Here is a 121,896-nt window from a genome sequence, read left to right on the forward strand (position 1 = left end):
TCAGAAGGCGGAGATCTCTGATTGTCTGGTGGCGAGACTATGGAAGAGGGATCCCTCCTCAGTTGCTCTTCCTGAGGTTTCTACTGTTTTTTTCCCCGTTAAAGGGTTTTTTTGGGGAGTTTTTCCTTATCCGCTATGAGAGTCCAAAGGACAGAGGGATGTCGTATGCTGTAAAGCCCTGTGAGGCAAATTGTGATTTGTGACATTGGGCTTTATAAATAAAATTGATTGATTGATTGAACTGTCTTTTGATTTGTTGTTTGTTTCTGGTTGCAGGGTGACCTGGGATGTCCGGGCAAAGATGGAGAGCCTGGGCAGCAAGGATTTACTGGACCCAAAGGTAGCAACTAACCCCGAACCCCGAACTCTACCCACCACCATGATGTTTTAACCTTTCACACATGAAATACAAAGCAAAACCAACAATTGTATCTTTGATTCCTTCCCTCTGATTCTGATCTTTATCTGTGCTGGTTGGTGTGTAATGCTTCTGCTTGTATTTTAAGGTGATAAAGGAGACTCTGTTGGTTGTTCTGGTCCACCTGGAGACAAGGGGCCTCCTGGAGACTTAGGGCCCTCAGGTGAGTATCTGGTTTTGCAGTTGTGAAACAGAGCATAAAGATGATCCGCAGCTTGGATGTGAATAAACAGCAAGTAAAATCCAAACACATGACTCTGTTGGTTTAATATTGGTTAAAGTTGACTCCAAACTGAATAAATGAAGTCCATCAGTGCTCAAACGAGATAATCTGTTATTGATCACATCAGGTGAGTTTCTGGATCAATCAGCTGTTTCTCTCTCCCAGGACCTCCTGGACCTCGAGGAGATCCTGGAGGACCTGGTGTCAACGGGGCTCCGGGACAGAGAGGATGCAAAGGAGATCCAGGCCAGCAGGGAGACCTGGGCGAACCAGGTACAGAAGCTCACCTAGACCTTATGAAGTCTTTACACCCTTATTTATTAACATGAGCTGAGTCATGTGACCTGCTGCTATTTAAAACCAGTGAAGGCCGATAGCTGGTCATTCGGAATGGTTCCCTTTGTAGGTAAGCTGTTAATGTGAGAAAACACCAGAAAGTGCTGTTGATGGCAGATTAACGTGGATCAAGAGTACGGCAAAGAAGAAACGACTGAACAATGAAAACATTGTGTCTGTTAAAAACAAATATAAATTATGCTGAATGTAATTTTGCTGGCTACAGGTAATTTCACCCCCCTCAATGCTTTTTTTATCTGGCCTTCATTTGTGTGTCCTAGCCACGCCCCCAAACATAGTGGGAGACTCAGTCATTATAAGTGGTTGGAACGTATTTCCACCTCTGTTTCTTTAAACAGCGGCATTTATGTTCAACATTGTGTTTGTTGTTATATGCTCCATAACACAAGGGGATGTACAGACAAAATATTCTGGATAAGCACAAAGTGGAGTGTTACCAGAAGAATGTTACGGGTAAAGTAGGTTGCCTGGCAATAGTAGTAGTACATCTACATACCACATTTTGTGACAAAACTAGTCTAATGAACCCAAATGCAGACACAGACTGGGAGCAGGATCAAGTAGGTAATTTATTTATAAAAATGAGTGGAGGAGTCCTGGGTGGCAAAAGTCTGAGGTAGGGAAGTGAAGCAGGGAAGCTGGGCTGGGGGAGCTGGCAGAGTGGTTTCGGGGAGCAGAGTGGAGCAGATGAGATCCAGGTGGTTTCCAAGTGAGCAGGTGTTCCAGTACAGGGGAGAGCTGATGTGATCCCAGGTGGTAATCAGGTGGAATAGGAGTGGAGCAGGAGGCCGGAGTCAAATCAGGACAATGCTGCGGGCACAGGGAAATGGGTATTAGCAAGCAAGTCAATGGTCAAGGGTTAACAAAGTGGCTTGAATGAGACTGACTGGTTAGCAGAGTCCGCAATCTGGTGACGTGCTGAAGTTGGAGTAGATTGTAGAGGATTAGCAGCTGCTATCAGACTCCTTCACACCAGGTTCCACTCCTATAATCATAATTCCCCATTGTCGTCGCTAATTCGTTCCACGAATTTAAGGCCATTTGACTGTCTGTGTGGTCTCTCAATGAACAGTCATAGAGATGTCTGTAGAGGTGCAATTTTTTGAACTGGCTACTGTCTGATGACAGTAAAGCCTGTGGTGGCGAGGGCCAATATTTCAGGTTTAGCTGGTGTAGCCAGCAGATGTCTGAGTCAAGACTTCCTCCTCTGTGGCCCTTACATTTGAGTTCATCTGTTTAACTGTGTTTGAATGCAGATAAAAAAAATTAAAAAGCTAATTTGAAGCTAACTCACCAGATGATAGCCGAAGGGTTCCGAGATTGCATTTCAGCCCACATGTTCAACCTGTTCGCATGGACTGTTTACCTTATGTTTAAATGTGGTTGGTCAGTACTATTCAGACTACAAATGCACTACAAATAGAAACCACAACACTTTGATACCAACATCTTGTCCTGTAATTCTTGTCGTAATTTTTTAGCGCACAAGCCTTACACTAGGAACACTACGGAGAGCATAAACTTGCTTAACCCTGTCTGTTCATCTACTTTATTCTAGGTGTGGTCGGTCCCTCAGGTCCCAGAGGTCGTTCGGGTCTTCCAGGTCTTCCTGGTAAAGCCGGTGCTGATGGTCCACCAGGACCGCAGGGCTGCCCGGGCCTCCAAGGTCAGAACTCAAACCCAGAGCTGCTGTCGTCTTAGAAGTCAAAGAGATTGTCTCGTAAAGGGAAGAGGTTTAACTCCAGTCTCTTTCCTTCAGAGGAGGTGGAAGTCTATTTTTTTTAAATCCAGACCTCATCTCCAGGTTGATGTAAACATGTGATGTGTATCTGGATATCTGATCTGGATCAGGAAAAGACTCAGAACACATTATAACCCACACCACATCTGAAACTGGTTGACATTGTGATCAGATCTCAGCCACATGTAAATAACGTTTCGTCACTCCTCTTCCTGCTATGAAGCTGCCTGTCAAAATAAAAGCTCCAGATAAGTCACTCCTGTGAAGAGGTGATACTCGATACAGTTGAATTTACTATAAATTATAAATCCAATAAATTACTGTTGTTTATTATATTTACCTGACAGATTGCAGTGCACATGTGTCTGAGGTGGCCGAAATAAGCTGACTGTTTGCTTTTTTATGATTTTTTTTTTTTTTTCCCCCCACATCAGGTCCTCCTGGACCACTTGGACTTCATGGACTGGACGGACTGAAAGGAGTGAAGGGGGACATGGGGACCAGAGGTATGAGACTCTCACATAGACAAAAACAAACACTAAACAAGCTAAAGTCAGTTACTAACATACAAACCTCAAGTAAATGATGATGATGAAACATCAGCATCACAATAATAAAACCCGTTATTCTGTTTAGGTCTGGGTGTGCCGGGTCCTCCAGGTTCTAATGGTCTTCCAGGGGATAAAGGTCCTCCAGGTCCTCCAGGACCCATGGGTTCATCCCAGCCCGGACCACCAGGACCCACAGGCCCACCAGGACCCAAAGGTGTGTAGTAGTGTGACTCCCATCAGGGTCAGGATGTGTCAGACCAGCAGTGATCCATCTAAGATCAGAACTTTGTGTTGTAGGACCTCCAGGGGTTTTGGGACCTCCAGGTAAAACGGGACCAGACTGTAAGAGTCCAATCCCAGGGCCTCGTGGAGATCCTGGTTGTACTGGGCCAGATGGAGAGCCAGGTCAGACTTAAACGTTCAGATTTAATAAACTTGTAAGTCAGATAAATCACAATGCATGACCTTTGTTTGGTGTTTCAGGGTGTGCTGGTGAGATGGGGGATCCAGGTCCGAACCCTCCCGTGCCTGGAGATGATGGGGACAATGGGGCTATTGGGTGCCAGGGGCCCATTGGCCCAAAAGGATCTCCGGGGCCCAGAGGACTGCCAGGCATCCCTGGAAATCCAGGAGTTAAAGGTCAGACTCTCTTCATGTAACTGAGATATCTTTAAATGAAGAGCTGCTGACAGAACTTCACTCAGAGAAGATTCACTTTACAACCCAACAGAACTGAATGGTAGGTGTACCTGAGCACCAAGCATAGGAAAACCTCTGAAGCTTTAGGCTATATTTGCAGTTACCTGAGGTATGAAATTAAATGGACTCTGGGTTTAACTTAGTAGGGACACACTCTAAAACATGGAGCAGGACTTGAGCCAGCTGATCTTTGTCTCGTCAAATCTCTGTGTTCCACTTCAGCCCCCACCATTGTATTTTTTTGTGCTAGGACACCTCATCATGGACTGTCACTTAGTTACATCTGTGTGTGTGATTAGGCTTGCGGGGGTCTCCAGGTCTGATGGGACTACCTGGCAGTCGGGGTCCTCAAGGTTGTACTGGTGCAAGTGGGCCTCCAGGACCAAAGGGATATGCAGGACCTATGGGTCCAAAGGGGGAGAAGGGACGTGTCTCCCCCTGCCCCGACTATCCTCCCGCACCACAGGGCCCTCCAGGACCTCCCGGCTTCCCTGGTCAGCCTGGAGATGTCGGCGTCGAGGGAGAAATCGGCCGGGTGGGACCAAAAGGTGAGAAACGGTTGGTGGACGGGGTTATGATGAATCATCATGACCCATTCAGAAAGTTTTCTGGTCTTTAACTTCTGCTTAGAAGAACACATTTCTCTACAGTCATCCAAATACAATAAACTCCAGAGCCAGTTCAGGGTAATTAGGTTAATGAGGGACAGCAGATCTAAACTCTCAAAATTAAACCTTCTGATGTGAAACTACTACCATCTGGTGTAGTATCAGTGCAGCTGATAATTAAGGTGGTTGATTATGTGTTTCAGGTAGGAAGGGGGACATTGGGCCTGAGGGACCGATAGGCCTTGAAGGGCCCGCAGGTCTAGATGGAGACCGAGGAGTGCCAGGCCTGCCAGGGGAGAATGGAATAGTGGGAGCCAAAGGTGAGACCTCCACCTGTCTCTCTGGTTGTCTAGGGTTGTTAGAGTTGTTGTCTATCACCTGTGTAGATTTGTTCTGTTGCTGTAATTTTCTTTGGTCCTTGTGTCTCAGGTGATCAGGGTCCGAGCGGTGACCCCGGTCCTCCTGGACCAACCAAAAACTTGAACTCGGGCTTCCTGTTGGTGATGCACAGCCAATCAAAGACAGTACCCTCCTGTCCACTAAACATGAGGGTCCTGTGGATCGGATACAGTCTGCTGTACCTGGAGGGTCAGGAGAAGGCTCACACTCAGGACCTGGGTAACACATAAGCACACGCATACAATAACCCCTTTCATTTCCTCTGATGGGAAAGGTTACAATTGGCATTCATTCCAGAGAAAAATGACTCCTCAGTAGTCACAGTTATTCATAGGCTCCAGCTTCAATAGGCAGCGATGGAAACATGACATGCTGATTTCCTTTTATGGCACGATGCAATCACTATCAGTCAGCACCAAGTTTGAAAGAATTTTCACCGCCCTCCATGCTCCTTTCTACTGTTCACTAACCCCGTTTTCTGGTGCATCCAAGACACCAACCCCAACACACCAGTAAAAAAAACAAATCAGAAAGGCATACTTGTCTGCTATGAGCAATGGGAAAGGAGTCTATCGTCTATTTTTAGTAGGACTTCTCACATATAAAAAAAAACAACATTTCAGACATTTCAGTCTCTATCCATAGACCAGAACTCCAGCTGAGGACCTGAGCAGAGAATCCAGGGCTTCACCTTCAGGGTCAGCCGTCTCTGATCCACCACAGTCTGACACAGACTCCATCTGACCCTCACTGGAGAACTAGACCCAAAGATACTTGTCCAGGTCCAGACCTTGATATCCACCTGCTTTTTTTTTTTTACTGGCCTTGTGACATCAAACAGCGGTTTACATTTGAAATAAAAAACGACAAAGATTGCCGATGTCAAGCTGTGTTTAAGTGGTGTGCTGGAACCACCACTGGAATGAGGATGAATACCAACATTGGTGACCGTGACAGAAAAGATAAATTCCTAGTTTGAACCTAAGGTGGAGGGTTCAAACAGTTTGTATGTTCTCCCTGTGTCAGCTTGGGTTTCCTCCAGGTGCTCCAGCTTCCTCCCACAGTCCAAAGACATGATAGTCAATTGGTGACTCTAGATTGACCGTAGGTGTGAATGTGAGCGCAGATGGTTGTCTGTCTCTATGTGTCAGCCCTGTGATAGTCTGGTGACCTGTCTAGGACGTACCCCACGTCTTGCCCACTGTCAGCTCGGATAGGCCCCTTCCCCGCAGATACCAGTTACAGTGGACGCAATGTCAGACTAACTAACTACTCAAGGACTCACTCTCAATCTGATGGGAACAATCCAGTGAGCACCATTGCCTCAGATTTTTAGGTGGTGACCCTCATCCTGCTGCGTGTCAAGGGACTATATTCAACTTATCTTGCATTGTAACATGCATTATGACAACTTAATAAGGTTTATGTTTGTTTTTAAATTAAGTGGAGGAGCCTACAAGTGTTTTGTTTAGTTTGTCTCAGAGGCTCCGCGGACTCCGCAGCTCCGCTCAGCTGTCTGCTGCTGCTGCGAGAGAAAAGTCCTTCTGCTTCTTCTTCTTCTTGTGTAACCTTGTGTGTATTGGCGTTTAATACAGCATTATCGCCACCTAGTGGATTGGAAGCGCATTACACCTATAATGGGCTTTTATTGGGAAAAATAGCTCAAATGCGACCCCCAGTGGTAAAATTAGGTATATAATTGATATTTCGGTTTGGTTAAATATTTGGCTTTAAATCAAACCCGTTGGAAAATTTTCAAACCGGCACAAGCCTAGACTGGACAAAGTCCCCTGACCTCTGCAGGATCCCTGCAAGAGTCCACTACTCCAGGACCAGGACAGAATCCAGATCACAACAATCACACAGGGTCTCCTGTCAGCAGCCTGACAGAAACTTTCTCAAGGAGGCAGTGCACCACCACCCTGATCTGCCAGTCCACAGGTCCCGAACTCTACAAGGCACTGAATAGTAATCCAAGGAAACAGAACAATGTCCAGTGTTTTCAGCATCTCAGGGTGAATGTCATCCACACCTGGTCTTAGCCCGAGTCTTCCTGTTCATCTTCCTCTATGGGTGACGTCAGTTGGGTTCAAGAGTTCCTCAATGTTTTCCCCCATAGAACGGCTTACACACATCTACTCACTATAATGTCCCTTTGTGAGAACAGCTTCAAACCAACCAAAGACCTTTGATTTGTTAAATGATTTAAATGTCATCTATATTTTAATATTTCCAGGTCAGGCTGGGTCCTGTATGCGGGTCTTTTCCACCATGCCATTCTCCTCCTGTAACATGGGAACCTGCTCTTACGCCAGTCGTAACGACAAATCCTACTGGCTGTCGACGACGGCAGCCGTCCCTAGTATACCAGTGGGCGGAGCCTCCATTGAAGATCACATCAGCCGCTGTGTGGTGTGTGAAGCCCCCTCCACACCTGTCGCTCTGCACAGCCAGACCTCCAACCAGCCAGAATGCCCCCCCAGCTGGAGGAGCCTGTGGACCGGATACTCCTTCCTCATGGTGGGTACTGCAGTGGAAGTACTGCTGCTAATGCCAAAACTCCTACTTCTACTACAGCACTACTACTGCTAATGCTACTAATAATACTGTTACTGCAGTTCTACAAGTACAACTACTACAGAACTACTACTGCTAATGGTGCTCATTCTGGGCCTTTTCTCCACCACAATTTAATTTCCTGTGCGTGTTGCAGCATACAGGTGCAGGCGACGAGGGCGGCGGCCAGTCCCTGACATCATCAGGTAGCTGTCTGACAGACTTCAGGGCCCAGCCCTTCGTGGAGTGTCAGGGGCCTCGAGGAACCTGCCACTACTTCGCCAACATCTACAGTTTCTGGCTGACCAGAGTGGAGAAGACCACCTCCAACTCCAATAGCTCCTCCACCACGCTGACCGAGGGCTGGCAGCAGAGGGAGAGCATCGGGAGGTGCAACGTCTGCATGAGGGGTTGAGGGGGAGCACCTCCTCCTTCTCCTCCTCCTGCAGAGCCTGAGAGGACAGACAGGACGAGACTCGTCTGTTTGTCTCTGTGAGGAGAGACCATCATGTTAAAGATAACGCTGCCAATCAATCAGTCAGTCCTTTTCAGATCATCAGGAGTGACTAAGTGCAGCACAAACGTCACAGCAGACAGATGAACTGGGGTTGTCTGATGTCAGTTTGTAGTCAGGATGTTTGATCTCCACCCAGATGTCAAAGATCAGATATAAAACCTCACCAGCTGTGGGATCACTGGGCTCGTGTTCATGTTTGGATCAGCAGGTAAAACCTTCTTAGATTTTATTGTAAACAAAATTTCCACCGGACAAAACAGAGTGAGGAGGGGATTTGGATTTATTCAGATTCATTCAAATTTAAATTCCAGATAAGCGTGTTAAAAACACAATTTTGAAAAGCAGATTAGCTGTTTAAAAATGTATTTCTGATGTGAGTTTGTCAAACAAAGCTTCAGTTTACAGCTCCCTGTTCAGTCAGTTAACAAAACTACTTACTTAGTGAAGTGAACTCTACTATATTTTAACAATAACAGCTGTATTTTGGAAAAGTTTGATGACTATCATGGTAAAGCAGCTTTATTTTTACCTGCATGAGTCCAGTTGGTGCTGATTTTTTACCTCTCCAGTGGCTTAACATTTTAACATTTTACTGTTATTCATCAATGTTGTAGGCCGAAAATTCTTACAATCTCCAATATGAAAATGTGTGGCCTATTCACCGAATAAAAAAAAGTTTTACTTTCTGTCAACTAAAATGTGCGTCATACGTCTACGACCTGGCACCTTTATTCCCTTAAGTCTCTCTAGCTTGGCTCGGTAGAGGTTCCAAATCCCAAAAGTAAGTGTCAGAAGAAAATAGAGAATTTAATAGTGTGTGGACACAGATTAGTTTGCTTTCATCGCCACCGCTGCAAAGTTAAAGCACCAAATAATTTTAAATAGCTACCTGCAGAGTCGCCACCTTGTGGTAAAACATATTAATGAATGCTCATGTCGACCTATTTGTAATATTGATAGGTTAGTTTAGACTTAACAGGCGATGTTAGCGTCAGGATTAGGCTAAAATATGTTTTGCAGCTTCAGACTTATATTTATTTTTATTGTTAGTATTATTATTTTGGCCAAAAATGTCTCTTTTGATAGTGAAGGTGTCAGACTCCTGTTTTAGGGTGAGAGTATTAACAGAAGAGAGGTCTAAAGATTTTTGGGGTAATAAATTGGCATCTTAAATCCTCCTGTGACCCTGCGTCCTCAAATGAGGACATCACATTTTTGATTGCTGCACCTCACACTTTGTCCTGCTTAACTTAGACCTGTTGTCCTCATCCGTGGACACTTCTTTGTGCCATCTCATGGTAGTAAAAGCACAGTACATTAATCCATGTAAAAAACAAGATGGCAGCCATCTCTGCCAAGTGAGTCTGCACTAGCTGATCCTGACACAAAAGTGGACAAGGTCCAAAACCTGATCAAATTTCATGGTTTAAACTTGTTTATTTATGTTTTATGAAGTTTGTAGTTTGATGTGGCATCAAATTTGATCAACTTTAGCAACAGTAACAAGCTAAGACGGTGTTGATTAGGAAGTACTCATTTGAGGACATTGGGACTTTGTTATCGCAGCATTTCTCTCAGGCCAGTTGGGTGTTACAGACTGTTCCTACAGACAAAAACACATTCGTATGGAGCAAGCAAATTTCATACAACATTACAAGAGGAACAAATCACAAGGCTTTTAGATATAGTACATTATTTGCCATTTTGTTTTTGCACAGTTGTGTTCAGGTGTTGAAATGAACAGTGACCCCTAACCCACAGAGTTACAAAACATTGAACAAATGTTGCATTGATTGTAATTTTGTTTTAACACAACAATGTTCAGACACCTAAGTAATCAGTTTTATATTTGTTACACACTTGTGAGCATTTAAAATAAACTCATTATCCATGTATGAGGACACTGTTTTTAAAAAACCCACTTGCTGTTAAAAGATAATGCTTCATTTTTTATTCTCAGCAGGTTTTACCAGTCCCTAGTAGCTAGGAGAATTTGGAAATGCATACCAAACAAAAGCTGGGGTGTCAGGAGGTTAAATTAGCTTGTAAATTAAAAATATAAAGGACCAATAATTGAACCCTGTGGAACCCCATTAATGATTATCCCCTTTTTCACTATGTTGCTTGTTGTGTGTCTGCTGAAGTTTGATTGCATTAGATCAAACTACTACATGCGATGATAACTGTCACACTGTTGTGGAGTCATCCTGATGTTGTGTCTCCTTTCACCATTAGGAGCCGCTAAGGTCAGACATATTAAATATCTACACATAAGAGTGAGTTAAAGATCCACGGACAAAACAAAACAGATTGAGGTGTTAAAAATGCCAGAATGGCCTGTTTAAGGGTGAATCAGTGGAAGGGACTGTGAGGTCTGAGGTCACTTATTGATTTATGATCAATTTATTGATAATTTGAGTTGTGAATGACTCGTAAAAGAGCTCTTTGTTTTGTCCTGAACGCAGATTATTTAGCTGGTGTGATTCGTGTTTTCCATTCTTTATTCTTCATTCATATTTGCTCTTAACTTTTCAGTATTTAGAACGAACATGTACTGTATATGCCACGTGTTGAAGACATGCTGTTTTCAATTCAAACTGTGACAGAAAGAAACATTTTTATTGATAATTTTGTCCAAACATATTAATTCAAAAGTTGTGTAGCTTCTGCAAACTTGTTTAAAGAGAAACTTCAGTATTTTTCAATCTAGACCTTATTTCTTTTGCCACTAAGTGATGAATGGGATCAGCAATTTTTAAACTGGTCCAGTATTGAGCGACAGCACTGCTGTCGGCAGTGCAGAACGTTAATGAGCATTTGCCTCATAACGTCGACTAGATTTGTTTGTTTTTGTCACTGACAGGCTCAGATTGTTATTTTAAGTGTCTGACAACATTATGGAAAGGATCCTTACAGAGACAGAACTTTGTGTTTAGGAGTAAGATCCTTTTTGTTTGATCAGAAACAGCCCCGAAATCACCATCACCAAACCCACCAGACTCCTTTTAAATAAACAGTAATTTTATTATCATAAAACACACTTAATTCAAAGTTGACAGAAACAAATTGTAACTCACAAAAACCACGGTGGTTTGTCTTTATACTATTCCGTCTATACCAGCTCTGGTTTGGTTAAAATTAACCCTTAATTCACGCAGTTAGATGTGTAAACATGCTGCCTCTATACACACTAAAATCACTGTTTATTTAAATGGAGTCTGGTGGGTTTAGTGATGGTGATTTCAGGGCTGTTACTGGTTTAACAAAAAGGACCAGGTTGAAAATACGGAATTTACTCTTTTAGGTTGAAGAGAGTATGAACTCCACCAAACCGACCGATGAAATCTCACTCATATCTAGTTATTAAGTTGGGTATAATTCTGTTGATCATTTCCAAACATGGCTCAGCCCCAGTTTGAATCAGTTCTGATGTGACGTTTTTTAAAAGTCATATTTATTTCGCTTATCACTGTTGTCAGGTGAAGAACTTGTATCTAAATGTCAATCTTTTATTAGCTCAGTAACCTCAACCCAGTCGCCAGAGGGAAGTGTTGTACATTTCTGCAAACCACAGATACATTACATTTTTATGTTTCATACATATATCAGCTTTCTGAAGTGACGTAGTATATGAGCTGACTTTGTCATCAGGAAGTGGAGGGGATGGTGGATGGTGTGACACTTAGGAGAGATGTCTGCCAAGCTGCAGACCACTGTTCAACACCAACAATCAATGAAAATGGTTGTTTTTAGTGAGACGTCGCAGCGTTTCCAGCAGTTTTTCAGCCCCTAAACTTGGGTGTTTCTCACCATGTGTCAAGCGGGACAATGCCACAAAAAATCAGAAAGTCCTCATCCCAACTCGTCAAATACTGCCACTTTGTCAGTGGATCAAAAAATGACACTCTGTGTAGCCTCCTGTCAGTTTTGGACTTTCAGGGATGGTGTGTCAAATTACTTTTGTAACGTGTGCTGTGCCATTTCAAAATATACTTCCGTCTTCACAGGAAATGTACAGTTCCTGCTCATTACATGCACACAGCCTTTTTCAGAATACACTTACAACATAGGTCCACGGTGAGATTTAGCAAAAAAAATGGTTTGACCTAATATAAATACGTTTGTTATGAACGTGATGTCATATGTAACATATTCTCACTCCCCACTGAAATATCGCAGCTTCGTCAGTAGACTTTGACATCTACATATGACGCGCTAGATATTCAGGGGGTATCTGTTGTTGACGTTTTGGGACATCGATTTTTCAAAATAAACTTCCATTTTTACAGGAAATGTACAGTTTCTGCTCATTAGATGCAAACAGTCTTTTTCAAAATAAACTCAAGTTGGTAAAACATCATGTATTCACGTTTATGACATTGCGCAAGAAACGCACATGGTTAGGTTTAGAAATAAACATCATGGTTTGGCTCTACATTCAAACATGAAGCGAACAGCAGACTCCTGGGTGAAAGTCCAGTGTTTGTTGGACCCACCCTATAGGGACTTTGCAGCTCCTTACATTTTGTTTTTGTCCTGCTGCATCTCGAGCTGATGTCATCTGAAAGGGGCGCATCATACTGCCGACAAAGTATGTCATTTTTTTATTGGTGTCTGATGCAGAAATCACGCTACAATATTTGACGACATCATATTGAGAATGGGTTGTTGTGTGGCATACATCCCTAACATAGTGTTCTATACTAGCGCACTATGTTGTTATTAAAGTAACTCCATTGACTTTTGGTTTCACACAGGAAATGATGGGCTCCTGGGTTAAAGTCCAGAGTTTGTTTGACCCATCCACCTCCACTCCCACCCTCCCAATATGGACTTTCTCGCTCATTATTTTACGGTAGTTGTTGGCAGCGTGTATCATACAGCAGCAAAGGGTTCCTCTTGGCGTCTTTGCGTTGGTGTTTGATGCCGACGTCCACTGACAAAGCAGCGCTACATGAGCTGTCGGGCTGTCGCCTGCTGTGTCAAAAATCACCACTACCTGATGTGTATCATACCACATCCTGTGATTCAGCAGCTGATCAGTTGGTGGCGTTGATGTGATGTTCTCTCCTCATGAGAGAGCACAACGAGAGAACACCTGAGTGAACTTTAGCCCCGCCTCCAGCCCCGCCCACCGCACAACTAGAAGTGCACTGAGAAATGTTACGATTGGTCGGCTGAGAGGCAGCGACTGCATTTTAATTGGTCAGATGGGAGGCAGTGACAGCGTGTCATTGGTCAGTCAGTATTTTGTTAATAAGTAGGGAGAGAATCGTGTGAGAAGCTGTGAATACATTTGACATCAAACCTTGAAACGTGCTCTGTTTTTTGTTCCAGTTTTCTTTCAGATCAGATGCGTTCGGAGTTTCTCCCTCAGCTCAGCTTCATGTTCTTTATTCATGTTCTTCAGTTTTCAGTGTAAAAACAAAGAGAGCAGCGTGTCGTGAGTCGAACATCTGAAGGGACGAGCTGCGGCACAGAACCAGGAGCTGAACCGGGACCAGCAACTGATGTTGTCTTTTCTCTTCATGGTTCAGTCAAATCACGTCATGGCGTCTGTGTGTTAGAGTCGACTTGAATATTTATCTGTCTGATACTTTCATATCAAAACTAACTAAAGCTTCGTAGTCGCCGTCACAAAACTTTAACAGGGTGAACTGCTGAAAGACAAATTACTTCCTGTTAAACTTTAATTTAGGAAGAATATTTTGGAGATATCTTAAGATTTTGTGTTTTTGTCCAGTTTCACTTCAATTTTTATTCCTGGTTGTGTCAAAGCGTCTGGTCCTGGTCCTGGTCCTGGTCCTAGTCCTGGTTCTGCTCCTGGTTCTGTTTTATCTCTCTGTGATTTGTAAATATGTTTGGACTCCACCGTTTTATATTTTTACTGTAAATGTCATCAGAGTATTTATTTAGCCTGAAATTAATGTTGGTGCTATTTGATGTTACATTTGTTTGTTTTTGTTTTATTTTGGTAAACAGTGACTCGGTGAAACCCCGCCCCCTTCCTCCCTCCTACAAAACAAAATGCACAAACATAACGGTGTTCATGATGGAGGAGTCTGACCTTTATATTCAGTTTATTATCTGTGCGCACCTCGTTAACTACAGCTCCCATGATGCTTTGAGATGAGGCCTGTGTCTATTGCTGAAGACCAGACACCTGTGTTTTAATAAAGGATGTAAAAAAAAAAAAAAAGAAATGAGAAATCAGGTGTGAAATAAAAAGTGGGCGGGGCTTCATCCTCACCTGAGGAGGGGGAGGTGTCACTGTGTCACCATCATGTTTTTATTGTATTTAAATCTGTCGGTGATATTTTAATCTCTGTAGGAGGAAACTTCTCACTAACACTTGTGAAACATTTTACTCTCTGTGGACGGACGACTCTTCAATAAATCGCATCAAAGTTTCACCTCAAGAGTCTTTTTATTTATTTATTTAATTTACTCCAGAAGTTGCTGTAGAGTGAGTGATATTTCCAAGGAGAAAAATGAAGAACATATATGAAAATTCGTAGTAAAATAAAGAAATAAAAAATTCGAAACAAAAAGCTATAAATTATTTGGAAAATATTACTCAGATATATGAAAAGAAATCCAGAAAATATCAGAACAAGTAAAATATCCAAAAATAAATACAAGAATAAAACAAAAAACACAGAAAACGTCTGAAAAAGAGTTTTTTTAACTGTAAAATTAAAAAGACATTCGCAAATATCTGAAAAACAAAGGAGTAAAATGTCCAAAAATTAAAAAAAAAAAAAACACACAAAAAGGAACAGAAAATATTTCAAAAAGACAGAAAAATAACATAAATAAAATATACTAGTGAAGTATCTGAAAGGAAATCTAGAAATACCTGAAAAACAAATCAGTAAAATATCCAAAAGTAACTAAATAAAACAAAGAAGAAACAGAAAATATCTGAAAAAGACAGAAACATTTTTTTGAATAAAATATTTGAAAAGAAATCCGCAAATATCCTGAAAAACAAATGAGTAAAACATAAAAAAAAGAAAAAAAAGAAAGAAACAGGAAATATCTAGAAATGACTGAAAATTATATAATACATATATATATATATATATATATATATATATATATATATATATATATATATATATATTAATATAAAAACATACAATTTGTTCAAATGTTAGTAAAGTATCACAGTGTGCGACCGAGTCTATTTAGACTGTAGTTAAGGGCATTTTTCAGTCTGCGTTTTTCCTGTAGCCTACTTGTGTTCTTGCAGAGTTGTGAAAAGTCATGAGTTGCAGCCCACGTACTGTTCCAATTCAAAGTCCGCATCCAGCCGAGTGCAGTCCAAATGCCCGGATGTGAACTTGCTCTGCCCGTTCCATCAGGGATGCATCGGCAGGTGACTTGTGTGGACTTTTGACAGTCAGGTATCCCAGCTGGTGCGGCTTCTGCAGTGATGCGGGCGCTGCGCCGGTCCATCGTGGTTCAGAGGGAGCTGAGCCAGAAAGCAAAGCTTTTGATTTCCTGCTCCATCTGCGTCCCAACCCTCACCTATGGTCATGAGCTCTGGGTAGTGACTGAAAGAATGAGGTCACAGATACAATCGTCTGAAATGAGTTTCCTCTGTAGGGTGTCTGGGCTCAGCCTTAGAGATAGGGGGAGGAGTCAGACATCTGGAGGGAGCTCGGAGTAGAGCTGCTGCTCCTTCATGTTGAGGTGGTTCAACATCTGATCAGGATCCTCCTGGGCGCCTCCCGCTGGAGATGTTCCGGGCACGTCCCATGGATGGATGGATGGATGGATATCCCATAATGCACTTCTCACAGACCAGCAGCAATGGCAGCCGTCCTTCGGAGTCTGTACTCCTGAGTCGAACTTGCCATGTCCGAACTCCCAAGTGCGCAAGTCCAAACTTGGCGTACTTGGTATTGAGAAACGCAGATACTGTGACTGCTTCTGACTTTACACTTATTAACATGTACATTATTGGAAAGAATAAATAAAACACAATAATATTAATAATCTTATTATTATGTAAATATGTGTGGTGCAGTGTCTGTCTCTGTCCACCAGGTGTCTCTGTCGTCCCCCCGCTCCGCTCTCGGAGCTCCGCGGTGACCCGGAAGTGAACGAGCTTCCGGGGTCGGTCGGCCGGGGTCACCGGGCTCCACCATGGCGTGGAGGAGCTGCGCTGTTGTGTTCAGACTGACCGGAGACAATGGTTTACGGGGCTCCGCGAGGGGAGGCAGGTCAGTGACCACAGCCGGAGAGAGGCAGCGTGTTCCGGCTGACAGACAGGCAGAGCCCCGCTGCCCGGAGTTAGCTCTGTTAGCTCCCAAGGACAGTTAGATTAAACTGGGTGTTAGCGGCTAACGTTAGCTTGGAGGCTAACAGAGCTGCTGGCTTCTGTTTTGATCTGTTTAAACAGATTAATCCTGTAATTATCCGGCTCTTATTCAAAACAGACGGAAGATAATAACTAGTAACAGTAACATTGTCAGCTGTTGAGCCTCTGTGTTCATCACCCGGTGATATAAATACAGCTGTGTCACAAACACACATCATGTTTTCACTCTGTAATATTAATAATACAACAAGTAGTGCTGGTGTATGTGTGAGCTAAACTCTACAGATCAGCTCCAAACAACCCTGAAAATATGATCAAGTCTGATGTGTGAATATGAGGAGGTCAGCATTTATTAAACTAATATATCTGAAACTGTTTTTGTTCTTTTTATTGGGATGTTTAATAAACAGATGATGTGACAAATGTTCACAGTAGCCTGTTTTATTTTAGGTGTATGTAATGCTTCATGAAAGGCCCCAGGTCCTGTCCCAGTATCATGTTAGTTCACTCTCAGTGCTGAACTGGATCTAAACTGGAACAGGAGCAGCTCCAGTATGTGACTTTAATCTCACCTCACAGGGAACCACAACACGCTACTACACTGACCAGGGATGCACGATGATATCAACACGCCAAAGTCTGGCTCCTTGAACGCTGTCACTGACGTCCTTCGTTTATAGTTCCAGTTCTTCTCAGTTTATAGTCCGAGGCATCTGTTCTCTGTGGTTAAAGTTCTCCATCTGTCCAGCAGGTGGCCTCACAGCCTCCAGCAGAGATGTGGCTTCAGGAAAGCCGCCAAGAAACCAGAACCCAAGAAGGTGGAGGAGGATCTGGGAGCTGAGGCTGCGGTCCAACGCCGGACACCCACTCCCCAACTGGAGCAGCAGCAGGCGGCGCCCAGCTCGCCCCGGGCTTTCAACCGGCTCATCAGACCATTCATCTTCACCGTGGGGGTAGGTGATGTCTGATGGTAGATGATGTCATCAGCGATGTCATTGTCAGGTGTTAACTCCATGTCAGTTTACAGGCTGCTCCTTCGGCTCGGCGGCCATCTGGCAGTACGAGTCTCTCAAGTCTCGAGTCCAGAGCTACTTCGACGAGATCAGAGCTGATTGGCTGGAGAAGCTGCGACCTCAGAAACGAGGAGATGTTCGCAAAGAGGTGAGTCATCACTCTGACGTCAGTCTGAAGTGTTTGAGCTTCAGGAGGAAACACGAGTCCAGATTTCCTCCTGTGAAATCCCTCTTTGTGTTGTGCGAAGAAACTGTCCCGTGATCCACCAGAGAAAAACATCAGTGATTTGATTTTAAAAGTAAATTTAAGTCCTCATAGTTTGGTCAGGTGGGTCACAGCTGTGACGATCTGTTCTCTCAGATTCCACCATCACGAGAACAAAAACACGTTTCCTCTGTCATTTCTTTATTTTCAGCGTCTTAGAAACATCAGCAGAAATTAGGTTTGAGACGGGTCAGTAAATATTTCTGTGCAGTTCACCTCAGGAATTCAAAGAGCTTTTCACAGTCTCAACATAAAAAATGTTCCTTTTAATAGTGAACTTATTTTTTGGAAATAATAAATCACTCTGACGTCTTACGGTCAAAAGTGTGCTTAGAGCTATAAAAGGTCCAAAATGTTAGTAATTTTCTGGTCCTATTCCCAATTCCCAGTAAATCTGTTCATAAATTCAGCTAAATTTTCATAAAATTTTCGAGTCAGTTTTGATGTAAATTTTTAGTAAACTGTCTGTAAATTTTTGGTAAAGTTCCAGTAAATTTGTTTGTACATATTGAAGAGAATTTATTGAACTTCTGGTAAATTTCCAGATAATTTTTAGTAAATTTTCTGTTAAATTCCTCATAAATTTTCATGTAAATTTCCAGTGAATTGTAAGGATTTTTTTTTTTTTTTTTTTTTGGTAATTGTTAAGTATGTCTTCTTGTAAATTTACAGTAAATTGTTCGTAATTTGAAAAAAAGTGTAAATTATCAGTAAATTTCTGCTAAATTTTCAGTAAATTTCTTGAAAACTAAATTTTGTGTAAATTATTAGCAAATTTCTTGTAAAGTTTAGTAAATTTTTAGGAAAAACAATTACAGCATTCCGTTGGTAAATTTCTGCTAAATTTTCAGTAAATTTGTTAGTAAATTTAAAAATACGTTTTGTGTTAATTATTACTACATTTCCAGTAAATTTTAGTAAATTTCTGTTATGTTTTCCAGTTTTCAATAAATATCTTGGAAGTTAAGCTTCGGAATTTTAGGAATTTTACAAAATTTCAACTTAAAGATTGTACCTTTTAATAGTGAACTGATTTAGTGAATAAACTCATTTAGAAATATGAGGTCTTGTGACGTGTTTTGGTCAAAATTGGTTCATTTAATTGAATAGTAACCATGCACCTTATCTTTTTTTAAATAAGTATTTTAGTTTAAACTCAGTAAACTTAAGTTTGCACAGTTTGCCCCGTGCTGGCTCAAATTTTTAAGTTAGTGAAGTCAGTTAAATTGTTAACTTGTTAGCTTGCTAACTCACCACATGGCATATTTTATTTTGTATGTATTTGGGATATAAATACATTCTGTCTGCTCGTGATGTGGTGAAAGGTTTCTTTCTATCTGTGTGTGACATGTTGAACGCAGCCTGAGGAGAGAACCGTGTTATTTAATCTCTCTAAAGTCTCCACCTTGAATATTCCCTGGTAGAAAATGTAATTTCAAATGCTGGTGAAGTTCTCAGTCCAGGGCCCGTAGACAGTCTGCGAATACTTTACTTAATTTCTTTTGTAAGTGGTTTTCAAATATAGACTTTTAAAGTGTCAGATGAAGGTTGCAGACAGACTTCTTGTTTTTAAATGTCTCACAGAAACGTGTGTGAGTGTTAATGTGGTAAAAAGACGTGTTCACAGATTCTGCTGATGTTCTGCAGTCTGAGCTCTGATTGGCTGTTTGTGTTTCAGATTAACATTTGGTGGAACAGCTTGAGTGAGGGTCAGAAGACGGTCACAGGTGAGACAAACTGCAGCAAACATTTACATCAGTCTAATAGAGTTACTATAATAAGCCTGTTTTTCTTTCCCAGGGATCATTGCTGCTAACGCCGTCGTGTTCTGCTGTTGGAGAGTCCCGTCTCTGCAGCGCTCCATGATCAAATACTTCACCTCCAACCCGGCCTCCAGTGAGTCTGTCTGCTCACACTGTCACTAACAGCTGTTTCAGGTCCTCAGGGTGGTGCGTTCAAGGTCCCACATGTTTTAGATTGAGCTGACAAACTGATCAAACCAGCAACACGTCACGCGGGAGTCTGTGTCTGTCTCTGACCTCTTCGTCTGTGCTCCTGCAGAGACTCTGTGCTCTCCGATGCTCCTCTCCACCTTCAGCCACTTCTCCTTCTTCCACATGGCCGCCAACATGTACGTCCTCTGGAGCTTCTCCACCAGCGCCGTCTCCATGCTGGGCAGAGAGCAGTTCATGGCCGTCTACCTGTCTGCAGGTGCTGCACCACACAACACTGTCACTTAACGTTGTTCTGACTGGCAGTGATTTGTTTTCATGCTCATACAGTGAAGACAAACAGATCAAACACACAGTTCAATTGTTGACGCTGATTTTAGTTTTTGTTTGTTTGTCTGTCTTTCAGGTGTCATTTCCACGTTTGCCAGTTACGTGTGTAAGACGGTCACCGGGAGGTTCGGTCCGTCGCTGGGAGCTGTAAGTGACATCACTGCTTTCATTTCAGTGAAACACTGTGTTTGTAGACCTGTTTTACTGCAGTGGATCCCAAACTCTGGGTCGGCACCAGGGTTACAGAGGGTCGCTACATTTCCAGGAATTAAAGCACAAAAGACCCCACAATTTCAATATAAATTTGTATCTTTTTTTATATATATTGTTTATTCAGTAGGTTTTGAGAAACAAAAACATGTATCAATATAAACTAGTCCATAGCCATTGGTAGCTTTGTCACCTTCTACCTATGCCAGTCCTCAATGCCTATGTGCAGTTTCACATAGATTGACCACGTCAGTGAGTAGAAAAACGTGGAACAGACAGAATGACTGACTGACAGAATGACACACTGACAGTTTCTGTGATTGTCCATCATCTTCCTGCCCTGAAAAAATCTCGTTGAGCGTTCAGTTAAACTCAAAGATCCTCTCAGGAGTCAGATGTCATTTTTTCAGGTAAGTACATTTTGTTTCAGTGGTTTTAAACCTGCTCTTCACTAACGAACATTAGCATCATCACAGTCAACTGTAGCTGAAAAGGCTTTGTGCTAACTGAGCTAGCAGCTAGCATTAGCGTTAGCTTTACCCTCTCATCCAAATATGGTCACTTCTGGCTCCAGAGTGACAAAACAGGAGTCCACAAACCAGCGGGTGACGTCACGGCAGCTTTACTGTCTGTGGATTTACACAACAGCTGACGTAGAAACAGGAAACATCGTTACGTTAACCAGTCTCTTCAGGATGTTTGGATCGCAACAATTAATGCAAATTTAGGCGATCCCCGTGAATTCTGCAGAACCTTGCAATTTCGACCGCAGATTTGACTGTTTAAAACAGGTAAAATGTGATTTTATTGTAGAGCTGCGTTCAGCGTGTTGATGCACGCTCAACACTGTTTTTGCAATTTTCACTCACCACAGTTTCATCACAAAAACAGGACTAAAACACTGTTCAACATGCGTCACAATGTTTTAGAAAAGCTGCTGTGACATCAGGAATTTAAGGCACAACAATCCTAAAACTATCCTGTGAAATCCTGAAGGGACCGATTAACGCACATCGTCACTTCCTCCCCTCAAACTCGTGTTCTTTGCACATCATACTGTGACCTGTGACACATCACCGGTCAACATTCAGACGCTCCTGCACAAACTGTGAAGCTCTTTCACTTTAAAACGCATTCCTACGTTTTCTGTTGTAAATGTCTCTGGACTGTTTGACATGTTCTGTAAGAGGCCTTCAGGCGTGGCTCCGTGTGTGAGCGCAGGGTTTAATGTGGTCTCACCAGCTGTGTGTGTGTGTGTGTTCTCAGTCTGGAGCCATCATGACCGTCCTCGCCGCCGTCTGCACCAAAATGCCAGAAGCCAAACTGTCCATCATCTTCCTGCCCATGTTCACCTTCACTGCTGGCAACGTAAGACAGGCTCCGCCCACTTTCACCTGCTCCACCTGTCTCTGTCTGACCGTCACCTGAAACTCCTCCTCTGTCTCCCCTCAGGCTCTGAAGGCCATCATCGCCATGGATACGACCGGCGTGGTGTTGGGATGGAAGTTCTTTGACCACGCTGCTCATTTAGGAGGAGCCCTGTTTGGAATGTGAGTCACTGTTTCGACCAATCAGCAGCCACTCGTTTCCTCTGACACCTTCACTAATGTGGGAATTATCAGGGTCTGTGTGGGTGAAGTAAGAAAATACAGCTCCAGGAAGTGTCTGATAAATATTCTGATAAAAAACAAACAACGACTCAGATTTAAGCCGCAAAGTTATGAAATACAAACCGGGGTATTCTCTGAGATTATTGAGTCATGAATTTGCAAGAAAAAACTTTATAATCTCAGAAAATATTTAAGTTTTTTTATTGTAAATTTCAAGATAAGTCTCTTGTCCCAAAGGAAATTTGTCTCGTACATAAAGGCTGCCGCATGAAAATACATCTGTTTGATTTTTTTATTATTTACCACTGTTGTTAGGGCCTCTGCAGGTAAAATAAATAAAGTCGGCAGAGGGAGGTAATATTCTGGCAAAAAAATCCAAATTTAGGAGGATATTCTCTGAGATTATTGAGTGATGAATTTGCAAGAAAAAAATGTTACAATCTCAGAAGAGTATTTTACTGTAATTTTCAAGAAGATTCAAGATAACTTTGCTTGTCCTGAGGGAAGTTTGTCTTGGACACAAAGAAAACACATTGGTGAGTTTTCTTATCATATGAATAGATGTGTGTGTTCATGTTTTTTAAGAAAGAGTCTTTACACTAGGAGCAAAAACTTAATGAAATAATTTAGCTCTATTGTTGAAGTTTTAAAAGACTTAATATACCACTAATTACTCGCCCCACTGTAGGTTAAAGATAAAATAAAACCAAACTACACAAATACAGAGCTGTGGGAAATATTCTGAATAAAAATTCCAAATCTCCAAGTTTTACGTTGTAAATGTACAAGATAAAAACAGATATTCTCTGAGATTAGAAAGTCATGAATCTGCAAGAAAAAAACTCAGAGAATATTCAGTTGTTTAATTTAAAATTTGTGATTTTTTTTTTTTTTTTGTACATTTCAAGAAGATTCAAAATGACTTTATTTGTCCCGAGGGAAATTTGTCATGGACATAAAGGTTGTCAAGGGACTTTTATTTTAATAATACATTTACCACCGATGTGGGAGATTTTAGAGCCATTGCAGGTAAAAAAAACTGGAACATTCTCAAAGACTATTTAGTCATGAATTTGCAAGATAAAAACTTTAAAAATCTCAGAGAATATTCAAGTTTTTTATTTGTAAATTTGGGCATTTTTGGGTATATTTTAAAATGACTCTGAAGTTTGTCTTGGACATAAAGGCTGCCACACACAGAAACATCTGTGAGTGTTTTTTGATCTTAAATTTACAACTTAAATCCCAGAGAATATCTGATATTTTTTTTATCCTGTAAGTATACAAATTTTATTGTGGAAATTTTGTACATTATTTCATTGAAATATTACCTTCCTCCCTCAGCTCTGTATTTTTACATATTTATAAATGTTTTGCTCACAGTAGCCTTAATATGCCGTCATAAGGATCTGCAGAGTGAACATTGATTAGTGACTACAGATCCCTTTAATAATTTCATATAAGCAGACGGAGGTTTGTGGGCCACACGTTAGAGTCACAGTCACTGTCACTGTCAGTCCTCTGATTAATTAATTGTCTGATTGTTTCAGATGGACTCGTATAAACTGTCAGGGAGTTTTATTTGTTATAAAACATCAGATTTTATAACTCTTATAAGAAGAAAGTGTCATGAAAAGTAAAAATACCTCAGATTTGAACTGAACTCGAGGATGTTCACTGTGAAGCAGGACAGACACTGTGTGGTGTTGAAGGTGTGGCTGCGTGTGACAGCAGAACTCAGTTTCCCATCATGCTCTCTGTCCTCTCTCCTCCAGCTGGTACATCCTGTTTGGTCACGAGCTCATCTGGAAGAACCGAGAGCCGTTTGTTAAACTGTGGCATAACCTGAGAACAGGAGGGCCGGGCCGAGGAGGAGGAGGAGCAGCAGGAGGCGCAGGAGGAGGCGTGGTGTAGGACGCTCAGACGCCAGGGCTGATGGGAAAATATAAACATGTAAAGATGTATAAAATGTACAGACAGAAGCCGGATCGCTGCACCATTCGGCTTCCCCAGGACAGGTGATGATGTCACACAGACACCTGGAGGTGAAGTCGTGGTTCATATTTATAGAAACAGTTGATGTGAAGGTTTCAACTGTTTGTGTCTGTTTGATTGTTTTTGTTTACCTTTTGTTTGTTTAGAGATAAATGAACTCAGACGGAGCAGAAACCAATGATTCTGATTGTATTTGGATTCATCGTTCAGCCAATTAAAGTCCAGGAAGATTTAGGCAGCGCTTCACAAACACTTTGAATTTATCGTTTGCTTTTTCATAGATTAATAAATTAATTCAAAGCTTTTATGATCCCGTACGTTTCCTGTGTGCAGACGTCTGTGTACAACATTTGAATAAGATAAACACTGCGTCCAGTTCATACGAGGAGTCACTCTGCTTCAGGACACATGAGATACATACGTGTGTGTGAGAAACCAGAATCACCAGCAGCAGGAAACAAGAAGTATGAATAACGTGAAAAGTTTCTTGTTCTAACAGGACGTTTTTCATGTCATGAGATACAAGATGTTTTCATATTTACCAAGGAACTTTTCTTGTTAGAACAGTCGACTTATTTATCTTGTAATGTCGTGAAAGTGTTGCTGGGGAGAGGGACGTCCCGGGTGCTTTGCTGCAAATATAATACAAGACTGAGTATATTGTTATAACCAGAAAAGTTTCTTATTATAACAAGAAACTTCAGGTTTTGTTTGTTTGTTTTTCCGGCGAGGCATCAACACACTTCCATAATAGAACCTCAACCTTCTCTGACATTTTTAAAGTGAGTTCTTCACGTGTGAGAGAGAAGAAGTCGACTCTGTTCCAACGTGTTTTCGTCTTTCTTTCTGCTTATTTATGTTTGTTTGTGTCTTTTGAATAAAACTGTAAACGATGCTGTTGAATCCTCTGAACTGTGACTCTGCTGTTTGTGCAGATTCAAGACAGAACAGGTCCTCGCTGGAGGAGCCGTCTCTCCTGTGCTGGAGTTGTTTTGTTTCCTTCATGGGCGAATCTGTGCATTCCTGGCTGCAGTGAACTGCACACACTTATTGAGCCTGGGTGTTTTTGTGCTCAGGGTGTGTGTCACTGAGATGTTGAGTTTTTTAATGCAACATAAGGACAGACAAAGTCCTCTCTGTCTGATCTGGAGCTTTCTAAAAAACTAACAACTCAATTTGAATTAAATGTTACTCACAGAAATACATGACATCACCGTCCTCCAGCTGAGCCCCGCCCACTTCAGAGCTGTGAGCTCAAAGACACCACAGAAAACATGAAGTCACTTTGACAGCAAATGTTTTGTTGCAGAGAAAACTATTTTTTTTAAATCATTAGTTAATCAGCTGTTACACTTGACACTCTTTGATCTGTTTTATTGAAGCAGTTTAATAACTGCAGACTGAGCAGTGAACTGACCTGCAAACATGAAGTCACTTTGATAAACAGACAGTTTAAAGTCCACAAACCGTCACAGAGACAAACAGACACACAGAGCAGACGGGACCTGATAGTAACTGTTACTACTGCAGATACTGAGACACAAGTTAAAGTGGCACAAACAAAAATAAAAGACATGAAAGGAGTGAATTTTGAAAATAAAATAAATGTGAATATGTTATACATACAAGTACACACATTTAGTGTATTCAACACACCTAACATGCAAAACTCCCTCAGTGACTAAAAGTACCATCAGGTCAGTTTTATATAACTGTGAATGTTTGTAGGCTTCATATGTGCTCTGCTCACAGAAATTAAGGGAACACTTAGATCGCACATCAGATCTTGATGAACGAATTATTCAAGTGTAAAATCTTTACTGATGATCATTCTGTAATTAGTTGAGAACAAAATCATCGACCCACTGAGAGCTGGATTCAAAATCACACAGAAAATCAAAGTAAAAACTTGAAATCTCAGCTGATCCAACTCATCATGTGACTCAGTAGTGTGTACGGCCCCCGCCTGCCTGTATGACCTCCAAACGCCTGGGCTCCTGATGAGTCGGTGGATGGTGTCCTGGGGGACCTCCTCCCAGACCTGTATCAGGACCAGGAGGAACCCAGGGCCCTCTGCACCAGGAGGAACCCAGGGCCCTCTGCACCAGCATAAGGTCTGACAGTCACTCTGAGGATTTCATCCTGGTACCTAACAGCAGTCAGGGTACTGTTGGCTCTGACATGGAGGTCTGTGTGCCCCTCCAAGGATCTGCCTCCCCAAACCATCACTGACTCACCGCCAAACCGGTCATGCTGGATGATGTCACAGGCAGCATAACGTTCACCACGGCGTCTCCAGACTCTTTCACGCCTGTCACATGTGCTCAGTGTGAACCTGCTCTCATCTGTGAAGAGAACGGGGCGCCAATGGTGGACCTGCCAGTTCTGGTGTTCTCTGGTGAATGATGGAGCTGCACGGTGCTGGGCTGTGAGCACAGGTCCCACTAGAGGACGTGGGGCCCTCATGCCACCCTCATGGAGTCTGTTTCTGACAGTGTGGTCAGAAACATGCACACCAGTAGCCTGCTGGAGGTCATGTTGTAGGGCTCTGGCAGTGCTCCTCCTGTTCCTCCTCACACAAAGGAGCAGATAGCGGTCCTGCTGCTGGGTTGATGCCCTTCTACGGCCCTGTCCAGCTCTCCTGGTGTAACGGCCGGTCTCCTGGTGTCTGGTATCAACCTGATTGGGCTGCAGGTACGACCTCATGCTACCAGCAGTGACAAGGACACTAGCAGAAGACCAAACTAGAGAAGAATCAGTCTCCTAAATGGACAGACTGATAAACCCTGAAGTTTAACTGACTTGGTGTTAGACTGTGACCATTAAGTGTTCCCTTCATTTTTTAAGCAGTGTATTGTTATGACGGAGATATTATCTGAGCAGGAGCTTTCACAGCGCTCCATGGTGGACAAGCAATGTTTTTAAATTAACTTAAACCCAGTTTAACATTTCTGTTTTTAAATTTCATCTGTCAATTTACAGATAATCTGATACTGAGAGATCAACAATAAGATGATTTATTGGTCCGACACAACAGTCAGTGGAGCTACGTTTGTTGGGACATTGAATAATTACTTTTTTTCTCCAGGTTTATTAAATAAACTATGAGAGATAAGTGGCATTAAAGATCATGAAAGCTGTCGAGAAACAGAGTTGGAGGTGAAACTCTGGGATTCCCGTGTGTCAATAACTGTGTGTGTTCAGCGGTGGTTCGGAGGTTCATTGACCCTGAACACCAGCAGACCTCAGAGGATCAGAACTCCACACTGAGACCACATCACTGAAACTAACGGCTGCAGAAGAAACAAAAAAACTTGACTTCAGCCTTCAGATCTGAGCTGACGGTAAGAACTGTGATCTGCTGCTTTACTGGGAATGTTAACTGATGTGGTTACATGTGTATTTGGACCATTTTATAAGAGCTCGGTGGTCTGGTCAGAGGCTGAAACAGAAGAAAAAGATACCTTACAAATATGGTCACAGTCTTAAAAAGTGTGGTTTGTCCTGAGCGTTTACTCTGCGTGCTGAGCGTAGTTTTACTGATGACTAACCTACATTTATGAACTCTGCTGCTTTCATACTGTCACATTGTTTTGCTGACAGAAAGTTATCACATATGCTGCCATCAATATGTGATTTAGTCTTTTAGGGGTAAGTCTGTGCACCTGTTATGCTTTAGCAAGAAAATCACATTGAAAACATGAATATTGCAAAAGCTGAATGAAGAAAATCAGACACCTGTTCAAGAACTTTCCTCTGGCTACAGACAGGGTGGGGAAGTCAGAAGGTTCGTTACCATGTTAGCCTCTAATAATTTATAAAATGTGTTAGATGTTTATTTTGCTTGTTTTTGTGCTTAAATTTCCTCTTAAATGTTTCTTTTTGTCGTCATTGAAGGTGCTCACCTGTTAGTTTTATTGTAAAGGCATGAGGACCTGTGTGTGACTGTCATTTGATTCATAAACATAACTTTGAATGACATATTAGCATGTCACTAAAAATATAGAGGATCTAGAACAGAACCCTGAGGAACCCCACAGGTAGTTTTTGACAGTGTTGTTGCTGTGTGTCTGCTGGGAGCCCGGTCTCCGAAGTTGTCGAAATCCGGCACTTGAGCAGTGTCTTGTGATGTCATACACTGACAGAAAAAGCCGCCCTTTAATGTCAGCTTGGTACACAGCCATTATGGATTAATGGTGCTTGACGTCGGGGAAACGCGGCGAGACATGAATTAAAGTTAAGGTGCCGAAAGTCCAAGAGAGGGGTGTTTGTGTCTTGTACGATTATAAAGCCAAACTTCTTTATTCCAAAATTTAACCACATGTTTTTGTTGCCTAAATCCAACCACATGCGTTAGTTGTTGGGGAAAAATTTCAATTGCCGTTGTACTTACGTACGGCTTTTATTTTGAAAGAGACTGTATGCAAACTGTACATTTCCTGTGAAAACAGGAGTGCATTTTGAAAACATACAATGCATGTGACAGGCTGAAGTTGACACGGCGTTCCAGAACGTCAACAATGTATCTGGACGTCATGGGTGCAGATCTGATGACAAGTTTGGGGGGGACACAATCAGTTGTGATTTTTTTTTAATTGCACGCGTGCAAATCATGCCCACAGAGCACTTGAGATTGCCAGCATATTTCACGATTTCATAGAGGCTCATCACCATCACCAAGTCATTCAAAAAGCACTACAAAGAGAATCATATGCTCACCTTTACTGTTTATTTCTCTTAAACAGCCAGTAGTACATGGAACCAGCCTTTTCACTGCTTCGCTGTTAGTTAATGCTACTTCTAGTTTCAGGGTCTCAGGCATGTTATGTCCACTCACGTTCTCATCTCTCGCCTCTCACGGATTCCCATTTCTCCTCATCATCTTCCCTTTCTCCCAGTATATAGGACTACTGTATACATTTGTTCAATTTCAATCATTTAAGTTATTTAGAATTGGGGGGGACAATTTGTGTTTTTCAGAATTGGGGGGGGACATGTCCCCCCCATCCCCCCCGGGATCTGCACTCATGCTGGACGTGGAAGGTCCTTGACCAAACGTCGATATATGATGAAGTTGGAGTGAAAATGTGTGTCTGCTGAATGTGGATGCAGGTAGCAGGTTGCTAACATGTTAGCATCAACTACTCAAATTCACTTTCTGCAGATTGGTTGGTGTCAGAGCCACCAGGTGTTGGTGACTTCCTGCTGTATTCCCAGGTGGACATTGAGCAGCATGGCGGTGGGCCTGCAGGTTGTGGGTCTGGTCCTGGGCGTGGTGTCGTGGTGTCTGCAGTCCAGCTGCACCTCCTCTCAGGTGTGGAAGGTGAGGAGCCAGGCGGAGTCGGTCAGCACCAGTCAGTGGCAGATGGAAGGTCTGTGGATGAGCTGCGCTGCCACGTCGCTGGGCTCGATACAGTGCAGCAGGTTCAAGACGGTGCTGGGACTGCCGGGTGAGTCATCATACAACTATCTTGTTTACTGAACAGCTGTAGAAACTGAAACATCATTTAGGTTTTAGTAGCAATTGGCATTAAAGCTACACTGGACAAAAATTTAAATGCACACACAAACACTTTTGTTTTTGCTCGCAGTTTTCACAGGATTAAGATAAAGATTTGACACTTTTTTGATGCACTCAGTAGATAAGTTTCTGTCAAGTGTTGATCACAAATTTGTTAAAATTCATGTTAGTGAGCGCTTGTGACGTTTGATCCCACAATGACACAGATGGAGCGTGTTGTTAACATGTTGACTGCAGGAATGCCCATATCACGACCATAAGAAATTTCATAATGTCGTTTCCATAAATTTGGCAGTATATACAACCAACCTCACAACCACACAAATAGGTTAGGATCAGTGATGTAATATATTACTCATTACTCTTTTCAAAAGTAATACTACTACTTTACTGTTAACTCCCTGCCAACAGTAATTCGTGACACTACTTGTTATATTACTTTTCCATTACACCCCATAAAATTGGTAACTGCGTATCTCCCCAAAGTTCAGATGTGTCTCTGTGTGGATGTCAGGGTGATCACTGCTGAGTGTAGCTGAGGATAGATGGCTCCCCTTTACCTGGAGGTCTTCAGTTACCTGTGAGCGTTATTTTCCCAGAGATCTGTCTGACAGATGGAGAGTCACTCATGGAGCAACATTTCATCCACCACATATCCAGCCACAAGCTTCATCACCTCTCTGTGTCTGCAGCTGTCCACCAGTTTGGCTTGTTTAGCCAGTGTAGAGCTACAGCCGACCTCTGCAGCCGAGGAGGGCTCACCTTTGGAGGGGTGTATTTCCTGGAGCTTCTCAGTGTTGTGCTGTGGGTCGTAGAGCTGTTTCAGACCGAAGGTTTGAGGACGTGTTTTTCACAGTGGGAAGAGTTTTAGTGCGACTACCTGCAGCAGCAGAGTTCCTGTCGTCGTTCCTCCCGAAAGTCCATGACCAAACATTTGGTCATGGACTTTCCATTTTGTGAGAAGGCTGAGGCGTCAGAGGGTTCTGCCATGAACCTCTGCCAGCCTTCAGAGATTATTGTGGTTGCAAATAAAAGATAAAGGAGGAGCGTGGTGAGTTGAATTCTGTGCATAAATCTAGAAAATAGCTCAAGCCCTCTGTACTGTAAATGTCCCTCAGTGTCTGAATGTATTTTTCAATCCAGCGGGTGAACTGAATTTGCTGGCCACCTATCAGTAGTCTCGCATTGTTAAAACGCTGATTCTTGGAAATAATAAGCTGTACAGTAGTAACAGTTTTTATATGTATAAACCTTAAATTCGGGATGCACATCAGCCAGTATCAGCTTTGAAATGAACTATCAGACCTTGTTCCGCGTTGTTTAAGTTTGAGTTTTAACACATTTTTACTGATTTTAATTAAACCTTTAAAAAACGTATACATGAAACTTCTTTACTCTTGTTAAACATCACTGTGTGTCACGTCTGGGCGCGTCTGCAGCTCACCTGCAGACCTGCAGGGCTCTGATGATCATGTCCATGCTGATCAGTCTCACCTCCATCATCGTCTCTATTCTGGGACTCAAGTGCACCAAGATCGGCAGAACCTCGGAGCACGCCAAAAACCAGATGGCTCTGACCGGAGGAGTCTTGTTCATCGTGTCCGGTGCGTGACGTTGTGATTCCTCTCAGAGCTGAACACGTTACTTGTCTGTTCTGTCGGTACTTGTTTGTGACTGAGATGTCTTCATGTGTGTCTCCTCCTCAGGCGTCTTCACTCTGATTGCAGTGTCCTGGTACGCTGCCAGAGTCATCCACGACTTCTACGACCCGCTGTACGGAGGAGTCAGGTCAGTCACGCACAAACACCGTGCGGACAGTATGATGTCACTTCCTGCTGCTGACACTGTGTGTGATGGTGCTGCAGGTTTGAGCTGGGTACTGGTCTGTATCTGGGCTGGGGGGCCTCCTGTCTGGCTATACTGGGAGGATCTATGCTGTGCTGCTCCTGCAAGAAGACTTCACCTGCCCCCCCTGCTGCAAGGTACACTGCACCACACAGACGTCTGGGTTTTCCACACAGGGTATGATGTCCAAATTTAAAAAAACAGTCTCACTACAATGAAATAGGTGCTGTGGGGGCGAACACCATCGCACATGAATAAAACTGGGCTCTCTGAATCCACAAGAGTCTCAGCTTTCCAGGTTTATGTAAATCCAGGACTGTTTATGGACCCAGTGTGCAGAAATATTCAAATACAACAGGCAAATAACACACCTGTACTGCCTGAGAAAAACTGCAGTAGGCGTATAGTGGGTGTGTCTGTGAAGGGCAGACTGATGGGTACCCATAGAACCCATTTTTGTTTAGATATTTTGAAGTCAGAGGTCAAGGGAGCTCTGTGAAACGGTCGGTGGCAGGTGTAGCAGGCCCTTTCTAATCCAAATCTACGAGGCTGATAGAAGGCATTAAAGGGGCCGATAACAAATCAGTTTTAAATCAAAAATCTCACATTCTCTCTTTCAGACAATTTTCATACAACTTCACCACGACGAGCCGAGGACAGAACATCTACAGAGCAGCTCCGGCCTCCGACAACAGCAGCTCCAAAGCTTACGTCTAAACCTCTTCAGCACTTCCTGTCTGACGTAACGTCAGAGTCTAATCCAGGATCACGCTGGTTTTTAAAGAATTCCTTTTTTTTCTAAGTACAAAATTAAATGTTTTACTGTGAACGGCGCTCATGCTTTGATTTATGCCGAAATCTTTTTGTACCGCTGATGTCACCGAGATTTCTGAACCATCCTGTTTGTTCCATGTTGACGTGTTGTAAATAAATGTTTCCTGAATCTGTGCAAGCGTTTTCCTCTCTGGTGTCACAGACAGAAGCAACAGACCTCAGATCAGCTGATATTTAGTCACGAGATCTGCTGCTGTGACGTTATGACAACCTGCACAACTAAAGACGTTCCCATCAGCCCTGGCTGTGCTGTGTTCACTGATGATGAGCACTTTTGGAGAACCAGAACTCAGAGACAAAGATGGGTTTCTAAATGTGTCCACTGTGCACATGGCGTTGGAAACATGTTTGATTAAATTCAGGTCGGTCAACTTTTATGGGAAATTGAAGGTTAAGATTTATTTATAACCTCTGTAGAAAAACAAAGAGACAACTCCCTCTCAGAGTATGACAGGAATGTCGGCTGACACTTGTGGTTGGAGTTATTAGAAATGGAATGTGTGATTATGACGCAGAGTGGGCGGGGCTCAGGTATAAGTTTCATTTACTCCACACAAACTCAGCAAACTCCAGGAAGTGTGTCCTCACTGTGCTGGCAGAATTCATCAGCCTCAACACGCAGTAAAAAAACACGGGAAAACCAAAGCCATGACTGAGAATGGTTTGTTTGGGTTCTGTCTGCTGGCGGTTTGTTTCCTGCTCCAGCCCGGACTGGCTCAGGTTCCTGAGCAGGTTCCTGAGCCAGCGCAGTGCCTCGTCTCCAGGATGTACAGTCTGACCCGGCTGCCGGAGAGTAAAGATGACCACAGCTGCTATAATGATTGCTTAGAAGAACCTGACTGCCACATGGCCGTGGTGACACAAACGGTCAGCAGCCCATCTGAGTGTCTGCTGGTCAACTGTCTGAACCAGGGTCAACACTCGTATCCCCGAGATCCCAGCGCAAAGATCAGCGTCTACCCCAAGAGCACACTTAACAGTGGTAAGATGGATTAATATTTATTACAGGATTCTGTTTAGAGTAAGTGTATGGCAAACTGACAAGGACCTCTGGGACCGGTTTCACAAAACACCTTAAGTTAAGCTTTTCCTAGTCTGAGTTCAGGTTTCCTCATAATAAAATTGATTGCATAAAACACCCTTAAGTCTTCTCCTTAAGGTTTCCTTAAAATGTTCACTGAAGTATTTATGGTTTTCTTGGCTTGTACTTAAAGCCCCTGCAAGGAACTTTCATTTTGAGTTGATTTTGGCGACCCTGTGGACAAAAGCGGTAGTGTTTTGGCGGAATGAAGCCTACATTTCCCATGAGCTCTAGCGCGTATTGTCGTAAAGACGCTTACCTGGCTCACGCATGTGTTTGTTTTGGGGATGAATGAAACAACAAGACGGGAAAACTTTGCCCCCGCTCCTATCGGGGATCCCAGCTCACCTCTGCCGCGCCCCAGCTCCACCTCTCCGGCGTAAGCGCCACCGCCGCCGGGGTAAACGCAGCGGTCAGCTGGTAAGGCTGAAGGCCTGTTTGGCGAGCACTTCCACGGCTTCTTGGACTGAGTATGGAGCGGTGCCTCGCCTCTTTATTTCTCGGCACTCGCTGGACCCTGTCGACGCCTGGCTGGTACCTGTCGTCGGCCCGGATGAGGTGTTCCAGCCCCGCGGCCCCTGCTCTCCTCGTCCCCGCTGGCGCGGGTGAATCTGCGCAACCTGCGGCCTCTGTGTGTGGCTCCCCGGACAGCTAATGCCGTGGACCCGCCAGCTCCCGCCAGGATTGGGCTGGTAAATGCTAGATCGCTAGCGAACAAAACGTTTATCCTGAAGGATTTCCTGACTTCCCGAGGATTGGATTTTCTCTGTGTGACTGAGACGTGGCTGACTGTTGGTGAGTCCAGTGCTTTCACAGAACTTTTACCCGATGATTGCTGCTATTTTAACTCCCTGCGGACGTCGGGTCGAGGAGGAGGAATAGCGACTATTTATCAGAGTCACTATAAATGTAAGCAGCTAGGTAAGATGACGTGTGCCGTCTGAGTGCCGTAAATCGTTTCATCCTGGAAGTGACCTGGGGCGGACCCGGAGACAGTTTCATAAAGGTATGGATATACACTATATAGAAATATCTTATCTTCACACCGATGGTCTCATTTGCTGTTGTAGGTCACGCACAGGCATCAGCAGAAACAAGAGACTTTTGCATATCCAGTTAAAAGTTCCTTGTAGCAGCTTTAAGGAACCCTTAGACCAGTGCACAAAAGACCTTAGCAACCAAAGCAAGGTAAAAAACCAAAGGTACCATGACTGAGTTTATGGTGATAAATGAAAAAAACCAACACACCCCGAGAAGAGTGTTCTGCGACCAGGAGAACCTGACGGACACACTCCTGATTTTACACTTAAGATTTGACTGAATTCATCTTCGTTGTTTCTTCCTACAGTCATTTTCTGTTTTCTGGTATTTGGGGTCAAATTTACTTTGTTGTTTGTACTGTCTATGATTGTGTTCCTCCAGAAGTTTAATCTTTTCCTCCTCTGACCTGTATGGTTTCTTCTGCTACTTTTTCACTATCTTTTGAGACGATAACAGGCGTCACAGCTTGAGTCCAAACAAACAAACAATTTCCATGGAAACTGTTACCGCTGTAAAATCTCTTTCAATACAGTAAATAATCTTTTTAAGAGATTCTGTGCAACTGTGTAAGTCCCTCAGCTAAGGAGAAATTAAGCCTTAAGTGTCATATTTAAGGAGAAAACCTAAGGTGTTTTGTGTAACCGCTCCCTGGTCTTTTGTTTGCATGATTTTTAAATGTTGGTATGAAAACTCCAGATTAAGAATCCAGCATCAATATTTCTGATTGAGACTGAAAACCTGCTTCCTGCTGTTGAATACGTCTCTTATTCCACAGAACAAAGAGGTCATGCAGTTGATGATGAGACAGGTAAGAACAAACCTAAACCTGCTTAATCACAACTTGTTTAACAAATGTGTCTCCATCCAAAACCAAATGTAATATTACTGAGACTGGATACAGATTTAAATAACATTATTTTACTTTTGGGATACCATAAACAGGTCAAATATTGTTCTACATTAACTTGTGTGCATTAATATTTTTCTTTTACATTTGTAACATCCTGTACATGTTGAAGAAACATTTCCCAAGCAAAGATGACTGCTAGCTAAACTCCTCTTCTGGGGATGAAGAGCTGGCCTCTAGTTTGTTTTTCCCTCTTCCTGGTGATCGGCACATCTGGGTGATGTTAGTATATGTTGGATGTGTTTCCATTCACATCTCTGAAAGCTGCAGAGCTCTGGTCAAAGTAGCGCAAATGTAGTGTAAAGAGTAACTTATTACTCTACACAGAGAGTAATATTGTAAAGTAACTTTCAAATGAAGGTAACTAGTAATATGTAATATATTATATTTTGAGAGTAAGTTGCCCAGCACTGGTCACTTCTTATTAACATTCACTAAAGTGGGCGGGGTTGTCTCCTAAAACAAAATTGGTTAAAAAAAAAAAATATTTTCAGTATTTGAAAATAAGTCAAATAAGAAGATTTTGGTTTTGACAAAATCATTTGTGCCATCTGTCCTTGTACCTCCAGGTCGATGCTACGACATCATGACTTACAGCAGCTGCCAGTCGGGGATTCCCAAATTCTTCTACAAAAGCACCAGTTACAGGTGTGAGCAGTTCTACACTGGCTGTGGGTCCAACAGGAACACATTCAATACCCAGGAGGCCTGTGAGGCCCTCTGCAGTCAGAAGTGTAAGTGACCTCTTAAATATATGTTGTGAAGTCCCTAATGTTGAGCAGCCAAGTGGGGGATTCTGATCTCTGAGTTTCCTCTCCACGATGTATGAGTCCACTGCGGAGGGAAACAGAAGACCCTTGTACCTGTGAATAAAAATCTTTGTCTCTCCAGTCCTTTGTTATCGGCCAATGGAGCACGGTCAGCCACCCCCCATTCGCTTCACCGATGTCTTAGACAAATACGATGGCAGCAATCACAACAGGATCTTCTACAACGTGTCGAGTTCCAGGTGTGAAGGATTTCACTTCAGAGGCAGTGTGTCTAATGGGAACATCTTTAACACTGTGGAGGAGTGTGAAAGACTCTGTGCTGGTGTTAAAGGTAACAGACGAAACGATTTCTGTTGCTTCTCTGTTTGCTCTTATTAGATAGATTCTTTAACTGGTGGAGGAAGCAGTCAGATCTTTCAGTAAAAGTACTAATACCACACAGTAAAAATACTCTGTTACTCCTGTATTGAAAATATTCAACCAGTAAAAGGATGTAAGTATCATCAGTAAAATGTATTTAAAGTATGAAATATCCGATCTCATTACATGACTCTGACTCATGCATTAATGTAAAAGCAGGATTTTACTGTTGGAGTTGGTTGAGGTGGAGCTCACTTTACGGATTAATCTGCTGATTATATTCTCTGTTAATCGAATGATTGTTCGGTTTCTAAAACTTGTAACAGACAGCATCATTTCCATGTTTCATTTAATATTATTCCACCAGATCTGACAGTGGTTGCTCCTACAGAGGGGACAGGTAACTATGTTTTCTGTTTATCATATTTACTTGTATTTGTATCACAGTCATTCTGTAATGTCAATTATCAATGAGGGCAGTTAATACAGAGAAAAAAAAAAATAGAAACAACATGTTTGTAAGATTAGGAGCATCTTCTTCGCATTTTTCTCCATGTAAATATATCACTGTGTCATCTGCATACATTTGAACATCAGTTCCATGAAGTTGATGTATAAACTGAAGAGGAGAGGACCTAGTATAGAGCCCTGGGGCACTCCTACATTAAAACAGAGAATGGGCAACACTGTGTCCTCTATTCTTATTTAAAGGCAGGGCTTTACTTTTTTGTGTGTTATTTTATATGCTCCACACATCATATTATTGGGATACATTTACTCAGATATGGAAAAAGTTGAAACTAAATTAAATGTTCAAACAGTTCCTATGACCATTCAACCTGCTGCGGACTCAGGTAATAACACATCTCTGTTTTCTGCATTATTTTCACTCATATAACGGTCTCGTCAACTCTACGATTATAATTAACATTATTAACCCTATAACAGATAATACAGTAACTGCCTCTACAGACAATGTTCCTGCCAAGAACACAGCTAACTTTAAATTATAATAATCATTATCATTACTGCATCTTAACACTTTACCACCATGTTAATGTTATGTATAATTAACAACGAGTTAATACAACCAGCCCGCCTGCTGAGGATTCAGTCTGTTTTCTGCATTATTTCTGCTATAATCACCATCATATCAACACTAAAACAAAGATTACATTACTGACTCTTTACCAGATCTGACAGTGGCTGCTCCTACAGAGGGGACAGGTAACTATGTTTTCTGTTTATCATATTTACTTGTATTTGTATCACAGTCATTCTGTAATGTCAATTATCAATGAGGGCAGTTAATACAGAGAAAAAAAAAATAGAAACAACATGTTTGTAAGATTAGGAGCATCTTCTTCGCATTTTTCTCCACTCCATGTAAATATATCCCTGTGTCATCTGCATACATTTGAACATCAGTTCCATGATGATTGATGTATAAACTGAAGAGGAGAGGACCTAGTATAGAGCCCTGGGGCACTCCTATATTATAACAGAGAATGGGCAACACTGTGTCCTCTATTCTTATGAACTGTGTCCTCTATTCTTATTTAAAGGCAGGGCTTTACTTTTTTGTGTGTTACTTTATATGCTCCACACATCATATTATTGGGATACATTTACTCAGATATGGAAAAAGTTGAAACTAAATTAAATGTTCAAACAGTTCCTATGACCATTCAACCTGCTGCGGACTCAGGTAATAACACATCTCTGTTTTCTGCATTATTTTCACTCATATAACTGTCTCGTCAACTCTACGATTATAATTAACATTATTAACCCTATAACAGATAATACAGTAACTGCCTCTACAGACAATGTTCCTGCCAAGAACACAGCTAACTTTAAATTATAATAATCATTATCATTACTGCATCTTAACACTTTACCACCATGTTAATGTTATGTATAATTAACAACGAGTTAATACAACCAGCCCGCCTGCTGAGGATTCAGTCTGTTTTCTGCATTATTTCTGCTATAATCACCATCATATCAACACTAAAACAAAGATTACATTACTGACTCTTTACCAGATCTGACAGTGGCTGCTCCTACAGAGGGGACAGGTAACTATGTTTTCTGTTTATCATATTTACTTGTATTTGTATCACAGTCATTCTGTAATGTCAATTATCAATGAGGACAGTTAATACAGAGAAAAAAAATAATAGAAACAACATGTTTGTAAGATTAGGAGCATCTTCTTCGCATTTTTCTCCACTCCATGTAAATATATCCCTGTGTCATCTGCATACATTTGAACATCAGTTCCATGATGATTGATGTATAAACTGAAGAGGAGAGGACCTAGTATAGAGCCCTGGGGCACTCCTATATTATAACAGAGAATGGGCAACACTGTGTCCTCTATTCTTATGAACTGTGTCCTCTATTCTTATTTAAAGGCAGGGCTTTACTTTTTTGTGTGTTATTTTATATGCTCCACACATCATATTATTGGGATACATTTACTCAGATATGGAAAAAGTTGAAACTAAATTAAATGTTCAAACAGTTCCTATGACCATTCAACCTGCTGCGGACTCAGGTAATAACACATCTCTGTTTTCTGCATTATTTTCACTCATATAACGGTCTCGTCAACTCTACGATTATAATTAACATTATTAACCCTATAACAGATAATACAGTAACTGCCTCTACAGACAATGTTCCTGCCAAGAACACAGCTAACTTTAAATTATAATAATCATTATCATTACTGCATCTTAACACTTTACCACCATGTTAATGTTATGTATAATTAACAACGAGTTAATACAACCAGCCCGCCTGCTGAGGATTCAGTCTGTTTTCTGCATTATTTCTGCTATAATCACCATCATATCAACACTAAAACAAAGATTACATTACTGACTCTTTACCAGATTTGACAGTGGTTGCTCCTACAGAGGGGACAGGTAATTATATTTTCTGTTTATTAGATTTACTTGTATTTGTATCACAGTCATTCTGTAATGTCAATTATCAATGAGGGCAGTTAATACAGAGAAAAAAAAAAAATAGAAACAACATGTTTGTAAGATTAGGAGCATCTTCTTCGCATTTTTCTCCATGTAAATATATCCCTGTGTCATCTGCATACATCTGAACATCAGTTCCATCACATATTGAAAGCTGATGATTGATGTATAAACTGAAGAGGAGAGGACCTAGAATAGAGCCCTGGGGCACTCCTACATTATAACAGAGTGGGCAACACTGAGTCCTCTTTTCTTACGAACTCATATCTATTTAAAGGAAGGGATTTACTTTTGTGTGTTATTTTATATGCTCTGCACATCATATTATTGGGATACATTTACTCAGATATGGAAAAAGTTGAAACTAAATTAAATGTTCAAACAGTTCCTAAGACCATTCAACCTGCTGTGGACTCAGGTAACAATACACCTGCTTCATCTTCACCTGTATGGCTGTCTCATCAACACCACATTTATAAATAATAATTTATTATAGGTAACAGACAGCCAACTTTACATATTTTTATTTCCCTGTATTTACTCTTGACCTTCATGTTTATCTTATATATAATTCACAAATCAATATTTCTGACTTTAAACCAGCTCCTACAACCGGCCCACCTGGGGCCTGTATCACGAAGCAGGATTAATGTCTTAGCGAGGTAACTTCAGGGTTAACCCTGGGTTTTCGGTCTCACGAAGCCGGTTCAGTTCTTATCGGGGTAGATCACCATGGTAACTTACTCTGAACGGCTATCCTGCTCCGGAGCAGGGTAAGTTCAGGGTTGAATCTGATCCTATAAAAAGCACCACCCACTGGCCAATCAGCTGTTCGGAAAAAAATTACTCCGCTGACAGAAATGCAGCCCAGTCATGACGGGAAGTTTAATTCATTTGATTGATTTTGATTTTAAAGTTTATTTTGAACATTAAAACAGAAAAGAAAGCAACAACAACAGACAATGAAAAGATTGTTCAAAAAGGAGTGGAAAGAAGTGGAACTTTCATCCCACCCCTTCATAAGAAAGAAACTGATCATTTGCAGACACTTAATAGCACCATTAATTAGTGCCAACATTTTGTTTTGTTGGAGGAAATGATCCCTGTTAAAGATAATGGGCCTAATTGACAGCTTTGCTGCTGGAAATGTGGAAAGTAGCCTATCATGTCTACACTTCATGGTGTTTGAGGGATTTTCCTTTTTGTTTTTTAAAGAGGGACACTAGCTATATTTTTGTGCAGCTGTTAATTTCTAACACAGCTCAATATCAGGATGATTTTATTCAGACTATCAATTTGGTGTTGATATGATTTAATTGTGGCGTCAGCTTTAAGCTTTATTGTAGCATATATAACGTTATGACAAAGAAGACCAATTTATCAGACGCAATGATGTTAGACGATAATTGTAATACACGCAATTCATCTGCGCAGCATTGATTTTATGGGATTCAAGGGTGTGATCAGTGTCAGATGTACAGGTACAGGTACTGTAGCTACTTGAACCAGTGATGAGTCATTTAACCTACACATCATTTTATTTGCTGCCTTGTTTGGTCTTGATTTTTCCCTCTCTCCTCCTCTATTTCTTTTTTCCTCACCCATTTCTTTTCTTCTCTATTATGTGATTTCATTGATGTTTTGACAGGGGAATTTCTTTGATAAGCTTTTAGTGGCTTCTAACCTCTCCGGCACTTTTCTTTTTTTAATCTTGTAAATGTTATACTGTCTGTGTTTAACATTATGTGCAAATAAACTAATCTAAACTAAAACTAAACATTATTCATCCCGTTATGTGTTGCCACGCATGTTTCCTCCTCCTGCAGCTGCCACGGTGTTGGCCTTTTCTCTAATGTTGCTTTTCTCCTCCTCATATTTTAGTAGAATTAATCTCTGATCCTCACGAGAAATACTGTTTTCCCCTCACATACGGCGCTCTGTGAGGACGCTCAGTGACGCTCAGTGACGCTGCGCTTCTCTCATGATTGTGATTGGTCCGCTGCGTGCGCGTTCACGGCTCTTGATAAAGCAACCCCGGGTTGAGTTACCGAGTTGATATCCAGCGTTGTGATACCGATTATCCTGATTGCCATTGTTAGGGTTAGTCAACCCAGGATAGGTCTGGGTAACCCAGGAAAGGTTGATCTCGCTTCGTGATACAGGCCCCTGCTGTGGATTCAGGTGATAACACATCAGTGTTTTCTTGCATTATGTTCATTCATATAACCATCTCATCATCTCATTACTTACTCTTTAGCAGACACTACAGTGGCTGCTCCTTCGGACGGGACAGGTAAATATATTTGCAGTTTATTATATTTACTTGTATTTGTATCACATTCATTCTGTGATGTTAATTAAGGTTATTCATTTAATTCAGATGTTGCAGCTCCTGTAACCAGTTCCATATCAGGTATTGTCTTCACTTCACTCACTGCACACGTTTATCTTTACTACCTGAGGGTTAGTGTGGGAGGCCAAAAGTATGTGGACATCTGGTGCAGAATGTGAATCCTGAGCCTCAGACACATGCAGCTGGTAGAGTTTATGAATGTGCCAGAATATACGTTTAAACATGATGGTGGGGCTGGTGTTTGTCTTAAATGCATCAAACCTCCTGATCTTCATCTTCCTCCTTCCTCTTGTTTAGTGGTCTTCCTCAGTGTTTTTCTGGTCATTTCGCTGCTGCTGACCATAGTTGCCATCACCATGCAGTGCGGCAGACTGTTCCCCCATTCTCCTGACAGGTAAAGTTAAATGTCAGATTGTAACTCCTCATGTCCCCTGGATGTGTTGCAGCACTCTGTTCTTCAGCAGACATTTTTCATGTTAGCTGGAAAAATATTTTTAACGTGCAGTTTGTGGTAACGATGAGACAACTAATACTTTATGTGTGAATGAGTGGTGGAATGTAACTAAGTACATTTTCTCAGGCAATGTACTCAAGTAGAGAGCACACGTGTGTTCAGGCACACTTCCATTACTGCAAGTGGAAGTTGTTTATCATCCATCCATCTATCCATTTTCATGCACTTATCCGCTTATCTTATTCATGCGCTGGGTCTCCCCTACAGTTTCCATGGCAGCAGATCGCTCTGTGTTCCTATTGGTCAAAGTGGCGGCTGTGACGGGTGAAGTCGTGGAAGAGAAAAAGAAAATCAAACATGTTCGACTTTCTGTTGGAACGTCGATAAGCTCCCAGATGTGGCGTAGGTTGTTGTCTACTATGACACACTACATGAGATAAAGCGATGGATTATCATGTACGACACGTCGTCGTTTACGAGCCGTCACCGTACGATGCTGCGTTGGTCTATAATCGGGCAGATATCGTGTAGTGTGTACCCGGCATAACGGGAGGTGCCCAGGAGGATCTTGATCAGATGCCCGAACCCCCTCAACACTTGAAAGCTGGCACACAAGTAACCCTACATTTGTTTGTGATTCTTCCTCTCCAGATACCAGAGGCTGGCAGATGCAGATCCAGCTCAGTAATCTTTGGTGGAGTCGGCGTCTGTTGAGGGGATCTCATCGAGTCCTCGACCACAGACAGCTTCAAGGGATTGGGTGGGCCTTTAGACGGCACCTCTGCTGATGTCCTCTCACTGTTTGTCACTGAATCACTGTAAAAATCAACACTTTTGATTAAATTTAAACGTGCATAATTGACCCTGTGCTAAGCCCCGCCCCTTTGTGATGGTCCATCAAGCTGTTGGAGCGAGCAGGGAGCCCACACTGTCTCTAACTGCACTCCCAGAAGAAATACTGTCACAGTTTTTGGGAAAACGGAAAGGTGATTCCAGAGAGCAGCACACAGAGGGGTCTACAACATGTGTTTGACAGACTGTTTATTCTTTATTTCCTTATTTAGTAATCATTTTTCAGTATCATGTGACTCTGCTTTTTGGGTAAAATTCAGGAATTTCCTTCCTTTATGTCGTTTTTTTTTTTGTGTTTAGTTTGTGTGTGGGTGAAGCTGCTGTTTGAGATGTCAGAGGAAGAATCATGTTTTCACAGCTGATTTACTGAATTATTCTCCATGTTTTGATTTAGTTTGAACTTCTGAATTGTCTTCATGGTAAAGTTGTTACAGTGCCAACTGGTGTCTGCATCAAAATTAAAAACACTGTCTTTCAACCAGCTGTTTAGATGTATTTGAATTACACAGGGGTTTGGTCTGTCGGTGCATTATTCAAGGTTCAAGGTTCAGTTTATTGTCATTCAAACATGTTAAAAAACATGAGGGGACAAAATTCATTACCCAGCAGTGTACAGAATAAATAACATTTAAGATAGACCTATTTATCACACAAGGTTACGTTTTATAATTCAGGAGCTTTACAAAACACGAGCAGTGACACAATCCAGCAGAGAGTACCAAAATGTTCCATATTAAACAAATACTTGTGATGATTTCAAGAACAATTTATATAAAACACATCCTGATTAAATGAAATTGAAACGTTATTGAAAAACAAGAAGAGTGACTCAGTGCTGCAAAAATCAATTCGGAAACTAAAATGTCTTAATTTAACATTTAAACTGAACTTTCAGCACAAACAAACATTTTTTTGTTCACATCTCAAAGTGACAGAAAACATTCTGATGATTTGTTCTTGTTTTTTGTACAATAAATGAGAAACATCTCGGCCTGTCGACGAGCAGAGCTGCAGGTTTTTAAAGAGGGGAGGCTGGCTGCTGACCCCGAAATCTATCATCACATTTTAATGAAGGGAAATCGTATACAGGCGACGCCCTGAGAGACACCTCGGACACTTTATATAAAGAAAATACAAGAAAATGTATCGTTGGCACAAAGTCAGCCTGTGATAGATGGAAGAACCCTGAGAGTGAAAAAGACATTTTTTATTTTAATGGGAACTTTAGCTCAACAAAGTCCAGAGCTGCGGAGCAGAGGATTACAAACTGTGGGGAGCTGCTCCGCCGGGGGACACAGGAGAGTCAAAGGAGGTCTGAAGGAGGGATGATGTAAAGGTGCCGCGTGAGGTCAAAGAACATACACTGCCTGGCCAAAAAAAAAGTCGCCACCTGGATTTAACTAAGCAAATAGGTACAAGCCTCCTATTGGATAATTACTGCATGGGCGATTATCTTTCAGCTGGCAACAAGTTATTTAATCCCAACTGGTGCAATGAGTTGCTTCTCATTTCCTAAACAACCATGTCGAAAGACACATCCCGTGGTCGTGGAAAAGATGTTAGTCTGTTTGAGAAGGGTCAAATCATTGGCATGCATCAAGCAGAGAAAACATCTAAGGAGATTGCAGAAACTACTAAAATTGGGTTAAGAACTGTCCAACGCATTATTAAAAACTGGAAGGATAGCGGGGTCCCATCGTCTTCGAGGAAGAAATGTGGCCGGAAAAAAATCCTCAATGATCGTGATCGGCGATCACTTAAACGTTTGGTGAGATCAAATCGAAGAAAAACAACAGTAGAACTCAGGGCTATGTTTAATAGTGAAAGTAAGAGCATTTCCACACGCACAATGCGAAGGGAACTCAAGGGATTGGGACTGAACACCTGTGTAGCCTTAAGAAAACCACTAATCAGTGAGGCTAACCGGAAAAAAAGGCTTCAATTTGCTAGGGAGCATAAAGATTGGACTCTGGAGCAATGGAAGAAGGTCATGTGGTCTGATGAGTCCAGATTTACCCTGTTCCAGAGTGATGGGCGCATCAGGGTAAGAAGAGAGGCAGATGAAGTGATGCACCCATCATGCCTAGTGCCTACTGTACAAGCCTGTGGGGGCAGTGTTATGATCTGGGGTTGCTGCAGTTGGTCAGGTCTAGGTTCAGCAACAGTATGTGCTCAAAGAATGAGGTCAGCTGACTACCTGAATATACTGAATGACCAGGTTATTCCATCAATGGATTTTTTCTTCCCTGATGGCACGGGCATATTCCAAGATGACAATGCCAGGATTCATCGGGCTCAAATTGTGAAAGACTGGTTCAGGGAGCATGAGACATCATTTTCACACATGGATTGGCCACCACAGAGTCCAGACCTTAACCCCATTGAGAATCTTTGGGATGTGCTGGAGAAGGCTTTGCGCAGCGGTCAGACTCTACCATCATCAATACAAGATCTTGGTGAAAAATTAATGCAACACTGGATGGAAATAAATCTTGTGACATTGCAGAAGCTTATCGAAACAATGCCACAGCGAATGCGTACAGTAATCAAAGCTAAAGGCGGTCCAACGAAATATTAGAGTGTATGACCTTTTTTTTGGTGGTGACTTTTTTTTTGGCCAGGCAGTGTATGAGTCCACATCACCGCACACCACCCAGAAAGTTTATAAACTGTCTCTCAGTTTTTACAACCGTTTAATTGAAAATACAATTATTTGTTTTCAATCATTAAAGACATCGATCTGGCAAACCAAGAGGAAGGAATCGTGAAAGTCTTCATACGTGCCTGTAACTCTGAGAGCAATGCTAAAATTATTTCAAGGAAATACAACTTTTTTCCAAACAGGAAATCAGAAGAGCCACTGTATATTAAAGGGAAATGGGACAATGAAGACAGAAGGGTTCTGTCTCAGGAGGAGCAGCTCAGGGTTTGCCAAATACAGTGGAAAACTACAAGTTCCCCTGTTTGGAGGGAGAGCTGCTGGAAGGGTTTGGTGCGCTTCTTCTTAACTCCCCGACAGAAGCGACAGAACGAGCAACTCGGACTGTTGGAGGCAATGCAAGGCTGCAGATGTGAATCACTGTCGTATATTTTGGTTGTGCCCTGTCCTGACTGCTTACTGGAAGAATGTCCATCAGATCTTAGAGAAGGTGCTCAGATCCAATATCCCTCTCAGATCTGCAATATTCAGCAAGAGATAAACTCCAAAGGTAGAACCCTGCGACAACACTGCTGGCTGCATGTAAAAAAGCAATAACTCGTGTCTCTCGATTGAAGACTGGATAGAGGTTCATCAACATTCAGAACAGAACCGGTTCCATGTTGGTGGACGATCAACACACTCTCACTGTGACCTCGTCACATGTCCACGTTTGGTCATGGACTTTCCACGTCCACATGTGACGTCCAAGGTACCCTGGGTGTGTTGGCTGTTGACGTTATGGGGCGCCGTGTCAACTTCAGCCTGTTACATGCATTGTCTGTTTTCAACATACACTTCTGTTTTCACAGGAAATGTACAGTTTGCATACAGTCTCTTTCAAAATAAATGTTAGTGCGACAACGTGAATTGACGCTTTTTTCCTTCAACAACAAACGCACGTGGTTGGGTTTAGGTAAAAAGAACAGGGTTTGGCTTTACAGTCTTACAGGAAGTGAACACCAGCCTCCCAGGTGAAAGCTGGAGGGTGTTGGACCCATCCACCACCTCTCCTGCCAGCCCTAGTTATTTACACTCAGCTGGTCAGGACGCAGATAAAGTCTTAAAGAAGAGGAAGATGTTTCAGTTGTTTCAGTCTCGTTGGGTTTGTGGGGTCGTCTGGCTGCAGAGCTTCAGTGGTTCAGTGTGCTGTCGTCAGGTTTACGATCTCTCTTGACTGTCAGTCGTCTTTGTGTTGGTTTCAGCTGACTGCCTCTGAGCAAGGCAGCAAAAACTGCAAATTCACCAGGGGGCGCTGCTGCTGCGGGGCCGGCAACCTGACCAGTCATTAAGGCCAGGGTGTGGTGTGTGTGTGTGTGTGTGTGTGTGTGTGTGTATGCTGGGGGTCTTCAGTGGGGGGGAGGAAGAGGAAAAGATGACCATATCCTGCTGCAGCTAGAAAATAAAACAAACAGGAAACAAGCAGCAGAACTCCCAGAGCTCAACGAGGAGCGAGAGGAGATGAGTAGAAACCAGTAGAGTCGCACAGAACCACAGGGAGGAGAACACAGAGGGACAAGAGAACCCAGGGGAACCCGGCAAGCAGGACGTCTAACAGAGCAGAGGAGACAGGAACCTGCAGCAGATCAGGAGAGTACAGAGCCGTAAACAGAGCTGATCTGAGGACAGTAGAACCCTCTGTGAGAACACAGCAGAGAGAAGTGTAAAATAAGACTGCAGCTCACAGTGGAGTACGAACAACCGGCCAGCAGCTCCTGACCTGGACTCACTGAAACACACACATACACACACACACACACACTGCAGCAGAGATGTCACACTCCTGAGGAACAGTCGTGGATTAATTTCTGTATTCTACAAAAACAGAAGAAGAAGGTAAGAGCTCGTTCTTTTATCACTCTGCTCGTGTCACAGACAGTTTTTATTTATTACATTTATAAGTGAGGAAAACATCATTTAATTTAGATCTTTTATCCATTTGCACTTTATATTTACGGTTGCTGACAAGGTCAAACACGCTACAGTGGTTGAAAACATTTTGGTTCAAACACACACACACACACACACACACACACACTAGCTGAAACATGTTGCAGTGATAAACAGATCTATCAGCAGCGACAGACATGATGCAAAGTTAAAAACACAAACAAATGAAAACGAACTAACAGAAAAATGCTGTGACATGACAGAAGTCCTCCAGGCCTGCAGGGGGAGCTGTGAGGGGAACAGCTTCAGATTGACTTCACAGCACCTTGTTTATGTGCAGCACCTTGTTTTAGAATTTAGAATTTGCAGTATTTTTTTTTTTTTTTTTTGTGGCACGTTTGTTTCGTTTGCAGCCATTTTCTTTGCAGTACTTTTTTCATTTGTGTTATTTTTTTCATTTACAGCTTCTTTATCATTCGTGGCATTCAGCACACTTTTTAAAATTTAATAGTGTTGTTTTCATTTGCAGCCTGTTATTTATTTATTTATTTGCAGCAGTTTGAGTTTCTGTTGTGTTTCATGCTCCTCTACTGTCTTTACTGTCCTCTACTGTCCTCTACTGCCCTCTACTGTCCTCTGCTGTCTCTACTGTTCTCTACTGTCTTTATTGTCTTTACCGTCCTCTGCTGTCTCTACTGTCCTCTCCTGTCTCTACTGTCCTCTACTGTCTTTATTGTCTTTACTGTCCTCTGCTGTCTCTACTGTCCTCTCCTGTCTCTACTGTCCTCTACTGTCTTTCCTGTCCTCGACTGTCCCCTCTGCTGTCCTTTACTGTCTTTATTGTCTTTACTGTCCTCCCCTGTCTTTACTGTCCTCTAATGTCTTTACTGTCCTCTGCTGTCTTTATTGTCCTCTACTGTCTTTCCTGTCCTCTACTGTCCCCTCTGCTGTCCTCTGCTGTCTTTATTGTCCTCTACTGTCTTTCCTGTCCTCGACTGTCCCCTCTACTGTCCTCTACTGTCTTTATTGTCTTTACTGTCCTCTCCTGTCTTTACTGTCCTCTAATGTCTTTACTGTCCTCTTCTGTCCTCTGCTGTCTCTATTGTCCTCTACTGTCTTTACTGTCCTCTTCTGTCCTCTACTGTCTTAACTGTCCTCTGCTGTCCTCTAATGTCTTCTACTGTCTCTACTGCCCTCTACTGTCTCTACTGTCCTCTGCTGTCTTTCCTGTCCTCTACTGTCTTAACTGTCCTCTGCTGTCCTCTAATGTCTTTACTGTCCTCTGCTGTCCTCTACTGTCCTCTGCTGTCCTCTACTGTCTTTACTGTCCTCTGCTGTCCTCTGCTGTCTTTACTGTCCTCTGCTGTCCTCTGCTGTCCTCTACTGTCTTTACCGTCCTCTGCTGTCCTCTACTGTCTTTACTGTCCTCTGCTGTCCTCTACTGTCTTAACTGTCCTCTGCTGTCCTCTAATGTCTTTACTGTCCTCTACTGTCCTCTGCTGTCTTTATTGTCCTCTACTGTCTTCTGCTGTCCTCTACTGTCTTTACTGTCCTCTACTGTCCTCTGCTGTCCTCTGCTGTCTTTATTGTCCTCTACTGTCTTTACTGTCCTCTGCTGTCCTCTACTGTCTTTACTGTCCTCTACTGTCCTCTGCTGTCTTTATTGTCCTCTACCATCTTAGCTGTCCTCTGCTGTCCTCTACTGTCTTAGCTGTCCTCTGCTGTCCTCTGCTGTCTTTATTGTCCTCTGCTGTCCTCTCCTGTCTCTACTGTCCTCTACTGTCTCTATTGTCCTCTGCTGTCTTTACTGTCCTCTGCTGTCTCTACTGTCCTCTACTGTCTCTATTGTCCTCTGCTGTCTTTACTGTCCTCTGCTGTCTCTACTGTCCTCTACTGCCTCCATTGTCCTCTGCTGTCCTCTACTGTCTTAACTGTCCTCTGCTGTCCTTTACTGTCTTTACTGTCCTCTGCTGTCCTCTCCTGTCTCTACTGTCTCTACTGTCCTCTACTGTCTTTTACTGTCTTTATTGTCCTCTCCTGTCTCTACTGCCCTCTACTGTCTTTATTGTCCTCTGTGTGTCTTCACATGCACTCTGCTCACTCACTGTGTCTCCGTCCTGATTAAAGAGAAACCTACAGTAAAGACAGACACAAGGACACGTGAGGACCTGTGAGGTGAGAAGAAGACATGAGGACAGAGACACAGAGTGAATGTGTCTCTGTAAATGATGGACACAGTTTCAGTCTCATGTGAAACCGGTGACAGCAGCAGATTAACTTCTCTTTATTTCAGCGACCTGATGAAACCACAAACTCTCCCTTTTATTAATCTGCTGACTCGACTGCTCGTCTGTCTCCTCAGAGTCACTGTGGACGCTCACACGCAGTTCATCATGTCCCACTGTGGACGCTCACACGCAGGACGGTGTAGAGACAGATCCTCAGACTGTTTGAATTAAACAAACATCACAGCGACAACAGTCAGACAGGATTAGAGGACGAACATGAGGACGTTCTGGTGTCCTCAGTGTTGGACGGCTCAGTGTAGACCAGGGGCGGATTATGAGACAATGGGCCCCTGAGCTCAGACATGTAGGAGGCCCCTGCACCTCTCCTTCATAGGAGCAGGACACTGCTGGTGTTATTCACTCTGCTCTGGTTGGTTTGAATCTTACTGGTAGTTTTGTGTCTCTTTGAGGTAAATGTGGGTCTTTGAAGTCATGTTGTATCATTGGTTTAGTCGTGGCCATTTTGTGTTTGTTGGTCTCTCTGGGGTAAATTTGTATTTATTTTGCATCTTTTTGTCAGAGCACTCCAACTTTCTGTGTTCCGTTTGAAGATCCTGTAACTTTTCAGAAAGGTTCTGGTGTCGTCACTGCTGCTCCTTTACAAACAGTCTGTGCTGACCTGTAAGACACGTCATAAACTCAACAGGCAGAACTAGCCCCTTTTACACTGCCAGATTGTCGGCAAATGTTGGGCCGTTTTGCCGGCAAGAGACACACAGAGCCGGATTGGCGAGTTGATCCAAGGCGCCCAATTTTCCTCCTCGTAGGGTAGACATATTGGTGGAACCCTTTTAGTTTAAACAGACCGAGGCGGCCTTCCGCTACAGGAGGAGCTGTTGATGACTTGTGGGAGGAGCTGTTGATGACTTGTGGGAGGGGCTGTTGATGACTTGTGGGAGGAGCTGTTGATGACTTGTGGGAGGGGCTGTTGATGACTTGTGGGAGGAGCTGTTGATGACTTGTGGGAGGAGCTGTTGATGACTTGTGGGAGGGGCTGTTGATGACTTGTGGGAGGGGCTGTTGATGACTTGTGGGAGGAGCTGTTGATGACGTCGCACGTGCGAGCCACTGGCGGTGGATAAACAGGAAACAGCTGATAGCAGGAATTAGCGAGCAGCTAGTAGCAAGAGGGAAACACAAACCTGACAGACACTGTAAAGATGAGCAACTGGGGAGACAAGGAATTGCGCGCCCTCCTTGTCCTCGCAAACGAAGAGGCCATTAACCGTCAGATGACGGGGACGGTGAAGAACGGGCCGACTTACGAGAGATTCGCCGAAGGACTGACCAGCCGCGGCTTCCCTCCCACGTCACTGTTTACGTCACATGCTGAGCTACACGTTTTGTTACTTGCTCACGCCCCCCATTGCCCCGAAAAAGACACATTCTGTATAAACAAAAGTAGGTAGGCGGCATTTTGCTGCACTCCCCGATTTTGTTTTTATACTGCCAATGCTGAAAAAGACTGATTGGGCTTTCCTGCAAATTTGCACAGTTCCTGTTTAAAAAGGGCTAGAGAAGCTCTGACGCGTTGGGTCCTGTAGGCCCCTGTAGGCCTCTGTAGACTCCTGTAGACCTCTGTAGGCTCCTGTAGACCTCTGTAGGCTCCTGTAGACCTCTGTAGGCTCCTGTAAACCTCTGTAGGCCCCTGTAGGCTCCTGTAAACCTCTGTAGGCCCCTGTAGGCCTCTGTAGGCCCCTGTAGACCTCTGTAGGCTCCTGTAGACCTCTGTAGGCCCCTGTAGGCCTCTGTAGGCTCATGTAAACCTCTGTAGGCCCTCTTTAGGCCTCTGTATGCCCCTGTAGACCTCTGTAGGCTCATGTAGACCTATGTAGGCCTCTGAAGACCTCTGTAGACCTCTGTAGGCTCATGTAGACCTCTGTAGGCTTCTGTAGACCTCTGAAGACCTCTGTAGACCTCTGTAGCTCCTGTAGACCTCTGTAGCTCCTGTAGACCTCTGTAGGCTCCTGTAAACCTCTGTAGGCCCCTGTAGGCCCCTGCAGACTTCTGTAGACCTCTGTAGGCATCTGTAAGCCTCTGTAGGCCCCTGTAGGCCCCTGCAGACCTCTGTATGCTCATGCAGACCTCTGTAGACCTCTGTAGGCTTCTGTAGACCTCTGAAGACCTCTGTAGACCTCTGTAGCTCCTGTAGACCTCTGTAGGCTCCTGTAAACCTCTGTAGGCCCCTGTAGGCCCCTGCAGACTTCTGTAGACCTCTGTAGGCATCTGTAAGCCTCTGTAGGCCCCTGTAGGCCCCTGCAGACCTCTGTATGCTCATGCAGACCTCTGTAGACCTCTGTAGGCCCCCGTAGGCCTCTGTAGGCCCATGTAGACCTCTGTAGGCCTCTGTAGGCCCCTGTAGGCCTCTGTAGGCCCATGTAGACCTCTGTAGGCCTCTGTAGGCCCCTGTAGGCCTCTGTAGGCCCCTGTAGGCCTCTGTAGGCCCATGTAGACCTCTGTAGGCCTCTGTAGGCCCCTGTAGGCTCATGTGGACCTCTGTAGACCCCTGTAGGCCTCTGTAGGCCTCTGTAGACCTCTGTAGGCTCATGTGGACCTCTGTAAGCCTCTGTAGACCTCTGTAGGCTCATGTGGACCTCTGTAAGCCTCTGTAGGCTCCTGTAGACCTCTGTAGGCCTCTGTAGACCTCTGTAGGCCCATGTAGACCTCTGTAGGCCTCTGTAGACCTCTGTAGGCTCATGTGGACCTCTGTAAGCCTCTGTAGACCTCTGTAGGCTCATGTGGACCTCTGTAAGCCTCTGTAGGCTCCTGTAGACCTGCTCAGTGTTCAGTGTTCTCTCTGTATGTGTGAATCTGTGTAGATGAACAAAGTTGTGTAACGGCCCCCATGAAGCAGAGATCTGATCTGAGGAGGGAAAGTTAGTGCCGGTGGAACGATTGTTGTTGTTAGATAACAGATATCAGATGTGTCTCAGAAGTCCACTGAGATTAATGGACGTGATAACCTCAGAGACAGACAGGCGAGGCGGCCATGTTGGAAAACAGCCTGTTTTCTCTCCATCACGTCTGAAAGGATGTCATTAATTACCTGAAGTGAGGACGAACGTTTGGAGAGAGTGTGTGTGTGTGTGTGTGTGTGTGTGTGTGTGTGTGTTGACCTGTGTTGAAAGCGGAGTTAATGAGTATTGTGTCAGCTCTTTTGTGAGGTGTGTGTGTTTACCAGCTGACTGACCGATGACTCCCAGCTACAGGAATGTTTACACACACACACACACACACACACACACACACACATTGTAATAACGCCCTTGTTGAATGAAGAGTGATTTTTTTTCTCTGCCTTTGGGGAAATGATTTGGAGACAAGAAACAGGAAGTAGTTTGACATTGAAACAGAGTCAGGGTGTGACCCAGGAGGACGCTGTGATTTCTGTTGGGACGCGGCCAAAAAATAATCAGAGGTTCGTTTATATAAAGTGCTGGAGTCAGGGGAGGTCTCTGATTAAAGCTGGAACACCTCAGACAAGAGGCGGAAAAAGGACTGTGATATTTTATTTCAGTAAAAGTAGAAATACTAAAGCGTAAAAATACTCTGTTACATGTAAAAGTCATGTGTTCATCAGTTTAAAGTTGCAGCTGGTGAAGATCAACAATAACCAGGGCTGTCAAATGATTTATTCTTTTAATCGCAATTAACCACATTTTTAAATCAATGTTCAAAACTCCATTATTTTGCATTTCCAAACAGTTTTGAAGTTCATACTAACGAGGTGAAGCGATTCTTAGCAGAGCGTCTCGACCAGGAGTCAAACGGATGCAGAGAAACTTGACTGTTGGATTTCTTTCTTTCAAATCCATCATCATCCTCACTGCGACCTCGTCACATGTCCATGTTTGGTCATGGACTTTCCACGTCCACATATGACGTCCAAGGTACCCTGGGTGTGTTGGTTGTTGACGTTCTGGGACGCCGTGTCAACTTCAGCCTGTTACATGCATTGTCTGTTTTCAAAATACACTTCTGCAGTCTCTTTCAAAATAAAAGCACTACGTCAGTACAACACAACCAACTAACAACAAACACACATGGTTGGTTTTGAACAGGGTTTGGCTTTACAGTCTTACAGGAAGTGAACACCACACGGACCTGCTGGGTGAAAGTCGGTGGTTGTTGGACCCATCTAACACCCGTCCCCACCCACCCTACTCAGATTCCTGCTCCCTTAACTTACACTGTTGTCCAGCTGTGTGTCCCCCGATGCTGCCGAGCCTGGCCGCGTATCATGCCAACATGAAAGGACAACTTTTTTCGTCGGTGTCTGGTGCCAAAAGTCACTGACCAAGCACCGGTATTCGACGACCTCAGGGGGTGAAACCAGCCATGCGTCCAATTCTTATGAACACAGCATCTAAAGAACGACTTGAGGGATTTTTTTTTGTTTCAAATTTGACACAAACATCCACTTGGACTCAGTGATGAACTGATTAGAACTTGGTGGTCAAAATCACAATGACCTTACAAAATATTTTTGTGTCTCCTTAATGCCGCCAGGTGCTGTTTCAGCGACTGGCTTCATATCAAGCTGATGTGATGTGACGTCGGTGTCTGACGCCAGAAGGCACTGACTGTTTGTTTGTTTGTTTAAAAGGATCACACTGCTCCAGTGAGAAAGTGCAGTTACTCTGATATAATATTGATGATTCACTGACGTCCAATGATCAAGTTAATGCGACAGCATCACCACATTTCTGTTCCACTTTAGTTTCTGTCTCTGATTCATACAGGTCCTGTTTGTGTCAAACTATTGTCCCCTGAATACATAATATACTTGTGCGGTGGTGTCTGTGTCACTCTGCAGTTACACCTCCAAACCACTGGTCGGCAGTGGAGGTTTCTGTAAAGATTCATTAAACACACATTAAACATGGCTTAATGGAGACAAAGTGAAACACAAGTACACAAATCAGCTTCATTATAACTCGGACGATTCACAGACAAAACACTTGGACACATTTTCCCCACAAATACAAAATTAGCCTAGCTGCTATATGAGAAAAGGAAAACTCCACTAGTTTGTGGAGTTTTCCTTTTCTCATATGACACCAGCAGCAACAGAAACATTTAACAAAGGTAATGTCTTCCCCATAAAACATGCTAACATTATTAGCACAAGCCTATGGCATTTTACATTGTGTAAATTAGCCGAGCCTCATATGACTGGTCACAACATGCAGACCTGAGTCTTCCACCGTGTTGACTGGTTTATCAGCACTGTAGTGACCTTCTTTGATTTAGTCCAGTCCACAGGTCTGTGGTGAGTCGCTCACTCGTGCTTTGCAGTCTTTGACGATGCGGCTGGCGGCTGACGTCAGTCTGATCAGCTGCTCCTGTGTGCTCAGCTCATAGGTGGAGCTCAGACTCAAAGTACTGCAGTGATATTTTAATTCAGTTTGACACGAGGTGCAGATTACTGCTGACTTCTCAGCTGAGTCATCTCAGAGTTTTTTAAAGTGAAAGGAGACGCTGAGAAGCTCAGTGAAGTCGTATTTTCCATCACTGCTGCAGCAGGAAGCAGGACGGCGCTGCAGCAGCTTGACCACAAATAAAGTTCATCAAAGAGACAAAATAACATCGTGAAGGTTCTTGGTTTTCTGCAGCAGTGTAAGTACTGGGAACACATTTCTTCTGGACCTGACGGGGCAGCGTATACGCCTTCAAGTGTCTGCTAGTCTGCTGTCATCAAAAGAGGAAGAACACTGAAGAACGAGTGCAGCAGCAGCGTCAGCTCCGCCTCGACTTGTTGAAAAGCAATTTTCCTGATACCAACATGTTTTGTTTATTCTTCGTATATTTACACTCTGCTACAAACAGCAGCGTCCAAGATGTCCGTCAGTGTGGGTCAAAGTTTCTCCCATCAAGTCTGGTTTGAGGTCTTCTTCATCAGCCTGGAGCTGACTCTTCTTGGTGCCACAGACCTCGACTGTTTAATAACCTTAAAACTGATATAAGATAATAAACTTCTTACATTTGGCTGCTGCAGGAAACTACTGCGAAACAAAAGAACAAACATATTATGAGCCTAAAACGTGTCATTTGCCTGTTTTTTACCAATAAAGAGAGGCTGTAGCACGTCAGTGTCAGACCTTTCCATTTGATTCCCAGGGCCGTATAAACATCCTGAGAATCCTCTCACAGAGCTCCTAACTTAGGCCACTCATCGTGGTAAACAGTCCTAGCTTCAGAGTGATTTAGGAACGTTCTCAGAGCGACTCACAGCAAGGAAGGGACAGAAACTTTTACCTCAGTGAGGTGGTGTGGTCGACTGCGTTGCTAGGTATGATGCATTATTTTAACAGATGTGATTGGTTGTCACAGACACACCCTTTGTGAGCCTGTAAGGTGTGAGTTGTCGGTGAAGATTCTCAGTCATCCAGGTCATGGTAATCATAAGTGCTATATCGTAGGCAACTGGACTTGCTTGAGTTTCTTGAAGACGTTTGCAAAACATCTTCAAGAAACTCAAGCAAGTCCAAATGAGACTGAAAGGCTGAGACAGGCTGAAGTCATCACTGATGCACTGATGCATTTTTCCAAATATCTCAGTGTTGTGATCAGTTTTATTTCTGGTGTTATAGTTTGATTTTAGTGGGTGGGAAATGTGTGTGTATCCCTGATGACATCGACCACACATATTCTCCCTGCACCATCTAATCTGTAGCATTAACTCACTGTCCTACAGTATTTGGAGAATATTTCTCCGACCTCTTTGTGTTTCCACCATTTTCTCCTCTGGTTCAGAAACTCTTAAACCTCTTAAAGTCCTCCTCCTGCTCCCAACAGTTTGTCACCTGAGGAACTCTTTTAAGGTCTGAGATGCTCTGTGAATAACTTTTCTCTTTACAAGGACTTAGTCTTAACTTTAAGGGGAAATTCTTAGAGAACGTCATCATTCTACAAATGTCCTCAGACTTTTGTCACTGGGAGCGACTCTCGTTGTGAACACGGCCCCTGGTGTCAATGTTATACAAAACCCCTTTTTTATTTGTCTTTGTGTGTCGTCCAGTTCAGGCGTTATTAAAATCAGCGCTCTTCACCATTAGTGCGGACATCAGTTCAAGATGGCCGCCAGACAAACCCCATGTGTGATGAGTTGTAGAGAAAAGGAGTCTCGCTGCTGGCAACAAATAGGCAGTGACAACGTTGTTCTGGTGATCATATAGACGTCGTACCATCATTCAGCCACAGTTTGCATGTTTTCAACTATTTGATGTTTAACCGTGGGGATTGTGACACCAAAAGTCTTTGGTTTTTTAATGGAGACATAGAACATTTCCAGCTGATTGTGACACCAAAATTGCTTTGTTTTAACTGAGACATTAAAAAGCCATGCAGACACATGGGAACCTTTTTCTTCTGCTAGACTTTTTAACCTGACATGAACAATCTGACCTGAACCAGCAGCCTGTAAATAACACACACTATGATTCTGCAGCATCTTCATCCATCATGTCCGTAAAGTCAGATCACTGAAACACTGCAGCGTTAATCTTTCTTATAAAAGCTCCTCTGTTCATGACTCACCTTCAATAAAACACTGAGAGGCTTTATGGTTTCCAAGATAAAATAAAAACGATGTTTTAAGGTTGAATAAGTCTGAACGTGGCCTCTACAGGTGATGATGATGTCACACACCATGTGCATACATTAAGTTTTATTTTCAAAATGGTGTGATTAATATGTTGGTTTTATGAAGTCAAATGGAAACATTAAAAAAAGCCTTAAAGTCCATCAGCAGCTGGACCCGCTGTTCCTGCACGGCTCTCTTTTTGATTGCGAAATTTCCGACCGCTCCTGAACGCAGCATGGCATACCCTGCTGCTGGTAGTGAGTGTGTGTTGAGTGTGTGTGTGTGTCGAGCTGGGTGTGTGTGCAGCAGCAGCAGCAGCAGCAGCAGCAGTCAGACTCAGTGACGGTGCAGAGCCGGTTGCAGCTCCGCTTCTCTCCGGGAACATCTCACTCTGTGTGTCCGCCGCTTGTGACGCTTCAGCCGGGCTTCTGCTGACAGTTTGAGCCGCTGATCCGCCGCCATGGCTCCCCGCTGTGAGTACACACACACACACACACACACACACACGCACACACACTGATGGACAGAAGCTTTAACAGAGTTTGTTGGAGGGATTTAAAGAGTTTTATGGACACAGTTTTATTTTCAGGTTCACATCAGTTATTCATCAATAATCTGACCCACCGAGGTGACTGGAGGTTTTTAGGAAGAGGAAGTCATCAGAGCTGCAAAACCACTTTAATCTCTGAAATATTAGTTTATAAAATTAGTGAAAATGACCCTTTTTATGAAGCTGCTGGTGACACCTTCAAATGTCTGTCTAAAACTCAGAGATATATGAAGAGAAGCTGATGAACGCTGCAGGTCTGTGACCTCAGGAGGTGAAACTGGAGTTTATTTTATATTGTTGCTCCATGAAATAACTCTGATGATGAAGTGAATGTCAGAATTAATTTTCTGGACTTGTCTTGTTGGCTGGATGCGAGAGCTCGTGGATGATTCCAGAATATTTTGGATTTTCTTTATGTAGTATTGTGTGTGAGTGTGATTCAGTGTGTGTTTGTCTGTGTGTGTGTGTGTGTGTGTGTGTGTGGGTCATGAGAGGTTTGAAGGTTAGAGGTCGACGCTCTGCTGCTGTAAAATTGAACCTGTGCCGTCTGAGTTCTCCTTCAGTCAGAGACGTCTTTAACATATTCGTCTTATTTTGTATAAAAACAGTTTGACGAGCTAAAGGTCGTGTCTCTGAGTGACTGTGACTTCTCAGTGCAGACGGTGTGTTTGAGGCAGCAGGAAATGTCAAGGATTAACTTGATGTATAAGGAGCAGAGTTTCTCCACCTTCAGGTCAGGACGTCAGGTGGAGTCTCCTCGTTGTGAAATGTCCTGCAGCCTTCCTGCGTTCTTTCATGACATCCAGCAGGGGGCGCCTCCTCTGGTTGTATGTTCAGAACCTGTTCCTGGGACTGCTGCAGCCTAACGTGACTGATTTAAATGCAGCTTCTCTAAAAAATGACGATGCATGTCGCAGTGTGCTCAGCATCTTGTTATGTCTCTGTCCAGGTGATAGCTGTGGCTGGAGGCGTTATGTTTTCGGGTTGTCGGTCCATCCGTCTGCCCGCACATCTGTATGTTTGTCCCACTCTCGTGAACATGATATCTCCTGAGGGAATTTCTTCAAATTAAGCACAAATGTCCACGTTGAGGTCCTGTCCATATGTATCCAGATATGTTTGGGCTTCTCAGGTCCCTAAGATGGATATTCTTTAAAACGCCCTGAAGATTTGTCAAAACTCTGGTCACTGTTTAAGTTTGGAAAACGATGATGTAACGCTGAAGACAATAGCAGCAACGTCAGGTTTGATAATGTTTTGTTTGTTTTTTAATGGCGACATCGCTGCATTTCCAGCAGGGATTTCATTCCCAGTGAGGATTGCGCCACCAAAGGGAATTGTTTTTACTGAGATATTGCTGAATTTTCGGTGGAGATTGCAGCACCAAAAATGGTTGTTTGTTACCAAGACATCACTGAGTTTCCAGCGGGGAGTTCATGTCCAGGGGGGACGGCACCACCAGAAGTGGTTGTTTTTTACTGAGATACTGCTGCGTTTTCATCAGGGAATGAGCCACTGAAAGCAGGTGTTTTAGGCCCAAACCACGTGGGTTTTAAATCCTTAACATAACCACAGCTTTATTGAAATGTAAAGTTAAAATATATCTGCTCCATAATAACGTACAAAAGTGACGTATCTGTGGTTTACAGAAACATACGCTGCCGACATCTTTCTGAGGACTCTGACTCTGACGTACTCCTGAGAGGTTCTGTGTGAACTGGACTCTCTGACCAGCGTCCAGTGTCTCTGCTTTGACTGATCAGCTGGTCACATGACATTAGAGATGAGCAGAGACGGTGTGTCTGTCCACAGAGACAGTGTGTCTGTCCACAGAGGGGTTGTGTCCGTCCGGCTGCAGCGCTGCATTCACTGACACATTCTCCGAGGTTTCTACATAGTTTATAAATGTGCACTCTGCTGAGTCAGCATGAGGGAGGGTTAGGAGAATGTAGAGTGATCAAAGTGTCGCACGCTCACTCTGTCTCACTCTGTCTCTGTCTCACTCTGTCTCTGTCTCACTCTGTCTCTGTCTCACTCTGTCTATTTTATTTCTTTCCCTCCTCCTCATCCTGAATAATGAATGAATGAATCCAAACATAAAGAAAATGAAAGGATTATTAGAAGCAGCCTTCCTGCTGACTGTCACATTTTAACTTCCCGTTTGAAGTGCTTCTCTGTCTTTGACCTTTGACCTCTTTCCTGATGGTCATCTGTGATGTTGGCGACCTGCAGTGAGAGTTCATCGGACACATCACACCACGCCGCCTCAGCTGTGTCACCTTTCTTTACTGGATCTGTTCTAACAGATAAAAGAAGGTTCAGAGAAATACGACGTCACAACCGAACCAGTCGGTCACAGTCAGCTGATTCTGGATCAGGACTTTATGACAGTGTGTTAATGTTGTGTGATGGAGGTCAGAGAGCTGCAGACGTTCAGGGAATGAAACATGAAGAAGAGTTGTGTTGTGTCTAACGTACAGAAGCTGATCAGACACATCAGAGTCTCAGTACGAACCAGAGCTTCTGAACAGAAACAAAAACCTGTGGAAACTTTTATTTAAAATACAGTTTACTGATTTAAATCAGTCTGACACAAAGTTTTAGGACTTTACTGTTTGATTCTGTCATCAGAAATTATTGAGCTTCAACAGTCCTAAAACAAACAGAATGAGTGTCAGTGATTTTTTTTAATTAAACAGTAAGTACGTTGATGCTCGATCTGTTCCTAGAGTCACTCTGATTTGTGAAACAATGTGAGAAAGAGACGTCTCTGTGTGTCTCAGACGTTGGTCAGTTAAAGTTTTACTGATCATCAGCGGTCATAAAACAGAGACTCTGAACAGCACGACACACCTTCACTGTGAGCCGACGCACTTTATGACCCTCAAACAACCTTCATGTGTGACAGAGCTGCAGCAGAGACGTTCAGTTTGAGCCGTGAAGCTTCGTTATATTTCCTGTCAACACAACGTGGAAGAGTTCACACAGAGCTTTAAAGTCGTTTACAACAGTTTTTGTCTTCATTTACAGCATGTTTTTGCATCTGGAGTTTGTTTCTGTCGTTACAGCATTTTATTAAGTTTATGTAAAGCATTATTTTCATTTGCAGCACTTTTTATGTTAATAGCATTTTTTTTTGTCATTTGCAGCAGCATTTTACATTTAAAGCACCTTTTGTCGTTACATTAATAATCATAATAACTTTATCTATAAGGCACAATTCATGCATTAATGCTGAACAAATAAAAAATGAAAAGAAAAAACAGATGATAAAAACGTCTGATTAAAAAAATTAAAATGAAAGATAAAGTTAAATTCAGTCAAAACTTCAGGGTAAGACAAGATAAAATAAATTTCAGCGATGATAAAAACACGTCTCAAGATCACGTTTGAAAGTTTCAGGCAGTTTTTATTTGCAGCTTGTTTCTGTTGTATTTGTTTTTGATTTCTGCACGTGCTTTTGAATCGGCCTCGTTTCTGATGCTGCAGCTCGTTCCTCCTGATGGAAATGTTTCAGGATGTTGTAGCAACTTTGCCCTCGTTGGTCAGTGTACCAGAGGACACGTCCACATCCTTTTATTTTAAAGCAGAAAACCAGGGTTTCACTTTTTCAGAAAAGCTGATGAAATGGTTTTGTTTCTAAACTTAAACTGAACCTGAACTGAAACCAAACACATGAATTATGGTTTATTGCAACATAGAAAGTGTTTGTAACAAAAATGAAAAACACTTTTAGCTGATGTTTTTAGTGCAAAAGAATATATAATATATATAAATAATATATATAATCTAAATAAATTAACTTCAGCTTTATGAACTGATTGACTGCAACATCACAGAGACTTGTCCCTGTCAGTCACATCCTCCATGAACAGGTTCAACGACCAGCTGGTGGTCAGTTTACAGGTAAACGTGCTGATGATGCAGCTTCAGGTGTGTTTATGTTCAGGTGTCGGAGCAGTTCAGCTCTGACGTCACGACTCTCTGCGAGACAAAGACACCTGCAGGAAAGTCTTTCTGTTTTTCTTGTTTCTAGTTTTTTATGCGTCTGTGTGTTTCTTTAAATTTGACACAAACATCTTTTTGGACCGGCGAATAAACTGATTAGAATTGTTTTTTGGTTGTCACATGTTTTTGGCCATAACTCAAGAATTCACACACTAATTATGACAAAACTCCAGACGTCCATTTTGAGTCAAAGATGAACTGATTACAATTTGGTGGTCAAAGGTCAAGGTCACTGTGACCTTGGGTCCATTTCATTCTCCCAAACGCCTTGGGAGAGTTTCTTCAATTTTGGAACGAACATCCACTTGGACTGAAGAATAAACTGATGGGAGTTTGGTGACCAAAGGTCAAAGGTCTCTGTGACCTTGCATCCATCTCATTTTGTGAATGTGACAACTCCAGAATGCCTTGAGGGATTTTTTTCAAATTTGCCCCAAACTGAGAATGGATTGATTGGAATTTGAGGGTCAAAAGTCAAGGTCACTGTGACCTTTTTTGTCTCATTCTTACCAACATGATATTTCAGGAATGTCTTGAGGAAATTTCTTCAAATTTGGCAAAAACGTCCTCTTAGACTCCGCAACAATCTGATCAGATTTTGGTTTTAAAGGGTCAAGGTCACTGTGACCTTGCATCCATCTCATTCTTGTGAGTGTGAATCTCAAGAACAGAATTTCTTTAAACTTGACACAAAGGTCCACTTGGACTGAACTTATCTTCATGGTTGAAGGTCAAAGGTCACTGTGACCTCACAAAATGTGCTTTTAGCCATAACTTAAAAATTCATCCACTAATTCTGACCAAACTTGACACAAACGTCTAACAGGATAAAATAATGAAGGTCAAAAGGTCAAAGGTCAGCTTGACTGTGACATCATCATGTTTTAACGTCATATCTCAGGAACAGAAGGGGAGACATTTGGTCAGATACTGAATTGGTGACTCTAATCTTGAAACTGTGCTGATTGTATAGATCTTCTGTGTGTGAAGCATCCATGTTTTCACTGACATGGATGGAGACTGTCAGAGACACTGGACTGGTGGGCGGAGTCATACAACCACAGGGTGGACTGGTGGGCGGAGTCATACAACCACAGGGTGGACTGGTGGGCGGAGTCATACAACCACAGGGTGGACTGTTGGGTGGAGTCATACAACCACAGGGTGGACTGGTGGGCGGAGTCATACAACCACAGGGTGGACTGGTGGGCGGAGTCATACAACCACAGGGTGGACTGGTGGGCGGAGTCATACAACCACAGGGGCAGTGATTCGAGTTTTTGTTATTGTTATTGTTTTATTGTTGAATCTTCACTGACAAAATATTTCTAAAACCTCACTTTTATTCAGAACACAGAGGACGGGAGCTCTGCAGCTCTGATTCAAGATATTTGATAATTGGAAGTGTACTGGTTTTAAAAAAAACAAGATATGATACGCTACGATACGATTTTCGTATTCGTTCCACAGCGGGGGAATTTGCAGCATTACAGCAGCAGAGTTCAGACAGGAAGCATCAGTAGAAAAGACACAAAGCAATCGAGCAAATTTTACGCCATTTTCTGACTTTTTGTGGACGACAAGAAGAGTGGATTCATCATAACCATCAGATTCATTGATCATGTCAATAAGTGTTCTTTCTAATGTAAGACGAGAAGCAGCTCGTTGTTCTACAGCCTCTGTAACCTCAAACTGAAATCTCGAGTCTCTTCTGTCGTCTAAAGGAACAGAGTTTACTGTGAAGTTTGTCTTCAGCTGACCTGTGTCCCTGTGTTGTGAGTCATGTGACCTCTCTGCCGTCCTCGCTGCCCTTTAACACATTGAGACATTTACCCAGCAGCACACATTCCTCCCTTCAGGGAAAAGATAATATTACATTTTTTCTCAACAGCTGTTTTCGCTCACAGATGATGCTGAGCGGGCAGTTTTTTACTTAATGAGAGACAGATGCATCGTGGGTAACTGTGACCTCACTCACAGCAGAGTGTGACATGGGAACGGAGAGTGTTTGATAATCGACCTTTAAAGGAGCAGCTCGCTGTGACTCTGCTGGTGCCCACATCAGTCTGTCTGTCCGTCCTCGCCCGCAGGCCAACACATGCAACCTGCTCTTATCATCACTGTCTGTCTGTCTGTCTGTCTGTCTGTCTCACCTCATGGTGCAAAATATTGTTGACAAAATGGAGGAATCTGTCTTGAATGTGAGTTTCAGCACATGATGAATATGTTTGTTTCTTCAGCCGCTGCGTCCTGCTGATCACTTAAATCAGATAATCAATCGTTGTGGATCAGCTCCGCCCGGCTGGTCTGAGACGAGACGCCTCAGAGAGGTGGCTGATGGGACTTTGGAGCCATTAAAGTTCTTTTTATCAGAGCAGCTCGGCTCTCATCAATCATCTACTCTGATGACGGATCTCAGATCAGTCTTCATATATTTACTCTGTTGGGGCGTCGCTGTATTGACGTCTTTTAAAGCTGTTAAGTGACGGACTTTGTGTTCTGTGTCACATCGTGTTTATTGTGGGTCTTTGTCTGTATTGTGCTCATATTTTGAAATTTGGTGAACAGTGGGACCTGAGTTTGTTTGCAAAATATTTTTGTGTGATAATGGATGTGAGACATTTTCTATTTTTGCTTTCTGCTTCTTGACGCACAAGATTTTGTATTTTTTAAGGTAACATTTCAGCATCATGGGAAACATGCTGTAGGCAGAGAGGCTGCACAGAAGTACTTGGTGGATTGATACACAGTTGTTTGCCAAGAAGTAGTTCCAGCATTTCTCATTTTAAAACTGCAAAACTGTTTTTTAAATGTCACAATGAAACAAACGAGACGTTAAGCACGTTGGTGTATTTATGAATTTTGGACAGGCTAGCTGTTTCCCTCTGTTTCCAGTCTTTATGCTAAGCTAGGCTAACCATGTCTTGACTCCAGCTCTACACTGAACACGCAGATATGATAGTGATATTTATCTGAGTTTATGATGTCATATTTCCCAAGATGCACCTTGCAGAAATCGGAGGAATTAGACTTTATGTAAAACCTGTAGATGTGATAAATTACAACCCCCGTGTATGTTACTACATAGCTGATGTGTTGAAGCTTTACATGTTCGGTGCCTAAAAAGCAGCCGGAAAAACTGTGATGATTTGCTTAGAAACATCCATTGTTGGTGCCCAACAAGCTGATGGTAAAACAGTGATGAGTCTCCAAGAAACACTCCTATTTGGTGCTTAAACACTTGTCGGAAAAACAGTGTAGAGATGCTAAAAACAGCCAGTTTTGTTGTGTGTTGGTTGTGGCGTCTAGCCTCAGTGTCACCCCCCACCCACCTCTAGGTAACAAAGTCAGCTCACAAACTACAATGTCACACTACCAACATTTTCCACTGGCAACTCGGCTGCAAATTAAAAATCTAAAGCTCAGTTCTGTTAAGAGACAACGTGGCTGTTTACCAGGCAGGAAGGCTCTGATGAAAGACACTGTTGAGTTGGACACTGTGTGGACTGTGAGGACTTCCCATGTGTTTGTGTCTGTGTGGAAGTGACTCTGCAGGACTCTTTAGTCGGTGTGTCACTCACTGGAAATGATTTCCTTTAATCAATGGGAGGAGAAGAGTCCAGAACCAGAGGGACAATGGTTCCAGTGACTCAGCGGACTGGTGAGTCTGCAGCCACAGTGACGCTCTGTTATAAAAAGTCCGACTGACGTCCAGAAACATGTTGAGAAACAAGAGGAAACATGTTTTTACATCAAACTGTCCACTTATCATTCCTCTGAGCTACCAGCAGATTCCCAGTAAAACATCTCCTCTCAGACCCGCTGTGTGTAAACACAACACAGATCAGCTGTGTGTTCGTGTGTGTGTGTGAGGACGTGTTTCACTGATGTTGTGGGGACATTATGCTGTTTATACATTGTGAGGACTCGACTTTCTTCTGGGGACAAATCACACATCCCCGTAACATAAATCATTAAATGTCAGTGTGAAGACTCGGGTTAAGGTCAGAGTGAGTTTCCAGGAAATTACTGCAAGTCAATGTCAAGTCAAGTGAAGGAAACACGGAAACAAACGAGCACATGATTTCTGGAATCAAAACCCTGCAATGCTAGTTAGCTTTAGCATGAGCTGTTATCTTGTTTAATTATGTGCATAAACAAATCGACGATGTTGCGTTTTTACCACCTTTACGCACAAAATTAGATCCGTTTCCTTTCTTTATGTTGACATAGATACATCCATCAGGGCAGAGTTAAAAGTTTCAGACAACAACAAACGAGGCGACGGTGGAGGAGGTCATGATATTGCACCTTTTAATGGAGGCAGCATTGTAGGTAATGGTGCCATGAGGCAATTAAACACACCCCACACATGGATGGAGAATTCTTCATACTCTATCATTGATCAGTTCTGTTCCGCCATTATTTGAATTTCTTCGCTGTCTCCTACGGTCACATGTAGCTTGAACTACGCTGCACAGCCCCCACGATCACCCGTGGCGCTGCTCTGTTTCATCTGTATCCGTGGACTTTCAGAAAATGTGCGAGTGCAGACAGACTGCTCCATCCAGCTCCATCTCTGTGTCTAACACTTAGCATGACTTAGCCCTTAGCAACTTGTCGCTGTATCTCTCGCACCTTTTTAGCGCCAAACGTGGGTGTTCTATAACAACCCATCACTGTTTTTCAAGCGTTTTGTAGTGACCAATCAATGTTTTTCCAGCGTTCTAAAATGTGGGTGTTTTATAGCAGCACGTTACACGTTTTTCTAGCGGCTTTTTAGGCACCAATCATGGGTGTTTCTTATCCACTCATCCCTGTTTTTCCTGCAGCTTTTTAGGCACTAAATGCGGGTGTTTTATAGTGACCCATTGCTGTTTTTCTAGCGGCTTTTTAGGCACTAAATGCGGGTGTTTTTAGGCACCAATCATTGGTGTTTCTTATCCTCTCATCCCTGTTTTTCGTGCAGCTTTTTAGGCACTAAATGCGGGTGTTTTATAGTGACCCATCCCTGTTTTTCTAGCGGCTTTTAGGCACTAAATGCGGGTGTTTTATAGTGACCCATTGCTGTTTTTCTAGCGGCTTTTTAGGCACTAAATGCGGGTGTTTTTAGGCACCAATCATTGGTGTTTCTTATCCAGTCATCCCTGTTTTTCCTGCAGCTTTTTAGGTACCAAATGTGGATGTTTTATAGCAACCCATCGCTGCTTTTTGTAGCGAATTTTTAGGCACTAAATGTGGGTGTTTCTTATCAACTCATCCCTTTTTTCCAGCAGCTTTTTAGGCACTAAACATGGGTTTTTAATAGTGACACATCACTGTTCATCCAGCGGCTTTTTAAGCACCAAACGTGGGTGTTTTATAGCAACCCACTGCTGTTTTTCTAGGGGCTTTTTAGGCACTAAATGTGGGTGTTTCTTATCAACTCATCCCTTATTTTCCAGCAGCTTTTAGGCACTAAACATGGGTTTTTAATAGTGACACGTCACTGTTCATCCAGCGGCTTTTTAAGCACCAAACGTGGGTGTTTTATAGCGACCCATCGCTGAACATCTTTGTCAGTGCATGTATCAAACATTAAGTATAAATGAGCATTAAGTCAGTGGTGGACAGTTTTAACACACATTAAAAATAACTCATTATAAGTAAAAGTCCTGTAATGAAAATGCTCCTTCAGTAAAAGCGTCCGTGTCGTCAGTAAAATATAGTTAAACTATATAAAAGTGTAGAAATGTAAATGAAGTCAAGTAAAACGTAGGAAGTGGCATGTAAAGAACATACTCAAGTGAAGTACAAGTACCTGAAATTTGTACATGATTACTTGATAACCAAGGAGTCAGCTGAAGTCTTCAGTTAACTCTGATCAAATATGTCGTCAGAAAGCAGCAGTTTGTCAGTTATATGAAGAAAATAATGAAATCTTGATTTGGAGTTGAAAAAGGAAATAAAGATTTAGTCTGAGCAGGAAGGCGGCCATCGTCTTGCTTTAATAAATGATTCCTGTTTTCATATTTGAACGTACTGCCTGTTCTCACTGTTTCCGTCAGCACACATACATCAGCTGATTATCTATACAGCCATTAGTCATGAAACACACACACTGACACACACACTCTTGAGGTCAAGGCTGAGGTCTCTGCCTCCGTCTGATTGGATATCTGCTTCTCTTCCTGGTTTCCTGTTTGTGACGTTTTGAAGGTTGCGACCTCGTCACCTTCACATGATGTTTGGATGTCAGGTTGTTAACGCTGGGTCAGTCAGCTGTGACTCTGCTGTGAGTTATTGATGTGGATCTGAAGCAGTTGGCTCACATCTCCGGGCTGAAGGCCTAAATGAGTGCTTCATTCTTCGATACTCATATTAAACATACTTTAAATTTTCTATTTAAAAAACAGGTTTCAATAGGAAGTTGGGTTTGCTGTGACGTGCGGAGCTGTACAGGCTGTTATTAAGATGTGGAGGTGTGTGTGTGAGCCTCTGTGACACAGGGCCTTATTTAAACCATCTACAGCTTGTGGTCTAAAGTGCATTTAGGGCGTGTCCACATCATCTTTGTTAGTTAAATGGCGCATAATCTAGGCGCAAAGTCAGGCACAAGGGGCAAAGGGTTTGTATTTAGTCTCTTAATTAATCGCAGGTCAGTCAGTCAGAGCAGTGATGTCACTGCAGCAAATATCAAAACTTAAAACTTGAGAAAGGAACTTTCTCTTTCTCTAAACTTTTAACTTGAGATAAATAATCAGTGAAGTTACGTTGCTCCTTGTGTTTAAATGTGCACAGCATCTCTGTCAATGTGGAGTCAGACAGCAGCTCTGCTCTGATCTCTGCTACGTTCACATTTTACAATGATGGATTATTTTACCCATCTGCACGTCCATGTGTGTGTAACAAGCAGAGTGTATACGTGTTGTGAACCCATCTATGTAGGTGCATCTCACGATCTGAATAATGCACCCTTTAAATTGCAGGAAAATACCGCACCATTCTGACTTAAGAGCTCTGATCAGATGCTACATGAACCTGCACAGTTTCTGTTCAAACCTGAGCCACGGCAGAAGTTTTGGGACAGAGCTCAATTAAAAACTCTGAATGCTATAGTAAAAAATAATAAACATAGATAATTATGAATAATATAAAGAAACATCAATCACAACCTAAGAGCTCATGTGTTTCCTCGTCCACTTCCTCCCTCTGTTATTTCAGTAGTCTGTCATTTCGTGCACGGCAGGTGCGGCAGAGCGGCTGCGCCCCTCGGTGTGTCTAGTGCGCACAGTGATTCATGGCAATGCAGATGATGATCACTGCTCATCACTGTACGTTATGCACATCTCTCTCACTGCTGGGGAGGCTCCTGGACCTCGTTGTTTTCACTATTTGTGGACATTTATGGCTGCTGTTCTTCTTCGTTGAGCTAGCCACTAACTGCTACTTCTACAGTGGGTTGCTCACATAAGGGGCTGTACACATGCCGTGTGTTTTGTATGGGTTTTGTTTTCGATGTAGACGTGTGGCAGGTGTGCTCAAACACCAAGGAGATGCCACCTCACACTGTATCTCCACCTCACGTCACCTGAAGACGGTCCTCACAGTCTGAAGTCCAGACTGGAGTTTTCAGCTGGTCCTCAGGTCTGACCTGTGCTTCAGAGATAAAGCACTGGTGCCTGGTTGCCCCCCCCCCCCAGTTCTGGTGTTGTGAGTGGACCACACCCTGAGGACCCAGGAGTCCTTGCCTCTGTCCGTCACACTATCGCTGTCCTTTCCGCTCCCATTGTTTGTGTCCAGGAGCTTCCGCGATGCCCTGCGACCCTCTTGAAGAAAACAGGTTGTGTGTGAGCGCCGCCGGCCTCCACGTGGGGTTTCCTGAGCCCGCTGCCGGGGCTGCTGGGTATTTATGGAGCCAACAGCGCTGAATCACTTCCCACTTCACCCGCACTTCAGTGTGTGTGTGTGTGTGTGTGTGTGTGTGTGTGTGGCTTCCTCACTGTTCATATGTGAGTGTGTGTGTGTCTATTTGTGGCAGTGTGTCCTGAGCTGGTGAGACTGCAAAACCAACTACATGAACAACATCCGCTCCCAGTCTTACACACACACACACACACACGCAGTTTTCTGTAACCATGGCAACACTTCACTCTTAGCTCTTTAACCTGAACTATGAAGAACCCTGTGAGTCTTTTGGTTTGAGGTGACGAGTTGATGGAAACTAAAATGATAATATGTCAAAACATATTCACATGGAACCGTTGATGATAGCCTATGATATCATCAGTGCCCTGTGAACGACGTTACGTCCTAAACATACAGTTACGTTATTAACGTAAAGTTACAGAGGCTGGATTCAGGCAGTAAAAGTTGCTGAGGTTAGGTTTAGGAAAAGACACACGGTGAGGACGTTCCTTAAAATGACTCAAAGTTCACACAGACCCAAACGTGTGACTCCAGGGGAGTCCTGGGCCAAAGTCTGGTTTCTTGTGACACATCCACCACCCCGACCTGCCTCCTTACAAGTGGCCAGGACTGCTTCCTTGTTTACTCCCGTCGGCGCACTGGTCATGTGATTGCAGCCTTTCAAAATACATATGACTTGTACAAATTTGGGCGCACTGCTTCTGTAGGAAAACATATGAAAAATTTGAGAACCAACCTGGTTTCATTACGAAGTTGTCAGAAAACGACACTTCATTCGTTGCATGGCTTCCGGCATCAGACACCAACGACTCCGTCCTTTCATGTCGGCATGATGCGTGGCGGGTTGCGGTTATTGTTTATCCATGCCCGGCAGCGTCGGGGGAAACGCGGCGGGACAAAAGCAAAAGTTATAGCAGTGGAAGTCTGAGTAGGGGCGGTGCATTGGTCAAACAACCACGGACTTTCACCTGGGACGCCGGTGCTTTTATAAAACTGATGCAGCTGTTAAATATAATTGACTCTTTTTCCCTTTACATTCATGTTGAGAGTAGCGAGGCCTTGATACATAAAAAAACACAAATTGGTGCATAAAAATACCCAGAATGCACGACTGGACCCCCAGACAGAGATCAGCAGATTATACCTTCATACTTTTACTGTGACAGAGTATTACAGTGTGTCTCTCAGTGCTTCCTCCACCTCTGCTTATTAATAACTTTTAGTTTTAGTAATCTGTGTCAGAGGTCTCTAAAGAAGTTAAAAATAACATTTTAAATCTGATGGTGTCCACAGTGACGAGTATTAAATCTTTATCAGTATATTATAAAGTGTCCTGATGACACAAATCATCTGAGACAAAGAGTGTATTTTCCATCCTGACGGCACATTTCTCTTTAATCATTAAGAAGTTTTCCATGAATCATCACAGCGAGCCGATCTCTGCCGTCTGTTAATGTTTGATCATTTTATGTCCTAACGGATTATCGCTGTGGGACTGTGGGGCTGTGTGACATCAGCTGCTTCATGAGCGGGCGGGATCTGTCTGCAGCTTCCTGTTGACCCGCTCAGTGAGGAGCGGCTGTGTCTGCGGCACGCTGTACGAGTCGTCGCATGTCATCATATGTCAGACTGTGTTACATGATGTCCGCTCTCCACAGGAGCAGAGCTCAGCTGTGTTCAAATCCTCCTGCGTGTGTTTAAGTGTGTCTGTGCTCAGTTTAACATCACCGTCAGGTCGGTTAACGGCTAACTGAGGCGTCTGCACTGTTGCTATGGCTACCTGCAGTTTAACATACCCCTGAGCCAGCCAGCCAATCACAGAGCAGGATTACATCTGACTGCTGTCCTTGAGGAGGTTAAATAAGTCCTTAAAAAGCTTCACAGGGTCGTTGAAGGTTTTGCAGGTGTCCTTGAGGGAGTGAGCTGCTAACAAAGCTGTACTGTTGTTGAGGTGAACACTGACAGTCGGCAGCCAATCAGAAATCAGTATTCCCTGTTGCCATGGCTTGAGGTCAGGTGTTGGATTGCAGAGCAGTTTCCTGGTTAAACTTTATTTACTGGACAAACGGTCGCCGTGTGTGAGCGCAGTTTCACATCTGTAAGGGTCAGTTTGGGTGTGGTCACACGAAGGTGGTGTGATGCACGTTGACACACCTGAGGAGTCTCACTGTGCTTTATGATGGGTTCACTCAGCGGGGGACAGCCTGCGGCTCCAGAGTCACACATGTTTTTTATTCGCTCTCCAAGTTTAAACATTTGGTCACTGTAACGTGTCGTGCGTCTACAGCCTGCCACCTTTTCCTTTGACTTCAGCTGAACCTTGGTGGCTCGTCTTGAGTCTCCCTCGAGAAGGCATCAGCACCTAGCCTATCAGTATTAATGATATGTCTGAATGAGCAGTTTTACCACAGTGGTCTATTTATTAGGGACGCGTGATACTGGATTTTTTGCTGATTTCTGATATGCCGATATGTAACAACTCATTTGGAGACATCCACGGTCGTAAGAAAACAGAAATTAGAGCGAGGAGCTCAAACTGAGACTGAGTCCTGTGTCCTCCACCTGGAGGTGGAGCAGGAGGAGGATGTGTTGCCATGGCGACCGTGCGTCATCACAGTGCATTATCTAACATAAAGCCATAAAGTGTAACTGTGAGTGAGGGTGGAGTCTTATCAGTAACTTCCCCCCAACGTCCGAACACAACAGGTGTGTTCAGGAACCAGTGAGCAGTAATAAATCTTCATCATTTTATTCATACAGCACTTCACTGTAAAACGACACAGCGAATATTAAAATAAGAAATAGCAGAAAGCACGATGATGATGATGAAGATATATATTTTATTATTAACATCTTAAGTACAAGTGTTAAACATAATGCACATTTTTATTTCTATTTTATTTTATTTCTTTATATTTACATACTTATATTTCTACTCTATTGTTCCTTTTTATAATTCTCTTTTCTTTACATCAGAGCGACTGTAACAAAACACAGTAAAGTATTTCTGATTTTGATTCTCGTCTGATTCATCAAACAAACAGGCAGAAAATGACAAAAGAACAAATCTACTTTTAAAAAAAAAACTTACAATAGAATGAACACATTTAATTAATGTTTAGTTTATCAATATATTTGATTCATTTTGTCACCCTAAAGATGAAAATGAAATAATCCATTTCTAAACTGCAGTTTTAATGTATCAATTAAGTAATAATTAAGTTATAAACTTTTATTTAATCTTTACTCAAGGACTGCTTACCAACTGTTTTCCAGAGCTTTTACCTGCACCTGTTGTTTTCACTGAGGTTCACTGAGTCCTGATAAGAGAATGCAAACTCTGAAGGTGAAGAAGCAGTTTTGAGGTCCTGAGCCGATGTAGTTAAAGCAACCAAACAGAGAGCCTTCCCTGCACATGCATATCTCCTTTCCTCCTCGAACTGCCTGTCAGAGGCTTTACACACACTTCTGTCTAGAAAAATGGCTTCATTTATAGTGAACCATTTGTTCAACCAAAAAAACTGTTTTCTTTCCTTTAAGGGGCACTGTGACTGATGATAATTATTGTGTAATACTGTAAAATTATGATATTTTTTATGATACTGTTCATCATACTGTTGCAACAGTAGTTGGATGTACTGCCAAATTCACAGAAACAACACTGGAGACAGCTCATGGTCGTTAAATGTCCTGGTGGACATTCCTGCAGTCAACATGCCAATGACACATTCCTTTCCTCTTATTGTTTAATAGCATCAGGGACACCCACGAAAGTTAAGGTTGTGGAAGTCCATGTAGGGCAGGTGGGAGCGGTGGCGGATGGGTCCAACAACCACCGACTTTTACCCAGGAGGCCGGTGTTCACTTCCTGTGAGACTGTAAAGCCAAACCCTGTTCTTTTTCCTAAACCCAACCACGTGTGTGTTGTTGACAGAAAAAATGACAATTTGTTGTGTTGTACCGACGTAGTGCTTTTATTTTGAAAGAGACTGTATGCAAACTGTACATTTCCTGTGAAAACAGAAGTGTATTTTGAAAACAGACAATACATGTAACAGGCTGAAGTTGACATGGCGTCCCAGAACGTCAACAACCAACACACCCAGGGTACCTTGGACGTCATATGTGGACGTGGAAAGTCCATGACCAAACGTGGACATGTGACGAGGTCACAGTGAGGATGTGTTGGACCATCCCAGGACGCAACTGTGTTGCAATGATGCTGTTTATTTAGCATCTCGATTTGCCACACCTGTCAGGTGGATGGATCAGGTTACCAAAGTCTAGTAGAAACAGACGCGACATTCTCGTCAAAGTGTCAAGTAAAATGACTGCAGTCCCCTGCAGCTCTTTGACTGATTGATTAATTGATTGATTGATTAATCTCTCTCTCTCTCTCTCCAGGTTCCTCCCTCCCCGCCCCCCCTCCCCCAGCTCCATCATGCCCGTCCTCAAAAACCTCCCAGTGCGCCTGAAAGGCGGCGGTCCGACTCTAGACAACGCTTGGATCCTGCGCAGGATGAGCCTCAACATCACACCCCACCATCACAACCCCTTTGACAATGACGACGGCATCCATGGCAATGGTGGCCACAGCGACCACTGGTCGCCCGGCAGCTCACTGCTTGACGGCGACGTGCCAAGGGATCGTAACCCATTCGAGGACGAGGAGGACGAGAACGAAGCCAATGAGGGGAAAAAGGGAAGCGGAGTTGGAGGCGGAGGTTCGGTGAAGGGATCCTTCAAATTCAAGTCCCCGCTGAAGACTCTGGGGAAGCTGGGGAAGAACCTGAGAATGTCAGGGAGGAGCAAAGGAAATGAAACACCGTCGCCTCAGGGTTCGCTGCAAGGAACGCCTTCACCTGCAACGAAGAAGAAGAGAGGGAGGAGGAGCTCTGAAGGAAGTCTGTTAAGGTAAAGCAGGACAGTCGGAGTTTGTTATGATCAAGACTGATAAGGAGTTTGTTGAGGTAAGGAGAGATGATTGGGGTTATTTTTCAAGGTGGGGAGGGATGACGGCAGTTTGTTGAGGTAGGAAAGAATGAGGGAAAGTTGCTGAGGCCAGGATTTGTGTCAGAGTTTTGAGACTAAAAAGGATTCAAAGAGTTTGTTGGGAAGAAGTAGCTTGATGTTGGTTTTTTAAGTTTAAGATGGATGGGAGGAGTTTGTCGAGATAAAATGCTACGACAGGAGTTTGTTCACTGACGTTTTTTCTTTCGCATCCCTCTCAGGTTTGCGGGGAAGTACCGCGACACCGTCGGCTCCCGTAAGGAGTCTCTCACCAACGGCGAGCTGAACTGTTCAGAGAGTGAGTGCGACTCAACCAGCCGGCGCCTGTCCTTCATGAAGATGGTTGGTCTGGGGAAGCTGAAGAGGGAGTCCATGAACGACCACTCGTCCCAGGGACCTGAGGAGCAGCCGGTGAAGGAGGAGGTGGTGGAGGAGGTCAAACCCAGAGAGCCGCTGTCAGGTAGGAAAAGTCACAGATGGTGACACATTGAGTGTTATTTTTTCTCTCATTACCGAGGCGTCAAACGCTGCAGCCTGGTCAGTGGCTCCAAGGCACAAGGCATGAATGAGACACACCAGGCTTTCAGCTAACTCCAATGTCTGCGGCCATTATGTAGCAGAAAGACGGAGAAATTCAGAGTAGGGTGGGAGGGAGGGGTGATGGATGGGTCACACACCGGACTTTCACCCAGGAGAGCAGTGTGTGTGTCCCACATCTAAACATAAGTCGACTTCAGTTTGGGAATCGAAAACCGGTTCCACTTGAGAATCGATGGTAAATTGGAATCAGAATCGTACAATAACTTTTTTAAATGTTGGTGTGTCTTTCTGAAAATTACACATTGGAAAACAAAAACCTCAAATGTCTGCGCTGCTGAAAACTTGCAACAAGAAGGAGTCATGGCAGAGAGGAGGAAATGGTCCAAGTCTTTATACAGTGAAAACCAGTGGCTCCCAACTGGTCTTAATCATTAGTTCAAGGTCCACACAGTTTAATACATTCATGTCATACTTGGGTTTGTTCATGTCGTTGAGCTAGTTAGCTATCTTTGTCAAGTAGCTGTCATTGAGTTGTAAGTAGGTAGGTTGCAAAACGCAAGGCATGCCGCACTGCCTTTTTTTTTAATTGAATGCCACTAGTTATTTATTATTGCAGTTCTTGGGCCTGTCCAATGATTGATGAGTCACTGGGTCTGTCAGGAGTCTGGGTCTGACTCTGAATTTAAGACAATTTAAGAGGCCTTTTAATGATAATTTAAGACATTTTAAGTCTATTAAGGACCTGTGCCTTAGAATAACAGGTCATAATTATCTGTTTGCACAGACGGCCCATGTGGTCATTTTGTCGGTGAGAGTAGACTTTGTGTTTCACAGCTCTGTGTCAGGTGTCGTCTCAGATTCAGAGCCTGTTATTATCAACATTTCTGTTCAGCCTCCCGGCGGAAGCTTCAAGTGTTTGGTGTTGCTGCTGAAGCTTTAAAATGGTCCTGGGGTCAGCCCTGACTTATAAACTGTATGAGTACTTGTACTGTTTTTGTAACTTTGACATAAAGTGCAGTCAGAGATGCTCTCTGAGGACAGATGAGTTCACTGAGGTTTACGTTCTGAGCTTCAGTCTGAAGGTTGTTTCACAGCAGACGGAGTTAAAGGTGGTCTCCTTCTGTGTGTTAAAGCTGTGGTCCAGTTTGTTTTCATACCACCCCGACTGATCTTATCAGCGTCTGCCGACAGTCTGCAGCTATTTTAGACCCCGACAATGAACGGTGGAGACAGACAGACAGACACACAGACAGACAGACACACAGACAGACAGAGGTATGGACAGACAGACAGACAGACAGACACATCAGTGAAGGACACCTTTTGGCCAACCAGGTTACAGAAAGATGCTTTAATTTCTCCGGGAGTTTGCACAAAGACAGTGAAATCTGTTTGGTGTGTGTGTGTGTGTGTGAGTGTGTGTGTGTGTGTGTGTGTGTGTGTGATATCATTAGTACTGGGCCGGTCCTGGAAACTGGAAACTTTCTAAGGACGTCTATTGTTTATCGCAGCCTGTTTACTCTGCTGTTTGGTAATGAATGATTCTCATGTGTGTGTGTGTGTGTGTGTGTGTTCTCAGTTCCCCCACACCCTTGTTTACATGTTAAAACAGTTGTATAACTCCAACTGTGTTAAACTGTGACAGAATGTATACACACACGTCTGTACCAGTTGGGGCGTTGTGTCAAACGTGACTTTGACCTTTGTCCAACAGAGACGAGATATTTAATATTCAAACTGATAAACTTTATTGTTTTTTGTAAATATGCACTTATTCTGCAGCAGGTTATAATAACGTTAGGACAGTTTGGAAAGTGAAATTCTTTCCCATTCTTGGTTGACACCCAACTTCAGTGTCTCAACAGTCCCATGATGCACCTCTCTGGGGTTGATGCTCCATACTGTTCCACACGTGTTCAGTGGCAGACAGGTGTGGACTGCAGGCAGGTCAGTCAGGTACTTGCACTCTGTCACTACGGAGACACGCTGTTGGAACACGTCACAATCGCAGAGACTTCCCTTAAAAAGACGTCGTCTGGATGGCAGCATATGTTGCTCCAAAACCTGGGTGTACATCTCAGTAGATAAGAAGTGACCCATGATGCACCTCTCCATGCCATCACAGATGCTGGCTTTGAATTTTGAGCTGGTGACAGTTTGGTTGGTCCCGGAGGACAGGACGTCCATGATGGACTGGACAGACCACTTTGTGTCAGTCCGCCTCAGATGAACTCGGGCTCAGAGAAGTGGGCGGAGCCTGGTGGAGTCTGAACTGTCATTGGTAGATGCAGCCATGTGTCCAAAGTGTCCCTGAGCCCATGTAGTAATGTCCTTTATACAGTCATGTTGGTGTTAATGCATTGCAGTCTGAGGGGTCAAAGGTCATATAGCTTTGGTTTTCAGCCTTGACCCTTACATGCAGAGATTTCTGCATCTTTTGATGATGTTATGGATTATAGGTGTGACATCTATAAATTCTTGTTGAACTGTTGTCACAAAGTCATGAACGTCACGTCGTCCTTGCTCGTGAACAGCTGAGTCTTTCGAGGCTTCTTTCAAACTCAGTCATGAGACTTTAATCTGGGACCACTTCACCTGTTCACCTGTGGAATATGTCACACAGGTGTTTTTTGACCATGCCACAACTTCCCGGTCTTTTGTTGCCCCTGTTGCAGTGTCAAATTCAGAATGAGTGAATATTTATTTAAAAAACAAAACAAACAGTTTGAACATTGAAAATCTTTTGACTGGATTCAATTGAATTTGGTCAAAAAACATTTGCAAATTTGACGTTTTCTTTACCGTTTACACAGTGTCCCAACTTTACTGAATTTGGGGTTGCACATGAAGGTTACAGTTTAGGATTATTATCATTCATTTTTCCCCCCGATTGATTGGTTAATGATTTATGTAATAAAAATGCTCATCAGTGTTTTTTTTTAAGAGTCCAGGGTGATGACTGTAAATGTACATAATAAACTATAAATAAACTATGAATTATTATAACTAAATTATTATTTTAATATTAAATTAAAGTATTATTAATAATAATTATTGAATAAAATCAAATTATTAATTGAATCATTACATGAAATTAATTTTTAGATTATTAACACTTTAACTATAAAACTATAAAAACTATGAGTAATTATAGTTAAATTATTGTTAGTATTATTGTATTATTGTAAGTATCATTATTATTATTATTATTACTAATTCAGTAATTGTTGTTTCTACAATATTGTTGAATTATTATGATTAAATTCAATTATAAGATAAATTATTAAATTAAAAGAATTACTAAATTATTATTAATAATTATTGTAAAATTAAATCAAAATATTAATTGAATTATTACATGAAATTTATTATTAAATTATTAACACTTTATAAAACTATAAAAAACTATGAGTAATTATAGCTAAATTATTATTCAACTATTATTAAATTATTAGAAATAGGTTATTATTATTTTTATTACTGATTAAATTATTGTTATTACTAAAAAAAATGTGGAAATATTATTACATTTAATTAAATTATTAGTTAAATTACTATACTAAACTAAAGTACTATAACTATGGAAGACTACTAAAAGTACTAAAAATATTAAACTATAAATATATATACTATAAATATACACTATACTCTTAATAAAGTGTTTTTCGCAGCTCAAAGAAATTCAGTATGAAGTCACAGAAAATGAAAGAAAGCAGCAAATCTTCACACTGAGAGGCTGAAATCGAAAATGGTTGCAGATTAATGTTCTGTTGATTGACCAGTCGTTACAGCTCTAATGTTTGTACGAGATATATATTTGAGCCCAACTGATACTCTGATTTTTGAGGCTGATATTTTAGACATCTTTCTGGTGACAAAATGAGCTCGAACTATAAAACACAGAATTCAGAAAAATTAAAATAGAAAGCACAAAATCTTGAAACAAAACAACAGGAACGGGGAAAAACTTTAAATGGATTTTATTGGGTCCAGTGTAACGGAGGTTGACTTTCACCATATCTTTCCTATCTAACATACAGTGTACTTCACTGTCACTGATCGGACCACATGAACACTGATAGATCAGATCAGCTGATCGTATCAACTCTCTCTGTCTGTCAGTGACTGAAAACTGTGAACTGTGTGAGTCCGGAAACATTCAGCTTTACAGAAAAGAGCTGTGATTAAAGGGACAGCAGTCAGTCAGCTGTTATTACTGTAAACACACACACACACACACACACACACACACACAGAGCCCAGCCTGATAATGTCACAGAGTAAAGACGGACTAAAGTCTTCACAGGTTCACTCAGACCTGAGACCAGAGTCCTGGATCTGTTTTGATAAACACACTCTGCTGTTTTTAATAAAACAATATCATGTGTAAATATAAATATGTATTTATTATAATAATATGTAGTTTACAGTTTAAATTATATTGTTTAGTAGAAGAAACACACACAGAGTCTGAGTTCAGTGTTTGACTGTAAAGAGCAGAGAAGCTTCTAGATGTTCAGGTGAGGACTTGTTTTTGAGATATCAGCACAATCAGCTGTGTGTGTGTGTGTGTGTGTGTGTGTGTGTGTGTGTGTGTGTGTGCGTGTCAGCGTCTCTTGTGTCACTGCTAAACAGGACTAAAGGATTCAGAGCTGTTTGTACCTGCACCACTCTTATGTACAGTTCACACACACACACACACACCTGTAGTGTCAACACATATCACATATCAACATTTGGCCGAGGACTGTCCACGTCCACATACGACGTCCAAGGTACCCTGGGTGTATTGGTTGTTGACGTGCTTACAGTCTTTCAAAATAAAAGCACTACGTCGGTACAACACCGGGAACATTGGTTTCACAATCTCACTGTAAACGAACACCGGCCCCTGGGTGAAGTTGGCGTCTGTTGGACCCATCATACACCACTCCCACCTGCCCTACTTGAATTTCCGCCCCCTTAACTTTTGATGTTGTCCAGCCGCGTCTCCCCCTGACGCTGACAGGCACCATTAAACAATAATGGTGACCAGCCACGTTTGATGCCAACGTGGGCGGACGGCTTTTTTTTGTCAGTGGAATCACTAACCAAGCACCAGTGACTTCAGAGTGAGACCGAGTTGGTAGTGTTGGTTGGCTGTTGGATCGCATGTCAGTGTCTTTTGGGGTCGTTACTAGTCGCCCAAAAATTGAAAAAAATCAAATAAAAAAATTAGTCACAATACCCGAAATGTGTTGGTCCATACTAACACCAGTGAAATTTGACTCCTGCACCCAACACACACACACACACACACACACAATCAAAAGTTTATACTCATTCATTAATTCCTTTAACTTCCTGTGGTGCGTTCAGGAGCGTCTGACCTCAGTTTGACTCAGTGCTGCTGCTGCTGCTGATTGTTTTCCTCATGCATTCTGACTTCTTATGTGAGCGTGGAGATCTGCACAGATATGAGCTGACAGATAAACGTCAGCCGCTCTGCACAGAAGAACCGTCTGTTCTGCTCGACTGCTGGAGGAGGACGAGACGTATTATCCTCTCACTCATCGACGGGGACGATAAGATCAATGCGAGGGTCCACGCTGGGTCGAATGTCAGACAACATATTGAACTTTTTGTCAACAAGAAAGTGCTCTGCTCTTTTAACTTCCTGTCTACACAAGAGTCACATCTGTGTGTGTGTGTGTGTGTGTGTGTGTGTAACAGCTGGGATGTTTTGTGGATTAGACCCACACACAGAAGAAGAGTTATGAAATCAAATATTTGTGCGAGCTTCTGTTTAGAGAAAACTCTTCTCTCTGTCTGACCTCCATGTTAGTCTGGTAACAAATGTGTCACATCTGTTCACACTGTCAGTCGTCCTGTGAAGCCGCTGCAGAGTCTGAGGCCTCACATTCGGCTGCAGACTAACCCAGTGCTCGTATGAAGTCATGATCTAATAAAACTTCATCATCTGCATAAAAACAAATCCAAAGTTGTGTCTCTCCACGCAGCCTTGTTCACTGCAGCACACTGATGCAGCGTCACACATCGTCAACTAAACTGGAGCTGGTGATGCAAACTGGACACGTCACACAGACGGGAAAAGTAGTCACGTTCAGTCGATAAATGGAAAGATGCAGTGGCATTTGAACCTTTGAATCTGCCGGCTCGTGACATGAAACAGTTTCTCAATTAAAATAAAAAATAGCCAATCAGCACAGACTTAAACACGCAGTGCCACGGGTGGGACAAATGCTGTTGTCATGCTGTTTGCAGGTGTTTAGCGCATTAGCTAACGTTACGGCTTTAAAAGAAATACATGAATGCTTGTTGTTATTTTCCCACTGTGGGGCTGTCTCCATACAGCGGCCTCTTGAGCACAGTGAACATGATTTAAAAGTTCCATCAGCCACTGACAACAAAAAATAACAGCAGCAGTGAAGGAGGTATTTGTTGTCATGCATCAGTCCAGAGTTATGGTCATTTCTAAGTTACACATTAAAACCAAACTATTTTCTCCCCATCTGACCCGCCTCCTCTGATGACCGATGACCTTCAGCTCGCCTCCACTTTGTGTTTGAGGTGAAGAGAAGGACGGAGTGATGACAGACTTAGTGTTAAGATATAAACTGTGGAATTTACCCTCCACAAACTCCTGTTTCTTTAATCCTGGATCGTATTACCACAGCATCCTGTCGGCTCCGCGCAGCAGCAGCTCTGTGTCGACATGTTGCTGCAGGTTTTAGGTAGAAGGTGAAACATGAAACAGGAAGTCTACTTTAAAGAAAACTACCAAACATACACTCAGGTTAATGTGCTCCTTCCAGTCTGGATGATACAGTCAGCACGGTTCTCCTTCAGCTCAGTTTGTCAGATCTGATCCTGCTGTCTGAAAACAAAACACTGCAACAAAATTCTCACTGAGGAGGCGAGAAGACTGGAAACAACCAGACGTCAAATTATGGAGTTGAGGCCTGATTTGGCCTCCACAGGCGGCTGTGTCTGACCCTTACATTAGTGTCAGTTACTAACAGACTTACTAACAGCTCGCAGTGAGGACAGCCTGTTCACTGTTGCATAACTCCAGTCAGAGCCTTGTTAATATTCAGCAGCAGTCAATGATTAGCAGCTGATGGAGGTCTGAGCCATAAAACTGTTACTGGATGACTTCCTGTCAGAGACCACAGCGGAGGCTTCGCCCTGCTGATAATCACTTATCTGACACTTTAACACTCAGTTACAAACCTCCAGAGGGAAATAACTTCTCCAAATATGGAACTTCTTCACAGCTTTGTTAATTAAATTCATCGAGTGTTGATGACATTTGATGAGAACAAAATTTAATCTTTTATTATCATTATATGGACCAATAATTCCTCATTTCATAACCCAGAATAACCACCATGTTTTTCTTACCTCTATTACACATATTAAACATTTTAACCTAATTTATCTGAATGCTGTTTTGCAAAAATGAAATTTGTATGTGCTTATGCCCCGCCCACACACACACACACATTCTCATTGATGGATGAATTGGTTATTTATATTATTGTGGCGTACTGATTATGAATACAGTCCATCTGATGCTGGTTTTGTTTCATCACTGTAGCCAGTATCTCACTATTACTATCCTCATTCAGATTTTAAGAAGCTACAAATTATATTCAGCCACAAAATAAGTCTGAAAAGCTGCAAATCAGAACGAAGCACAGAGAGTTGTTGACTAGAGATGATACGCCGTCTCATGGCGGTCACTTCCTGTCAACGTTACAGATCAGAAGTACAGAGAGTCGTTGACTAGAGATGATACGCCGTCTCATGGCGGTCACTTCCTGTCAACGTTACAGATCAGAAGTACAGAGAGTTGTTGACTAGAGATGATACGCCGTCTCATGGCGGTCACTTCCTGTCAGCGTTACAGATCAGAAGCACAGAGAGTTGTCGACTAGAGATGATACGCCGTCTCATGGCGGTCACTTCCTGTCAGCGTTACAGATCAGAAGCACAGAGAGTCGTCGACTAGAGATGATACGCCGTCTCATGGCGGTCACTTCCTGTCAGCGTTACAGATCAGAAGCACAGAGAGTCGTCGACTAGAGATGATACGCCGTCTCATGGCGGTCACTTCCTGTCAGCGTTACAGATCAGAAGCACAGAGAGTCGTCGACTAGAGATGATACGCCGTCTCATGGCGGTCACTTCCTGTCAACGTTACAGATCAGAAGTACAGAGAGTCGTTGACTAGAGATGATACGCCGTCTCATGGAGGTCACTTCCTGTCAGCGTTACAGATCAGAAGCACAGAGAGTCGTTGACTAGAGATGATACGCCGTCTCATGGTGGTCACTTCCTGTCAGCGTTACAGATCAGAAGCACAGAGAGTCGCTGACTAGAGATGATACACCGTCTCATGGAGGTCACTTCCTGTCAACGTTACAGATCAGAAGCACAGAGAGTCGTTGACTAGAGATGATACGCCGTGTCATGGCGGTCACTTCCTGTCAACGGTATGTCTCAAATCCATACTTCTGTTAGTACACTTCAGTGTAGTACACTATGTTCACTACGTACTTCTTGCATGGTGCACTAATTTCTTGTCTCTACCATTTAGCACGTACCAGAAGAGACAACAGCTTTTTCTTTGTCTTCTTTTGAAACAGCAAGTTGCAAACTAACGATGGAGCTTTATCACCATCAGTTGACCGTTGTTTCCAGCCACACACAAACCAAACTTAGGCCACAACATTAGTGCTGATTAAAATGTGCTGCTGTAGCTAGGAGCAAGTTAGCTAGCTAGTGAGCGCTAACGTTATGTAGCAGGCTAACGTTACCTAAACATTACTGACAGCTTCTATTCACCAATTTGCTATTCTGCTACATCACAAAGATGGTGACTGTTGAGGGTGAGAAGTGTCCGTAATTCCACACTCAATTTTTGGACAGTTTTGTGTGCACTGGTAGCACCCTGCATTTTTCCATACTGTGCAATGTGAACGCTCTTAGCGCACTCAAAATATTAAGTGTTTAGTACAGAAATATGAGATTTGAGACACAGTACAGACACATTCATTCATTCATTCATTCATTCATTTTCCGTTACCGCTTATCCTGTTGGTGGTCGTGGGGGGCTGGAGCCTATCCCAGCTGACACTGGGTGAGAGGCAGGGTTCACCCTGGACAGGTCACCAGACTCACATTCACACCTACGGACAAATTAGAGTCACCAATTAACCTGCATGTCTTTGGACTGTGGGAGGAAGCTGGAGCACCTGGAGGAAACCCACGCTGACACAGGGAGAACATGTCGGAGCACCTGGAGGAAACCCACGCTGACACAGGGAGAACATGTCAGAGCACCTGGAGGAAACCCACACTGACATGGGGAGAACATGTCAGAGCACCTGGAGGAAACCCACACTGACATGGGGAGAACATGTCAGAGCACCTGGAGGAAACCCACGCTGACACAGGGAGAACATGTCAGAGCACCTGGAGGAAACCCACGCTGACACAGGGAGAACATGTCAGAGCACCTGGAGGAAACCCACGCTGACACAGGGAGAACATGCAAACTCCACACGTAAGGGTTCCCCCACCCCAGGTTTCAATCCCTGACCCCTCTTGCTGCGAGGCGACAATGCTAACCACTGAACCACTGTGCCACCCACAGCAGAAGTTATTTTTCCCACAGTTATACAATACAAGGAGATGATTATTATAATGTATTCCAGACTGGAGAAGTTTATGTCCTGAATGAAATCTTGCACAACATTTATTTGTAAAACCACTAAAAACTTTGTTTTCATGACAGAAGTCACGGAGTTTGTTCTCTGTGTGAAAACGAAATACTTTCTGGGAGGAAGATGAATGAACTGCAGCTCTGCCTGAGTTTGGTTTCAGTTTCTGCTCCTTTATTTTAACTTTAAAGACGTGTGTTGGTTACAGAGAGACAGACAGTCAGTATGTCTTTATGTGTGAGCAGATGAAAAGTTCAACAGAAAGAAAAAATGATACAAAGGAAGCAGAGTGAAACAGATTTGATCCAGCTGTGCCTGCAGGGAACGAGCCGGACGATCCTCTACTTATATTAGATATTCTGCCCTGAGACAGGGAGCTCTGTGATATCTCACATAACTGAGTATCTTTGTTTTTACTGTTGATCTGAACTTTGACGTTTTCTGATGTTTTACAGGATTAAAGTTAGCTAAAAAGCAAACGACTTCAGACTGAAAATAAAGCAGTCATTGTACTTTAGATATATTTTGACGCTAATACTTTCATACATTTACTTAACAATTTTAACGCAGGACTTTTCCCTGTAAGAGAGTATTTCTGCTCTGTAGTGTTACAACTGTTACTGAACACTCTGTATCTAACGGAGTTTCCAGTTTTTGTTATGGGATAGTCATGCCCATCACATTCTCATGAACGTGATGTGTCAAGAACACCTTGAGGAATTTTCTTCAAATTTGGCACAAACATCCTTCTGGACTCAAGAATGAACTGATTCGTTTTTGGTGGTCTAAGGTCACTGTGACTTTGCGTCCGTCTCATTCTCGTGAACGTGATGTCCAATGAACACCTTGAGAAAATTTCTGCAATTTGGCACAAACATCCTTGTGGACTCAAAAACAAACTGATTAGAATTTGGCGGTCAAAGGTCACTTTAACTTTGCGTCAATCACATTCTCATGAGCATGATATCTCAAGAAAGTCTTGAGGGAATTTCTTCAAATTTGGCACAAACGTTCACTTGGACTTCGTGATGATTTGATTAGAAATTGGCAGTCAAAGGTCAAGGTCAGTGTGACTTCGCATCCGTCTCATTCTCGTGAGCGTGATATCTCATGGACGCTATCAGGAAATTTCTTCAAATTTGGCACAATCGTCCACATGGACTCGATGATGGACTGATTAGAATTTGGTGGTCAAAGGTCACTGTGACCTCACAGAACATGGTGCGTGGAGGTGAACAACTGCAAGGTTGTAATTGTAGTTTCTACACTTAAACCTCTTTGAGAAAACTGCCTGCAGGATGTATTTGAGCTGAAGAGGTGATAAGTCAGAAATCCATCAGTGCATCATCTGATGTTTTCGCTCTTTGTATGATCAGTTCTACAAACTCCAGAGACCTTCAGCACAAACACCACTCTGTACTTTGAGTAGATCTCTGTATATGTACTGCATCTATATATAAAAGTGTTTCTGTATGAAGAAAGTTGGATTATATTAGTCTTGTGGGGTTTGTCTGAAGGAGGAGCAGCTGAGGGAACCGACAGGCGACCAGAGAGCAGAAAAATGTGAATGCAGAGCTCGGATTACTGTGCGCACACACTCACACAATACTGCTACTGTTCACACACACACACGCTGAGGATGTACAGTATATTAAAGGCACCTCAGTAGGTCCCTTCTTAGATCAGCTCTTCGCTGCACATAGATGCTCACATAAAGCCCGTCTCTCCTCCAGGTGTATCTGAGCAGGTAAACTCTGACTCAGCAGCTTCAGTTTCAGTCACAGAGTTCAGTGTTTTCTGCTTCAGCCAACAGAAACTTCAGCAGAGAGACAGAGAAAAGTTTTCACATCTGTGGAACCTTAAGAGACAGATAGAGACTGAAAACAGAGCTGAAGGAGACAGAATGTTGGACACAAGGACTCCTGATGAATCATCGTGTTGTTCTGTAACTGCTGGATGTGGAAACAAAGAACATGAGTTAAGCACCACCAGTTTATAAGGTGGTGAACATTCAGATACAGCTTGTTCTGGAAGTCAGTCCATTCATGTAGCTTCAGGACAACCCTCCCAAAAAGTTCTCCAGCATCTTTACTTCATTTACTTTAGCTAAATATCCAGAAACATTCCTCAAGTTAAACCCTCTGAGGCTGAGTCAGTCAGGATTGCAAAAGCACTCATTTTTCTCTTAAAGCCGGGGGAGACAGAAAACGGCAGAGCACCCTCCTCCTGCAGCTCTGCCCTCTCTGTCCAAAGCCCCACCCACTAGACAACCACAGACACATGCACGCATGTCATACCGTAACCCAGTGTTTCCCAAACATTGATTTATTTGATGTTATTTCACCGTGGAGCTGTGCACAGTTAATTTAATCAGCGCCTCCTCGCCCCTCTCTCTCTGTTTATCAGACCACAAGAGAGACAACAATTAGGTGTTCGCCACCCCACGGTCCCTCCGCCTCACTGTGGGCTGCTTCCCCGGGAGAAGAGCTGGCAGCAGCTCTGGAAACGGACCTTCAGTCGGCAGCTGTAGTGGCTCAGCAGAAAGCCCCCAGCATCGGGTGTCACAGCAGGCTGGTTGCCAGCAGCAGTGCTGAGTCTAACTTGTGTAACGGCAGCAACAGAAAGTTTGCTGATCTGGCAGGGAGTCGGGGCTGTCTGGTCCCCCAGAGCTGGGGATTCTTACTGGCTGATTACCACAGCTGCAGATGAGGGTCTGTCCCCGGAGCTGCCGCCCGCTCTCGTCTTGGTGAGGTGCTCCGTAGCGGCTCGAGGCTCTAGCTAATGTTAGCTACATAAACATGAACTATAAGCTGCAGCCGTTAGCCTTTAGCTCTGGTTAGCAAGGGACTAAAGTACTAGCCATCTCTGAAACATGTTGCTGATACTGACACACGTTTTATTTCGTTTATTGTCAGACTCTTTTACTGTTAAGACCGTTCCAGTTGCTTTGCAGTGTAGACAGTAGTTGCCAGTTGGCGAAAGAACGGCCAATAGGAATCCCCTCTCTCTGAAATGACTTGTGATTGGACAAAGTCTCCTGAAAACAAGAGGAGGAGCAGAAGTCCAGTTATAATATGTTCAGAGGTTATTATGGGATTTCTGCCTCAGTGACGTCCAAATCAAATCGCCTTCCCCAGCTTTAATAATGTTCCGGTAACAGATTTATTCCAGGACTTTAAAAACTGTCCTGCAGCCATTATATGTTGGTATGAGGAGAAGGGCGGAGGTGGGTGGGGCTTCTTCCAGCTGGAACAGATTTCCTCTAAAGCTGAAGGTGAACAATAAGAGCTGTGTTTCTGTGTGGAGGGGCACACCATGTATATGGGTGGTAGGTGCGGTGTGTGTGTGTGTGTGGACATTTTCTACATGACATATAGGGTCTACATATGTGTGTGTGTGTGTGTGTGTGTGTGTGTGTGTTGTTATAGCTGTGTTTTACAAGCTCCAGTGTCGTCTGGTTTAAAGGTGCTCAAAGTGCTGATATATCACTTTACAGTGGTCACACCCTGACTCTGTGTGTGTGTGTGTGTGTGTGTGTGTGTGTGTGTGTCCACTGGTCTCATTAAAACAAACCTCCACTATGTAACTGACAGTCTGGACCAAGTGGCAGCATTCAGGGCTGAGAAATGAAGCCGACGCTGAAGTGCTAAAACCTGCAGTTCCTCTAATGTCCACTAGAGGCTGGCTCCTACAGTGAGTCAGTCCCCACAGACCTCCATGTTAACATGTTTACAGTCTGGTACAAAAACAGTTTTGGTCTCTGGAGATAATTCCAACATTCATGACGACTGTACGAGGCTGAATTCTGAAAAAAACACCTAGAGGGATTTTTTTCAAATTTTGCACAAACATGTTTGACTCAACAGTGAAGTGAGTAGATTTTGCTGGTCAAAGGTCACTATGATCTCACGTCCATCTCATTTTGTGATTGTGACATATCCAGAACGCCTTGAGGGATTTGTTTTTCAAATTTGGCACAGACGTCCACTTTGAGTCAAAGATGAACTGATTACAATTTGGTGGTCAAAGGTCAAGGTCACTGTGACCTTGGGTCCATTTCATTCTCCCAAACGCCTTGAGAGAGTTTCTTCAATTTTGGAACGAACATCCACTTGGACTGAAGAATAAACTGATGGGAGTTTGGTGACCAAAGGTCAGAGGTCACTGTGACCTTGCATCCATCTCATTTTGTGAATGTGAAAACTCCAGAATGCCTTGAGGGATTTTTTTCAAATTTGCCCCAAACTGAGAATGGATTGATTGGAATTTGAGGGTCAAAAGTCAAGGTCACTGTGACCTTTTTTGTCTCATTCTTACCAACATGATATTTCAAGAATGTCTTGAGGAAATTTCTTCAAATTTGGCAAAAACGTCCTCTTAGACTCCGCAACGATCTGATCAGATTTTGGTTTTAAAGGGTCAAGGTCACTGTGACCTTGCATCCATTTCATTCTTGTGAGTGTGAATCTCAAGAACAGAATTTCTTTAAATTTGACACAAAGGTCCACTTGGACTGAACTTATCTTCATGGTTGAAGGTCAAAGGTCACTGTGACCTCACAAAACGTGCTTTTGGCCATAACTTAAACATTCATTCACTAATTCTGACAAAACTTCACACAAATGTCTAACAGGATAAAATAATGAAGGTCAGAAGGTCAAAGGTCAGCTTGACTGTGACATCATCATGTTCTAACGTCATATTTCAGGAACAGAAGGGGAGACATTTGGTCAGATACTGAATTGGTGACTCTAATCTTGAAACTGTGCTGATTGTATAGATCTTCTGTGTGTGAAGCATCCATGTTTTCACTGACATGGATGGAGACTGTCAGAGACACTGGACTGGTGGGCGGAGTCATACAACCACAGGGTGGACTGGTGGGCGGAGTCATACAACCACAGGGTGGACTGGTAAACAAAAAATAAAGATTATCCAGAAGGTGCAAATTAACCGCTGCGTCCGCCGTGTGAAGGAACAAGTTTGAACTCTGCAGAGAGTCGACAACACAAATGAGATCATCCTCACAACAAAGAGCAGTTTACAGTAAAGAGTGAGTCTGTGTGTGAGAGGAAACTCAGTCAGACAGCTGACGGCGTGGGAACCAGAGTCCACAGGTAGAGAAGGATCAACACACACTTCCTGACAGTTTACAGGAAACTCCAGCAGCTCACCTGACGCTGACCTGTGAGCATGTGTTGAGGCTTCTCTGACCTCTGACCTCTGAGCCCAACGCTGCCGCAGGAACCAAACCAGGAACATGAAAGAGCAACAAGCCGAGATGTTCCTGTCACATTCCTCTGTTTATAGACATGATCTTCCTCTGGGCTGCCACTGTGTGTGTGTGTGTGTGTGTGTGTGTGTGTCTTCCTCTGTCGCCACTGAGGTGGACCAACAAGGCAACATCTGGATGCCTCACATCCTCGCTCTTATTTTGAAAGAGTAGCCCCGGAGAAGCCATCTCCTCTGACGCAGCAGTTGGAGCAGGAGATTTCACTTCCTGTCCAACAGTGTGTGTGTGTGTGTGTGTACTTCCTGCAGTGACAGTGTGTATTATCAGGCTGCAGCAGTATTATGAAGTGATGAATAACTGAGTCATATTTCCGCTCTGATTATCCTGCGTCTGTTTCTGGTTTGACTTTGTGTAAACTTCATTTATTACAGTTGTGTTTTTGTTCTTCTTTAAACCCAGCAGAGGTGGAGGAAATCTTTACAGACTTAACTGCAGTAAAACTATGAATAAAAGAAAGAACAGACTCAAGTAAAGTCCAGGCACCTCAGAACTGGTACTTGAGTAAATGTATTTAGTGACGCTGCACCACTGAAGGTGATGAATATGAAGAAAAGTTGTCGCTGTAATTAGTTGAGACTCTTCTGTCAGTCTTGATGATGTCATCGCAGCGAGAAGTCCCCGCTCTGCTGCTGTGACATCATCAGCTGTCAGTCAGCGAGGATCCTCCCTGACTGACCTCAGAGCAGCTCGACAGTCCCTGATGGCGTACGCTGTCTGTGGGCTGTTTGTCCCTCAGGGCGGACTGACAGGTTCCCATCGACACCCTGCTGATGTGTGTGAGAAAAGTCAGTGTTCGTCTTCGTCTTCGTCGTGGGATAAAAACACATCTTCCTCTGTTCTTGTTGGTGAACTGCAGAATAAACAAAGTTAGAATTCAGTGTTGAAGTTTCGAACATGTGGGTGAAAATAATCCTGACAGAGAATGAGAGGTGACATGACATCAGCCCGACCCCACAGACATAGGAAGAGATGAAAATGGGCGTCAGGCAGGACGACTGTTATCCCGCGTGGACAACAACCAACACCTCAGAGGCAACAGAGAAAAGGTCACAGCTGATTTTTGGGTTGAACGTACGACCCATGTCCTATTCTTGTGAACGTGATATTTCTATGAATTCGGTAAAAACATCTACAAGGTCAGTGTGACCTCACAAAACATTTTTTTGGCCATAACTGCAGAATTCATTCAATAATTATGACAAAGCTTCACACAAATGTCTAACAGGATAAAATAATGAAGGTCAAAAGGTCAAAGGTCAGCTTGATTGTGACATCATCATGTTTTAACGTCATATTTCAAGGGGAAGGGGAGACACAAAGTCATGCACATGATCAGCGCTGCTTCTGCGTCATTGGGCCCGTACAGCAGGCTACTTCCTGTTTAGCACCCCGCTAACTTGAATGGGGATTAAAAAACTGTGGCTCTTCTAGACTTCTGAAATGTTATTGGACTGAACGGATCAAACTCTGATAGTGAAACAAATCATTTTGCGGTGGGTTCTTAGCTCAAAAAAAAAAAAAAAATGTAACCACCGATTTACAGCCAGATACCCTCGACTTACATTTCAGCCCTTTCCCCGTCAGCAGCGTGACTTTATTTTCAAACCTCCATACCAAAGCACAGGGACCAGTGTGTGCGGCATGTGTTCACTTTATGGAGTTTACAATACTTATTACAGATGTTTACAGATATTTCTCAGCGAGGACGAGGAGGATTATCAGTCAGTTAAATGTCTGGAATATAAATGTGCTGAAACCTCCTGAAGTCTCTCAGTGTTTGAGAGTCGAGCAGAAACTGATCAGTGATTCTGTGGGAACCTCGGTCCCTCTGTCTGTCTCCCTCAGGGCTGCTTTGATGTTCAAATCAAACGAACCTACGCAGATCAGTGTGTGTGTGTGTGTGTGTGTGTGTGTGTGTGTGTGTGTGTTGTGGGTGCTGATGTTCACCTCTGGGACTTGATGAACAGCTGTTAATGCTAATCAGTCAGAATAAAGAGGGCTCATTGTGGAGTATCTAGCCTTTAAAGACTCTGAGAAAAGAACTGCAGTGAAAACACGTAACAAGTGTTCAGATCTACTGAAGTCAAAGTATTAACACGACACATCAAACTCTATCGTACAGAAAATGTACAGAGTTGTAATCTCTGATGTCGTACGTCTCCCCTTCTCCTTCAGTCCTGGAGATCCTGCAGCTGGTGAAAAAGCGGGACCTGCTGTTGGCCGACACACACATCCTGGAGCTGGAGCAGGAGTGTAACGAGTCCTTGGCGGCCGAGCGTGCCGCCGGGCCGCAGCCGGAGGACACCACCAGCCCCAGCGTCAAAGACGGCGGGCGGAGGAAGGCGAAGGACGTGGAGCTGCTGTACGAGGAGCTGCAGAAGGAGCTGTGGGCCGTTGTCAGGGAGTCTCTGAGGTCCCCGACGGCCGGGCCAAACCTGGGCCTGGTGGTGCAGGTGAGGACTGCTGTTACCATGGCAACAGTCGTGGTAACAGTGGGGATGGGGAACAAAATCTTTTACTCAAGTAAAGTTACTTGTGTATTTACTGGGTAACAGGTCTTTAGGTGACCCGTCTGTCTGTCCGTTTGCAGGTGCTGCAGCAAGAGGAGCAGGTGGACAAAAACTGGGCCGTAAGTGAGGCTGCGGCCCTCGGGGGCCCGAGGCCCCGCCGTCTGAAGCAGAGGTGGAGGGAGGCGGTGGACGAGGCGGCTGACGGCTCTTTGCCTCAGAGGGCCGAGTTCACAGCTGGAGAGCTGGACAAGTACCTGGACCGGCTCCGAGCTCGGGTGGTGGAGGACCTGGGGGCCGCCAAGAGGAACGTGGTGTCCATCTACCCTGAAGACTACCAGCCCTTCCAGGTGAGACAACACCTGGGCAGGAAAACCGAGGGGTGTTTTCACAGAGGATCTTAACCTTTTAAAAGCTGACACCCTGCAGACACTCGCTGGAGATGTTGTTTGCATGATCCTGTTTAGATAATTGCAAAAGGCGTCTGAATGCAGCACAAGAAAAGTGACGGCGCTTCAAGTTTCAAAGGGTTAAATACGTCTAAAATAAAAACCATAATAAAGAGAACATTCATTCTGTTTGTTGCAGAGGTCACATCATGACCTCACATTACCTTACATGCAGTTGCAAACATGGTATTTCGCTGTAATATGCTGGTAATCCCCGTTATGGCCACGAGAGATTGTTGTTTGCATGATCCTGGATATATATTGATCTGGAATAAAAACAACAACAGGTAGAACATTCATACTTTTTGCAGCAGAAAGCCAAGATTTCTGTTTCCCCCGTCATCTTGTCATTACCTTATGTTACCTCACCTCATGTCACATGCAGACAAAGTATTTCACCTTAAATGTGCCAGAATTTCTCCAGGAATTTCCCATAATAGGAGATCATTGTTTGCATGATCCTTTTTTGTACCGCGGAGTTCAAAGGGTTAATTACACAATGATACCAATAAATATATGATAATAATCCTGAGCAGATATTATAGCCGGTTTATTATTCCATTTCTGTGGCAGAGTTCAAAGTATCTAACTCAGAGTTTCCTCTTAGGATGTACTAAGGTCTGACCTTTAACCCTGTGACCTGTCAGGTGTACGTGCAGAGCTACCACCAGGCGGTTGCTAGGCGACTGGAGGCCATCACTGACAACCAGCTGGAGATCACTGACATCTACTCCCTGCTGGACTGGCTGCACAACATCTACAAGAGGTACACACACATATTCACACAGAAGGTTCCAGGAACTGAGGAACGAAAAGTTTCTCTTGTGACTTCCTGTTTGTGTTTCCCCGTCTCTCAAAGAGCAACGTGTCGCCAGGACATCAGTGGCCGAACATAAAGGTTTATGAAGTTTGCTACGTGCACTGACACCTGAATATTAAGCAAACTTAACAACAAACATGAGGTGATACTGAAACAAACAGCAGCTGTGCCGACGCCTGGTACAACAGATGTCCACTGCGGGGTGCCCCAGGGGTCAGTGCTAGGTCCAATTCTCTTTTCAATTTACATGCTCCCTCTTGGCCATCTTATACATGATATCAGTTTCCATTTGAACGCAGATGATACTCAGATCTATTTACGCTGTGATCCAACAACTAACTAAAACAAAATGCTGTTAACCTGCTAAACTGCCTGTGTGACGTTCACATATGGATGTTACAAAATTTGTTGCAGCTTGATGCTGATCAGACAGAGATGTTGATCATAGGACGAATGTTCATATGTTAAACAGTCTTGGTTCTCTGTCCCAATCAATAACTCCACGCTGAGTCATTTTTGATCAAACCCTCAGTTTAGACAAACATGTAAATCCAGTGGTTCAGTCTGGCCTCCACCATCTCAGAAATATTCCCAGGATCAGATAATTCTTTTCTAACAAACATCTGGAAACTGTTATTCATGCATCATAACCAGTGGATTGGATTATTGTAGTTCCTCGCTCTCTGGCATCAGTAAAAAATCCCCTGCCGCCTCCAGCCCCAGAATCTTGACTCAGACTACAAAACATGACCACTTCACACTGATCCTGGCCTCTCTATGCTGGTGATCTGTTGCTTTTTGAATTGAATTTAAAGTTCTATTGATTACTTACAAAGCCCTGAGAGGCCTCACTCCAAGTTATATAACAGATCTTTTATTGCCCTTATTGTCCCGCCCGCATTCTGAGATCCTCTGATGCATCTTTTCTTGTTGTTCTAAGGTCTAAATGACTTCATGGAGGCGATAATGCTTTTGCAGTTCAAGCTCAAAATACTTTTGTTGGCATTGTTGCCTCAAAGCAAGAGCATTCCTGGTTTGAACCCTCAGCTGGGGGAGCCCCTATGTTTGGAGTTCCAGTGTGGGTTTCCTCCAGGTGCTCCAGCTTCCTCCCACAGTCCAAAGACATGCAGGTTAATTGGTGACTCTAAATGGTCCGTAGGTGTGAATGTGAGCGTGAATGCTTGTCTGAGCGGAAAAAAAAAGTCCAAAAAAGTTAATAACTTAAAAATTATGGTGAAAAGGTAGTTTCTTGCAACCCTAGAATTAAGGTAAAAATATTCACAAACAAAAAAACACTTCTGGTTGCTGATAAGTAGTGTTTAACTTTTGATTTCACACTAAAAATGAAAACCCTCGGCGTGCACTGCAGCGCAAGCAGACAGATAAGCGACTCAGAGCAGCATGTGTCACTGACACCAGACTCAGAGCGCAGCGGACTGGTGGAAAATGTCACCATCAGCATATTATTTTACATCAATAAAATCTATTTTATCATTATTTTGAGTCACATTGTTGAAAGAATTTAGTCGTCTGTGTTCAAGCAGGATAATAGGTCTCCATTCATTGCACGTCGGGCTTTATATTTCCTTGTCGGAGATGTTTTCTTTTTTAATTACATGATAGCTCTTCTCCCTTAACTCATCAGTAAAGAATACCTTTGTCCATTTCAAACAGCCCGTGGCAATAATAATATCTCTGTTCTCTGATTTACTGTGAAACTTTTTTAGGCAATTCATGCAACAATCAGACCAGATGACTTCTTTACTCGGCCTAATGGGGCCGGCCTTTATTTGTCAACCAACCAAAAACAATCCAATTAAAAACACAAACTGGAACTGGAACATGAAATCTTACATGCCCAACAGACATTGCTTCTCGTTCTTTGAGTTCACATGTGTCTAAAGGGGAAAAAAAACAACCGTAAACGGACAGCATGATTAAAATTGCACAAACAAAAAGTAGCAGAGTGGCGGGGTTAGTGTCGCGTTCAAGGTCCCCCCAAAAAAAAGGGGAGAAAAATAAGGCAGAATATTCGAATTTTGTTTTTCACAATCGAATCCCGTGCCATCGAACGAAGCTTCGAAGCTTTGCATTTTTGGGTCAGCCCTATTTACAGTATTATGTGATATCATGATATTGGCTGCATTACCTTCATTATTCATCCCCAGAGGTTACCGCCTGGTGGAGTACAGCTCTAGTTTTTGTCAGGAAGCCGACAGTAAACAAACTACAACAAATTTCTGTAACTTGTCCCTGTGTTAAAACTAGCTGAATACAAAAGTGACATCTGTGTTTGACCGATGGAGCCAGGACGTCTTTCACACCTGAAACTGTCCTACAGGAACTGTATTTAGCTCCTGATTCCTCCGGTGGATTCACAGGATTGGTCTCTTATAAAAGTTGTTGTTCCTCTGGAGGAGTTCCTGTGTGAGTTTGTGTTTGTTCACACATCATGTTCACTGTGTGTGTGTGTGTGTGTGTGTGTGTGTGTGTTTCAGAGACGTTCTGGGGACGGTGTGCATCACGAGTCCATTCAGCCGCGCTCAGCTGAGTCCTCTGCTGCCTGCGGAGACTGTGGACAGACTGGAGCTGGACTGTCTCAACTCTGTCAGGGTGAGACACTCAACTGTATTTCATCCCAAAAAAAATTGGCATCATACATTTCTGCAAAGCACAGATATGTCACATTCACCCGCTATTATGCAGCAGATACGTTGAACAAGGCTGTGGTTAATGTGTAGTTAGATTTAGGCACAAAGATCATGTTTTGGCTTAAATACCCAGTGTTGGGGTCACAGCCATGTCTGTAAAATATGGCCATTTTTCATGCCACTGTCCCCGCTGGAAAAAAGTGATGGTCACTTAAAAACACAGACGTCTGGTGTATAAAAAGTTGCTGGATCACTCACACACTACATCACTTTGGAAACCTTGTTACGATACTTACGAAATGTACAAATGTGACATGTTGGTGGTTTGCAGAAACTTACAATGCCAACATTTTTCTGGCGGACAGGGCTACTTTATTCAAAACAAAACAAAAGAGATGACGAGGAGAAAGCTCACAGTTGTTTCTGTCCATCTGAGGAGACATGACCAACAGTTCAGGTTTGACAAAGTTAAAGTCCAAGTAGTAAAAGTGTCCCTTAAGTTGAACAAGTTGAATAAGGACATCTGAGTGACGCCAAAATATTGATCTGAGGAAAATGCAGAGCTGAATGAAATGTATCTGCCTCATTTATTTGTCTCCAAGAGGACAGCTTGTCCATGAGGATTAACATGAGGTGAAATGTTCGGGGGTCACGGCTTCCTGTAGGGTTGGAAGATGTCTTTAAAACTTGTGAACTTTCCTGCAGCTTGTGGTTAAAGATGAAGTTGCGTTTCTTTTGACCCCCGGCTCCTCCCTCTGCGTGCAGGCTAAAGTGACCACAGAGCTGACTCAGGTCCTGGACGAGGAGGAGAAACGATGGATGGAGACGCTGCACATCGAGGAGTATCAGATCACTCTGGCCAAGACCGTCATACAGGTACAGGACACACCTTCCTCCTCCTATGTTACCATGGTTACAGCAGGTATATGTGTGTGTGTGTGTGTGTGAGCTGACCACCCGGCAGCACTGATCAGTGTTTCCTGCCTGTTTTAAATAAAGGTTATTGAATCAAGAGTGAAGTGTTACATAAAGGTGGATTCCCCTGTGTTTTCAGTGCTGATTGTTTTCTGAGTGTTTCCTTTAACTGAAGCCAAAGTCAACATCGAGCACTTCCTGATTTTACACACACACACACACACACACACACACACACACACACACACACAATAACATCATTCATTGAACAAGCTGGCGCCCTCTGGTGGTTTAAAGAAGTATTACAACAAGAACAAGCTCACACAGGACAGTTTAAAGGTCCAGTGAAAAGGACACAGTGTCCTTGAATGTGCCAGAAGCTTCACAAACCCTGAAAAATTAATTAAAACACACTGAATCCAGAAGATCTGAATCAAGCAATGTATTGCTGTGATGATTTCCATTTAACCTCCTGAGACACGAACTTTAGTTTGGTATGCATTTTTCATTTCTCCTCACTATTTGGGATCAGTAGGACCCGATAAGTATAAGAAACTAAACATTATCTTTGAACAGGAAGTAGTTTTTTCAAAACACGATGGCCTCATATGAGGACAGTTTATTTGACTTTAAAATAACATGAGGATGTCAGTGTGATAATATTTGTGTTTAATGGGTTAAAACGTGAAGTTAGTTCTCACCTCTGTGGTTTTTTAAGGCTCCTGCAGTTTCTGTGTTCTGTGCACAAAATTCTGTCTCTTTTCAGAGTTACAAAATGAATAAATATATCTACAAAAGAAATGATCCTGACTTTGTGTTTGTTGTCTCAGAGGCTGCAGGTCGATCTGGAGCGTTCGGCCTCCATCAACAGCAGTTTGGGCTCCAGAGTGGCTCAGTGCAGCCTCAACGGCCTGGCTGACTTCCTGTACAGGTGCACGTATGAACTTTATGATCTTCTGTTTCGTGGCTTCAGAGAGGTTACTTACTGATCAGAATTCTGACACTCGTGCGTGTAACTGTTTCAGCTTCCAGCGTAAAGCAGAGATGTTTCATGAAGGGATGCAGTTCGGCATGTTTGGAGACAACGAGGACGGATATGTGTCCAAAACCATCGCTCTGGTCAACTGCTGCCCTCCATTCAGGTACAAACAGGAAATCAACTGTCACTGCATCAACTAATGAGCTTCACAGAACATGTTATCTCTTTGTATGTGACGTTATCCCCTTCATACGAGATGCTGTCTCCAACATACTTTACATTTTACTGTTGTGCTTCATTTTTCATTTCATCGTCAGTTTTTGTTTTCCGATTTAACTCTGTCACTCTTAAGTATTGTGAAGTTTGAGACCATGATCTTGACCTGCTCTCTGCAGTCAAAGCTCCTGTTACTTTGTTGTTCCCAAATTAATCAGAATCACTGAGCTGAACCACCGCTGACCTGTGACATTAACGATGTCCCCGCACTTAATTAATGACGTTATTAATTCTCAACTTTAGTTTCATTCCACATTTTATTTGTTTGTAGACTGTCCTCACTTGGTGGTGTGTGATCATGGTCCCTGTTTAGTAATGTGTGTGTGTATGTGTGTGTACAGAGGGTTTGTGCAGCGCTGTGCTCAGTGTGACCCGTCGGTCAGCGAGGACTCTCTGCGTCGAGCCAATAAAGCTCTGGATCACATCGTCCAGCAGGGAATCAGAGTCCTGTCTGAACGGCTCTACCTGCACATCAGGGTACTAATACACACACTGAACCACACACACACACACACACACACTCATGAATACACAGAAACATGCCAGCAATAAGTCAGTATCTTTATGACTGTGACCTGTGACTGTCGGCACTCGAGTCGAGTGTTTGTCCTCTGGTCTCTTTTCTCTGAGTTGTGTGGAGGCCACTCCTCTGTTGTCTCTGTATCAATAAAGCTTTCTCAATTCAATTTAATTTTTAACTTTCATTTATTCCTCGAGTGTTTGTCGAAACACTCAGAGTCAACAGCCGGACAACACACACACACACACACACACACACACACACACTCACAGACAGTTGAGTTTAGACAGTTTGTGTCTCACTTTTTAAAACAATGAAATCCAGAGTGTTTTACAGATGACATCACCACATATCACACAGTCACAGTTAAAATGGTGTAAAGTTTAATAATCTATAATCTGGTGTGTGCGTCTGTCAGCCGTTCTTTGAGCGCCTGGTGAAGAGGAAGTGGCTGAGCAACACGGAGGCGTACGAGCAGATCGAAGCCGTCATCAAAGAAGACTTTAAGAAGTATCACAGGATGGACAGTCCTCCCTACCAGGTACACACACACTCTACATGGCCACACGTATGTGGATTGTTATTATTACTATATTAATCAAACGTATTAGATATTGAACGAACCCTCCCCCGCTCTCTGTGTCTCCGTCAGCTGCTGGTGGCGGAGGTGCACCGGCGGGTGGTGATGGAGTACCTGCGCTCGGTCATGCGAGGCAGAATCATCTGCACCTCCATGAAGATGAGGAAGAGGATGGCCAGCCGGCTCAGAGAGGAAGGCAAACAGATCAAAGTCCTCTTCAAAGATCTGGTCAGTGTTCGAGGTCAAAGGTCAATGACCTGGTGCCCCTCAGAGGCTTTAGTGTTTCAGTTACAGCTCAGTGGTTCATGATCCTGTCTGTCTGTCTGTCTGTCTGTCTTTCAGGAGTCTCCGTCCAGCTGGTTGGACAACGCCCTGTCCCACATCTCAGAGATCATCCAGCTGGAGGATGTCCCCTCCATCCAGATGGAGGTCGGCGTTCTGGTCCGAGAGTTTCCAGACGTCAGGTGCGGCCGAATCAAACGCACCACTGCTTATTTGTGTTTGTCATCATCGTCTTCTTCTTCTTCTTCTTCATCTTTTCCTCCTGCTTTTTCGTCATCTTTGAAGTCTTCTTTTTCATCTCCTTCGTCATCCTCTCGATTTCATCTTCATTCTTTGTCGTCTTCTTCTTTGATGCCTTCTTCCTCCTCTTCATCTTCTTCTTTGCTGTCTTCGTCTTCATCATTATTTTTATTCTTTTTCTTGTTCTTCATCGTCGTCTCCTTTGTCGTCTTTTTCTGTTGTCTTCTTCATCTTCTTCATCATCGTCTTCTTCTTCATCCCCTCTGTCATCGTCATCATCATCTTCTTCGTTGTCTTCTTCTTTTCATTCTTCCTCTACGTCGTCATCTCCTCCTGTCTTACTTTTCTTCTTCTCCATTTTCTTCCTCTTTTCCTTCTTTCTTTGTGGTGCGTTCAGGGACCATACAGAGGCGTGTGAGAAACTAAATACATAAACACTTTCCTTCCTCTGTGATCGTTACGTGGCTGCTCTGAAATGTCACCTTTAACCCACTGAGCCTCTGAGTGTGTGTGTGTGTGTGTGTGTGTGTGTGTGTGTGCTCTCGTTATTGTTCTCCTGATAGCTGTATGGATTATATTTTCCTCCACACTTTGACACATCTCTGTTAACAGACATGTAAACATATATTTTTATAAAATGTATTTCACATTCTTTGTTTGGCACAAACGCCATTAAACGCTCTCACCACATGTTTCTTCTCTTCGTGTCCAGGAAGAAGCACGTGTCGGCCATTTTGAACATACGGGGGATGACTCGGCAGGCGGAGCGTCAGGAGATCCTCAACATCGTGAAAGATATCGAGAGCAGCGACGCCGCCGGCGGTGGCAGTGGTGGTGGCGTCAGCTCGGCCCGGCTGACCCGAGACCGCGCCCTCTTCTCTGAGGTGCCCGTCACCTCTGAGGTCCACTGCCTGAACGTGGGCCTGAGCCGCATCGCCCTCACCGCCTCGTCCTGCTTCAGCACGCTGCGACCGCGACCACGCAAGACCAGGACGCCCGTTCAGGAAAACCCTGACGATGTCCTCTGAACCGCCGACCGACAGCACCGGAGTCAGACGGACCTGCTGTCTGCTGGGCTGGTTTTTATCACCAAGTATTAATAGAAACTTTTTCTATTTTCAACAGAGTCCTGATTATTTTCACCCGAGCTGTCGCTGACTGAATGTTTCCATCAGGCTGCTGCTTCACACGAATCCACCAGAGACACTACAAAGATTGTTTCTCTGCAGGAGACTCGGGAGACGTTTGTCCAGCGGAGACTTTGAGACTAATATCAGACCAACTTCTAATCATTTCGACTCTTTTGATTTCAGTTTCATGAAAAACTGTGTGAAGTGCAGCTTTGACACTTTTACTTTCTGAGCTCTGAGAGGAAAACTGTCCCACAGGAGGGAAAAGGAACAGACAGACGTCCCTGGTGGACGAGGAGTGATGATGCTGAGAGGACTGAACACAAAGCTGAGTGGGTGTAGACGGAGGATGGGAGGATTATTAGCAAGATAATTAAACTCTCTTCCAGTGAAGATAAAAATCAGTTCTCTTTACTGAAGCACAACAAAATGATTTTAAATCAGAAAAATTCAGACGCACTTTTTGTGTTGTTTTAACCTCGTCAGCAAAGAAATGTTGGCACTGTACGTTTCTGCAAACCACGGAAACATTACATTTATACATTATTATGTGGTCGATACTTTAAAACTTTACATTTCAACAGCGCTGTGGTTCATGTGTGGTTTGTTTCAGAAACCAAAAACACTTATGGTCAGAAAAAGATCAGGTGTTACCCACTTTTTGTGGCACGCAGCAACGTCTCAATTACAAACAACCACTTTATGTGGTACTATCCCGATATGAAGCGCAGCGGTGGCTCCGTTAGAGACAACTTCTTTCTTTAGCGCTATCTCGGAACGAAATGCAGTGACGTCTTGATTAGGAACAATCCTTTTTTTTTGCGCTATCCTGGCACAAAATGCAGTGATGTCTCATTAGAAACAATCACTTTTTTTGGCGCTATTGCGGCAAGAAATGCAGCAACGTCTTGGTTAAAAAACAACCGCTTTTTGTGCTGCTATCTTGGCACGAAACACGACAATGTCTCGGTAAGAAACAACTGCTTTTTTGTGGTGATATCCTGGCAGGAAACAGCAATGACTCATAGGAAACAACCACTTTTTTTGGCGCTGTCCCACCTTGAAACGCAGCAACGTCTCAATTAGAAACAGCCACTTTTTGTGGTACTATCCCGACATGAAGCGCAGTGGTGGCGCCGTTAGAGGTAACTTCTGTCCTTAGCACTATTTCGGAACGAAATGTTGCAACGTCTTGATTAGGAACAATCACTTTTTGTGGCGCTATCCCAACAGGAAACACAGGGACGTCTTGATTAGGGATGACCGCTTTGTTTGGCGCTATCCTGGCACAAAATGCAGTGATGTCTTGGTTAGAAATGACCACTTTTTTTGGTGCTATTTTGCCACAAAACACAGCAATGTCTCATTAGAAACGGACGCTTTTTGTTGCGCCATCACGGCACGAAATGCAGCGATGTCTTGGTTAGAAACAACTGCTTTTTGCGCTGCTATCCTGCCATGTAATGCAGCTATGTCTCGGTTTGAAACAACACCTCTTTGTGGCGCTAACACACCATGAAACACAACAATGTCTTGGTTAGAAAGAACCACTTTTGGAAACACAATGATGGGTTGCTAAAAAACAACCGGTCTTGAACAGTGGTAGGCATCTTAGCGTCTCTCCTGGGAGTCACGCCATCCATCATCCCCTCAATCTCCCGATGACAGATTCAGCTCATAAAGCACGTCACTTTAGAATCGTTGATAAGATGTGTATGCGACACGTGTCATGTATTCGTGGTTTGCAGAAACGCACAATGCCAACGTTACCTTCTGGCAACTGAGCTGCTTCTTCGTAGGATGGAAAATCATTTGTTTGGACTCAAACGTCTCGTGTGATTTGGGACCTGCAGCTGCATCAGGACAAAGAGTTCCTGTAGGACTCGTGGACTTTGAGCTGGAACACGCCTCGTAGAGGATCAATAAAAGAAAAGCCATCCTCTCTGCGTGCTGCTGTGGACTCTGGGACAGGAGCACATTCATTAAGGGACAGAGAGCGGGACAGAGACTGAAGCAGAGTGAAAGACTGCAGCTGGGGGTCAGGTGACCTCAGGGTCTCACACTTTAATCCAGGTCTGGATGAAATTCAGGATTATTTTGGGGGTTTCAGAGAATCTCATTTACGTTCTTATAGGAAAGTTCAATTTATAATCCGTGGACACAGAAACTGGAGAGTTTGTTTTATTGTTGCACACGATAAAAGAAAAAAATCAAAGGTACTAACGATGATCTGAGTGATTATAGTCGGAGCTCTTTGGTGTGATGAGGTTTATTAAATATGTGGGAGATAAATATTAGTTCTTTTGGTGATACAATAATATCGACTGTAGAACATGTTGTTGCTGATTTAAAGAGTTAAACCAACAGTGTAGACGTAGAGACTGAAGAGAGACGCCTCGCTCTGCTGACACAACGTTGACATATTTTAATGGTTTATTCTGCATTTCCACATTTAATGCTTTTATGTCTTTTAGCTCCAGAACTACAAACATGATGTTTAATTTCCTGCTGATTGTTTTCAAACCATCTGATTGTTATTGATTACTTCTCATCTCTCCATAAAAATCAACTTTTGTTTCTGCAGAGTTTTCATGTGCTGATGAGCGACGTCACCGGACACTCTGTCATTCATATGAAAATGTCATATTTCATATTTAGACTCTGCAGCAGGTGTGAAGGCACATTCAACCGCTCACTTCCTGTCAACACTCCGACCACCGGAGGGCAGCAAACACACATCACCTCTGCTTTTATTTTCCATTTTTAAATTCTGTCTCTTGCAAATGTGGATGTATGAAATGAATCTCTGTCTGTACAGGAATCAGCTTTTAATGACAATAAAACTCATCAGATCACCGACGGCTGTTTTTTGACTCATTTAAAGTCTCCAACTATGACAATGCTTTTATTGTGAAGGAGCAACTTTATTTTAATTTACTGTAGTTTGAATTTAATTTCACTTAAACTTGAGTTTTTATTATTTGTTTGTATTTATTCATTAACAGCAGATGTAATAATAATAATACATTAGATGTGTTTTTAAAGAGACATTTCCAGCAGCTGTTTTAAATGTGTGGCCTCGTGTTTCACTGCTACAAAAAATAACCTACAACATTTTTAAAATTCCATTTGCATTTATAAATCAATAACATTCAGAAATCAGAAATACTTTATTGATCACTGGAGGGGAAGTTAGGACACATTACAGTTGCTCTAACACTGTTAACAGGCGTAGAGAAATTAGAAATAAGAATCATGCAAGAGAAAAATGTTCATGCAACAATATATTTAAAAAATATAAAAAAATAGAATTAACATATATTAACATTACATTGTTCTCTGAGTGAGCTAAATATAAATGCTGGAATAGAATAAATAATTAAATAAGACGCAATTATTTAAAAAATATTTCACACTTACTTTTTTTCAAGTAATTTATCTTATTTTTATTTTTGCTTTCAAAGCAGAAAAGTATTGTTTTTGTTTTCTTGTTCACAAATACATTTTACACACGTGTTACAGAGTTCAGTCCATTTTTTCGGACAAAAGTAACATGAACAATGTTTTAATTTTTTATTAACACTTTCTCACGGTGGTGTTATCAGGCCTGAGCATCTGAGGCTTCAGCCCCAAATGTTTTATAGAACAGAACCGCCACAGATACTGGAAAAAAAAAAAAAAAAAGTAATTATTTTAAAGTAGGATAAAGTGTCTCATTAAAGAGTGAGAAAAGGAATACTTTTAAATGCAGTTTCTTACTGGTAATATGTATTGAGGATTTTTAAAACAACAGGAGGAGATCTGGAGTTTAAAAATATAAATATAAATAATATTTTGTCAGCAGAATTAAATTGTTTACAAGCTATTAAACCGTTTTGTCCTGCAGAGAAAAATCAGTGTTATCAAAGTGGAAATTTGAGATTGTGTTTTATGTGAGCATAAAGTGTGAAAAAAAAGTTGATATACTTAAAAAAGGAAAAACAAATATTGTTTTTCTCTGTCTTTTTCACTCTTTTAATCTATTTTTTCACCTTGTAACTAAAATATCACACGTATATCTTAATCATTTCCTTCACTTGATCATTATGACATATTTATCATTAAACTGAGTCTAAACTGTGTGTCTGTCCCTAAAAACACATTCATTGTAAGAATAATATTAGTCATTTTGATGCACGCATAAAGCAAACAAATAAAGTCATTATTATTATAATTATTATAAAATATGGAGGAAAAATTGTTTTCTTTTAAAATCTGCTGTAAAATAGAAATAAAATACAAGTATTTGAATGTGTACGCCCCTGCTTTGAGTTCAAAACAATAATTTAACATGTCTCCTCCTTTTTGCACCCCCTCATAAATAAACATAATAATATAATAATGACACAGAGCAGACAATCATCTATTTAAATAAGTAAATAAATAACAGTTCCTTACTTTACCCCGCTGGTTTTTGTTGTATTAATTTGATTTATTAAAATAAATAAACTCAGACACACTGACAACTTCCTGTGTCCTCAGCGTTACTTTTATTTTGAAGGCGCTGAGCAGCGGAAGTGTGTCGGCTGTTTCCGGTGGTTGTGTTTGGTGTGGCTCGGCTCGGCTCGGCTCAGAACAGACCAGCAGTGTATCAGCTGTGGAGAACCCGTGTGTGTGAGTGTGTGTGTGTGTGACCGCGGAGGAAAGATGGCGGCCCCTGCTCTCTCCAGTCGGGCTGGCTCGGCGGGCAGCCTCGGGAACAGCCCCACCATGGCCGCCGGGAGGCTCCCGCACAGCGGCGGCGGCGGCGGCGGAGGAGGAGGAGGCGTCGGGCCCGAGCTGGACTTCAGGTCGGCGGCCCGCATGGAGGACCTGAACCGGCTCATCCAGGAGTTCAGTAAGCACGACCAGCGGGAGTACGACGACCAGCGGGCTCTGGAGATCCACACGGCCAAGGACTTCATCTTCTCCATGCTGGGTGAGGAACCGTTATCTAACGGCCGCGGTCGCGTCACCGTGTACCGTGTTGTTTTCTCCCCGGTGAGGTGGAGCTGGTGGTGGAGGAGGGATGCCCGCCCTGAAGCCCCGGACTCCACCTGCTCACACACACATACACACAGGGTGGTGTTTTCATGTTGGTGTGTGTGTGTGTGTGTGTGTGTGTGTGTGTGTGTGTGTGTGTGTGTGTGTGACTTTAAACGGTTTAACCCCCGGGATGAGGTTGTTTGTCTCCCGGTACCGGAGGCTGCTCCACCTGCGTTCAGCTCAGGTGAGCATCACTGTGATGCGTTCAAGGGCTCAACATCACAGTGAATGTAACGATACTCGAGTGTAATCCTGAGGTCTTTGTGCTTTACTCGAGTATCTCCACTTTATGCTACCATGTACTTAAAGATTGTACTCTTTATTTTTTACACAGTCACGTGAGCGCCTTCATCACTTCACAGATTATTAATACAAAGTGTAAATAAAGAAATATTAAAACTATGCAGCGGTCATTAATTCAAACATTAAAGGAACACTTCACCCTCAAATTGACCGTCTGTGTATCAGTTAGTTTAGTGTCGCCCTCAGTTCATGACTCCTCACATGCCTTCATGGGTCACAAAATATGCCCCTGTTATTTTAATGAATGACTCCACACTAGCGGCGACTACACGTGTCATCGGTGCTCCTGGACACGCCTCCCCACGCCATTTGATGCCACTGTCCTATTTCCAATCTCGCTGCCCTGGAATTAAATGTGGTCCTTCCCCCCATTCGCTCTCAATGTATTTTCAAACATCTTAATTAAATGACAGAAAGAATGCTGATAATATGTCTGAAAAATATTATTAAGTTAAAATGTTGATAAAATGTCAGGAAAAAACTTGATTAAAATGTTAAGGAAATGTCTGAAAAACATTTTAAAAATGTCCAAAAAAATGTTAATAAAAAACCTGAAAAAAATTAAATTGTCCAGGAAAAAAAATGTTCGGAAAATGTTGATAAAATGTCAGAAAAAGCATCATTAAAATGTCTCAAAATGTTAATCTAATGCCTGAAAAACATTTGATGATAAAATGGTAATAAAGTGTCCAGAAAATATTTTAAAAATATGTTCAAAACATGTTACTGAAACGTCTGAAAAATATCTATAAAAATGTCCCAAAAAATGATAATACAGGTTCAACAAAAGGGTGATAAATTGTCCAAAAAAATATTTTTAAAATGTCCAAAAAATGTTAATAAAATACCTGAAAAATATCAAAAAATGACAGAAAGAATGCTGATTTGTCCAAAAATATGTTTGAAAAATGTTGAGAAAATGTTGATAAAATGTCAATAAAAACATCATTACAATGTCTCAAAATGTTAATCTAATGTCTGAAAAATATTTGATGATAAAATCATAATAAAATGTTTGAAAAATGGTAATAAAGTGTCCAAAAAACATTTTAAAAAATGTTCAAAAAATGTTAATAAAATGTCAGAATTATTTTTTTTATTAAAATGTCCAAAAAATGTTAATAAAACACCTGGAAAATATCAAAAAAAAGACAGAAAGAACGCTGATAATATATCCAAAAAATATTATTAAATGCCAGGAAAAAAAGTTCTAAAAAATGTTGATAAAATGTCAGGAAAAAAAACATTGTTAAAATGTCCAAAAAATGTTCAGGAAATGTCTGAAGAATATTTTAAAAAAAATGTTAATAAATGTTTGACGGAAGGGTGATAAATTGTCCAAAAAATATTTGAAAAATATCAAAAAATGACAGAAAGAATGCTGATAATATGTTATGTTAATAATATGTAAAAACTTTATTAAATTGTTTGAAGAAAATGTTCGAAAAATATTGATAAAAATAGTCAGTAAAAACATTATTACAGTGTCTCAAAATGTTAATCTAATGTCTGAAAAATATTTGATGATAAAATGATAATAAAATGATAGAAAAAAAACATTATCAAAGTGTCGAAAACATGTTACTGAAATGTCTGAAAAAATATCTATAAAAATGTCTCAAAAAAATGATACTAAAATGTTCGAAAAATTGTGATAAATTGTCAAAAAAATATTCTTAAAAAGTTCAAAAAATGTTAATAAAATGTCTGAAAATAACCAAAAGTCCTGTGGTCACTATATACTGCGGTGTGTGTGTCCATGTGTGTTGGCTAGCTGCTAGGTGTCTCACCTGGCAGCTGTAGCTCCGCCTCTACTTCCTTCCATGCTTCGTCCTTTTTCACGCGATCATGGTCAGAGCTGGAGGACACATCACAAGGTTTCCCTCTTTACCTCCATGGCGAGCTGCTGTCAGTCTGTGTGTTTGGGTTTAGCGCTGATCAGTGCGTCACTTCATGCTGCATTTCTATTGGTTGGTCAGTAGACGTAGGTGGTAACAGCAGTCACACAGTGAGATGGTCATCCCAAATATCTGACACTGTCACAATTTTATCCCAGGCTGTCTTTGACTGAGCATTTTGAAGTGGCGGCAGCGGAGGCGGAGCCTATGTCTGGACCTTTATACACACCTCTCCCTCTGGTTGCTGTTGTAGCTGAGCAGGAACCTGCAGGCGGGTCTTCAAGCTCCGCCATTTTATATGTTCTCCCTACAGCGTGACTGACTCACAGCAGACTGACCTCAGCAGGTGTTGCTAACGGTGAAAGGCTAAAAGTTTCAGAACGTAACTCGCGCTTGTGCCAAAGCCTGGAAGAAGACGGTACCTTAAACGCATCGCGACGCCTCCTGATTTTACTGCTGATAAATTGAACTTAAAGATGACCCTCCTCACTGCAGATTTTAAAGATCAGATTAGTCACCACCGACTCGTCCCGCTGAGTTACTGATGAAGAGTGTTCTGACAGAGTGAGGTCACTCTGCTCTGCTTCAATAAAACTTTTTTAACAACACTGATGAGTTGTGTTTATTGATCAGGATCAGTGTGAGAGGAAGAGGAAACATGGGGTGTGAGATCAGTGAAAACACTTCCTGTCACTGAGGTTCATTACGATGCTGAAAATAGTCCGTCTGTCCGTCTGACTGAGCCGCACGGTTAATTTTAGTCATTAAAGCAACATTTCTTGACAGCAGAGCAGAATGATTCGTCTTGTTTCAAATGCAAATCAGATTCTCCTGAAACTGTCACACTGTGAATGGACGTGTCACATCCTGTCAGCAGTGTCCAAAATGTCCAGGCAGAGACCAACAAACGTCCCTGATGTTTTCACAGGTGTTGTTTGTCCACTTTATCAGACAGGCGGTCGGTCATGAAGCAAATATTTGATCAAAAACTGAAGATGATTTCTGTCTGTTTCCTTAATGACTGTGACTCAGATTCTCAGTGAAGACGTCCCTGATAGAAACCTCAGGGTGTCGGTTTAAGATTTAAATAATGTGACACTTTTGTTGCATCGTTGGACACAAATCAACAGAAACAAACAAAAAAGACAGTGGGAATAAGAACAGATGGCAAGTTCCTCTGTGAACCCTCATTCCTCCTGGTTTATTTGTGCTGTAGTGCCAAACTTGTCTTTTAAACTGGAGCAGACTCTTCTGCTTCTTCTGCTGCTGTCCAATGAGATCAACGTTTGAGATGTCAGGGGCCAATAAAGAGAGACTCTCCACAAGGGTATTATTAGACAGCTGTAACAATGATGTACATGTTTTATTCAGCCCAGTCACCAGAGGAACATTTTGTCATTGTACATTTCTGCAAACAGTGACAGAGGTTCTGAGCTGACTGTGACATCAGGAGGTGGAGTGGAGGAACAAACGCAATAACATTGTCACCCTCTATGTGTCTGAAAAACTCTTCACTCAGGAGGATCTTCAACAAACACCGCATCCCTGTGTATTTCAAACCCAGTAACACACTCAGACAAAGACTGGTACACCCAAAAGACCGTACACCACACACTCAGAAGAGCAACCTGGTGTACGCTGTCCAATGCAGTGAGGAATGCCCAGACTTGTACATTGGTGAAACAAAACAACACTAAACAAACGCATGACCCAACATAGAAGGGCGAACTCGTCAGGGCAAGACTCAGCTGTCTATCTACACCTCAAGGAGAAAGCACACTCCTTTGAAGACAGCAACATGCACATTTTGGACAGGGAAGACCGATGGTTTCAAAGAGGTGTAAAAGAAGCCATCTATGTGAAATTGGAAAAACCATCTCTCATAGAGGAGGAGGTCTGCGACACCACCTATCCCCCACCTATAATGCTGTCCTTTCATCCTTGCCCAGGAGGTTTAACAGCTTAACCTCTAAAAACAATAGTTGTTAACAAATGGCCTCATGTGACTCTAACGCTGGAATTCCACTGGATGCGTGTCCGTTGCGGAACGGCAGCGCTGGTTATCTGCTGCATGCTCCGCCGTCCATCAATACCCACCAGCTGCGTTTGCTGTGCGGTGCGGTGCAGCTCCGCCGGAAGACATCTCGGTGCACTGCCATGATTAATATCTCCTCGTCCATGGTGTCAATGGGGTGAAATGACGTCTGAAAACCTCTGACCTGTTGACTTCAGGCCTGCCTTTGCCCATTATGTAGTTTTGTAGGTGTAGTGCAGGAAAATATGATCCGCCGTGAACACTGTGTATTTTATTTTGAAAATTAATTTAAATTAAATTAATTTGTTTTATTGTGTCTCTGTGCACGACTTCCTGCCCCGCACAATCTGCTCTGTGCTGAATTGCTGCGTTGTGCTCCGGCGTCCGGCAAAAATAGAAGTCCTGCGTATCTGTTGTGGAGGGCTCCGGAGCGCCGCAGCTGTGACGGAGACGTAGCCGGTGGAAGCTCACACATTGACTAGAATGGAATCCTGTCGGCTCCGCTGCCGTGCCGGAGCGCAGACGCAACCAACACACATCTGGCGGAAATTGGCCGTAACGAGTCCAACAACCACCGTTGCAGCAGGAGTTTCAACGACCGTCACTGACGCACCATTGGAGCACTAACAAACCAGTGACATCATTGACCTTGTGAAGACCTCCCCAGAGGTTAAATACCTGGGTTTTTCCACACCAGTTTGTCAGACTAGTTCCAGCCTAGTCAGACAAGCATGAACTGATGAAGCCTCTTGGATAAGAGGTCAAACGTCTTCTAAGACAAAACCAAGTCCAGTTGCGTTTGAGTCAGTTGCCTTGAGATGATTAATCAGCTATCGTTTTTCCCTGCTCCCAACTATCGTTGTTATAGCAACCGTGACTAATCCACCATTGGTCGACCTGTCATTTGGAGACCTTAATGGCACTGCTGCTTCTTTTATCATCATCGGCAGTCATTTGAGGCGAGTATGAGTGTCCTCCATGATGGGTTGTCTACTTGTGGCTCGTCAGATCGCTGCAGAGGCGGATCTGCGGTCCACATACTTTGGTGCAGTTTGAGCAGAGAAATGTGGTGGTAGTTTCTCCTTGCGGTGTTGTTGCTGTATCTCTGCAGCACAGTGGACTTCCTTTTCGTGATGTGCAGCACCTTCCTGTAAAGATGTCTTCCAGGAGTGCCAATCAAGTGCAGTGTGCTCCTAGATTTTTTTTTTTAGATTAGTTTTGATGATGTCCTTGAAGCGTTTTTTTGACTGACCTCGCTTCAGCTGGGACAGAATCAGTACAGGATCTGTTTGTTGTGTCGGCCATTCATATGATGTGGCCTGTCTATCAAAGTTTGTGCTGCATTATTGTAGTGGTGATACTGGTCATGTTGGCTTCTTCTAGAACGCTGATGTTGGTGCATTTGTCTTCCAGTCTGTAGTGGTATTGTTCCAGTGCTCTCAGGTGCCTGCTGTAGGTGGTCCAAGACTGGGCTCCATACAGCAGGGTGGGGGCAACACCAGCTCTGGAGACCAGGAGTTTGACCTCTTTCATCCCTTTACAGAATTTGGTTCCAGTTGTTTTTTGTTTGTTTGTTTCAAACCCGCCTTCCAACAGAGCTGAATCAGCCTAATTCCTATTATTGGGAGAAAATGAGCAGGAATGTGAAGCTGACAGACTTACCTAGAACTAGATTTCAGCACAGGCCCGTTTATTGTGCCTCTAATGTGCAGCGGTGATGGATTATTGTACTGCTGCAGGTCAGCTCACACTGCAACACAAAACCTGAACCCAGTTCTGTCCGTGATCTTTCAGTTCAAACTGTCTCTGAGAAACCACCAAACAAACTGTGTGTCCACCCCACTACAGCACAGGAATGCAGCCATCAGCCAGGAAGTGTGTGTGTCTTTTCACCCAGCAGAGCGGAAAACCAGTCCAGACCGATCCAGTCCAACAATAACCTGTCCGGTCTGATGCAGTCCAGACTCTTCAGGGTCAGTTTTTGACCCTGAAGGGAAACAGTGGGGGTGTCGCACAGCTTCATGTCTTTTGATACACATCCCACTCAGAGGTACATCTGGGTGTCACATCTCAATTTTTTTTTTTTTTTAAATGTGTCCATGGGCACAGTGTCAAAAATGTGAAGTGCTGCAAGGTGTCGTCAAGTGTTTGGTTCTAATCTTCTTGGCTCGTTCTTTGACCTGTATCTCATTCATTCAGAGTTCTTGTACAGCTGCTTGATTTGTGACATTTAACATCAGACTTCTTTGGCTTTTGATCAAAAATCGGTTTTGTAGAAAAACATATTCATATTCCTCAAGGTAAGGTTAAGAAAGGTATTTTGGTTTTGGTACTGAAGCTCAGATACTGTATTGTATGTCAAAAAGTACAAATGATACCCAAACCCTACACACAATAGGGGCAGGGTAAAGCATCGATACAGCAAAGTATCACAATATTTTTGTGTGGGAATATTGTGCTGTCACATGGACACCAAGCATTGATTTTTAATAATATAAATTATTAATATTACAAACACAAATTAAACTTTTAGTAGCCTACTAGAATAATATAATCAGTTCCCTGTAAAGTTTATTAGATACATTTGGCTGCAATAAAAATGACTGAAGTGAGATGAACAGACTGAAAACTTTATTTTATTTGACAAAACTGTTTATGTTGACAAAGTTTTCCTTTAGTGACATAATTTACAGTTGAAAAAATGTAATAAAATCCTCCATCTTTGTTTTGATGAATTCCTGCCAAATGCTGCTGACTGAGACCTCTGCTGACCTCACCAGGAAAAAACATCAGCACCATCTAGTGGACAGAAAAAGCAACTGATTTTATTATTCTAGAACCAATAGTTGTATCAAAATGTGTATTTGCAACAATGAATAATGTATATTATAAAAGATCGATACTTGGCATCTGTGTAACGACACAATATCGCCACGCAAAATATTGTGGTACTATGTTATATCAATTTTTTCCCCACCCCTACTAGATACAATTTGCTGCTTCTGCTGCAAAATGGCTGAAGAAACTTGATCTTATTAGATAGAACAGATGTTGAAAAAGTTTTCCTTTGGGGAAATAATTCACATTTGAAAAAAGGTAATAAATCGCACCATATTTTATTACAGTACTCAGCTAGGGCTGGGCGATATGACCAAAGTCTTATATCACGATATAGGTCATTTCATATCCCGATAACGATACATATAACGATATATCACATTTTGATCCAATGAATAAAAAGTTGCCTCAGAAGCAAGAGACAGGCGTGGCATCTAACACAATGGCATCATCCTCTAGTAAGACATATGAAATACACATTGGGCAGCACTTTCCAAACAACAACAATAACATAAATCGAATGTAGAACATGAATTTACTGTCCCTGTTACATAGCGGTTAAACTCATCCCAGACCTGGAGCTCCCAGACCTCATTGTCTCCCCAGTTTGTGGACAATTTCACTGACTGTGCTTTCTCTACGAGTTAGCTGCTAACTGCTGATACCTGTGTCTTAAATTTGCCGGTAGTGGGTCGCACACATAACACATCCACAAAATGTCCTGCGAACTCACACTTTTACACAGACCTAGATTTGGCACCATTACTTCTTCCACTGCTGGCTTAGAGGTGGAACAACTCTGTCCCCCCACTCTGTGTGCACACTTTTTATATAAAATGAAGCAGGGTAATGACGGTGCAACTTCAGCCCCTTAAACAGGAGGTGTAAAATTGGCTTTTGGATCTTGAGCTCATTGGTGCTAAAAGTTTGGTGAAGTAATGAGTACTTGTGGGGCTACTTGGCAAAGTATTGTGGTTGGCGAACGAACTGGTAACATGTGATAGCCTTGGAACACAATAGCTTCCTCCATTTTCAACATTGTGGCTCTCTGTTTCCTCAAAGGTTAGCTCTGTCACGATGTTCACAGTTGGTCAATGGTTGTTAAGATCTATGAAAGATTTACTTTGCTTGTCCGAAGTGTGGTCTGATTATGTCCAAAGGCAAAAGCACTGTTCCGAAAGGCCACTCCTAAAGGTGGGGCGAAAACCCCGCTTTCAGGGACAAGACAGATGATTCATACAAATTCGGACAATGAAGCACATTTTCAGTCTTTTCTCGTAGACATTCATGGTGTTGCAATTGGTTGTTCACACGAAAAAGCTAGCTAACTGTCTCACCTGTGCAAAGTATCTGTGATTGCCAAGTTTATATTTTCGCAGAGTTATAAAAGTGGTATCGGAAAGCTGTGGGGGGGCGGGGTTTCAGAAACTTTTAGACGATCCCAAAAGTCATCGACGATAAGACACATTGCGTGCTCTGTTGTGTCTATATTTGGATTCAGTGTGGTATCACATTTCTTTAACTCATCCTGTCTTTCCTCCTCTCTCTTAGGAATGGTTCAAAAGTTGGACCAGAAGCTCCCGGTGGCCAACGAGTACCTCCTCCTGTCAGGAGGCGTTCGGGAGGGTGTGGTGGACATGGACCTGGATGAGCTAAGCGTCTACGCCCGTGGCACAGATTACGACATGGACTTCACCCTGCTGGTCCCAGCGCTGAAACTTCATGACCGCAACCAGCCGGTGACCCTGGACATGAGGCACTCGGCTCTGGGCCATTCCTGGCTCAGCCTCCGCCTCTTTGACGAAGGAACCATCAACAAGTGGAAGGACTGCTGCACCATTGTCGACCATATCAACGGGACCACCAACTACTTCTTCTCTCCAACACTGGTGGCTGACTGGTTCTACCAGTCCATCTCCCTGGTGCTGCTGGAGGTGCAGAAGAAGCCTCAGAGAGGGATGCCGAGAGTGGAGAAGGTGGAGAGGAATGGCACCATCATCTCCGTCATCCTGGGCGTCGGGAGCAGCCGGATGCTCTACGACATCGTCCCCGTGGTGTCGTTCAAAGGTTGGCCGGCCGTTGCTCAGAGCTGGCTGATGGAGAATCACTTCTGGGATGGGAAGATCACGGAGGAGGAGGTGATCAGCGGCTTCTACCTCGTCCCTGCCTGCTCCTACAAAGGCCGCAAGGAGAACGAGTGGCGCCTGTCGTTCGCTCGCAGCGAGGTGCAGCTGAAGAAGTGCATCTCGTCCAGCCTGATGCAGGCGTATCAGGCCTGTAAAGCCATCATCATCAAGCTGCTGTCTCGCCCCAAAGCCATCAGCCCCTACCACCTCCGCAGCATCATGCTGTGGGCCTGCGACCGTCTCCCTGCCAACTACCTGGGCCAGGATGACTTCTCCGCCCACTTCCTGTTGGGCCTGATTGACGACTTGCAGCACTGCCTCGTCAACAAGATGTGTCCTAATTACTTTATTCCCCAGTGCAATATGTTGGAGCACCTGTCGGACGAAACGGCCATGCTGCACGCCCGCAAACTCTGCTCGGTGCGTTCCGACCCGGCTGAGCACCTCCGCACCACCATCGAGCACGCCAAGGCCGCCAACAGGCTGACGGTGGAACTGCAGTGGCGAGGCAGTGCTAACAACCTGCCGTCGCCGCAGTCAGATGCCGGCGGAGAGAACCAGCCAGACGACCGGCTGGCCAAGAAGCTTCAGCAGCTGGTCACAGAGAATCCTGGGAAGTCCATCTCGGTCTTCATCAACCCAGACGACGTCACACGACCGCACTTCCGCATCGACGACAAGTTCTTCTGAGACGGAGAAACATTCTCCCAGACCTCTTCCTCCTCTGTCTCTCTGCCTTCCTCCTCCTCGCCTGGTGCCCTGCCTCCTCTGAAACTTTATTTTTTACATTTTTTATGTTTCTCTGCCACAGAGTGAAGTGAGGTGATCGTCTAGTAGTGTCTGCCACAATTTTTTAATTTTTTAATTTTTATTTTTCTATTCCCCTTCCCCTCTTCCCTCCTCTTTCACTGTGTGCCCTGTGTTTTTTACCTGCTGAATGCCTTTTAAATAGACAGCTGAATAGCAGCAGGTTGTTTTTAAAGATGAAGGACGAGGCGATAATCCACCTTTACGACGGAACTGCTGTTCCAATGTTTCGGTTGTTTAATTATCAGGGATCCTGGAAATGAGACGAAACCAACAACTCCTGAAAACGTCACAGATGCATGATTAAAGTAAACTTCGCTGATCAAGTTACAGGTCAGACATGAAGCCTGTTTATCAGGTAACATGAAGGTGACGTTTTCACTTTATAATATGTAGCCAGTCATTGCCATGAAAACTCAGATTACATATTATGTGAAGCTGGAGCTGATAAAAGACATGCAAAAATACTCAGTAGAAGATTAAATGTTCGAGCAAAGTTGTTACAAACTTTTGATCGCAGAAATTCAGTTTCATATCTTATAATTTTGATTTTCTCACTATGGAAGCTCATCATGCGACCCTGTGTCACATGATGAGGACATTAGATTTTGGGTTTGCTGCACCTTACACTTCATTCTGCTGAACTCGGACCTGTTGTTCTCGTTTGTGGACATTTTTTGTGCCATCTAATGGTCGCAAAAGCACAATACACTAATCCATGTAAAAACAAGATGACAGTCATCTCTGCCAAGTCAGTCTGCAGCCGATCCCGACACAAAAGTGGACAAGGACCAAAATGTGACCAGATATTACGGTTGAAACTAATTCTGATTAATAATGTACAAACATGACCAATTTTAGCAGCAGTACCAAGCTAAGGCATTAGAAAGTACTCATTTGAGGACATTGGGGCTTTATTGTATCATCGCAGCATTTCACACAGGCTAATCGGGTGTTACAGACCGTTCCTGCAGACACAAAGGGCATTCCTAGCTTGAAGAATGGAGCGTAGAAAATTTATACAGAGTTACTAAAGGCTTAAAAATATGTTGCATTCTTTGGACCCTGTGGAAACTGACGTTATTATTATTTTTCTCTTAAATGAATCGTATTTTTTAAGGAGCTTAAGGTGTTTGAAAACCTACGACACTTTGCACACTGAACACAGAACTGACTTAAAAATTCAATATTTTATGGGTCTCTTGTTAAAGTGTGACAAAATGGCAAAATACGTTTCACCTTCATGTATGAAATTTGGTGTGCACGTGTATCATGTAAAGATGTGCAAAAAAGTCACTTGGAGCCAGACCCCTAACCCAATAGGAAGTCAGCCATTTTGAATTTACTGTTAAATTTTGTGCATTTTGGCCATTTCCAGGGGGCTTATTTTAAAGATCTCCAAGAGATTTGATCTGATCGACTTCAAATTTTGTCTGCACCAGCTGAAGATCTTCGACATCAAAAGTTGTTAAAAGCTTGACTTTCCATGAAACTGTGTGACCGTGGCGGGGCACCAAATTTCCATGTTTGACCATGAAACAGTAAGTGGTTTGTAACTCCAAGGCAAGTGGTCCAATCTGCCCCAAACATCACATGCCACCACCTGGCGACAGAAAATAACATGTTTTATACTTGGATGTACTTCTCCAAGCAGGTTGGCCAGGTCCACCTCAAATTTCTTTTGAAAAGTCTCTAGAGCTTGATGATGCTTTCTGGTGAAAATCGCGACTTTCCATCACACGCCATTGCCGTGGCGCGGCGGACATTTTGCACTTTTCGCTATAAAACAGGAAGTTGTTGTAACTTGAGCATACATTGTCCAGTCTGCTCCAGATTTGTCATGCCCAATAAGAGACCTGGCCTCATGACATCTATTTGCTGAAAAGGAGCTATAGTCATAGTGCCACCTACTGGCAACAGGAATTGACAAGTTTGATTCTTAGATTTACTGATAAACTGAGTGTACAGCCAATCTGCCCCAAATTTTACATGTTTGATAAGACTCTTGGCCTGATGACATTAACCTGATAAATAGGTGTTTTAGTCACTGAGTCACCTGCTGGCAACAGGAAGTAAGACTTATATGTATGTGACTATTACAAATTAACCCATTGTCCCCATATAAGGACTTTTTTTTCAAAAACTACTGTCTGTTCAAACACAGCACTTAGTTTTTTATTCGCATCAGGACTTCATAATCACACATAGCTCAGAGAATATTGTTATATTGTCCCATATGCAAGCCCATTATTGTTGTTTTAATACCCGGCCAGAGTGATGAGAAAGGTTCCCTCAAAATTAAATATCTCTGATGACTCTCCGAGTATCTCTGTCATAATTGTGCACCTGATATGAAGTCTTGACTACAAGATGTGATAAAATATTCTGTGCAAGCCCATTATTGTAATCATAATAATTCAGTAGACTCATATCATAATTTATCTGTACTAATTTCTCATAATTAAGTAAAGTAAAAACTCTTGTAGTAATGAGAAGGTTTTTTAGAGTCATGAGAGGTTGTCATAATAAAGGGCTAGTTTCTCAGATACAGTCAGAATTAGGAGATTTTTATAAAAAGATTTAAAATGGAAACGAGCTAAACGCTGATCTTTTTTTGTTGTTTTGTTTTGACACAAATTTATAAAACGTCTGAAACTCACTTTGCTCTTTTACACTACACAAATGTCTTCAACGTCTCAGTGTCGATCACGACTTCACACCAGACCTCGAACAGCAGCACGATTGTTGAACAAGACTGTACTTCATAAGATTGTATACACATTCAGGAGTTGGGGATGCCAAATGGCACGTACAGGAGTCTCAGACCCAGGAGTAAAGACAGCAGAGTTCTGTCTGAAGGTGGATTTTGTCCCTCTGAGGAATGTCTTAGTCCTGCTGGGGGATGACGGTACTAACGTCTTAGAAACTAACTGTAAATAGAAGAATACTGACTGAACACTGATGTGTAGACAGATAAACAGACTGACGAAGATGATGATGAAGATGATATGTGGACTACTTTTCGTCTAATTTTGCACAGAATGTAAAAAAACAAATCACCACTTTTCCTCTCGATGGTGGACGTCGTGTTCGTCCTGATTGTGAAATGATGTATCATATCAGTAGACAGGTGACACTGCTGAGGAACGGTCGTACTGCACGTTTTAAATGTGTGTGTTAAAGCGGTGGATCGGCACCACGTACACGATGATACTGCTGCATTATGACCATCGTCAGGTAACGTGTCACAGAATATTCCTTTAGCCATGATATCACTGGCATCTTCTTTCCACTTCTTCCTGCCACTTTGTTAAGTTTTCGTTGTTTTGATCCGACTTGATCGTTTCAATAAGCTTCACTGTGTCTGTACGTTCCACCTCATGTTTTATAACGATTCCTCTTCAGCTGCTTTATTTGTGTTTTTACTTTAAGTCAAGGGTTCGACTCCGCTTCAATACAACCAGCTCAGGACATGGATTTTATCCAGTCTGTCCAACACATCCTCACTCCAACCTCGTCACATGTCCACGTTTGGTCATGGACTTTCCACCTCCACATACGCCGTGAAAGCCTGTTCTGCCTGTTACAACCAGCAACCACTACCACCAGTTTCTCCTCTATTATTTAACAACCATAAACTTGTTGTCACACAAGATAACTTGTTTGCAACCAGGAATCTCGACAGTTAACCTTTGAGAATATTATATGTTTTTTTAAATAGTTGTATATGTCAGTCTGTATGTCAGTTTTTCCACCCAGGTCTGGTGGGAGCTTGCTAGCAGCGCAGCGATTACCACAAGTAACGCCATCTCAACCCAACAGCATTGCTGTGGAAACAGTATGGCCACCCTCCAGACTCCCTCCAGGTCGCCCCTGTGAGTAAGCAGCTCAATTTTGAGCTGCAAACCCCCCTTTGGCAAGGTCAGTTAGCACTGTTAGTGTCAGCACGCCTTGTGGTGCCAAGACAATTAGCAATGCTAAAGTGGTTTTGCAGCTCAAAATGAAGCCACTCTCCCACTGGGGGGGACCTGGGGGACCAGTGAAGGGTGGGCACAGTGTTTTTGCAGCAGTGCTTTCCTGGTTAGCAGAGGTAATTGCCAAATAAGCGGTGCTACAGGCTAGCTCCCACCTGACCGCAGAGCAAAACTGCATTAAGGAAAATTAAACGTATTATTGGCATTAAACAGTTTTGGCTGCCTTGTGGCTTTGAGTGTGTTGAGGCATCATGGGAGTTGTAGTTGGTCCTGAGCTGGTTGAGTTGAAGGAGAGTCGCTCCCTGTTTTTGTTTTCTTTGTGTGTTTCAACCATCTCAAACATTTCCAGAAAAATGCCAAAAACCCCTGCAGACATCTGACCGGTAATGTGATCTCCATCTCCTCATCCTCAAGTGCAATTAGTGAAAATACACACACCACAGGTACACACACGTGCACACACAGACACACACACACACATTATGTAGCATTAAGACAAAAAGACACTAAAGTTCTGTTGAAACTGGTTTTAACGGCGACACACATGGGACACTAAACCCTCCACTGAATCCCACAAGAACACACACTTATACACACACATACACACACCATCAAAGTGCCACACACACACTCCTGCTCGGTGGAAATGTAATCAATGTGTTGTTCTTCTGAGCTCCATGACCTTTGACCTTACTCCTGTCTCTTGTTTGTTCAGAACCTTTGGACTGTGAGTTTTATTTTCTGTATCTTTGCTGCTCTGCTTCGTTCTGATGATGGATTTCTTTATGCAATGTTGACTTGGATGGGTTAACCCTTCAGATGGCAGCTCCTCCACCGTCTATGAAGGTTCTCCACTATATTTCACTGTACAGTAGAATCATCATAAAGTCTTTTAACCAGAACTGTCCCTGTTTGTCCTCAGTGAGTTATTGTAAGTCTTTTCTTCATTTTGGCTCTTAGGTGTAAATAATTCTGGACCTTTAGTCAAACCAAGCAACTTCAGGTCTTTCCTGTAATTTCAGCCGTGTTGTCTTTTAACAAAAAAAAAACAAACAACAAACTTTAATTAAATAAAGTTATTTATTTGCTCTACGATAAGTATGTGGTTCAATACAGAAGTAAAACAGTATGGGTGTCATCCTCAAATTTGTGATTAGCAATCATATTATCCGTCAGAATTTGGCCCATAGGTAGTCTGTGTCGAACGATGGAGG

At 42.9% G+C, this 121,896-nt stretch overlaps 6 protein-coding genes across 28 annotated transcripts in view; all 6 read left to right on the top strand.

Annotated features, from left to right (window-relative positions):
- col4a4 (collagen, type IV, alpha 4) overlaps nt 1-14,464 on the top strand; it is a 73,189-nt gene extending 58,725 nt beyond the window's left edge. The window contains exons 35-47 of the mRNA XM_033630846.2: nt 277-340; nt 507-581; nt 807-914; nt 2,557-2,664; nt 3,174-3,245; nt 3,376-3,504; nt 3,588-3,695; nt 3,774-3,929; nt 4,289-4,537; nt 4,801-4,917; nt 5,027-5,215; nt 7,233-7,516; nt 7,710-14,464. Coding sequence (XP_033486737.2) covers nt 277-340; nt 507-581; nt 807-914; nt 2,557-2,664; nt 3,174-3,245; nt 3,376-3,504; nt 3,588-3,695; nt 3,774-3,929; nt 4,289-4,537; nt 4,801-4,917; nt 5,027-5,215; nt 7,233-7,516; nt 7,710-7,967 — 1,917 coding nt within the window. The 3' untranslated portion in view covers nt 7,968-14,464. The remainder of the gene's footprint in view (nt 1-276; nt 341-506; nt 582-806; nt 915-2,556; nt 2,665-3,173; nt 3,246-3,375; nt 3,505-3,587; nt 3,696-3,773; nt 3,930-4,288; nt 4,538-4,800; nt 4,918-5,026; nt 5,216-7,232; nt 7,517-7,709) is intronic.
- A 1,730-nt stretch (nt 14,465-16,194) lies between these two features.
- On the top strand, nt 16,195-24,676 carry parlb (presenilin associated, rhomboid-like b). Of its 2 annotated transcripts, none has more exons than XM_033630350.2 (10): nt 16,195-16,300; nt 17,147-17,351; nt 17,419-17,559; nt 19,355-19,403; nt 19,477-19,572; nt 19,738-19,887; nt 20,035-20,105; nt 21,435-21,536; nt 21,621-21,718; nt 23,554-24,676. In XM_033630350.2, exons 1-10 carry the CDS (start codon nt 16,224-16,226, stop codon nt 23,690-23,692), a joined length of 1,128 nt encoding a protein of 375 aa, XP_033486241.1. In that variant the 5' UTR covers nt 16,195-16,223; the 3' UTR covers nt 23,693-24,676. The 2 variants fall into 2 exon arrangements, with proteins under 2 accessions (XP_033486241.1, XP_033486242.1); XM_033630351.2 differs by having other exon boundaries at nt 16,199-16,300; nt 17,150-17,351.
- A 2,285-nt stretch (nt 24,677-26,961) lies between these two features.
- Nucleotides 26,962-32,086, top strand: LOC117259431 (claudin-1-like). 4 transcript variants are annotated; one of them, XM_033630753.2, is made up of 6 exons: nt 26,962-27,117; nt 28,991-29,223; nt 30,734-30,898; nt 31,001-31,082; nt 31,160-31,276; nt 31,760-32,086. In XM_033630753.2, the coding sequence occupies exons 2-6, from the start codon at nt 29,007-29,009 to the stop codon at nt 31,854-31,856; spliced, it is 678 nt and encodes a 225-aa protein (XP_033486644.1). In that variant the 5' UTR covers nt 26,962-27,117; nt 28,991-29,006; the 3' UTR covers nt 31,857-32,086. The 4 variants fall into 4 exon arrangements, with proteins under 4 accessions (XP_033486644.1, XP_033486645.1, XP_033486646.1 ...); XM_033630754.2 differs by having other exon boundaries at nt 26,968-27,117; nt 28,938-29,223; XM_033630755.2 differs by lacking the exon at nt 26,962-27,117 and adding an exon at nt 28,728-28,885.
- Nucleotides 32,087-32,208: 122 nt separating this feature from the next.
- Nucleotides 32,209-43,268, top strand: LOC117259562 (uncharacterized). Of its 18 annotated transcripts, none has more exons than XR_013491009.1 (13): nt 32,209-32,955; nt 34,871-34,903; nt 35,572-35,736; nt 35,894-36,103; nt 36,500-36,532; nt 36,954-36,986; nt 37,327-37,359; nt 37,808-37,840; nt 38,181-38,213; nt 38,663-39,068; nt 41,389-41,424; nt 41,512-41,544; nt 41,782-41,851. XR_013491009.1 is itself a non-coding variant. In XM_078167391.1 (13 exons), the coding sequence occupies exons 1-13, from the start codon at nt 32,622-32,624 to the stop codon at nt 42,624-42,626; spliced, it is 1,110 nt and encodes a 369-aa protein (XP_078023517.1). In that variant the 5' UTR covers nt 32,209-32,621; the 3' UTR covers nt 42,627-43,268. The 18 variants fall into 18 exon arrangements, 13 of the variants coding, with proteins under 13 accessions (XP_078023517.1, XP_078023518.1, XP_078023519.1 ...); XR_013491011.1 differs by having other exon boundaries at nt 41,392-41,424; nt 41,782-41,850; XM_078167391.1 differs by lacking the exon at nt 38,663-39,068 and adding an exon at nt 42,590-43,268 and having other exon boundaries at nt 41,782-41,878.
- Nucleotides 43,269-46,938: 3,670 nt separating this feature from the next.
- Nucleotides 46,939-104,492, top strand: LOC117259349 (exocyst complex component 3-like protein 2). Of its 2 annotated transcripts, none has more exons than XM_078167406.1 (15): nt 46,939-47,324; nt 74,122-74,631; nt 74,949-75,187; nt 92,464-92,741; nt 92,879-93,145; nt 93,892-94,010; nt 96,563-96,677; nt 97,481-97,591; nt 98,461-98,561; nt 98,656-98,772; nt 99,227-99,362; nt 99,824-99,946; nt 100,058-100,213; nt 100,328-100,449; nt 101,220-104,492. In XM_078167406.1, the coding sequence occupies exons 2-15, from the start codon at nt 74,159-74,161 to the stop codon at nt 101,533-101,535; spliced, it is 2,673 nt and encodes an 890-aa protein (XP_078023532.1). In that variant the 5' UTR covers nt 46,939-47,324; nt 74,122-74,158; the 3' UTR covers nt 101,536-104,492. The 2 variants fall into 2 exon arrangements, with proteins under 2 accessions (XP_078023532.1, XP_033486520.1); XM_033630629.2 differs by lacking the exon at nt 46,939-47,324 and adding an exon at nt 57,528-57,724.
- Nucleotides 104,493-106,201: 1,709 nt separating this feature from the next.
- Nucleotides 106,202-121,584, top strand: LOC117259823 (nucleotidyltransferase MB21D2). The gene is made up of 2 exons (XM_033631593.2): nt 106,202-106,594; nt 115,327-121,584. Exons 1-2 carry the CDS (start codon nt 106,324-106,326, stop codon nt 116,589-116,591), a joined length of 1,536 nt encoding a protein of 511 aa, XP_033487484.1. The 5' UTR covers nt 106,202-106,323; the 3' UTR covers nt 116,592-121,584.
- Nucleotides 121,585-121,896: the final 312 nt, after the last annotated feature.

This window comes from Epinephelus lanceolatus, chromosome 4, assembly GCF_041903045.1.
Source record: "Epinephelus lanceolatus isolate andai-2023 chromosome 4, ASM4190304v1, whole genome shotgun sequence".
Lineage (NCBI taxonomy): Eukaryota > Metazoa > Chordata > Actinopteri > Perciformes > Serranidae > Epinephelus > Epinephelus lanceolatus.

What these genes read in the sequence shown, in the direction of transcription:
- LOC117259349 (XM_078167406.1), top strand. Translation starts at nt 74,159, where the DNA reads ATGCCCGTCCTCAAAAACCTCCCAGTGCGCCTGAAAGGCGGCGGTCCG. An exon ending in CTGGCTGACTTCCTGTACAG is followed by an intron (nt 98,562 to 98,655) that starts GTGCACGTATGA and finishes TAACTGTTTCAG; the next exon opens with CTTCCAGCGTAAAGCAGAGA. An exon ending in GGCTCTACCTGCACATCAGG is followed by an intron (nt 99,363 to 99,823) that starts GTACTAATACAC and finishes TGCGTCTGTCAG; the next exon opens with CCGTTCTTTGAGCGCCTGGT.
- parlb (XM_033630350.2), top strand. Translation starts at nt 16,224, where the DNA reads ATGGCGTGGAGGAGCTGCGCTGTTGTGTTCAGACTGACCGGAGACAAT. An exon ending in GGGTCAGAAGACGGTCACAG is followed by an intron (nt 19,404 to 19,476) that starts GTGAGACAAACT and finishes TTTCTTTCCCAG; the next exon opens with GGATCATTGCTGCTAACGCC. An exon ending in GGCCGTCTACCTGTCTGCAG is followed by an intron (nt 19,888 to 20,034) that starts GTGCTGCACCAC and finishes TCTGTCTTTCAG; the next exon opens with GTGTCATTTCCACGTTTGCC.
- LOC117259562 (XM_078167391.1), top strand. Translation starts at nt 32,622, where the DNA reads ATGACTGAGAATGGTTTGTTTGGGTTCTGTCTGCTGGCGGTTTGTTTC. An exon ending in TGCAGTTGATGATGAGACAG is followed by an intron (nt 34,904 to 35,571) that starts GTAAGAACAAAC and finishes TTGTACCTCCAG; the next exon opens with GTCGATGCTACGACATCATG. An exon ending in TCAACCTGCTGCGGACTCAG is followed by an intron (nt 37,841 to 38,180) that starts GTAATAACACAT and finishes ACTCTTTACCAG; the next exon opens with ATCTGACAGTGGCTGCTCCT.
- LOC117259431 (XM_033630752.2), top strand. An exon ending in GACGGTGCTGGGACTGCCGG is followed by an intron (nt 29,224 to 30,733) that starts GTGAGTCATCAT and finishes GCGCGTCTGCAG; the next exon opens with CTCACCTGCAGACCTGCAGG. An exon ending in CCGCTGTACGGAGGAGTCAG is followed by an intron (nt 31,083 to 31,159) that starts GTCAGTCACGCA and finishes ATGGTGCTGCAG; the next exon opens with GTTTGAGCTGGGTACTGGTC.
- LOC117259823 (XM_033631593.2), top strand. Translation starts at nt 106,324, where the DNA reads ATGGCGGCCCCTGCTCTCTCCAGTCGGGCTGGCTCGGCGGGCAGCCTC. An exon ending in CTTCATCTTCTCCATGCTGG is followed by an intron (nt 106,595 to 115,326) that starts GTGAGGAACCGT and finishes CCTCTCTCTTAG; the next exon opens with GAATGGTTCAAAAGTTGGAC.